General features: G+C 45.5%; 2 protein-coding genes and 2 non-coding genes across 4 annotated transcripts in view; all 4 read right to left on the bottom strand.

Annotated features, from left to right (window-relative positions):
- PIP4K2B (phosphatidylinositol-5-phosphate 4-kinase type 2 beta) overlaps nucleotides 1-33,378 on the bottom strand; it is a 53,758-nt gene extending 20,380 nt beyond the window's left edge. The window contains exons 1-8 of the mRNA XM_069751688.1: nucleotides 32,864-33,378; nucleotides 25,981-26,078; nucleotides 22,170-22,266; nucleotides 20,156-20,308; nucleotides 18,551-18,697; nucleotides 18,432-18,470; nucleotides 16,098-16,211; nucleotides 9,965-10,217 (exon numbers count right to left, since the gene is read on the bottom strand). Coding sequence (XP_069607789.1) covers nucleotides 9,965-10,217; nucleotides 16,098-16,211; nucleotides 18,432-18,470; nucleotides 18,551-18,697; nucleotides 20,156-20,308; nucleotides 22,170-22,266; nucleotides 25,981-26,078; nucleotides 32,864-33,007 — 1,045 coding nt within the window. The 5' untranslated portion in view covers nucleotides 33,008-33,378. The remainder of the gene's footprint in view (nucleotides 1-9,964; nucleotides 10,218-16,097; nucleotides 16,212-18,431; nucleotides 18,471-18,550; nucleotides 18,698-20,155; nucleotides 20,309-22,169; nucleotides 22,267-25,980; nucleotides 26,079-32,863) is intronic.
- A 42,826-nt stretch (nucleotides 33,379-76,204) lies between these two features.
- CWC25 (CWC25 spliceosome associated protein homolog) lies at nucleotides 76,205-134,349 on the bottom strand. Its single transcript, XM_069751687.1, has 10 exons — nucleotides 134,249-134,349; nucleotides 130,943-131,115; nucleotides 128,291-128,527; nucleotides 128,142-128,211; nucleotides 92,879-93,015; nucleotides 92,718-92,787; nucleotides 84,523-84,617; nucleotides 81,624-81,716; nucleotides 78,375-78,533; nucleotides 76,205-78,236 (listed from the first exon to the last, which is right to left on the bottom strand). Exons 1-10 carry the CDS (start codon nucleotides 134,264-134,266, stop codon nucleotides 78,122-78,124), a joined length of 1,167 nt encoding a protein of 388 aa, XP_069607788.1. The 5' UTR covers nucleotides 134,267-134,349; the 3' UTR covers nucleotides 76,205-78,121.
- Nucleotides 134,350-134,814: 465 nt separating this feature from the next.
- TRNAC-GCA (transfer RNA cysteine (anticodon GCA)) lies at nucleotides 134,815-134,886 on the bottom strand. Its single transcript has one exon. It is a non-coding gene; the product is annotated as a tRNA-Cys (tRNA).
- A 1,223-nt stretch (nucleotides 134,887-136,109) lies between these two features.
- TRNAC-GCA (transfer RNA cysteine (anticodon GCA)) lies at nucleotides 136,110-136,181 on the bottom strand. The gene has a single exon. It is a non-coding gene; the product is annotated as a tRNA-Cys (tRNA).
- Nucleotides 136,182-144,179: the final 7,998 nt, after the last annotated feature.

The raw sequence follows: 144,179 nt of genomic DNA, 5'->3' as shown, positions 1-144,179 counted from the left end.
TTCTTCTGACAAAATTTGCCATTGAAGATCTCTCAAATGAAGCTGAGCCCATTGGACTGCAGGAATGCATGCAGTCATGGATCCCAGGAGGGACATTGCTTAAGGAAGGGATATGTAGGGGAGATCCCTCATTCTGGACACTAGTCCCACCATCCTTTGCCTTTTTTCTGAAGTTACAGAATCCAATGCGATGCCCAGATATTCTTGAACTTGGCACGGTACTAATCTGGACTTCGTCAAGTTCACCAGCCAGCCTAGGCTTTCTAAGGAGTGCAAGAACTTTTTTAATTGGCTTTCGCAATGCTGAGGAGAGTTGCTGACTTCAAGGAAATCGTCGAGATATGGTACAATCAGAGTGTCTTGCTCTCTCAGGTGGGCCATTACCTCTGTTACCAGTTTGGTGAAAACTCGAGGTGCTATGGCTAGTCTAAAGGGGAGGGCTGCAAATTGGAAATGTCTTATCACCCCCCCCCCCCCCCCGATATGGACTGCAATCCTGAGGAACTTCTGATGGTCTTTGTGGATAGGGACGTGGTAACATGCGTCCTTCAAGTCTAGGACTATCATGAAACAACGTGGAAACCGGTTTTTACGTACCGGTAATAGGATTTTACAGAGTCCACGACAGCACCCACAACGAGAGAGGGGATCCGCCCACCTTCCGGACAGGAACCTACAGGTTAAAAAGGGGCGGTCCCCCTCGCCCTCCAGTTTGTGTTCCAGAGTACAAGGGTTACCGCCAATGAATCAGTACATGACAATATCATATTAAACAATACTAAATACCACCACCTCTATAGAGTGAACTCTACGGCACACCTTCCAACAGAGTGCAGGAATAAGAACTAAATACGGGGGGGAATGTATGGGTGCTGTCGTGGACTCTGTAAAATCCTATTACCGGTACGTAAAAACCGGTTTTCCTATCGCCACGACAGCACCCACAACGAGAGACTTTCAAAGACTATTTAACTGGGAGGGACCACAGCACTAAGTACTGAACGGCCAAACTGTAAGCTGGAATTAGCAGATAGATCAAGGCGATAGTGCTTATAAAAGGTGGAAGGTGATGACCAAGTTGCCGCCTTACATATCATTTCAATGGGGACATCTGCCTTCTCCGCCCAGGATGATGCCATGGCCCGAGTGGAGTGCGCCCTGATGCCTTCTGGTGGTGTTACTCCCTTGGCAGAATAGGCAAGACATATCGCTTCTCTAATCCATCTAGCGATAGAGTTCTTCGTGACACCAGAACCCTTTTTCCGATTCTGGAAAGAAACAAACAGAGCCCTACTCTGTCTCCAGCTTTGTGTCCTATCCAGGTATTCTAATATCGCCCTCTTTACATCTAGAGTATGATATTTTTTCTCCTCTTCTGAACCTGGATCTTCATAGAAGGATGGTAAATAAATCTCCTGACTTCTATGAAATTTAGATGCTACTTTTGGTAAATATGCAGGATCAGGCTTTAAGACAATCTTATCCTGGAGAATTATTAGATAGGGAGGATCTACTGATAACGCATGTATATCACTGACCCTCCTGGCAGATGTTAATGCTAAGAGTAGAGCTGTTTTTAAGGTTAAATTTTTTATTGAAATAGAGTCTAATGGCTCGAACGGAGGTTCAGTCAACGCCTCAAGTACCAAATTTAAATCCCAAGGGGGTATTCTTACAATATGGATTGGGTTAGAACGCTGACATGCCTTAATAAATCTAGCAACCCATCTATTACCAGCTATATCACTGTTATATAGAGCTCCCAAGGCTGAAACATGAACTCTTAGAGTGTTGACCGCTAAGCCCAATTCCCAGCCTTTCTGAAGGAATTCTAAAATAGCTGAAATCGGATCCTTATCTCCTAATGGTTGCTGATGAAACAAAAGGAATTTTTTCCAAATTTTCGAGTAGATCTTTGTAGTGACCTCCTTCCTACTTTTCAATAAAGTAGCTATTAAAGCGTTAGAGAACCCCCTCTCCCTCAGAAGCTCCCTCTCAAATTCCAGGCCGTTAAGTGAAGAGTCTCCAAATTTGGATGATGAAATGGACCCTGAGAGAGGAGTTCCGGAACCACTGGCAACACCCAGTGATCGGTCACAGACATTGTCATGAGGAGAGAGAACCAAGGCCTCCTGGGCCAGAAGGGGGCGATTAAGATCACTCTGGCTCTTTCCTCCCGGATCTTCCTGAGAACTATCGGAATCAGACACATTGGGGGAAAGGCATATGCCAGCTGGAAGTCCCAACGGACACGAAGGGAATCCACTATAAATGGTTGGTCTGTTATATGTAAGGATGCGAACTTCCTGACCTTCCTGTTCCTCCTCGTAGCAAACAGATCTATTGTCGGCAACCCCCACAGATTGACTATCTGATCGAATATCTGTTGGTTTAGGGACCACTCTCCCTGACGAAGGGAATGGCGACTGAGGTAGTCCGCCTCTATATTGAGTTCCCCTCTTATATGTACTGCCGACAGGGATTGTAAGTGTTTCTCGGCCAGGGACAATATCTGTGCTGTAGTGGTCATCAGGGATCGAGACCTTGTCCCCCCCTGATGATTGATGTAGGCTACCACAGTCATATTGTCTGTTTGTATCTGTACATGCGTATTCCTCAGGGATGGTAGTAAGGAAAGAAGAGCCTGATAGACTGCAGTAAGCTCTCTTAGATTCGAGGAATTCTGGGACTCCTGACTCGACCATCGCCCTTGGGTTAGAATGTCTCCCATATGGGCTCCCCAACCGAACGGGCTGGCATCTGTTGTAACTGTATTGTTCGGAGTGATGGTCCAGAGAACTCCTTTTGACAAATGTGCTGGATTGAGCCACCATCTCAGATCGTGAAGAGTGGCGGGTGATAATTTGAACTTTCTGCTCAGAGCACCGTGAAGATCTTTTTCTGCTCGAAGAACTTCGTACTGAAGTATTCGGGTATGAGCCTGAGCCCATCTTACCGCCGATATACACGCAGTCAAAGATCCTAGTAGAGACATTGCGTCTCTTAAACTTAAGTTTGGAGCTTTTCTTACGGCCGTGATCCTTTGAACGATCTTCCGCTTCTTCTCTTCTGGTAGGAAGGATGACTGATCTTCTGAGTCTAGAAGAACTCCTAGGAACATTTGACGTCTTGTGGGTTTCAGTTTTGACTTTTCCCAGTTGATTATCCATCCGAGATCCTGTAGGGATGATATTATGGCATTTACCCTAGACGTACACTGGTCAATTGAATTTCCTACTATCAAAAAATCGTCTAGATAGGGCACCACAAGGGTTTCTCTTTCCCTAATATGGGCCATTACTTCAGAAACAACCTTAGTAAAAACTCTAGGTGCCATGGACAGGCCAAAGGGCATTGCCAAAAATTGAAAATGTTTAATCTGATGGTTTACCCATACTGCCATCCTGAGGAATTGCTGGTGATTTCTGTGAACTGGAAGATGGTAGTACGCATCTTTTAGATCCAAGACCGACATGTAGCACCTAGGAAACAAAAGCTTAGTTGTTGACTTAATGGATTCCATCTTAAAAGCGTGGTACTGAAGATATCTATTCAATTTACGTAAATTTATGATAGTCCTAAAGGACCCATCAGGTTTAGAGATTAAGAATAGCGGAGAATAAAAGCCTGTCTTCTCCTGATGTTTTGGTACTTCTTCAATAACTCGCTTTGTAAGCAATTGTTGAATCTCTAATTCTAAGGCCTGTTGTTGGGCCGGAGTGTCCAGTGATGTTATCACAAAATGATCTGGGGGAGTTCTCAAAAATTCTAATTTTAATCCGGACTCAACCACCCCCATTATCCAGGCACTAGAAGTAATCTTCTGTAGTTACGTCTACGTCTTGAGAAAGATGAAGGGTTCTTATAGTATCCACCTTTCTTCTTATGATCTGAGGTTTCCGAATCGCGATTATACCCCTGCTGGTCTGGCTGGAATCTCCTGAAGGGCATGCGTCTTCGGAAGGCGTTCCTAAAAGTGGGATTAAACGTTTTAGGAAATCCCTTCTTCCTATCTTCTGCCTTTGCAAGAATGTCATCCAGCACCGGGCCGAATAGGTACTCACCCCTACATGGAATGGAGCAAAGTTTGGCCTTAGCCTGGGCATCCCCCTTCCATGTCTTTAGCCATAGAGCCCGTCTGGCTGCATTCGAAAGACCTGCCGATCTTGCAGCCAATTTCAGAGAATCAATTGAGGCGTCTGCTAGATAAGCTGCTCCTTCTCTGACCTGAGACAGGGAATTCAGCAACTTATCCCTGGGTACCTTCGCTTTAAGCTGCTCCTCCAGCTGAGTCACCCAGACCATGATTGATCTGGCCGTACAGGTGCCTGCAATAGCCGGCTTAAAGGCTCCAGATGATGACTCCCATAGTTTTTTAAGGAGCATGTCAGCCTTTCTGTCTGAAGGATCCTTGAGGAGCCCTACATCTTCTAACGGAAGTGAGGCTGTTTTTGAAGTAGAGGCTACTGCCGCATCTATTTTAGGAACCTTCATCCACTGTGACAAAGTGTCATCTTCAAAGGGGTACCTTCTTTTTGCAGCTGAAGGTAAAAACCCTTTATCCAGCTTGTCCCATTCCCGTTTGACCAGATCTTTAACAGAATCCACCACTGGGAAAGCTTTCCGACTTCTCTGGCTCAGCCCTGCGAACATGATCTCCTGGGTTGTTTTTGGTTCTTTACTCTCTGCAACCCCCATAGTTGCACGGACTGCCTTAATTAAGGTTTCCATACCCTCCATGGAAAAGCAAGGTCTTCCCTCCTCATCTGAAGAGAATGCCGAAGAACTTTCCGAACACTCGCCTTCTTGTACTGAAGGGCTGGAATCGGACACCAACTCCACACTGCTTTTTTCATGCCGTCTGGTTTTAAGGGATGATTTTATTTCTTCCCTAATTACTTCCCTCAGATCCGATACCCGGAGAGGGGCCTCTTCTTCTAACATACGACATATGCATAATTGGCATAACTTTTTAACTTAGGTGTCAGGTAGAGGCTCTGTGCATACAGCACACTGCTTATGCTTGGATTTGGAGACCTTTTTCCCCTATAATAAAGCATAGTGTAGAAAACGGCTGTATCAGGCAATGGTTTACATATTACACTCACCACTGCTGAAAAAATGTAGAGTACCGGTTTTTGAGGGGGTGAGGCGCGACGTGACGCTGGTTTGCCAGGATCCTGCTGCCCACGTTCGCCGCTATGAGACCTGTGCTCTCCTGCCTGTCGGTGTTCAGCGTCTCCTGCTGAAGACATATTGCCGCACACACATCTCACCTGAGCGCTGCTCCTTTTCAAAAGTCCCGCGCTCCTCCTCCCGGTCTCCTCCGGAAGTCGATCGATCACTTCCGGGTCATAAGCGCCGACCTGCTCCCGCAGCGTCGCGCGCGTGTGGACGACCCAGGGTGGCGTGCCTTCCCCTGGGAACGCCACTTCGGCATTCAGCCGCTCCTTGCCAGACGAGGGGGGAAGCTGGACACAGGACTTCCCCCGACGCTGCTTCCGGGCCCCCGACTCTGCCGTTCTCACCCGGACACCGCACAGAGGCTTGGCGGACCCGGGTAGGTGAAACGACCTGTAGGCTCCCGCCGTCCGGACAGGAACCCAAACTGGAGGGCGAGGGGGACCGCCCCTTTTTAACCTGTAGGTTCCTGTCCGGAAGGTGGGCGGATCCCCTCCCTCGTTGTGGGTGCTGTCGTGGCGATAGGAAAACAACATTTTTATTGATGGTTTTATTGTTTCCATCTTGAACGGTTGCACATTTAGATACTTGTTTAGACTCTTCAAATTGATAATTGTCTGGTAGGATCCGTCTGTTTTTTCCTCAGAAAAAGGGGAGAGTAATATCCATCTCTTTCTTGGAGGGGACCACTATGAGAACCCCTTTGTCTGTTAGCCCTATTATCTCTTGTTCTAACGCCAGTTGTTCCTCCACTGACGATCTCAGAGATGTTGTCATAAAGGAGGGACGAGGAAATTTGTGAAATCTTAGTTTTACTCCTGCATTTATTCCCCCACCTGGGGCCAAAGTTTATTGGGTGGCCTTTTTGTTGTCAGTGGGGCTCTTATTGAATATAAACCCCTCGTTTTTCTTATCTTCCCATCTATCCTGATTTTTCCCAGGTTTCCTACGGATAAACCTCTTGCTCCAAGAGGGCGTCTTGTAGGAAGGATAAGCAAGGGTGGGGAATGACTTCTTTTTATCCGCCGCCTTATCCAAGATGTCATCTGAAGTGGGGCCGAATAAGAATTCTCCTTCGCAGGGGATGGTACATAATTTTGATTTTGTTTGAAGATCCCCTGGCCAACACTTAAGCCAAAGGGCCCTCCTGGCCGCGTTAGAAAAAAATCGTTGATCTAGCAGCTAGTCTAACTGAGTCAGCGGAAGCATCCGCTAGGAAAGTGGCTGCTGCCCGCATTACTGGCAAGGTGTTCAGAATAGTGTCCCGAGACGACCTGTTTTTAAGTTGAGTCTCTAGTTGGTCTAAGCAGACCATTAGGGAAAGGGATGTGCAGGTGGCGGCCACTGCCGGTTTTAGTCCCCCCCAGCTGCTTCCCATGAGCTTTTTAGGAACGGGTCTGTTTTTTTGTCCATGGGATCCTTAAGGATTCCCATGTCCTCAAACGGAAGGGCATATTTTTTAGATGCCTTGGCGATGGCAACGTCTAGTTTGGGAGGTTTTTCTCAAAAGGAGCAAGACTGGTCATCGAAAGGGTATTTTCTCTTTGGTGTAAGCAGGGCCTTTCTTATGGGCTTTTTCCACTCCTTTTTAATCAAGGCCAGAGTTTTTTCATTAAGCGGAAAGCCCCTCCTCTTTTTATGTTCGAGACCTCCGAACAATGTCCTGTACTGATTTTTTTGGGTGAGGGTCAGTTAGCCCCAAAGTGTTCTTAACTGCTTTAACGAGGCCATCAGTCTCTTCTAGAGGAAAACAGCTACGACCCCTGTTGTAAGATGAAGAGTTAAGAGGTATCCGAGTCCCCCTCTTCGCTATTCGTGTCGGTGGACTCAGGTGTTGGGGATCTGTGCCTGGTCTTTCTTCTTTGCTCCCCCCCCCTGTAGGGATCTAAAGGTGTCTTCCACCTGGTTTTTTATCAGGGTTTTGAGGTCTGCTGCGAAACCGGGAAGCATTTCGCTCACTGTCTACTGCACACATGAGCTGCAAAGTCTTTATTCCCCAAGTAAAGGGAAGATCCTCTTTACAGAGGGCGCATACTTTATGATTTATTTTCCCTGAGCTTTTCTTCCCCTAGAGAATAAAAGAGACAAATATAGGGCCTCAATAACCACTAGCTTTCACGAAGATCACTCACCACCTGGCGGACCCATTAGTACCTGTTGGGGACGGTCTGTATCTGCCGTTGGATTATCCCTTGTGCCGGACGCTGCGCTGGACTCTTTACTGTGTTACGATCCTGAGCGTCCTTTACCTGTAACCTCCTGGTGTCCTTTTTGTGGCCGTCGTTTCTGCTGCTGCGACGGTGATGGTGAAGATCTGGATAGGGGTGATCTCTGTGGGTCCAGGTCGCTCATAGTATCAGGTACCAGTAGGCTTCTGTAGGTCTCCCATCAAGGACAGGAAACCAAACTGATATAGGAGAGAGGTACCACCTTTCTATCTGTAGGTTTCCTGTCCTTGGTGGGCAGATCCCCTCTCTCCGTGGTGCAGTCATAAGTGACAGAGAACGTGAGTAGATTGTGGTCCGATAGAGGGAGAGGGGAGGTGGTGAAGTTTGATAGAGAACAGAGACGAGTGAAGACCAGGTCTAATGTATGTCTAATGTATGTCCGTCTGTGTGGGTGGCTGAGGAGCACCACTGATCAAGTCCAAAAGATGAAGTAAGGGACAGGAGTTGGAGGCTCTTCACTGAAGGGTATCAGTAGGGATGTTGAAGTCGCCCATGATGATAGTGGGGATGTCAGTGGAAAGAAAGTGAAGAAGCCAGGTAGAGAATTGGTCAATAAAGGCAGTGGCCGGGCCCGGAGGTCGGTATATGATGGCCACTTGGAGGGAGAGTAGAAGAGGACAGATTGGACTTCAAAATATAATGGCAGCGGTCATGGCCATTTTGCGGACCAGGGGTCTAGTGGTCATACCTTACCTAGACGATATCTTCGTCAAAACTGAGTCGTTCTCCCTAACCCAGGAAAGCAAACACCTTGTCTCGGCTCAGCTGGATTGTTAACATGTCCAAATCTTGTCTAGCTCCAACCCAGCGTCTTATTTACCCATGCTTTTCGACAACTCTCCAGGTGAGGGTTCCAAAGCTATGAGAGTTACATATATCAACCATCAGGGAGGAACTCAGTCCTCTGGCCATGACCAAAGTCACCAAGATTCTGGTCTGGGCAGAGACAAAGTTTCCTGCAGTGCATATTCCCGACGTGAACAATTGGACCATTGACTTTCTCAGTCATGAGGGTCTCGCAACAGGAAAATGGCAGCTGCATCAGGCCATTTTTCATCAAATTTGCCTACGATGGGGCACTCGAAGTGGATCTCATGGATTCCAGGATGAACAAAAATGCCCCACGGTTTATCTCCAGGTCCCGCGATCCTCTTGCAGCGGACATCGATGCTTTGGCAACACCCTGGTAACAGATCACCCTTCCGTATCTGTTCCCACGTCTTCCCCTTCTTCCCAGACTGATGAAGATAATCAAAGCAGAAGGGTGCCGGTCATCCTAATAGCACTGGATTGGCCCAGGTGAACCAGATATGCAAAGCTCGTCAATTTACTCGCAAAAGCCCCGTGGGGACTTTCAGACAGACCAAATCTGCTTTCTCAAGGACCCCTCTTCCACCTGAATTCTTGGTCGCTCGATTTGACGACGTGGCTGTTGAAGCTGCGGGTTTAAAGAGCTTCCGTTTTCTCAGAGCACGTGATACGGATGATCTGTGCTCGAAGGCCAGCATCGTCTCGAGTCTATCATCGGACATGGAAGGCCTTTTTCCTTTGGTGTGAGACTAAATCACACTGCACCTATGGTTTTCGCTTTTCTAGCCTTCCTTCAAGCAAAGCTTGATGCAGGTCTAGCTCTCAGTTCTCTGAAGGGCCAAGTCTGTGTTCTACATTCTTTCCTAAAAGAATTTAACTTCCGGTCCATAGGTCAGAACTTTTCTTCAGGGAGTAGCTCATGCAGCGCCTCCGTATTGACTGTCAGTAGATCCCTGGGACCTCAGACTGGTTTTGGAGGCTCTCAGGAGTTCCCCCTTTGAACCGCTCTGGGAAGTCTCCCTGCTTCTTCTATCTTGGACGGTGATTATTCTTGTGGCCATCACTTCCATCAGGCGGGTTTCTGAGCTGGCAGCTCTTTCCTGTCACTCACCCTTCCTTCCTTATCCTGCACCAGGATAAGGTAATTTTATGTCATATACCTTACCAAGGTAGTCTCCCCTACCACAAGGCCCAGCACAGCGTGACAGAATGACAACTGCCATGACCACATCCGAAGCTACAATGAGAAGTGCAGAATGGTCATACGGAGGTCAGATCGCATCAGAGTGCACAGAGGCGATCGGTATCATCGTCAGATTGCACCAATCAGAGCAGACCCAGGTGATGCTGCTGTAGCTAAGCTCAAGCCTATGAACAGAGCTGTTACATCACCAATTGTAGGCTGGACATCAGAGTTTCAGGCAATTGCCTGAAATACTGAAGACACTGTGATTTGGCTGTTCAGAATTGAATAGCCAGTCACAGTGATCATAGTTGCTGGAGGCGTCAAACACCCCCGTGATGACGAGCCCAGGTGCCCTGCTGTAAGAATCAGCAAGCACCTTAATGTGATCACTGCGGTGCCACATTTTAGCCATGACATACCCAGTACGTCCAAGGTCGGTAAGTACTAACCAACCATGACGTACTGGGGACGTCAAAGGTCGTGAAGAGGTTAAATATAATAAAAAATAAAAACAACCTCAGTGAAATAAAGACATAAGTGATGACATAAATGTACTCACTATCATGGCTCTTCATTGCATAAACATCCACGGACGGGTCAAATTCACCAGGCCCAAAAAAGCGAGGACAGTTTAGCAGATTCCCTGGACTATCTGGGGGAGTGCCATATGAACATATGGGGTTGCCAGTGCCATCTTCGCACTCCTCTTCTTCGGCTCGTTCCTCCACTTCCATCTCTTCCTGCTCTGCACGATCCACATCATGTAAGCCCACCAAGAGACTGTAATCCATTATCTTAAGTACGGACAGGAACTGCAAAAAAAAAGTTATTAGAAATTACACTTGGTCATCTATCACGTCTTATTTTTTTTTTGTGGCAAAAAATATGCAAAAAAAAAAAAAATATGTAGTTTTACAGTACCAGCTAAGTAAATACGATTTCTGAAATATGAGGTATGTTACCAATCGAGGCCATCCATCCTAGATCTCGTCACACATCTTGTTTTGCAGCCTTTGGACGTAACTGAATTTTAATATAGTGGATTGCTGTTTATGAATTTAATGACTAAAATTTCCTGATCTCAGATTTATAGAGATTTCCCTTTTATAGTGGAAAAAATGGTTCTTGTTCTCATGACTGCCGTATGCTAGGGCAGGTCTATCTGTGATCATCCTCACAGAGTAACCCTGTAGAGAGGATTACTGAAAGATTAGGGTCCTGCTTCACTTGTACCTGTGTAGTGTACAGCAAATCATTCTACAGTGTTCACGTTTTCATTTCATGGACATCATTGACACTTTTAAGCATCGGATCCAATATTTAAAAAGGCCATGCATGGTCCTCAGCTCCGTCACAAACAATCCTGTTATCATTTAACCCTGAGCACCTATGAAGGAAATGTACTGTGCTGGGTTGTCTGTACGACAAATACACCCCATGACCTTTAAATTGCAACACCAAGGAGGACGGAGCAGTGGAATTCTGGAAATCACAGGATTGATAGACAGGTTAATGATATGCAAATTATGAAAAAAAAAAAATATGTTTAAAACATCTCAATTTATTTGGTATCGGGTATGAGCTGCTGCTATTAATGGTTATCTGAGGAATGTTCTGACAGGCTGAATGCACCTGAGTACCCAAATCAAGATCCGCTGTTGACAGCTCCCTTTGATTGATGGGAGACAAGTCCAGAGACGCTGCAGGCTATAGTAAAGCGTTAGGACACACAGGCTGCTCATAGTAACACAAGCAACAAGCCGGCTGATGTTGTTGGGTTGAAAAACGGCTCTTGGAACACTTTGGAGAAATGGCTGTGACACTGGTTCCACAACCAAATTAATGCAACACTGAGCTGTTAGTGTACCTGCAATAAAGACTTGAGGGATCCAACTACCATACATTATTCCATCCCCACATCGTAATCCTAGCCTTTTCAGTGACCTAACCCACTGCTCTCAAAGTCTATCAAGGTACAGAGCAAGATCGCAATGGAGGCTGGAACAGAGGTCTACCCTCTTCAGTCCTACTTTTGTCTTGGATATAATAATAGCTAGAGATTGGTCTGGAGACCACGTGGGCACATCATCAGGAGGTCTCGAAGAGGAAACATCACAACAGTCATACTGCTGGGGATTATGGTGTGGGGTGGCATAATGGACTGTCGCTGGCCCGCTCTAGTCTTTATTCCACTAACAGCTTGGCATTACATTGATTTGGCCGTGGAACCAGTGGTAGGGCCATTTCTCCAAAGTGTGTCATGAGTTATTTTTCAACACAACCCCAGACCACATATTCCTCATGGGCTAAGCAGTCTATGTGGTCTAAATGTGCTGCCATGTCCTGCAGCATCTCCAGACTTGGACATCATTGGTCGGCTATTACCTAGTGAGCTGCCAGCAGCGGTTCATTCCTCAGACAACCAAGAATACACTACTTGGTTATCAGTGAGGTGAAATTTCTGCACATGGCGCTCATACACGGTACTGAATAGATAAAGATGTTTTAGAAATTTCCATTTGTTCATCATTTGAAGATCACTATCGTGTATCAATCCTGAGAATTCCATAATTCCATGACTTTTCTTTCTTGGTGTTCCAGTTTCAATGTTGAGGGGTGTATAATAATGTATGAGCAGCAGAGATGTGCTAATCTAGGCTTAAATGGGTGTTCAAGCTCTGCTCAATCCAGCATTGGCGCATGCCACCTAGCAGGCATCAGTAGATGTGACGTCACCACCCTTGCTCACCCCCTATTCTCTTAATTAGGAACTATTCTGCCGTTCTTGGCAGTGACAATGACACAGTGGACAGAGCTGTGCTCTTCTGCTCCATTCACATCCAGCTGCTGCCAGAACTGATCAAAGGGGGTAGTGGACGCCCGTCAATCTGATATTGATTAACCAGCCTCTTTAGTGGTTTCCTTTTTTTCTTAATTTTAAGTAAAGTTTGAAGGAATAAAATATGAGGTAATAAGACAGTCCTCCAATATCACATTACTGTAATGCAAAGTAATTCAACTGTGAAAATGCGTTTGTACCTTATACAGCGGTCGGCTGACCATTTATTCAGGAAACAATGAGTCCCTCTGACTGCAGTTTTGCTGAGCAAGCATCTGATTTCTATAGGGTGAGGGAAATAAACCACCACAAGACACCTCTGTTGGTGGCTTATCTCCCATAAGAATACAAGATCAGGCATATAAAAAAATTCAACATATCTGATCATTAATTGGCGTCCAGGTACATTAGATTGAGTTACAGTGCCTCACCACTTAGGAGTTCCCTTTGATTACAGGTGAATGGAAACACTTGTTTAAATCCAGAAGTGGAAAACCCAAACGGATAATGTTCAGTTCATGCTGCTGTCTCTGAATGCCATCAAGAATATTTCTATCTACTCACAGTGAGCACAAATCCCGAGGCATTTACAACGAAGAATATTCCAAAAACACTTTTTTTTACCCAAATATGGATGGAATCAGAAAGGCCCTAGTTAGAGCTTTTTGGAACATCTGCTTGTTTTTTTTTAGCTTTTTGCACCCTGTGTTTTTCTATGGCATATCCATGGAAGTGGTAGTGCTCATAAACCTACATACAGCTGAAATCAGAATTTTACATACACTATATAAAAAGACACATATGCATGTTTTTCTCAGTATCTGACATGAAATCAGAATAAACCTTTCCCGTTTTAGGTCAATTACAATTACCATCATTATTAATATTTGCCAGATATTATCTGGCATTTATTACTATTAATACATGCCAGAATAATGAGAGAATGTTTTAAGGCATTTTTATTACTTACTGCAAAGTCAAACGTTTCCTTACATTTCATTAGTATTTGGTACCATTGCCCTTAAACTGAATGACTGGGGTCAAACATTTGGGATATCCTTCCACAAGCTTCTCAATAGCTGGTCGGAATTTGGGCCCATTCCTCCTGACAAAACTGGTATAACTGATCCGGGTTTGTAGGTCGCCTTGCTCGCACCTGCCTTTTCAGCTTTGCCCATAAATATTCAATAGGATTTAGATCAGGGCTTTGTGCTGGCCACTCCAAAACATTGACTTTGATACCCTGAAGCCAATGTGTTACCATTTTGCCAGTATGCTTTGCGTCATTGTCCATTTGGAAGACCCATTTCCGCCCAAGCTGTAACCTCGTGGCTGATGTCTCGAGATGTTGCTTCAGTATTGCCATATAATCTTTTTTTCTAATGATGCCATCTATTTTGTGAAGTGCACCAGTTCCTCCTGTAGCAAACTTACTCCACAACAGGCTGCTGCGACCCCCATGTTTCACAGTTGGGATGGTGTTCTTAGGCTTCCAAGCTTCTCCCTTTTTCCTCCAAACGTAACAATAGTCATTATACCCAAAAACGTCAATTTTAGTTTCATCCGACCACAGGACGTCTCCAAAAATTAAGGTCTTTGTTCCTGTGTGCATTTGCAAACAATCTGGCTTTTTTATGCTTCTTTGGAGTAATGGATTCTTCCTGGCAGAGAGGCCTTTCAGCCCATGTTGATGCAGTGCTCATTTCACTGTGGATATTGACACAATCTTACCAGATTCCGCCATCATCTTCACAAGGTCTTTTGCTTTTGTCCTTGGGTTAATATGCACATATCGGACCAAAGCACGTTCATCTCTGGGACACAGAACCAGTCTCCTTCCTGAGCGGTATAATAGCCGGACATTCCCATCTTGTTTATACTTGCTTATAATTGTTTGTACAGATGAACAAGGCACCTTCAGATATCTTGAAATTGTACCCAAGGATGAGCCAGACTTGTGCAAATCCACAATTCTGGATATCTTGGCTGATTTCTTTAGACTTTCCCATGATGCTACACAAAGGAGTAGTGTGGTTCAGGTGTGCATTAAAATAGATCCACAGGTGTGTCTCTAATTAATTCAGATGTGGCCCAAAAAAACTACCAGAAGCTTCCAAACACAAGAAACTTTATCTTTCTCTCATTATTCTGGCATTTGGCAAATAATATTTATGGTAATCCTAAGTGACCTAAAATGGGAAGTTTATTCTGATTTCATGTCAGGTATTGAGAAAAACATGCATATGTGTCTTTTTAAATAGGTGTATGTAAACTTCTGGTTTTAACTGTATGAACAGAAATTTCAGAAGAGTTGTACAGAACATAAAATAGTAATCATCAAGCTGAATATTCTTTATACAGCAGGCAGCTCTGTATTGGGCACTTTTGTAACGAAGGTTGGATATTACTGTACAAAATGATGGTCTGTGCAATGTCATTCATACACAGCTAGACTTCCTCTTGTATACTGGCCTGTTTACACAGGATGAGGAATACTGACGGGAGCACTACGATCGCTTATATGATCAGAGTCCCCTACAACATGTTAGCAGCATTTTTTTCAGTTTACACGAGATAGTGACAACTTTTATCCCAGCATAGACGTTCCAAATACCGGACGAACAAGCGTTTTGTTAGTTTGTAGAGTGACGAGCGGCACATTTGCTTGGACCAATTAGGCCTGTCTAAATGGAATTTTACCAATCAACAGCTTCTGGAATATGGAGTTGGTTAGATTGAAGTGCCTTCACTGCAGCACCAAACACCGTGTCACTCTTGCCCATGTAGCCGTGTTGAGTACTGCAGTTCAGCCTCAAGAAGGAGCTGCAGCAACAGACACAACCAGAAGCTAGAATGACACGGTCTGGGGTCAAGATGCTCCAGTTGTCCATCAGCCTGGTTTGAGACTGCAGACTTAAGACGCTGAAGTCCCCACCACACAAACCATGCGGAGCGTAACCGAGACATGAAAGTCACATCAGTCACTAACACAAATCTGGCCTACAAGCTCTGTACAGCGCTGTGGAATATGTTAGAGCTATAAAAGTAACGGAAATTAAAATGAATGATGCTACGGCCTTGTTTCTGCAGAGTGTCCAGGGGTTACATTTCTGTATCCGTCTGAACAAATGGACATGTTCAGAGGAAAAAACATGAACAGAGTTCACTTGAAGTTTTTGTCATTGTATTATATGGCCCAATCGGCTGTCTCTCTGAATCCTGTTTTAAAGAGAACTCAGACGGAATCTCTGGACGCACTAGAGAAACGCAGTGTGAACACGGGCCAATCTGTAACACCACACCTCTCCAGTGGATAGATGTGACATCCGTTTTTGAAAGACAGCAGCCAGACAGTACTAGTTCTGTACAACCCCTTTAACCCTGCTGTTCTGTTGGTCAAAAATGACCGACTTTGAACTTCAATATTCTTTAAAATATTCAAGATGCGGCTCTGAAACCCGTGGCCGACCGACCCATCCTCATTTAAGTCAATCAACCACAAGTTTCAGAACCGCATCTTGAACACCCCAAAAAATACCAAAGTTCAAAATAGGTCTCCCCAGACCGAACAGAACAGCAGGGTTAAAGAACTGGAGTTCCTTGGCTGGAATCCCATCCACAGACAAGCCATTATGTTGTCATTTATGTCATTTATCAAAGCAGACATGTCCCCTTCAATTGTAACCAGGATGCCAGGGTATTGTTTCTTTCCTTGATAATGGCTTCTATGCCTCTCACCCACTTACTTGAACATCAGAAATATTCTGCTCATTTACCAGAAAATAAACTCATTTAGATCACAGATGCATTTCAAAGCAATTTTCACGTCGTAGTAATGTGTACCAGCTCTCACCTCCACATCTCTTTTCAGCTTCTCAAGGAAAATCTTCTTGTTCTCCTCGCCCACATGCAACTTATGCCCTTCATTCAAGAAATCGTTATCTTTAAACGTGGGTAGATCCTTGGCCTGTGGATTAAGGGGGAATTGGCAATTCAAGCATAATCAGGTACAAAATTCCCTAAAGTAAGAAAAAAAACTTTGGGTAATAGATACAATTAAGTATATATAATGTAATGACTAGCTAAAGGGAAATGTCAAAATGGGTATTTAAAGGGGTGCTCCAGGGCCTGAATATTCTTGGTGTCTCCTTAGGATAATTGCTGGTGGTTCTCCGAACTTGCAGGAGCACTGTTCTGTCTGGAGGGGGTCCTGGTAGACGATACCCCACTGATAAAAAACTGAAGGTTTATTCTAAGACATGGCCACGAGGGATTAAAGTCACTGATAGAAATTTTAAACCTATATACAGTTGTGCTGAAAAGTTTACATACCCCAGCAGAATATTTGCTTTCTTGGCCTTTTTTCATAGAACATGAATGATAACACCAACACTTTCTCCACTCATGGTTAGTGGTTGGGTGAAGCCATTTATTGTCAAACTACTGTGTTTTCTCTTTCTAAATCATAATGACCCTGATCAAAAGTTCACATATCCCATTTCTTAATGCCGTGTATTTCCCCCTCTAACATCAATGACAGCTTGAAGTCTTTTGTGGTAGTTGTGGATGAGGTGCTTTATTTTCTCAGATGGTAAAGCTGCCCACTCTTCTTGACAAAAAGCCTCCAGTTCCTGTAAATTCCTGGGCTGCCTAGCATGAACTGCGCGCTTGAGATCTTCCCAGAGTGGCTCAATGATATTGAGGTCAGGAGACTGAGATGACCAGTGCAGAACATTCACTTTGTTCTGCTGTAGCCAATGACAGGTCGACATGGCCTTGTATTTTGGATCGTTGTCATGTTGCAATGTCCAAGTTTGTTCCATGTGCAGTTTCCGGGCTGATGAGTGCAAATTTGCCTCCAGTATTTGCTGTTAACGTGCTGCATTCATCTTTCCTTTAAATCTGACCAAGTTTCCTGTCCCTTTGCAGCTCACACATCCCCAAAACATCAGGGATCCACTTCTGTGCTTTACAGTAGGAATGGTGTTCCTTTCATCATAGGCCTTGTTGCGCTCTCTCCAAATGTAATGTTTATGGTTGTGGCCAGAAAGTTCACTTTTGGTCTCATCATTCCAAATTACCTTGTTCCAGAAGTTTTGAGGCTTGTCTCTGTGCTGTTTTGCGTATTGTAGGCTAGACACTTTGTGGCATTTGCGCAGTAATGGCTTTCTTCTGGCAACGCGACCATGCAGCACATTTTTCTGCCTCCTTATTGTGCATCTTGAAACAGCCACACCGCTAGTTTTCAGAGAGTCCTGTATTTCAGTTAATGTTATTTGTAGGTTTTTGTTTGCATCCTGAACAATTTTCCTGGGGGTTGTGGACGACATTTTTGTTGGTCTACCTGACGGTGGTTTTATTTTTACAGAGTCCCTGATTTTCCATTTGTTAATCACAGTTTGGACACTGCTTACTGGCATTATCAATTCATTGGATACCTTTTGGCATCCCTTTCCCGTTTTATACAGTTCAACTATCTTTTCCCGTAGATCCATTGACAATTCATTTGCTTTCCCCATGACTCACAATCCAGAAACATTAGTGGCTGGATGAAAGATGCAAGAGTCTGTCTGGATCCCAGAAACTCACTCAGCTTTTATGCACACACACTGATTACAAGAAAACAGGTCACAGGTGAGAATGTTACCTTAACTAGCCATTCAAACCCATTTGTGTCAACTTCTGTGCATGTTTTCAGGCCAAAATCACCAGGGTTTGTGAACTTTTGATCAGGGTCATTTGGATGTTTTGGGTTGTCATTATAATTTAAAAAGAGAAAACAGTAGTTTGACAATAAATTGCTTCACCCAACCACTAACCATGAGTAGAGAAAAAGTCTTGGTGTTATTCATATTCTCTGAAAAAAGGCCAAGAAAGAAAAAATTCTGCCGGGGTATGTAAACTTTTGAGCACAACTAAGTATTATCATGTATGCGAGTAAGGGATCAGTCAGACGGCAATATAAATAGAAGCGAAATTGGAACACAACGCTTAGACTGGTCGGCAGCACTCCTGGCCCAAGTGCAACTGCTGTATAGAGATACATGAAGCCGTCACGTTCGAGTGGGGAGAGCCGCCGGCCAGTCCAAGCAATGTATCCTAGCTCACTCCAGTTTATATAGCCGTCTGACTGCGGCCTAAGAAAGGCCAAATATGTGATCCAACCAATACAAATGCAGTTACCAACCTTTTCTTTGTCACTGGCTTCTCTGCATACAGTGGAGCCCTGGGAAGACAACCAAAGACACAGAGATGAAGACTTGACCATTATAATCACACATATCTCTCACTATATATGGCATGTACCTTTAAGTCATATTTGCGGTGGACTCCGAGACGGTGGCTGAACACATTCCTGGTGACCACCATGTAGGTCTCTACTCCATCTACTGTGAGTCGGTACATGCCAAGGAACTGAGGAAGTAGAGTGTTCCCATGACACTCCACAATAAACTGCAAGGAAAGAGACGGCGATCCGTGACAAGATCCACAAGTATGGAGACACAGAAGGGAAAACACAGGAGAGAATGATGGGAAAATGCATTTTATACAAAAGGAGAGACTACGCTTTGCTTTAATTTTGCACCATTTTCAATACATCCATTTGCGGATAGTAAAACAATTTTTCCATTTACTACAAGAGGCTGAAAACCTGCCCTGATCATCTGCAAATGAGAATATATTTCATGAGAGGTACAGAGACAGAAAACCGTGGGTAAACAAACATTAAATGCATCACGTATGAAAACCAGTCCAAATAATCAGAATAAAGCTCTATTAAAAAAAAAAAAGTCCTGATCTTTCCCACACTTACTAAGTCATTATAAGTACAGTCTGTAGTACTGTTTTTACCATTATTTTGCAAAAGGGGTATTCTCAAGTTTGGAAGTACTGATAACTGCTGGAGGATGAGACCACTGGGACCAACTCTAATACTGAGGACCAGGGCTCTGAACAGCCCCCTTTTAATGGGGCAGCGGTCGACCATGGACCGCCAGCAATAGTGAAGCGTTGCTCTCAACTGGTCTTTGGCACTCCCATGAGAATGAATGGAACGGTGGCAATGGACACGACTGACCACAACTCCATTCACATGGGGCTCTCCAGAGCCCTTGTTCTTAAGATAAGTGGGGTCCCAGCGGTCGCACCTCTAGCAATCTGGAAGCTATACTCTGTCCCATGTAAGCAATAGTACCTGCCAGTAACCATTGAAAATGTAAGTCTTAATGCTAGAGTAAACAGAACCCTTTGTGTGGCTTGTCATCTGGTTTTAAACTTTGAGGAAATGTGAAAGATAGCATGTGAAGTCTGTATTAAAGAGAATCTGTCACCACAATTGTTTTGCTATGTAATCTGAGCACTGTGTGATGTATGGGCAGACACTAATTCCAGCTATGTGTCACTTACTGGGCTGCTTGCTGCAGTTTTGATAGAATCCCTGTTTCCCTGCTGAACATGTAGCAGTGGTCAGTGCTGAGTATAACCCCGCCCACACCCGATTGGCAGCTTTCTATGTACACTGTGCTTTGTCAACAAGAAGCCAATCAGTGGAGGGGGCGGGGTTGCACAGGTTATCCTGACTGGCCAGAATGTGAGACCTAGTCCAACAACGATATCCTCCTGCTGATAGGACATTGATTGTATTGAAACTACAGCACACAGCCTAACATGTGACACATCTCTGCCCCTAAATTGTGCTGCTGTCAGATTAAATAGTAACAAGTGGTTGGAAGATTCCCTTTAAAAAGGCATGACAATTGGGTGACAGAAGAGCCTCAGCGATCTAGAGCTTCCTCGGTCATCTGATTGGTGAGGGTGCTGGAGTCCAGGTTTGTCCTTCTAAAGACAGCAGATGAGTAAATAGCGTACAGAAGGATTGGTACAAAAAAAGTTTACCACAATGGCAGTTACCTGGTGGTATTTCTTCAGAATATTGTGCATCTCTGCCACATCTTCACTAGATATTGTCTTGATAACAAACCGCCTGTCAAAGGTGATCAGAAATCGAGATCCAAAACGTCCCTGGTTCTCACTGTTCACAGGTGCGCTGCGGGTCAATGAGTTCTAGAAGGGAAATAACCATAAATCATATCTGAAATAGGTGTCTGCTTTAAAACTTCCCTAAAATATGACATTAGGATACAAAAAGTTCTTCTCAACATCTTCCATTCAGGTGCCACCCACAACTGCTTGCTGGGGGGCTGTATGCTCCTTCATTGACAGTGCAGGCCATGAACTATGTGCTCTCCCATGCTGCTAGCAGAGGGGCTTTGTCTCCACAGCATCGAAGGAGTGCAATAACACTGGAGCAGGCTAGATACAAACACTGACCACACAGCAGCGCTTACAAGCTCTATAAGTGTCTCAACTTCAGTCCTCAAGACCCACTGGTGGGTCTTGAGGACTGACCTGGAGTGACAGGTCTCTGCCTATATGCGCATGTAACTAGACCCGTCACTCCAGGTCAGTGGGCAGGGAGAAACCGCCAGAGACGCGCCTGTCCAACTAGTTTACAGCGTGGCTCAGAGTCAAACATTCCTGGCCCGATTCCAACGCATCGGGTATTCTAGAATATGCATGTCCACGTAGTATATTGCCCAGCCACGTAGCATATTGCCCAGCCACGTAATATACAGCACAGAGCCACGTAGTATATTGCCCAGCCACGTAATATACAGCACAGAGCCACGTAGCATATTGCCCAGCCACGTAATATACAGCACAGAGCCACGTAGTATATTGCCCAGCCACGTAATATACAGCACAGAGCCATGTAGTATATTGCCCAGCCACGTAGCATATTGCCCAGCCACGTAATATACAGCACAGAGCCGCGTAGCATATTGCCCAGCCACGTAATATACAGCACAGAGCCACGTAGTATATTGCCCAGCCACATAGCATACAGCACAGAGCCACGTAGCATATTGCCCAGCCACGTAATATACAGCACAGAGCCACGTAGCATATTGCCCAGCCACGTAATATACAGCACAGAGCCACGTAGTATATTGCCCAGCCACGTAATATACAGCACAGAGCCACGTAGTATATTGCCCAGCCACGTAGCATATTGCCCAGCCACGTAATATACAGCACAGAGACACGTAGCATATTGCCCAGTCACGTAATATACAGCACAGAGCCACGTAGCATATTGCCCAGCCACGTAGCATATTGCCCAGCCACGTAATATACAGCACAGAGCCACGTAGTATATTGCCCAGCCACGTAGTACGCGGCATACGCATCATCAATAGTAAAAAGTTGGCCACACAGGGTTAATAGCTGCGTTAATGGAGTGCGTTACACCGCGGTCCATTAACGCTGGCATTAACCCTGTGTGAGGGCTGACTGGAGGGGAGTACGGAGCGGGAACTAACTGCGGGGAGGAAGGAGCGGCCATTTTTCCGCCGGACTGTTCCGGTCGCTGATTGGTCGTGGCTGTTTTGCCGCGACCAATCAGTGACTTGGATTTCCATGACAGACAGAGGCCGAGACCAATGAATATCCGTGACAGAAAGACAGAAGGACAGGCAGAAAGACAGACGGAAGTGACCCTTAGACAATTATATAGTAGATGTCTGATACATGCTGCTCGTAGATTGGGCAGCATATGTATTAGCTGTGAGGATCCCATTAAAGACCGGTGCTAGGGTCTTCAATACAATACTGTGCAGGTCCCAGACTTTGGAGGTCTCAGGAGCATCTAATGCCAGCATACCCCATCATCAAGACTGGCGTGAAAACATCTGTCCTGAGGAATCGGGTCCATTCTCTTAAGGAAGAATGAGGCTAATGTGAAAACTCTCTGTATGACATAGGAAGCACATAGAGGTACGGTACGGGCCAACAGAGGCACAATGGCTGCCATATTACCACCCTAATCTTAGACCCTGTATGGAGCTGCATTATGCGTATTTACCTGGTAATCTTGGTCATCGATTCCAAATCTCTCTCGCAGATTCCGGAAGACCATGGGACAATATTCCTTAAATTTGAAACGGCTCGGAAGGTTCTCTCTGGAAATAAGAAAGGATTCTTTGTAAAAACACAGAAGGACCAGGTTTATAGTTGCACACTTAGAGCACACTAAATGTTCAGGGACTATTTATACGGCACCATGGATTCCATTTATAATGGGAGTGATCCTAATGGCAACCTACAAGCCCCATTACTTAGAAAAGAGTTCGGTCAGGGGTTAGGCATCTTAATGGCAAGAAATAATAGACAGGAAACAACAAAAAGGCAAAGTGGGCACATAGTCATACACAGACCCCGAGAATCATGAAGGAGTCAGGAACAGGACAGCTTGCCCTATACGGAGGCCAGATTTAGTTCTTTAGTAGTAGAATACGTACTTTAGTAGTAATCAATATTATATTTAAACGCAAGTTTCTATTGCCGAAAAAAAACATTTCCCAACAAGAACAGAGGAAACCTCAACCTGGAACGAAGCCTGCTACATCAGCAAAAAAGCGGTGACAGGAGGGACTCAAAACCCCAAAAGCTGCCTGATAAGAACGAATACAGAGTCTTCCCCTATCAATCTCCAGGAACAACAATGAGAGGAAGGCCGGCTCATTACAATGGGTCATAAAGCCTCCTATGAATTGCAATGCAGAGACAGGAGGTCAGGTCTGGCTGCACACTAAAGGTCAATCCTGACGTGCGGAAAATGAGCTGCAGCAAAAATGAGCTGCAGCAATTGTGTCCTGCCTGTCTGCCAGGGGCTTATAGAGAGGAGCAGGCGGCACTAGCAATGCATCTATTACAGTGCACTTCTTTAGGAAGAATAGCTGCCGTTACTGATACTAGCAATAATAACCATTCACCTGAAACCTTAGATTAGCTTATCACACTACGTGTTTAAAGACATTTTCATAGATTGTTTGTTTCTTCTATAACTTCTCCCCCACCTCACTTTGCACTTCTCTTATAAATGGTGCACTTCTTTCCATTTTGATGTGAAGCGCCCAACCTGTATGTTATTACCTTATGCCCCGCTACCAATCCCATGTTACATCATGACATGATCCGATAGAGCCAGTTCCATCTGTGTCAGATGGGTAACGGTGCTACTATCCTCTCCTCTATATTCTCCTGAATAAGCTAAGATTAGAAGCATACAAACAGGTAGACTGCACTGTGATCTAATATATAATTGCCTAGAATACTACTTCCTGCAATTTGTGCCAACTTCCGTGGCTTTGTCAGGAGCTAATGTCCGGAGCTAATGTCCGGAGCTAATGTCCGGAGCTAATGTCCGGAGCTAATGTCCGGAGATAAAGTCCGGAGATAAGTGACGTCAACAGTGTCCACTGTCTGATTGGTTGCCGCCTGCTGCGAGCGACCAATCAGAAACGTGCCGTACTGTGACACACTCCGCCCGCCATTTTGGTGTGATTTTTGAATTTTTACCTCACAGCAAGTTTCTACTGCGTGGAGGCGGGCCCAGTGACGTTGCTCTTCAAGCTCCTGCCGAATTTCGTCAAAAAAATGATAATACCATTTACCAAAACTATATATATTTAGTTGTGAAGTGGTTCAGTGACATTTTCACACCAATTTTGAACTTTTGTTTGGTGTTTTCTCCATATACTGCCTATTTTGTTCTTTCTTACTATTATTTATTAATTGTATTATTCTTACATTTGAATAAATAAAGTATATATGGATTCTAGACTCCCGATTCTTTAGAATCGGGCTGCCATCTAGTCTCCTATAACTGTCTGACCGGCACCGTGCAGTAATCATCATTATCATTGATAAGAGCTCCCCTCTGTGGAAAGCTTCATTGGTACAGTCAATGCAATTGCTTCATATAAGAGCTTATGAAAACATAGTTTAAAGATCCAGGTGGGGACCACAGGGAAAGATCAGACTATTCCAGGGCCGACCCTAAGCAGGCCCCTCCCCAGTACACAATTGATTGACAGGTAAAGAGAGAGACCTGTCAATTGTCATGGAGGCGCTGACTTGTCCATTCCCTCCCTACTGGCCCCAGACAGATCTTTATTTATTTCTGATAGTCTAGAGCACTTCAGACAAGACATAACTGCAATCATTCCGCCAGGCTCTGATTCGTGTTGCCCGTGGTTCCAGCTCTGAAACACGTTGCACATTTAAACTATTAACACATATCCTTGCAAAGCATTCTTACTTTGCAGTACTTTTTCCACAGTAGTCTGAAAATATTATATATTTATATATGAACTAGAAGTGTGCATGGATCTGGCTGGTATGTGGTCATAACATCGGCTCAGCTCACATCACATGCAGAAGTGAGTGCACCCGGAAAAGCCCTTTATTGATTCCAAATAATTAAAAATTGCTGTGAGTGACACGTAAATCGATCAACCTATAGGCTGTTACTTATAAGGTTAATTATATACTGCATGCAATGCAGACCGGCAATGGGAAGGAGCCTGATATCTACTGCTATAGGATAAAGACAAAAGGTCCTTCTTCTTCTGAAAAGAAGACTTTTACAATGGCTCTGACACCCTGAATAGAGCATTGAGCCAAACCGTACTTTACTGCCTAAGGAAAAAAAGAATTGGATCCACTTCGGCTCTTATACCAATAAAAGCCATTGCATTAGTTATGATTTATTACACACATTGTATGCATATTAATGGCGCTATGTGGTATGGACAAGCCTCTTTTACATTCCCCAACAACCAGCTGATAAAGTAAGGTCCTCTTGTTTGAAGTCCAAACAAGGCCAGAACTGAATGTTAGCTCTCCCTCTGACGCCAGAAGGCAACATAAAAGAGTCCCATTATGATCTGATGATGCCATCGTGTCAAAATACCTAATGGGGAATTTTAAAAATGATCAACATTTACCCTTAAAGGGAACCTGTCAGTAGACCCCTGCTCCTCCACCCGATGGTCTTCCAACTTCCTCAGGGCCTTACTGCACATGTGCCGCCCTGGGAACAAGCACTCATGCAAGAGTTCTTGGGTTGGGAAAGCAGAGAAGAGAGGCCCATCCATACCGAAAGTAGGCGGTGATCGAATACAATGAGGCGCAACAGCAAGGCCAAGTCTGCAGTTATGGGACAATCGCTTAAAAATTGGACAAGGGATTTCTCCAAAACTGAAACACAGATTGTTAAACCAACGTTATGGATTTATTCAGCATTATAGCAACTTAAATGGGCTGTCCACAACTCAAATCTTCTCAATCCATAGGTCCCCCCCATGTTAAAATAACACCACTTATACCTATGGTGCTGGCATCTTTATGGGTCTGTGCCGGTGACAATGTGGCGTCACGTGACCCCTACGGCCAATCAGCGGCCCCTTCACTCTCCCAGTCTTCAGACATATCACAAACAACCGGAGGAGGAGAGAAGGTACAGTAACAGTGCTCGCTTCCTCCAGATGTAAGCGAATTATCAGATGGCGGGAGAGTGAAGGAGCCACCGATTGGCCGCAGGGTTCACGTGACGTCACACTGTACACAATCAGCGGGAGAGGCAGTGATGACACCGCTGGAAAGGCGCTAGCACCGGAGGGGAGTATAAGTGGCGCTATTTTAAATGGGAGAAACATACGATTGAGAAGAAGTTTTCCAAGTAGTGGACAACCTATAACATAGATGTATATTAGTCTGAGGTTCTCTTTCTTGGAAGCACCTTAGGAGTCGCCCAGCCCATCTTTACAGAGCAGAGCTGTGCTGTATGCTGCCAAGGTAGGCCATAAGATCAGACAGAGAAGGACACTCACTTGTTGAATAGGTGGTTATCCACTTTGATCTTGCTGTAGGCTTTAAAGTCATCTGGCATCAGCATGACCGGGACAGGGACATTACTCAGCTCGTTGATCTACAGACCAAAAGGGAAAAAAACGAAAAAACTTAGTACAATATTGATAACATCTACATCTCAGAATAAGAGGAGACAAGGTCCAGCATGAGGCAGGTAAATAGCAGAATGGGGATTTTCCAACACGAAGAGAAAGGTTTATCTTCGGTCACGTACACAGATCTTTGATGGCTCCGGCATCCAATGTGTTGCAAAATAATAAAGGACACTCACTTCCGATCCACCTACAATGCTGCACGAGCTTCCAACCAGCTTTCACACTTATTGTTCCAGACAGATGGGCACGCAGGAGCTGCCGTTAATCAGTGGCCGCCACATCACCTCTGTGGCCAGTGATTAGCTGTAGCGGTCACATACTGATCTGACCAAGAGTTATGGAGTGTTAACGGTGAACCTCAACAGGGTTGGAGGATCGGTAAGGACAGTATTCTTTGTTTTACTAAAATATTGCATGCAGGATGTTTTTTTCTTTTTTTCAATAAAATTTGGGCTGACTGGCATGGAGACACTACAAGGATGCACTGCAGCACCATGGTTATGCTGCAACGCCGCCAGCTGAACGTGGCCAAAATCCCACCATCACGTGGCCAACTTTGAGGGTAATGCCTCATTCTACCTACAAAACCGAACGGCTGAGTTTCGGCCACGTGTGGCTGCTGCAGAGTGGTGATGGCTACAGGCGCCATGGGTCCTTTTGCTACAGGAGTTGATCTGCAGTTACCCGAATGCGTGTTTGTTAGGCTCCTCTGGACTTTCTAACGTGGGTTCCATTTATTATTGTGTCTTTCCATTGGGTATAAACCACTGCTAAGCAACATAGGGCGAGTCCCATGGGTGATCGTGGCAGATCTATGTGCTCCTGAAGGGATCAGGGGCTCTCACCCCACAACAAAGTGTCGGCAGGACATATACATATACTCCAGCACGTCTGAGCTTTGTGGGAAGTGAAAGGAAAATTATCAACGCATCTAAAAATATCAGTCTCACCAACTGGCATTGTACATTTTTGCCCTTGTTCTGCAGACCGTAGACACATGCCCACAATGACCCAAACCGTCTGACATGTTGACAAAGCAACCAATCACAGGGCACCTTTCATTTTTCCAGAGCCATATAGAATATTGTTAGAGCTATATGACCAGCCATAAGGTCAGATTTTTGTTTTGGGTGAGCCCCATAAAACTCTGCATGTGAACATACCCATAGCTACTTTCGATAAACGAGGACCACCAGCTATGGATGTGCATGTAAATTGCAATAAACCTCTAATTCCCTATCTGACTACAGAATGTTTTCTCTCATAACTACAGCTCAGGCTCATATAGGCCTCGTTACCCATAGCAACCAGTCTCCATCATATAACCTGCACACAAAGATGTGGTCAGTGCGTTGCCCCCAGCAGTGCCTATAGCGTGGGGTGCGGAGAGCCAGGGTATTAGCTCCTGCGTTGCCATAGTAAACCGGGAAACAAGCAAGATAGAGAGAGGAGGAAATACATAGGTGTGCCGAAGTATTACTGCATGGAAGCCCCCCACATCAACAGAAAGGGGAGAGCAAGATACATAGTCTATCCCACCTATTACTAGTGCATGCAGGTATATAGTACAGGTAATGTAGGGCGTGTGTGCCCGGACCGACAGGATATACAACAACAGAGACATATTGGGGCCTGTAAACACAGAAGAGACAAACCAGGAGATACAAGTAGTGGTGGCGGCAGAGCTGTATACATGCACTAGGAGTATATAACACACCGGGATACACGGACTTACGGTATACAGCTGGATAGAGACACTGGTGATCAGAGAATATAGTGTATGAGATAATGGATGCTGGGAGATGTAGTGGTGGAAAGAGAGGAGTCTGCAGATAAAGAGGATACTGGAGTGTACACGACATACACGTATTCATTAGTGATGAGCTGTATACACGCTAGGTGATCAGTACAAACAGTACAGGAGAGCTATAAAATCTCCATATCCTGCACTATTATAGTACATGGTATATACAGGGGCGTATAGATCATTGGCGCAGTTTGTGCAGAAGCACGGCTCTCACTGTGCGGCTCTGTATGTATTTATATGCACCACATAGATTTGGGCGCTCAGTGTGGATTATTAGACATTTACATGCACGGTATAAACTGTATACATCAGCCGTGTGGCTCAGTGTAATATTTACATGCACATATACAGTTCACGGCATACAACAGATTATTGGGGCTCTCAATAAATATATATATCCACACACTCACACGTATGTACACACCAGATCCATCACAGCTCTCAGTATACAGACACATATGCGCACACCACATACAGTATACACTGGATAACTGGATACATCACAGCTCTCGGTATATAGACACATGTACACACCAGAAGCATAAATATATATATATATACATACATACACACCGGATACATCAGGGCTGTGTGTGTGTGTGTGTGTGTGTGTGTGTGTGTGTGTGTGTGTGTGTGTGTGTGTGTGTGTGTGTGTGTGTGTGTATATATATATATATACACACATACACGCGTGTGTATATATATATATATATATATATATATATATATATATACACATACACACACACATATACACACAGGACCCCTCAGGGCTCTATGTATGTATATATACACACACACATATACCCACACACACATATACACACCGGACCCCTCAGGGCTCTATGTATGTATATATACACACACACACATATACCCACCGGACCCCTCAGGGCTCTATGTATGTATATATACACACACACACACATATACCCACACACACATATACACACCGGACCCCTCAGGGCTATATAGGTCCAAAATATCGGCACTAAGATATAAAGAAGCTCCCAGAAGACCTGAAATACAGCGGATGCTCCACCACTTCTACAACCTTGAGTACATGCCAAACCCAGAGGGAGTGAACCAAGCAGCAAAGGACCTCAACAATATATTCTACGCAATGGCCAGACTGTCCGACCTTAAAAAAGTCGACTACAAGAGACCAAAAGAAACACAGGTCAATGGCTGGTTTGACAGAGAATGTAAAGCTGTACGGAAGACCCTGAGAACAGCCTCCAACAAGAAACACAGAGACCCCAACCACCTGGGTCTGAGGGAAGCCTATGACTCCATACAAAAGCAGTACAAAACCATCCTCAGGAGGAAGAAGCAGAGTTACATCTCTACGAAGCTCAATCAACTCCAAGACGCCCTCCAAGACCACTCCTTCTGGGAACTATGGAACCACATGGACACCAAAGACAAGAAAAACAACAACCATATCCAAAATGGCAACCTCTGGCTCCAATACTTCAGAGACCTCTATAAAGACATTCCAAAGGAAGGACTAAGCCAAGAACAGGAAAACATAATGGCGAAACTAAAAGCAATGGAGGAAAAAATCAAAAACTTCCAAAACCCGGTGGATACACCTATAACACTACAGGAAGTAACCGAGAGACTCTCCTCCATAAGAAGTAGAAAAGCCGGTGGCCTAGATGGAATCCTACCAGAAATGCTGAAGTACAGCCCACCAGAAATACAGGCTGCAATGGTTAAACTCTTCAATATTGTACTGAGTGCCGGCTACTTCCCTCGTACCTGGAACCAAGGCCTCATCACACCCATCCACAAGAGTGGGGACAGGTATGACCCAGCCAACTACAGAGGCATATGCGTCAGCAGCAACCTGGGAAAACTGTTCAACAGTATCCTGAACAAGAGGATCCTCACCTTCCTCACCGAGCACAACGTCCTCAACAAGAGCCAAGCAGGGTTCATGCCGAACCACCGCACCACTGACCACATCTATACTCTGCACAGCCTCATTCAGAGACACATCTACAATACAAAGAATGGGAAGATATACGCCTGCTTTGTGGACTTTAAAAAGGCCTTTGATTCAGTGTGGCACCCGGGCTTATTCCTGAAACTGCTGGAGAGTGGAATAGGAGGAAAGACCTACGATGTCATCAAAAGCTCCTACACCGAGAGCAGCTGCAGCGTGAGTGTGAGCGGCAAAAGAACGGCTTTTTTCCAGCAGAGCCGCGGAGTAAGACAAGGCTGCAGCCTAAGCCCAACGCTCTTCAACATCTACATCAACGAGCTGGCTACCGCCCTGGAATCCTCCTCAGCACCAGGACTCACCCTCCACGACGCTCAGGTGAAATTCCTGCTGTATGCAGATGACCTGCTGCTGCTGTCACCAACCGAGAAAGGCCTCCAGGACAACCTGAAAATCCTAGAGAAATTCAGCTCCACCTGGGCCCTACCGGTCAACCTAAAGAAAACCAACACCATGGTGTTCCAGAGGAGAAAGAGAAGACCAGACCAACACCCATCATTTATCCTCAACAACTGCGACCTCACAGGAACGGACAAATATACCTACCTGGGCCTAGAGATTCACCGGTCAGGGAACTTCAAACAAGCCATAGAGACCCTGAAAGACAAGGCCTGCAAAACCTTCTATGCCATCCGAAGGACACTCTACCATCTGAAGCCACCAGTGAGGGTCTGGCTAAAAATCTTCGACTCCATCATCGCCCCAATCCTCCTGTATGGCAGCGAAGTCTGGGGTCCTCACACCTACCCAGACTGGTCAAAGTGGGACTCCAGTCCAACAGAAATATTCCACCTGGAATTCTGCAAGCACCTTCTCCAGGTCCATCGGAGCACCTCCAACAGTGCTTGTCGGGCCGAGCTGGGCAGATTCCCTCTACACCTGACAGTTCTAAAGAGGGCGCTGTCATTCCGGGCTCACCTGCATAGGAGCAATCCAAGCTCCCATCACCATAAAGCCCTGATACATGAAGGTGAAACAGAAAAACCAGAACCCCCGGAACAGCCCAGCCAAACCCAACCGGAGCAGAACACCAATCACAACAACCTGACAAAAGCCGGAATTAGGAAGATGGCAGATGTAGGCCAGGAGAGGTATGTCAGTGACTGGAAGAATGATATCATCAGCTCACAGAAACTGACCATGTACCGGAGCCTACAGAGAGACTACAGACTGGCCCCATATCTGGAGAAACTCCCGGACCCCAGAGACCGCCAGATCCTGAGCCGATATAGACTCAGCGCCCACAGTCTGGCCATCGAATGTGGCCGACACAGGCAGAGCTACAAGCCCAGGGAGGAAAGACTGTGCCAACACTGTGACCAGGAGGCCATAGAGGACGAAACCCACTTCCTGCTACACTGCTCCAAATACTCAGCAGTGAGGGACACTCACTTCAGGAGACTCTCACATCTCTTCCCAGACTTCATCACCATGAAGGAGGAAGAGAAAACATATATCTTGCTGGGAGAAGAAGAGAGAGCGGTGGAGATAGCAGCGCGGTATGTGAGCGAATGCCATAGACTGCGAGAAAGAGAACTATGATGCCATGGACTATAGCCCCCAACCTGGATCTGCCCCATCCACCTCCCCTATGCCATGGACTATAGCCCCCACAATGGACCTGCCCCATCCACCTCCCCTATGCCATGGACTATAGCCCCCAACCTGAACCTGCCCCATCCACCTCCCCTATGCCATGGACTATAGCCCCCAACCTGGATCTGCCCCATCCACCTCCCCTATGCCATGGACTATAGCCCCCAACCTGGATCTGCCCCATCCACCTCCCCCCACAGCTCCTACCCAACATCCCCTCAGTCCCTATCCCTATTGCCTCTATACACTTGCTTTGGCAAAACTGATGTGTATTTGGTCCTGCCAATAAAGCTTCTTTGAATCTTGAATCTATATATATATATACCCACACACACTCACATGTATGTGCACCCCGACCCCGGACCCCTCAGGGCTCTATGTATGTATATATACACACACACACATATACCCACACACACATATACACACCGGACCCCTCAGGGCTCTATGTATGTATATATATACACACACACACACATATACACACCGGACCCCTCAGGGCTATATATATATATATATATATATATATATATATATATATATGTATATGTATGTATGTATGTATGTATGTATGTATGTATATATATATATATATATACACACACACATATACCCACACACACATATACACACCGGACCCCTCAGGGCTCTATGTATGTATATATATACACACACACACTCACACGTATGTGCACCCCGGACCCCTCAGGGCTCTATATATATATATATATATATACACACACACACACATACCCTACACACGTATGTGCACCCCGGACCCCTCAGGGCTCTATGTATGTATATATACACACACACACATATACCCACACACACATATACACACCGGACCCCTCAGGGCTCTATGTATGTATATATACACACACACACTCACACGTATGTGCACCCCGGACCCCTCAGGGCTCTATATATATATATATATACACACACACACACATACCCTACACACGTATGTGCACCCCGGACCCCTCAGGGCTCTATGTATGTATATATACACACACACACATATACCCACACACACATATACACACCGGACCCCTCAGGGCTCTATGTATGTATATATATACACACACACACACATATACACACCGGACCCCTCAGGGCTATATATATATATATATACACACACACATATACCCACACACACATATACACACCGGACCCCTCAGGGCTCTATGTATGTATATATACACACACACACACTCACACGTATGTGCACCCCGGACCCCTCAGGGCTCTATATATATATATATATATATACACACACACACACATACCCTACACACGTATGTGCACCCCGGACCCCTCAGGGCTCTCACCGTGTGGTTCACCCCCCACATGAGGACGCTCAGCAGGGGCTCGCTGGCTCGGAAGAGCTTCACCTTCTGACACACAAAGTGCTTCTTCTTGGTCTTGGTCTTGCTGGCGCTGCCCGCCACGGCGCTGCTGCAGTTGGAGGCCATGATCGCGGATCAGTGATGGAAGCTCAGCGGGGACTCCCGGGCCGCGGGCACAAATCTAGGTACCGGGATCCCCCTCCGGGGGCATTGGCCCCAGCTACCAGGAGTTCATGTTCTCCGCAGTCTTCCGGTCCGGCCGTAGCGATGTGACCGTTAGGCGGCGCTGGCGGGAGCTCCCGGTGTCTCAGCGCAGCTCCCGGGCTGTCAGTCCGCTAATGCTGGCGATGGTCCGGCTGTCACTGTGAGCCATGCAATTCCCCCAAACACTGAGCTGGGGCGATCGCCCACCCTTAACTCCACCCTCTTTAGGCCTTCGGGCTGGTCTCGGTCCGCTGCTCCCGGTAGAGCCGGCCCGGTCCCCACTCCGGACAAGATGGCTGCCTGCAGCGGGCGGTGCGGGCCAGAGCATGTTGTGAGAGAAGTAGGGGGGGACGTAATGGTCAGCACTGCGGACTCTAGAGGGAATGGGCGAATACACTGAGAATCTATCTCTTCTCATCACTTTAGTGTTTGATAGATCAGGACAATCGCAGATAAGCTGTGTGGGCTGGATCACACCCCGCGGAAGGAGCCCAGTGCAAGCAGCGCCCCCCGAACCAGGCACCAGAATGGTATGTTCCCAGAGAGACTGACAGATTGTGCGGAGAACGGAAAACTGGCTGCAGCTCCGTGTAGTGGTGAGCTGCTCCGAGGGGGGCACGAAGCTGGCACATGGAGGCACGAAACTGGCACATGGGGGCACGAAACTGGCACATGGGGGCACGAAACTGGCACATGGGGCACTGAGCTGGCACATGGCATGGGGCACTGAACTGGCACATGGGGGCACTGAGCTGGCACATGGGGGCACTGAGTTGGCACATAGCATGGGGGCACTGAGCTGGCACATGGGGGCACTGAGTTGGCACATAGCATGGGGGCACTGAGCTGGCACATGGTAGCACTGAGCTGGCACATAGCATGGGGGCACTGAGTTGGCACATGGGACACTGAGCTGGCACATGGGGGCACTGAACTGGCACATGGTAGCACTGAGCTGGCACATAGCATGGGGGCACTGAGCTGGCGCATGGGGGCACTGAGCTGGCACATAGCATGGGGGCACTGAGCTGGCACATGGGGGCACTGAGTTGGCACATGGGACACTGAGCTGGCGCATGGGGGCACTGAACTGGCACGTGGGGGCACTGAGCTGGCACATGGCATGGGGGCACTGAGCTGGCACATGGGGGCACTGAGCTGGCACATGGGGGCACTGAGCTGGCACATGGGGGCACTGAGCTGGCACATGGGGCACTGAGCTGGTGCATGGGGCACTGAGCTGGCGCATGGGGGCACTGAACTGGCACATGGGGGCACTGAGCTGGCACATGGCATGGGGGCACTGAGCTGGCACATGGGGGCACTGAACTGGCACATGGGGGCACTGAGCTGGCACATGGGAGCTCTGCTGTTCATGGTAATATTTCTGAATAAATTGGTATTTTTTTTCTACATTCAAAAAACTCGGGGTCACCGTCAGTCAGATGTCTGAGAATATTGAAGACCAAAACCTTGGACTCTTGGGATGTTGTCCCCTATAGACGCAGCGACCCCGGCCATTAGAATCCTCCATATTATGGGCCTCAGTTCATAGGTAACGTGTGGTCAGTGCGGACAGGTTGCCCCATGCCAGCAATAGATGACAGTTGGTGCCAGAACATTCTATGGAGCTGGGAGGAGGCAGAGGCCGGCGCAGACTTTCTGCTGCACATTCTCCTGAAACAGTTGAATTATTTTTGCTTACAATAGATTTAACATATAAGGCCGGGCTCACACATGTGAGAAATACGTCCGAGTCTCGCATGGTAATCCCCGGCACTGCCGCCGTCTCTCTAGAGCGGAGCGTGCATGCAGCTCCATGTATTGCTATGCGGCCGCACGCTGCGCTCCGGAGTGTAGGTGCAGGGCCGGGGATTACCATGCGAGACTCGATGTATTTCTCACATGTGGTCCCGGCCTCAGGGCTTGTTCACATGTTGCGTTTTTTGCTGAAAATAAAACCGTGTTTTCCTGTAGCAGCAAAGTGAATGAGCTCTCTGGAGTCGCATGCACACGCTGCTTATTTGTCTTTGCAGATTTGGAGCAGTTTCTCGTCTGCATGTCAGTCCTTTCAGCAATTTTAGGCACAAAAGCTAGGAGAACCACTAATATATATGAATATCTAAAATATAACTTTTATTACATGATACTAAAATCTCCAATGGACAATAACATCGCTAGTGAACAGTGCAAAAAAGTGCTCGTAATACCAGTGCTCTATTAAAAAATGGTTTTGTCTCACCACATCATCCTTTCTCCGGGAGTATCCACTGCAATACCTCATGGGGGAGGGGGGAGAAAAATGTCTCTATACTACCCCAGTCGTGCCCCTGCGTGGCTCCCGCCCTGACAAGGGCAGTTCCCAAGTCAGTCTAATGTGTTGTACCCACCACGATGAAGTAACCTTCCCTACGCGTTTCCTCTCCCGTATGGGAGAATCCTCAGGGGAACTAGCTGAAATAAGTGTGTGGGGAATTTCTCTTTTTGAAATAAGGGGGTCCCTGCATCGGCAGGTAACACCCGTGTCCATTGCTCCCAGTATGGGCACAGACTTATGGTAGGGTGAGACACGGGACTAAATACTCACACTTAAATAACTTATCAGGGAACTCCAGCGTCCTACCTCATTTCCGCCCCTGCACGTGCTTCTACTGGATAGGTGTTCATCTACGCAGTGATGGCCACGTGATACTCCAATCACCTCCATACCGCGCTATGCATGTATGTCCCATAGCTCTGCAGATCTATTCCTGGCTTCAACAAAATGCCTGCTCGCTAAGGGCCATTGCACATACGTGCCCCAAGCTCCGCCCACGTGTACCATGTTATCTTTAACGGCGGAAGCCTAGGTGCACACCGTACACACCTCCCCCATGGTCCGCCTGGGGGAGCACCCTCGTGCTTATGCGTGCACTAACAGACAGGATCCTGACCGTGCCGTACCGCTCTTAATACGTGACCCTCAATGACGTCCTGCCGCGGTACGGCACGGTCAGGATCCTGTCTGTTAGTGCACGCATAAGCACGAGGGTGCTCCCCCAGGCGGACCATGGGGGAGGTGTGTACGGTGTGCACCTAGGCTTCCGCCGTTAAAGATAACATGGTACACGTGGGCGGAGCTTGGGGCACGTATGTGCAATGGCCCTTAGCGAGCAGGCATTTTGTTGAAGCCAGGAATAGATCTGCAGAGCTATGGGACATACGTGCATAGCGCGGTATGGAGGTGATTGGAGTATCACGTGGCCATCACTGCGTAGATGAACACCTATCCAGTAGAAGCACGTGCAGGGGCGGAAATGAGGTAGGACGCTGGAGTTCCCTGATAAGTTATTTAAGTGTGAGTATTTAGTCCCGTGTCTCACCCTACCATAAGTCTGTGCCCATACTGGGAGCATTGGACACGGGTGTTACCTGCCGATGCAGGGACCCCCTTATTTCAAAAAGAGAAATTCCCCACACACTTATTTCAGCTAGTTCCCCTGAGGATTCTCCCATACGGGAGAGGAAACGCGTAGGGAAGGTTACTTCATCGTGGTGGGTACAACACATTAGACTGACTTGGGAACTGCCCTTGTCAGGGCGGGAGCCACGCAGGGGCACGACTGGGGTAGTATAGAGACATTTTTCTCCCCCCTCCCCCATGAGGTATTGCAGTGGATACTCCCGGAGAAAGGATGATGTGGTGAGACAAAACCATTTTTTAATAGAGCACTGGTATTACGAGCACTTTTTTGCACTGTTCACTAGCGATGTTATTGTCCATTGGAGATTTTAGTATGATGTAATAAAAGTTATATTTTCGATATTCATATATATTAGTGGTTCTCCTAGCTTTTGTGCCTATTGTTGTCTGAGGACTTTTAGGGGTAATTTATCGTCATACACCCTATACGTTGCTTTCAGCAATTTTGCAGCATTTTCACCCATTCAAATGAAGGTGGAAAAAGCCTCAAATCGCACATATGTTCTGGGACTTTTTTCCTGCCAAGAGACACTCTTCATGCAGAAGTGTCTGCTGCAACTACTTAAAGCGCCACTGCAGCGGTTTTTTTTCTTTCACCACTGGAGTGGTGCTTGAAATCCACGTCCCCTGTCCGATACTCGCCTTCCAGCATTTTCATCTGTTTCCTCCGTCACTCCGGTCCGTCTCCTGCAGTTTGTGACCTGCCCGCTTCTCCAGTGTTTCATGGAGCTGTACAGGCTTCACTGATCAATTTAAGTCTATGAGAGTCTTGTTCTGGCCTCATCCTGGCTCTCATAGACTTGTATTGAGAGCTTGTGATGTACCTTCTGACTTCCAGCCAATCAGAAGCTGCGCTCATAAGATGGCGCTTTGGGACCAGATTGGCCCGAAAAATTGCCAGAGGTTGGGTAAATGACCAGGGGCAAGGTCTTTCATTTAAAGTACCACTCCAGTGGTGAATAGAAAAAAATGCTGACATGGTGCTTTAATTTGTGCACATACCCCAGTGCAGAGGCAACATAGTAGAAGTTCTTATTGCCCCCATTTCACTCCCTCCTCCCCCCCCAAAAAAATAATAATTGCTGGGTCGCAGAAAAGTATTTATCACAACTTTCTAGCTTTTACATAGTAATTTTCCTCCTAGATTCCTATTTCCTTGCCCTAATAAAGTATGATGCCTACAAAGTGCGCCCCAAACACAGTATGATACCCTCATGGTGAAGTCCTCCACATTAGTCTCTACTTACACAGTATAATGACGCTACTGTACTCCCAAGGCAAATTATGGTTACCCCAACACAGTATGATCCCCCTACTGTGACCCCCCACACAGCCCTACATACAGTATAATAGCCTACATCAGCCCACCACACAGTATCATGAACCCCACACAAACCTTCACACTGTATAATTGTATACAGTATACTGGCCCCCCACATAATCTTCCACGTAGTATAATGCACCCCCCATAATCCTCTATAGTATAATGGGCCCTCCATATAGTATAATGGGCCCCCCGTAATCCTCCATATAGTATAATGCACCCCCATTGTCTTCCATAGAATACACTGCATTCCCCATTGTCCTCCATAGAATATAATGCACCCCCCATGGTCCTCTGAAGAACATAATGAACCCCCCATGGCCCCCCATACAATAAAATGCACCCCACCACGGTCCTCCATATGCTATTATGGCCATTAGTCACTGATTTAAAAAAAATAAAAACAATACTCACCTCTCCTTGTTCCACGTGAAACTGCGTTCTGCTGAGCATGTGGTGTGAAGCGTCAGACAAGTCAGAACAGCGGGTACCCTGTTATTAATCGCTCCCGCTGCTCTGACATGTCAGACTTCGAGGAAGAATGACAGGGGTGGAAGCGTCTGCTGACCCTCCCTCCTCCATCATGAATGCTTGTGCTGACGGCCGGGCCCCCACTCCAGCTGTCAGCGCGAGCAATGATGATGGAGTAGGGAGCGTCAGCAGACGCTTCCCACCCCTATCATTCTGTGCTGACGGGCAGCCCGTTGCGGGCGCTGATACCAGATCCCATAGCAGTGGTGAGTTCTGCTGCCATTGGCGGTACGCCACTGCCCCAAGGGCTCATTAAAATGTCAGTTTTTCACTTACGAGTGGTATCCATTTTTTTTTACGCATAGCAGTGGTACCTATGATAGTCTATGGGGCTATTCATATTTATGTTTGTTTTTTTTGTGGACCAAGAGGTCCGTGGAAAATCACGGAAACATGTCTGATATTGATCCGACTGTCAGATCAAACTCAGCAATGCAAGTCTGTAGGTCAGTGAGAAGATTGGACAGCACTTGGATGTTATCTGTGTGCTGTCCGTTTTTCACAGACATTTAGAACAAGGTGGAGAATCCGTGAAAAAGATGGTGAAACTGACTATACTGTGATGAGATACTGATGAACTTGGTCCGTTCTTGTACGTTAAAAAATGTGACGTCTGAATGAACCATATAGTACAAAGTTGCTTCTTTTCATGTGTACTATTGATTAATGAAACATAAATTAAAATGACTGTTCCTCTTTAAGGCTAGGTTCACATTGCGTTAATGGGTTAACGCTAGCGGACTCCGTTACATGGCGAAATTGTCGCAATTAACGCCATGCAGCGGATCCGTTAGCGCACCCATTGACGGCAATGTGCTAACGGATCTCTAGCGCATCGCTAGCGTATGCCATTTTCGGCACGCGCTAGCGATGTCCCGTTAGTTTCAGATGGACCGCGGACGCTGCTTGTAGCGTCCGAGGTCCGTTCCTCGCTAGCGCAGATCGGGTATCTGTGCTAGCGGGATTGCCAAACGCGGTCCTTTTTGGGACATTGCGTTAGCGCAATCCGCTAGCATATGCCCTAAACGGACTGCCCTAACGCAATGTGAACCTAGCCTAACCCCTTTACCCCCCATGCCTGTTTTCACCTTCCTGACAAGGACAAATGTTACAATTCTGACCACTGTCACATTGAGGTAATAACTCTAGAAGGCTTCAATGAATCCCACTGATTCTGAGACTCTTTTTTCGTGACATATTGTACATCATGATAGCCGTAAAATTTCTTCAGTACGACTAGCATTTATTTGTGAAAAAATAAAATTGTCAAACTTTTTATTTTTATGCCCTTAAATCAGAGAGTTGTGTCACACAAAATAGTTAATAAATGACATTTCCACATGTCTACTTTTCATCAGCACAATTTTTGAAACTTTTTTTGTTGACGTAAGGGTTAAAAGTTGATCAGTAATTTTTGTTTCAACAAAACTTGAATCACATTTGAAGAGACTTTGAGGGGCCTATATGACAGAAAATACCCAAAAGTGACACCTTTCTAAAAACTGCACCCCTCATGGCACTCAAAACCACATTCAAGAAGTTTATTAACCCTTCAGGTGCTTCACAGGAATTAATGAAATGTGGAAGAAAAAAAATCAACATTTAACTTTTTTCACAAACATTTTACTTGAGACCCAAATTTCTTTATTTTCACAAGGAAAATAGGAGGAAAAGGAGACCAAATATAGTTGTGCAATTTCTCATGAGCACGCCAATACCCCATATGTGGGGGGAAAATACTGTTTTGGCACATGGCAGGGCTTGGAATGGAAGGATCACCAATTGACTTTTTTAATGCAAAATGGACTGGAAATATTACTGAACGCCATGTCCCATTTGGAAAACCCCTGATGTGCGTAAACAGTAGAAACCCCCCACAAGTAACCCTATTTTGGAAACTAGAATGTATCTAGAGGTGTGGTGAGCACATTGAACCATGAGGTGCTTCACAGAAGTTTATAATGTTGAGGTGTGAAAATAAAAAATCACATTTTTCCCCTCAACAAGTTATTTTAGCTCCAATTTTTTTTATTTTTAGCAGGGTAACAGAACAAATTGCACCATACAAATTGTTGTTCAATTTCTCCTGAGCATGCTGATACCCATATGTGGGGGAAAACTACTGTTTGGGCGCATGGCAGGGCTCTGAAAGGAAGGAGTTTGGAACACAGACTTTGGTGGAATTGTGGGCAGGTGTCATGTCGTGTTTAGAGAGCTCCTTGTGTGCTTAAACAGTGGAAACCCCCCACAAGTGACACCATTTTGGAAAGTAGGCCCCTCAAGGAATGTATCTAGATACGTGGTGAGCACCTTGAATCCCCAGGTGCTTCACAGAATTTTATAACGTTGATCTGTGAAAATGAAAAAAAATCCACAAATCCCCTCCATGGGTGTTTTCCAGAAACAAGCAGCAGTAGATGTTGCTGAGTAAATTGCAAACTGCCATTGTAGTGCCCAGTACATTATGTGTTGTGAATTCTGCTCTTGGGCTCCCTCCGGTGGTTGTTGATGGTAATGCAGTTGTGCCTGGGCGGCAGTCGTGGACAGGTGTTTCTGCTAATTACAGTTCGGACTGGGCTATTTAGCTTTGCAGGACTCATTAGTCCTTGCCAGTTGTCAATGTTCTTTTGGAAGTATTGGTTGTCTGCCTGGCCTCTCCTGCTTGCTGCCATTTCAGCAAAAGATAAGTGTCTGCTTCATTTTCTTAGGCACACCCCACGGCTACTTCTAGTGTCTGTGATAAGATCAGGGTTAGCGGTCTGTATAGTTACCACTACTCCAGCGAAGGTTTTTTCATGCTGTTCCAAGGCCGCCTGATCATAACAGTACAACTGGCCAACAATAAGTTAAATGCATCTCAGAAGAAGGGAGGAAAGGTTTTGAGCCATTTTTTTTTCTTCAGCCTGTTTTGTCTTCTCCTCCCTCTTAATCTCTGGGTGGCTGAGGAACCTAGTACTAGCATGAATGTTCAGGAATTACCTTCTCGTGTAGACCAGCTTGCTGCTAGGGTACAGGGTATTTCAGATTATATTGTTCAGACTCCTGCTTTAGAACCTAAGATTCCCACTCCTGATTTATTTTTTGGTGACAGGTCCAAATTTTTGAGTTTCAAAAATAACTGTAAACTGTTTTTTTGCATTGAGACCCCGGTCCTCTGGTGATCCCATTCAGCAGGTTAAAATCATCATCTCCCTGCTGCATGGTGATCCACAGGATTGGGCATTTTCCCTGGAATCTGGCAATCCTGCTTTGCTTAATATTGATTCTTTCTTTCAAGCATTGGGATTATTGTATGATGAACCTAAATCGGTGGATCAGGCTGAGAAGACCTTGTTGGCCCTATCTCAGGGGCAAGAGGAGGCTGAATTGTATTGTCAGAAATTCAGAAAATGGTCTGTGCTGACTAAATGGAATGATGATGATGCTTTGGCTGCAATTTTCAGAAAGGGTCTTTCTGAATCCGTTAAGGATGTTATGGTGGGGTTTCCCACACCCTCCAATCTGAGTGATTCTATGTCTTTGGCCATTCAGATTGACCGGTGCTTGCGGGAGCGCAGGGCTGTGCGCGATATGGCATTATCTTCAGGACATGTTCCTGAGCCTATGCAGTGTGATAGGATTCTGTCTAAAACGGAACGACAAGGTTTCAGACGTCTCAATAGGTTGTGTTTTTATTGTGGCGATGCTTCTCATGTCATTTCTGTCTGCCCTAAGCGGACAAAAAGGATCGCCAGTTCATTTACCATCAGTACTGTACACTCTAAATTTCTGTTATCTGTGTCCTTGATCTGTTCATTGTCATCATTTTCTGTCTTGGCGTTTGTGGATTCAGGCGCCGCCTTGAATTTGATGGACTTCGACTTTGATGCTACACCCTTGGCTAAAAAATAAGCCCCAGTTTTGGATACAGGTGACCATGCGCATGGCGCCAGCCCACCAGTAAGATTGTCGATTTCTGGTGTTGCATAATTTGCATGATGCTATCGTGCTGGGTTTCCCGTGGTTACAGGTCCATAATCCTGTTTTGGATTGGAAGTCCATGTCTGTAACTAGTTGGGGTTGTCAGGGGGTTCATGAGGATGTTCCTCTGATGTCAATCGCCCCTTCTTCCTCTTCTGAAGTTCCGGAGTTTTTGTCTGATTTTCAGGATGTATTCGATGAGCCCAAGTCCAGTTTTCTTCCACCGCATAGGGATTGAGATTGTGCTATTGATTTGATTCCAGGCTGTAAGTTTCCTAACGGTCGACTTTTCAACCTTTCTGTACCTGAACATACCGCCATGCGGAGCTATATTAAGGAGTCTTTGGAGAAGGGGCATATTCGTCCATCGTCTTCACCGTTGGGAGCGGGGTTCTTTTTTGTTGCTAAAAAGGATGGTTCCTTGAGACCCTGTATTGATTATCGCCTCTTAAATAAGATCACGGTCAAGTTTCAATACTCTTTGCCTTTGCTTTCTGATTTGTTTGCTAGGATTAAGGGAGCTAGTTGGTTTACTAAGATTGACCTTCGGGGGGCTTATAATCTTGTTCGTATAAAGCAGGGTGATGAATGGAAAACTGCGTTTAACACGCCCGAAGGCCATTTTGAATACCTTGTGATGCCATTCGGACTCTCTAATGCTCCATCTGTTTTTCAGTCCTTCATGCATGATATCTTCCGGAGTTATCTTGATAAATTCTTGATCATATACAGGTCCTTCTCAAAAAATTAGCATATAGTGTTAAATTTCATTATTTACCATAATGTAATGATTACAATTAAACTTTCATATATTATAGATTCATTATCCACCAACTGAAATTTGTCAGGTCTTTTATTGTTTTAATACTGATGATTTTGGCATACAACTCCTGATAACCCAAAAAACCTGTCTCAATAAATTAGCATATTTCACCCATCCAATCAAATAAAAGTGTTTTTTAATAACAAACAAAAAAACCATCAAATAATAATGTTCAGTTATGCACTCAATACTTGGTCGGGAATCCTTTGGCAGAAATGACTGCTTCAATGCGGCGTGGCATGGAGGCAATCAGCCTGTGACACTGCTGAGATGTTATGGAGGCCCAGGATGCTTCAATAGCGGCCTTAAGCTCATCCAGAGTGTTGGGTCTTGCGTCTCTCAACTTTCTCTTCACAATATCCCACAGATTCTCTATGGGGTTCAGGTCAGGAGAGTTGGCAGGCCAATTGAGCACAGTAATACCATGGTCAGTAAACCATTTACCAGTGGTTTTGGCACTGTGAGCAGGTGCCAGGTCGTGCTGAAAAATGAAATCTTCATCTCCATAAAGCATTTCAGCCGATGGAAGCATGAAGTGCTCCAAAATCTCCTGATAGCTAGCTGCATTGACCCTGCCCTTGATGAAACACAGTGGACCAACACCAGCAGCTGACATGGCACCCCACACCATCACTGACTGTGGGTACTTGACACTGGACTTCAGGCATTTTGGCATTTCCTTCTCCCCAGTCTTCCTCCAGACTCTGGCACCTTGATTTCCGAATGACATGCAAAATTTGCTTTCATCAGAAAAAAGTACTTGGGACCACTTAGCAACAGTCCAGTGCTGCTTCTCTGTAGCTCAAAAGTGGCTTTACTTGGGGAATGCGGCACCTGTAGCCCATTTCCTGCACACGCCTGTGCACGGTGGCTCTGGATGTTTCCACACCAGACTCAGTCCACTGCTTCCTCAGGTTCCCCAAGGTCTGGAATCGGTCCTTCTCCACAATCTTCCTCGGTCCGGTCTCCTCTTCTCGTTGTACAGCGTTTTCTGCCACATTGTTTCCTTCCAACAGACTTACCATTGAGGTGCCTTGATACAGCACTCTGGGAACAGCCTATTTGTTGAGAAATTTCTTTCTGGGTCTTACCCTCTTGCTTGAGGGTGTCAATGATGGCCTTCTTGACATCTGTCAGGTCGCTAGTCTTACCCATGATGGGGGTTTTGAGTAATGAACCAGGCAGGGAGTTTATAAAAGCCTCAGGTATCTTTTGCATGTGTTTAGAGTTAATTAGTTGATTCAGAAGATTAGGGTAATAGGTCGTTTAGAGAACCTTTTCTTGATATGCTAATTTATTGAGACAGGTTTTTTGGGTTATCAGGAGTTGTATGCCAAAATCATCAGTATTAAAACAATAAAAGACCTGACAAATTTCAGTTGGTGGATAATGAATCTATAATATATGAAAGTTTAATTGTAATCATTACATTATGGTAAATAATGAAATTTAACACTATATGCTAATTTTTTGAGAAGGACCTGTATTTGGACGATATTTTGATTTTTTCCGATGATTGGGAGTCTCATGTGCAGCAGGTCAGGATGGTATTTCAGATCCTTCGTGACAATGCCTTGTTTGTGAAAGGGTCTAAGTCTATTTTTGGGGTGCAGAAGGTTTCTTTTTTGGGCTTTATTTTTTCTCCCTCATCTATAGAGATGGATCCGGTTAAGGTTCAGGCCATTCATGATTGGATTCAGCCCACATCCGTGAAGAGCCTTCACAAATTTTTGGGTTTCGCTAATTTTTATCGCCGTTTCATTGCTAATTTTTCCAGCGTGGTTAAACCCTTGACTGATTTGACTAAGAAGGGCGCTCATGTGGCGAATTGGCCCTCTGCGGCTGTCTCTGCCTTTCAAGAACTTAAACGTCGTTTTTCTTCTGCTCCACTGTTGCGCCAACTGGATGTTTCTCTTCCGTTTCAGGTTGAGGTTGATGCTTCTGAGATTGGGGCAGGGGCCGTTTTGTCTCAGAGGGATCCTGTTGGTTCCTTGATGAAACCGTGTGCCTTCTTTTCCCATAAATTTTCGCCTGCGGAACGCAATTATGACGTCGGCAATCGGGAGTTGTTGGCTATGAAGTGGGCGTTTGAGGAGTGGCGACATTGGCTTGAGGGAGCTAAGCACCGTATTGTGGTCTTGACCGACCATAAGAATTTGATTTACCTCGAGTCTGCCAAATGGTTGAATCCTAGACAGGCTCGATGGTCCTTGTTTTTTTTCTCGTTTTGATTTTGTGGTCTCGTACCTTCCGGGTACTAAGAATGTTAAGGCTGATGCTCTCTCTAGGAGTTTTTTGCCTGATTCTCCTGAGGTCTTGGAACCAGGCGGTATTTTGAAGGAAGGGGTGGTCCTTTCTGCCATTTCTCCTGATTTACGACGGGTTCTTCAGAAATTTCAGGCTGACAAACCTGACCGTTGCCCTGTGGGGAAACTGTTTGTTCCTGACAGATGGACTAGTAGAGTGATTTCTGAGGTTCTGAGGTTCATTGTTCTGTGTTGGCTGGTCATCCTGTTATTTTTGGTACCAGAGACTTGGTTGGTAGGTCCTTTTGGTGGCCTTCTTTGTCGCGTGATGTGCGGTCTTTTGTGCAGTCCTGTGGTACTTGTGCACAGGCCAAGCCTTGTTGCTCCCGTGCTAGTGGGTTGCTTTTGCCATTGCCGGTCCCTGAGAGGCCCTGGACGCATATTTCTATGGATTTTATTTCCGATCTTCCTGTTTCCCAGAGGATGTCGGTTATCTGGGTTGTTTGTGACCGATTCTCTAAGATGGTTCATTTGGTGCCTTTGCCTAAATTGCCTTCTTCTTCTGATTTGGTTCCGTTGTTTTTTCAGCATGTGGTCCGTTTGCATGGTATTCCGGAGAATATTGTGTCCGACAGAGGTTCCCAGTTTGTTTCTAGGTTTTGGCGGGCCTTTTGTGCCAAGCTGGGCATTGATTTGTCTTTTTCTTCTGCATTTCATCCTCAGACAAATGGCCAGACCGAGCGAACTAATCAGACCTTGGAGACCTATTTGAGATGCTTTGTGTCTGCTGATCAGGATGATTGGGTGGCTTTCTTGCCATTGGCCGAGTTTGCCCTTAATAATCGGGCTAGTTCGGCTACTTTGGTTTCGCCTTTTTTTTGTAATTTTGGTTTTCATCCTCGTTTTTCTTCTGGGCAGGTTGAGCCTTCTGACTGTCCTGGTGTGGATTCTGTGGTTGACAGGTTGCAGCAGATTTGGGCTCATGTGGTGGACAATTTGGTGTTGTCTCAGGAGGAGGCTCAACGTTTTGCTAACCGTCGTCGGTGTGTTGGTTCCCGGCTTCGGGTTGGGGATCTGGTTTGGTTATCTTCCCGTCATGTTCCTATGAAGGTTTCTTCCCATAAGTTTAAGCCTCGGTTTAATGGTCCTTATAGGATTTCTGAGATTATTAATCCGGTGTCCTTTCGCCTGGCGCTTCCGGCCTCTTTTGCTATCCATAATGTCTTCCATAGATCTTTATTGCGGAAATATGTGGAGCCCGTTGTTCCCTCTGTTGATCCTCCGGCCCCTGTGTTGGTCGATGGGGAGTTGGAATATGTTGTTGAGAAGATTTTGGATTCTCGTTTTTCGAGGCGGAAGCTTCAGTACCTTGTCAAATGGAAGGGTTATGGCCAGGAGGATAATTCTTGGGTTTCGGCCTCTGATGTCCATGCCGCTGATTTGGTTCGTGCCTTTCATTTGGCTCATCCTGATCGGCCTGGGGGCTCTGGTGAGGGTTCTGTGACCCCTCCTCAAGGGGGGGTACTGTTGTGAATTCTGCTCTTGGGCTCCCTCCGGTGGTTGTTGATGGTAATGCAGTTGTGCCTGGGCGGCAGTCCTGGACAGGTGTTTCTGCTAATTGCAGTTCGGACTGGGCTATTTAGCTTTGCAGGACTCATTAGTCCTTTCCAGTTGTCAATGTTCTTTTGGAAGTATTGGTTCTCTGCCTGGCCTCTCCTGCTTGCTGCCATTTCAGCAAAAGATAAGTGTCTGCTTCATTTTCTTAGGCACACAGGCTGTGTGTCTATTTTCTGTGCTGTTCATAGTTTCTATTTTGTTCCAGCTTAGACTGTCCTGTTGTTTTCTCAGTCTGGTTGGATTCGCTGGAGTCGCAGATATACTCTCCACATCTTTAGTTAGGTGGTGGAGTTTTTGTATTTTTCTGCTGTGGATATTTTGTAATTTTTGTGCTGACCGCTTAGTATCCTGTACTATACTTTCCTATCTAGGTAGAAGTGGCCTCCTTTGCTAATCCTTTTTTCCGCCTGCGTGTGTCTTTTCCTCTCCTATTCACCGTCATTATTTGTGGGGGGCTGCCTATCCTTTGGGGGTCTACTCTGAAGCAAGTCAGTTTTCCTATTTTCTATCTTTAGGGATATTTAGTCCTCCGGCTGTGTCGAGGTGTCTAGGTCTGGTTAGGCACACCCCACGGCTACTTCTAGTGTCTGTGATAAGATCAGGGTTAGCGGTCTGTATAGTTACCACTACTCCAGCGAAGGTTTTTTCATGCTGTTCCAAGGCCGCCTGATCATAACAATTATGCCCAATTCATGCTTCTGGAGACATGCGCCCATAAATTAGGCGGGCTCTCAACACTACAAGAATGCCAAACGTGGATGCAAAATGTGGTTCAGGCACACTGGGACTCAGAAGGGAGAGGGGCATTTGGATTTGGGAGTGCAGAATTCCCTGGATTTTTTTTGCGTTGCAAGGAGCCATATTACATTTCCAAATCCTTTGTACTTGCAAAGTATAAAACGTTACATAGCGCTCGGCCCAGTGGAATACTATGGGGCAGCTCAGATCTGCGATTATTTTCTCATGCCGATTAGACATGAGAGAACAATCGCAGCATGCTGCGATTGGCAGAGAGACCCGGCTCACTCGCACCAATACAAGTCAATGGGTGCGAGTGAACATCGCACTGCACTCGGATATTACTTGAGTGCAGTGCGATTCCCACCGACGCCGGCAACAGAGGAGATGGAGAAATTACTTTCAACTTCTCCGCAGCTGGGCTACTATCTTGTCAGGTGAGAGGATCATAGCACAGTAGCATGACACTCGGCTCCCTCTCGCAGCAGAGCAGAAGCCGAGGTTTATTAGCATATCACATCCGATGCTCACGCATGAGAAAATCATCGGATGCTATACTCTAGTGTGACACCGGCCTAAATCTCCGAGTGATGCGATTCAGGTGAAACCTCCAAGGGATGCATTCACTATAATATTGAGGCAGCAGAATTAATCTGGACTCAGTCTGCCCTCTTTTCAGAAGTGCACAAAACTTTGGCGGAGAGCACTTTTATGCACGCCTAAAAAGACGGGACACCGCCGGATCATAGGCCAGATGGCTTCCACAGTGCCTCCATCTGTCACATTATAGGGAATCGTCCGCTTGGAGTTCCGTTTGAATTATGTATTTCAGAGTTTACACGGTTATCCCTGTGTAAGCACTCAGCGCTAGATAAATGTGAGCCGAGCCTTACTGTGATCTTTGGGAGGCAGAATGAAATAATCAACAGCAGGTGAAGAATTGGTTTTATTTATTTTTTACGTCGTTCCTCGTGTGGTATAAGTGATTAGATGACTTTATTCTTCAGGTCGGTGTGGTGACAGCGAAACCAGATTTATATTGTTTTTGTATGTTTGGCTGCTGACTTTTTATTGCAAACACTAGTTTTACATCGCTATATTTTGATAGCTATAATTTTTCCATATTTCTGTTGACAGTCATGTAAGGGCTTGTTTTTTTGTGGGACGAGTTTGATGTTTTTTTTTTGTACCTTTTTTGGTCAGATAACATTTTAGAAGGACGTCTGCTGTTCGGAGTCCAATAAAATTCCTAGGAAGACCTTCTTTCTTCCTGGCACCAGATCTGATTTTCTCCAGTTTATTATCCACCCTAAGCTTTTTAATACTAGAATGGTTGACATTAAACTGGTCCTTAGTTGCTGGGGGGGCTCCGCCATCAACAAAAAGTTGTTGAGATACTGGACAATTAATATTCCTTGCTCCCTGAGAAAGGCCATAACTTCTGCCACCAGTTTGGTGAAAATGTGTGGTGCTGAAGAAAGACCAAATGGAAGGCATTTGAATTGGCAATGTTGAGTTTTTCTCTCTTCTACCAATTCAAATCTTAGATAGCGGTGGCTGTAAGGATGAATAGGCACGTGATAATATGCTGCTTTGAGATCTAACGTGCACATTACCATATTCTCTTTGATCAATGGAGTCGTAGATCTTAAGGCCCCTTCACATTAAGCGACGCTGCAGCGATACCGACAACGATCCGGATCGCTGCAGCGTCGCTGTTTGGTCGCTGGAGAGCTGTCACACAGACCGCTCTCCAGCGACCAACGATGCCGGTAACCAGGGTAAACATCGGGTAACTAAGCGCAGGGCCGCGCTTAGTAACCCGATGTTTACCCTGGTTACCATGCTAAAAGTAAAAAAAAACAAACACTAGATACTTACCTACCGCTGTCTGTCCTCCAGCGCTGCGCTCTGCTTCTCTGCTCTCCTCCTGTACTGGCTGGGAGCCGGAAAGCAGAGCGGTGACGTCACCGCTCTGCTTTCCGGCTCGCAGCCAGTACAGGAGGAGTGCAGAGCACAGCGCTGGAGGACAGACAGCGTTAGGTAAGTATCTAGTGTTTTTTTTTTCTTCTTTTAGCATGGTAACCAGGGTAAACATCGGGTTACTAAGCGCGGCCCTGCGCTTAGTTACCCGATGTTTACCCTGGTTACCAGTGAAGACATCGCTGGATCGGTGTCACACACGCCGATCCAGCGATGTCAGCAGGAGTCCAGCGACGAAATAAAATTCTGGACTTTATTCAGCGACCAACGATCTCCCAGCAGGGGCCTGATCGTTGGTCACTGTCACACATAACGATTTAATTAACGATATCGTTGCTACGTCACAAATAGCAACGATATCGTTAACAATATCGTTATGTGTGAAGGTACCTTTATAGACTCCATTTTGAATTTTTTGTATGATTGTCCATCTGTTCAGTGACTTCAGATTTATTATGATGCAATAGTCTCCTCCCGGTTTCTTTATTGAGAACAGGCCCAAATAGTAACCGAGACCCCATTCTGACTCTAGCTGGAACCACTGCTCCTGAATTCACCAACTTCTTTATGTCTGCCAGCAGCCTTCTTTCGACCTGGAGAGACTGGATAGTTGATAGGTGCAATCATAGGCGTATCTAGGGGGGGCAGCCGGGGCATGTGTCCCGGGCGCAGCAGGTAGGGGGTGCAGTCAGACCGCCTAATGCGACGGTCCACAGTGTCTCCCCCGGCGGCTGCATTCTGCCGCCCCCCCGGACTGAGAGTCGGCTTTTGTCTGTGCCGACTGTCAAGCTGATAGCCGGCACAGAGAAGCTGTAGCGCATCGGCTCCCAGGGACATGGGCGGACATACCGCATGTGCAGTGATCTGTCCTGATTCCTGCCCGCACTTCTTCTCACTCACACAGACAGCGGCGCTGCTGGACGATGTCATTCAGCGAGTGTTGTGCCAGAGAGAGGAAGCTGCCATCGGTGAGGCTAAATTGCGTAGAGTGTGCGGACAGGTGAGAAGTGATGTGTGTGTGTATGCATGTGTGCAGGCTTGGCCTGGCCCACAGGGTAACAAGGGAATCCCCCGCTGGGCCTCTGTGTAGATCTGTGCCCCCAACCCCACTGTATGGGCATAATTCACTTGATTCACTCTGTACAGAAATACAAAAAAAGCAGCATCTCATCGTTCATTAACCCCTTCCCGACCATTGACGCCACGTAGGCGTCATGAAAGTCGGTGCCAATCCAACCTGTGACGCCTATGTGGCGTCATGGAAAGATCGCGTTACTGCAGATCCGGTGAAAGGGTTAACTCCCATTTCACCCGATCTGCAGAGACAGGGGGAGTGGTAGTTTAGCCCAGGGGGGGTGGCTTCACCCCCCCGTGGCTACGATCGCTTTGATTGGCTGTTGAAAGTGAAACTGCCAATCAGAGCGATTTGTAATATTTCACCTATTATAACTGGTGAAATATTACAATCCAGCCATGGCCGATGCTGCAATATCATCGGCCATGGCTGGAAACACTAATGTGCCCCCGCCCCACCCCACCGATCGCCCCCCCCAGTCCTCCGATCGGTGCTATGCACCGCTCCGTCCTGTGCTCCGCTCCCCCCGTGCTCTTGTCCGCTCCCCCCATGCTCCAATCACCCCCCCGTGCTCCGATCCAACCCCCCTGCACTCCGATCCACCCCCCCGTGCATCATCCACCCCCCCGTGCTCCGATCCACCACCCCCGTGCTCCGTTCCAACCCACCCCCCGCGCTCCGATCCTCCCCCCCATGCTCCGATCACTGCGGTTTTACAACTGCGATTTTCTATTGGAGCAGTTGTAAAACCGCTGCGGAATCCGCAGAAACAAGTGACATGCTGCAGAATGTAAACCGCTGCGTTTCCGTGCAGTTTTTCTGCAGCATGTGTACAGCGATTTTTGTTTCCCATAGGTTTACATTGAACTGTAAACTCATGGGAAACTGCTGCGGATCCGCAGTGTTTTCCGCAGTGTGTGCACATACCTTTAGAATTAGGCTATGCGCACACGGTGCGGATTTGGCTGCGGATCCGCAGCGGATTGGCCGCTGCGGATTCGCAGCAGTGTTCCATCAGGTTTACAGTACCATGTAAACCTATGGAAAACCAAATCCGCTGTGCCCATGGTGCGGAAAATACCGCGCGGAAACGCTGCGTTGTATTTTCCGCAGCATGTCAATTCTTTGTGCGGATTCCGCAGCGTTTTACACCTGTTCCTCAATAGGAATCCACAGGTGAAATCCGCACAAAAAACGCTGGAAATCCGCAGGTAAAACGCAGTGCCTTTTACCCGCGGATTTTTCAAAAATGATGCTGAAAAATCTCACACGAATCCGCAACGTGGGCACATAGCCTTAGGGTTAGGGTTGGAATTAGGGTTGTGGTTAGGGTTGTGGTTAGGGTTATGGCTACAGTTGGGATTAGGGTTAGGGGTGTGGGGGGGTTAGTGTTGGAGGTAGAATTGAGGGGTTTCCACTGTTTAGGCACATCAGGGGTCTCCAAACGCAACATGGCGCCACCATTGATTCCAGCCAATCTTGTATTCAAAAAGTCAAATGTGCTCCCTCACTTCCGAGCCCCGACGTGCGCCCAAACAGTGGTTTACCCCCACATATGGGGTATCAGTGTACTCAGGACAAACTGCGCAACAATTACTGGGGTCCAATTTCTCCTGTTACCCTTGTGAAAATAAAAATTGCTTGCTGAAACCTCATTTTTGAGGAAAGAAAAATGATTTTTTATTTTCACGTTGTAAACTTCTGTGAAGCACTTGGGGGTTCAAAGTGCTCACCACATATCTAGATAAGTTCCTTGGGGGGTCTAGTTTCTAAAATGGGGTCACTTGTGGGGGGTTTCTACTGTTGAGGCACACCAGGGGCTCTGCAAACGCAACGTGACGCCCGCAGACCATTCCATCAAAGTCTGCATTTCAAAAGTCACTACTTCCCTTCTGAGCCCCGACGTGTGCCCAAACAGTAGTTTACCCCCACACATGGGGTATCAGCGTACTCAGGAGAAACTGGACAACAACTTTTGGGGTCCAATTTCTCCTGTAACCCTTGGGAAAATAAAAAATTCTGGGCTAAATAATTATTTTTGAGGAAAGAAAACGTATTTATTATTTTCACGGCTCTGCATTATAAACTTTTGTGAAGCACTTGGGGGTTCAAAGTGCTCACCACACATCTAGATAAGTTCCTTTCGGGGTCTAGTTTCCAAAATGGGGTCACTTGTGGGGGGTTTCTACTGTTTAGCCACATCAGGGGGCTCTGCAAACGCAACGTGACGCCCGCAGAGCATTCCATCAAAGTCTGCATTTCAAAACGTCACTACTTCACTTCCGAGCCCCGGCATGTGCCCAGTGGTTTACCCCCACATATGGGGTATCAGCGTACTCAGGAGAAACTGGACAACAAATATTGGGGTCAAATTTCTCCTGTTACCCTTGGGAAAATTAAAAAATTCTGGGCTAAATAATTATTTTTGAGGAAAGAAAATGTATTTATTATTTTCACGAATCTGCATTATAAACTTCTGTGAAGCACTTGGGGGTTCAAAGTGCTCACCACACATCTAGATAAGTTCCTTTCGGGGTCTAGTTTCCAAAATGGGGTCACTTGTGGGGGGTTTCTACTGTTTAGCCACATCAGGGGCTCTGCAAACGCAACGTGACGCCCGCAGAGCATTCCATCAAAGTCTGCATTTCAAAACGTCACTACTTCACTTCCGAGCCCCGGCATGTGCCCAAACAGTGGTTTACCTCCACATATGGGGTATCAGCGTACTCAGGAGAAACTGGACAACAACTTTTGGGGTCAAATTTCTCCTGTTACCTTTAGGAAAATAAAAAATTGCAGGCTAAAAGATCATTTTTGAGAAAATAATTTTTTTTTTATTTTCATGGCTCTGCGTTATAAACTTCTGTGAAGCACCTGGGGGTTTAAAGTGCTCAATATGCATCTAGATAAGTTCCTTGGGGGGTCTAGTTTCAATAATGGGGTCACTTGTGGGGGAGCTCCAATGTTTAGGCACACAGGGGCTCTCCAAACGCGACATGGTGTCCGCTAACAATTGGAGCTAATTTTCCATTCAAAAAGTCAAATGGCGCTCCTTCCCTTCCGAGCCCTGCCGTGTGCCCAAACAGTGGTTTACCCCCACATATGAGGTATCGGCGTACTCGAGAGAAATTGCCCAACACATTTTATGATCCATTTTATCCTATTGCCCATGTGAAAATGAAAAAATTGAGGCGAAAAGAATTTTTGTGTGAAAAAAAAGTACTTTTTCATTTTTACAGATCAATTTGTGAAGCACCTGAGGGTTTAAAGTGCTCATTAGGCATCTAGATAAGTTCCTTGGGGGGTCTAGTTTCCAAAATGGGGTCACTTGTGGGGGAGCTCCAATGTTTAGGCACACAGGGGCTCTCCAAATGCGACATGGTGTCCGCTAACGATGGAGATAATTTTTCATTCAAAAAGTCAAATGGCGCTCCTTCCCTTCCAAGCCCTGCCGTGCGCCCAAACCATGATTTACCCCCACATATGAGGTATCAGCGTACTCAGGACAAATTGGACAACAACTTTCTTGGTTCAGTTTCTCCTTTTACCATTGGGAAAATAAAAATATTGTTGCTAAAAGATAATTTTTGTGACTAAAAAGTTAAATGTTCATTTTTTCCTTCCATGTTGCTTCTGCTGCTGTGAAGTACCTGAAGGGTTAATACACTTCTTGAATGTGGTTTTGAGTACCTTGAGGGGTGCATTTTTTAGAATGGTGTCACTTTTGGGTATTTTCAGCCATATAGACCCCTCAAACTGACTTCAAATGTGAGGTGGTCCATAAAAAAAATGGTTTTGTAAATTTCGTTGTAAAAATGAGAAATCGCTGGTCAAATTTTAACCCTTATAAATTCCTACCAAAAAAACATTTTGTTTCCAAAATTGTGCTGATGTAAAGTATACATGTGGGAAATGTTATTTATTAACTATTTTGTGTCACATAACTCTCTGGTTTAACAGAATAAAAATTCAAAATGTGAAAATTGCGAAATTTTCAAAATTTTCGCCAAATTTCCGTTTTTATCACAAATAAACGCAGAATTTATTGACCTAAATTTACCACTAACATGAAGCCCAATATGTCACGAAAAAACAATCTCAGAACCGCTAGGATCCATTGAAGCGTTCCTGAGTTATTACCTCATAAAGGGACACTGGTCAGAATTGCAAAAAACGGCAAGGTCTTTAAGGTCAAAATAGGCTGGGTCATGAAGGGGTTAATCACGCTACCCAGTTTATTATTATATAGAGATATAGGTAAATTTGTGAACGAAGGTAGTATAATATTTGCATGCAGGTGAAAAGTGCCCCCCCCCCCCAAAGTCAATGTTATTGGTGGGCCCTTGTCACCCCAGTCCGACACTGGTTGCAGTGCTTGCACAAGTGCTGTGACCAGGGGCGGATTATCAGAGGGTCAATATGGGCGGTAGCCCAGGGCCCAGTGGTGTGGGGGGGCCCTGGGCTACCGCCCAGATTGACCCTCTGATAATCCGCCCGAGTGTTACTGAATGCCCACCGGCATTTATGTGCTTCCGGACCCGATGGGCAGAGAGAGGGGGCCCGCATCAGACCCCTTCTCATCTGCTCACCGGGCCCCTTCCGGCGCTGCGGCAGTTTCCTATTGACGTGCGGGCGCGCGCCCGCACGTCAATAGTTAACAACAGCCGCCAGCCAATTGGAGGCTGGCAGCTGAAGTCGGCCGCAGCACACACGTCGCCGGCATCTGACGTCATTGTCAGTCGCCGGCGAGTGTGCGCTGCTGGAGGGAGCTCGCCGCCTGGAGCGCTGGTCAGGTGAGGAGAACTCTTTTTTTTTTTTTTTTTGCGAACTGCAATCCGGGGGGCCGTGGGCAATATGCTGGAGACACTGGGGCAATGCTGGAAACACTGGGGCAATGCTGGAGACACTGGGGCAGATTGCTAGACACTGGGGGCAATGCTAGAGACACTGGGGGCAATGCTGGAGACACTGGGGCAGATTGCTGGACACACGGGGCAATGCTGGAGACACTGGGGCAATGCTGGAGACACTGGGGCAGATTGCTGGACACTGGGGGCAATGCTGGAGACACTGGGGGCAATGCTGGAGACACTGGGGCAGATGGCTGGACACACAGGGCAATGCTGGAGACACTGGGGCAATGCTGGAGACACTGGGGCAGATTGCTGGACACTGGGGGCAATGCTAGAGACACTGGGGGCAATGCTAGAGACACTGGGGGCAATGCTGGAGACACTGGGGCAGATTGCTGGACACACGGGGCAATGCTGGAGACACTGGGGCAATGCTGGAGACACTGGGGCAGATTGCTGGACACTGGGGCAGATTGCTGGACACACTTGGGGCAATGCTAGAGACACTGGGGCAATGCTGGAGACACTGCGACAGATTGCTGGACACACTGGGGGCAATGCTGGAGACACTGGGGCAATGATGGAGACACGTGGGCAGATTGCTGGACACACTGGGGCAATGCTGGAGGATACACAGGGCAGATTGCTGGAGACACTGGGGTAATGCTGGAGGACACACTGGGGCAATGCTGGAGGACACACTGGGGCAATGCTGGAGGACACACTGGGGCAGATTGCTGGAGGACATACTGGGGCAGATTGCCGGAGGACACACTGGGGCAGATTGCCGGAGGACACACTGGGGCAGATTGCCGGAGGACACACTGGGGCAGATTGCCGGAGGACACACTGGGGCAGATTGCCGGAGGACACACTGGGGCAATGCTGGAGACACTGGGGCAGACTGCTGGACACATTGGGGCAATGCTGGAGAACACTGGGGCAGACTGCTGGACACACTGGGGAAGATGATTGCTGGAGACACTGGGGCAATGCTGGAGGCACTGGAGCAATGCTGAAGACACTGGGGCAGATTGCTGGACACACTGGGGTAATATGCTGGAGACACTGGGGCAGATTGCTGGACACACTGGGGTAATATGCTGGAGACACTGGGGCAGATTGCTGGACACACTGGGGGCAATGCTGGATACTCTGGGGCAATATGCTGGACATACTGGGGCATATTGTTGAACACACTGTCTGGGGGCAATGCTGGAGACACTGGAGAAATGCTGGAGACACTGGGGAAATGCTGGAGACACTGGGGCAATGCTGGAGACACTGGGGCAATGCTGGACACACTGTGGGCAATGCTGGATAATTGGACATACTGGGGCAGATTGCTGGACACACTGGTGGTAATATGCTGGACACACTGGGGCAATGCTGGACATACTGGGGCAGATTGCTGGACACACTGGTGGTAATATGCTGGACACACTGGGGCAGATTGCTGGACACACTGGGGGCAATGCTGGACACACTGGGGGCAATATGCTGGAGTCAGACACTGGGGCAGATTGCTGGAGACACTGGCTGGGGGCAATGCTGGACACACTGGGGCAGATTGCTGGACACTGGGGCAATATGCTGGACATACTGGGGCAGATTGCTGGACACACTGGTGGTAATATGCTGGACACACTGGGGCAGATTGCTGGACACACTGGGGGCAGGACTGGAGGCATGGGCAGAATGTAGACACGGGGCATGATTGGAGACACGGGGCAGAATGAAAGACATGGGGCAGGATTGGATCATGGGGCAGGATGAATACGATGGAGACAGATGGGGCAGGATGGGGAGATCATATGGTGTAGAATGGATACTCATGAGTGCAGGATGGGAGAACATATGGCTGGAGCCAGGAATGAGACACACGGGGCCAGGGTGGGGAATATTATTACCATAGGGGCTAATTAAGGGATATTATTACTGCAGTGATGTATTTATTTTATTTTTTGAGTATACTGTTTTAAATGGGGAATGGGGGGGGGGGCGGTCCTGTTACTGTGCAGAGTGACACTATATTGCCTTTTTTTCTCCATGTGCTGTAATGTAGATGTTGTGAAAAATTAAGTAATGTGTTCTGCAAGCGGAGCTCGAGATCACTGTGTTATTTCCTGCAGAAACGAGTCCTGGCTGGAAGAAATGATTGCGGTCTGTGCTGGATGAAAGATGGGGGACTTCACCTAGAGACGTCACTGGTGAGTCAGTGTTACCTATACACTGACACTATACACTGTATACTATATACAGCGGTCCTGTGTACAATGTCACCAGTGATCACTGTATTACCTATACATTATATACAGAGCTCCTGTGTATAATGTCACCACTCATCTCTGTATTACCTCTACACAGACACTGCATACTAAGTACAGATCTCCTGTGAATACTGGCACTTATGGTAACATAGTAACATAGTTAGTAAGGCCGAAAAAAGACATTTGTCCATCCAGTTCAGCCTATATTCCATTATAATAAATACCCAGATCTACGTCCTTCTACAGAACCTAATAATTGTATGATACAATATTGTTCTGCTCCAGGAAGACATCCAGGCCTCTCTTGAACCCCTCGACTGAGTTCGCCATCACCACCTCCTCAGGCAAGCAATTCCAGATTCTCACTGCCCTAACAGTAAAGAATCCTCTTCTATGTTGGTGGAAAAACCTTCTCTCCTCCAGACGCAAAGAATGCCCCCTTGTGCCCGTCACCTTCCTTGGTATAAACAGATCCTCAGCGAGATATTTGTATTGTCCCCTTATATACTTATACATGGTTATTAGATCGCCCCTCAGTCGTCTTTTTTCTAGACTAAATAATCCTAATTTCACTGTGTTATTTCCTGCAGAAACGAGTCCTGGCTGGAAGAAATGATTGCGGTCTGTGCTGGATGAAAGATGGGGGATTATGTATCCTGTATCACCTAATGGTGATAGTATTGTGTTTTGTATTGTTTTTATTACTGATCAATATTGTAGTATTCAGTCACTATGTGGTGGTAATATGTGGTCTGGAAATGGTGTTGTGGTATTTGTCACTTGAATGTGCTATTTGGTCACCAAGTGGTGGTAATATGTGGTCTTGACATGGTGCGGTGGTATTTGTTCCTTGTATGTGATATTATTGGTCTAAATATACCTAAATTGTATTGCAGATTTTAACAAATATTTAATAGGTTACAGTAGTAGTAGCCATTTTTCTGGAATAATCTGGTTCGGATATCACATGACCCCCGTCACATGACCAGGGGGGGCCCACAGTGTCTGAACAGCCCGGGGCCCTGGCTACCCTTAATCCACCCCTGGCTGTGACTCATTCTAACCGCACTTGTGCTGATCTTTATGGGGTGTGAAGAGTCCCACTGATCTGCTAATACTGGCCTATTCTAAAGGTACCTTCACACTGAGCGATCCGTGACGTTGCAGCGTCCTGGCTAGCGATATCGTTGAGTTTGACATGCCGCAGCGGTCTGGATCCTGGGCCGCACTTAGTAACCCGATGTTTACCCTGGTTACCAGTGTAAATGTAAAAAAAAACAAACACTACATACTTACATTCCGGTGTCTGTCGCGTCCCTCGGCGTTCTGCTTCCCTGCACTGTCAGCGCCGGCCGGCCATAGAGCAGAGCACAGCGGTGACGTCACCGCTGTGCTTTACGGCCAGCCGGCGCTCACAGTCAGTGCAGGAAAGCACAGCGCCGGGGGACAGACACTGGAATGTAAGTATGTAGTGTTTGGGTTTTTTTACATTTACTCTGGTAACCAGGGTAAACATCGGGTTACTAAGCGCGGCCCTGCGCTTAGTAACCCGATGTTTACCCTGGTTACCAGGGGACTTCGGCATCATTGGTCGCTGGAGAGCTGTCTGTGTGTGGAGGGCTCTCCATCCGGATGTGAAAGACTATAGCTTTTATTCCCGGGTACACTCCACTTATAGTAGAATTGATTATTTTTTTATGACTCCATGTTGTGTTTGTTCGGTTCAAATGGAGTAAATGATATGCTAAGCACAGTGTCATACTCAGTTATGCATACAATGTACATGTTCCATATTGAATGTATCACCAATAATTAAACATCTCTTTACCATCCTCCCTAGTTTCTCAGCTACACTCTTTCCCGTTTAAATGGCGTTTTGATTCCCTTAGATATCTGGGTATAAACCTAACTTCTAAGATGTCACAATTATATGAGGCCAATCATAAAATAGCTCTTCGTAGAGCAGAACTTGATCTGGAAAAATGGAATAAATTGCATATATCCTGGCTTGGGAGGATCAATACGATAAAAATGGACTTATTACCACGTCTCCTTTATTTTTTCCAGACTATTCCTATGGTCCTACAAGCCTCCTTTTTCTCCAGACTCAAGACAACAATTACAAGATATATGTGGTCGGGCAGACGTCCTCGCTTGTCGTATCAGTTATTAAGCAGATCTAAACAAACGGGAGGATTGAGTCTCCCTAATTTTCTACTTTACAATTATGCCTCCCTCGGAACCTGCCTCTTAGATTTATATCACCATAAACATAAAAAAAATGGGTGGATTTAGAATCAAAGATCTTAACGAATAATCCCAACGTAAACATTTGGCGGGAGGGAAATATGAAGGATCAGAGAGAGGACCTGCCCTATCTCATAAGAAACTTGACTCTTTCTGTTAGACACAATAATCGAAAGCTTAATATCTCATCCATACCAGGCCCCTTGACCCCGATTTTTGATAACCCAGACTTCCCTGCGGGCCTGGATAAAGTTATATTCCTACATAAACACAAAGACATACTGATAGGGAATTTAGATTGTGAGCCCCAATGGGGACAGTGATGACAATGTGTGCAAACTGTAAAGCGCTGCGGAATATGTTAGCGCTATATAAAAAATAAAGATTATTATTAAAGATAGCCATCCGATAGTCTATGATTGCATAACCAAATCTTCTATAAAATCCTTGCAGTCCCTCTTTGGAGAGACGGGACCTCCCCCCGGCTTGTGGCTTTTTTTATGAACAAATTAGAAGCTATATAACTAAAATATCCAGACAGGTTGATTTATTTAGACCTCTTACTCCCGTTGAGTTGGCTTGCCTGGATGGGGACCCTCCAACACACACGGTATCACTCCTCTATAAAATGTTCCAGGAGCATCAGGTGTCTACATTTGATCCTCCAGCTTTCTTCTTGAAGTGGGAAAACGATTTGCATAAACCATTAACATTGGAGGACAGGAATAAAAGTCTCCTCCACACGTTCAGATCTTCATTATGTGCAGACTTCCAAGAGAGAAGTTATAAATTGTTGACTCGTTGGTACAGATGCCCAGACAGCATTCACACTATGTTCTCTACTACCCCAGATACGTGTTGGAGGTGTTGGAAGGAGTGGGGTTCGTATGCATATATTTGGTGGTCCTGTTCACCCATTAGAGGTTTTTGGGAGGCTGTTTTTGATCTCCACAACAAATTATCCCTTCATAAGGTCCGGCCTACAATGGAGGTGGCTCTGCTGTCTATTTGTGATCTCTCCATAGCCAAATTTAAGAAAAGCCTTCTTAGACATTTCTTGACAGCTGCACGCAATCTAATACCCCGCTATTGGAAGCAATCAAATTCCCCTCCAAAATCTGAATTTGTAGCAGAATTAAACCATCTCCTTCGTATGGAACAATTGGTTGGTCAGGATACGGGAACTTCAGATAAAGTATTAATATATGGACTCCTTGGATAGTGTTTAGAGAGACTGAAGAGCTAATTACTTGGCTTGGTTAACTTACTGAATATACTATTGGTACCCTCAAGCATTTATATTTTAGGTGGTGGAACAATTATGCTTTAACACTAATTAACAGTTGAGTTGGACGAGATACCGGAAACCATACCCTCCTTCCCCATCCCATCTCTTCTCTCCTTTCTTTCTTCTTTCTACTCATTTTCTATTTTCCTCTACTAATCATAAAGTTGGTTTAAATTACACTAAAGTTTGCATAATGAAACATTCTGGTTACCCTTACCCCAGCATTAATCAACTTTAATCAACATAATGGGTCTTGGAGAATTGGACCTGTAGTGGTCAGGAATCCCATTGCCAAAAGTAATAGACTACTTCATAGTCAACAGGAAGACGTTCATCGGTCCGATTTCTAGAAATTGATTATTGTTCACAGATTCTCCTTTGAAAAGTTACTAGAATAGCATTCTCCATATTTAAGGAGACAAAGAAATTATTTCTCAGGTTGATTTGGAAAATGTTATTATACTTTTCCTGAACTACAGTGCTTGATAGTGTCAAAAGGTACTTGAGCTGTTTCTGTTTGTTATTATTCTAAATTGCAATGTATTGTTATATGCAACTTCTTTTAATAAACTTGATTTACACAAAAAAAACACACTTATAGTAAAAAATAAGTGTAACGAACCAAAGCATGAAATGTAAATGGATGAAGACAGGTCACTCACAAGGATGGAAAAGCGACCCAATGTTTATGGGATAGGGAATGAACACAAACGTGAGAAAAGCCTCATAACTCCAACCGCAGAACCGCACACCACATGTATGGCCACTCTGTGTGCACAGGACCTGTGATGAGGTGACAGGAGGGGAGGAGTCGGGGGTCACATGATCAGGGGCCTCAGTGTATGAAGGAATCTGCTGTTCTGGTTGTCATGGTGCTGGATGAGGGTAAGTATATGCGTGGGGTCAGGAGGGGTTTACAGTGTGGATATAGCAGAGCCGTGTGTGTGTACAAGATGTACAGAGCGTGTCTGCGAGGTGTACGGAGCAGAGCCGCGTATGTATGAGGTGCACGGAGCAGAGCTGCGTGTGTACGAGATGTACGGAGCGTAGCCACATGAGCATGAGGTGTACAGAGTCACGTGTGCATAACTCCCAACCATCCCGAATCCAGCAGTAGAGTCCCGATTTTGAGACTCTGTCCCACTGTCCCGGCTGGGATCCTCCTTTTCCCGCATGGCCTCAGACCAAATGTACCTCCACTTTAAACTGCTAGCGCGATCACTAGCTGTGTCGGATCAGAGCAGACACTGGCATAGGAGGCACGGAGTGGTCTTTATCAGTGGCGTACCAGAGCTGCAGCGACGTGAGCAGTCAGCGGCAGGCTGGATGACATCATTCAGCGCTGCCGGAGAGGATGCTTCCGGCTGCTACGAGGGAGCGCGGTGAGAGGTGTGTATGTCTGTAGGTGTATGTATGTGTGTGTCTGTAGGTGTGTGTGGTGATGGAGAAGGCAATGCTGGGGATGTGAGGGCAATGATGAGGGTGGGGTAACTGTGTGGCCATTATACTGTACCTAGCATCATATGGAGCCATTATACAGTATGCAGCATCATGTGGGCCCATTATACTGTATGGAGCATTATGTGGGCCCATTATACTGTACAGAGCATCATTTGGGGCCATTATACTGTACGCAGCATCATGTGGGCCCATTATACTGTATGGAGCATCATGTGGGGCCATTATACTGTACGCAGCATCATTCGTAGCCATTATACTGTACGCAGCATCATGTGGGCCCATTATACTGTATGGACCATCATGTTGGCCATTATACTGTATGCAGCATCATGTGGGGCCATTATACTGTACGCCGCATCATGTGGAACCATTATACTGTACCCAGCATCATGTGTGCCATTATACTGTATGTGACATCATGTGGGGCCATTATACTGTACGCAGCATCATGTGGAACCATTATACTGTACCCAGCATCATGTGTGGCCATTATGCTGTGCGCAGCATCATGTGGGGCCATTATACTGTACCCAGCATCATGTGGAGCCATTATACAGTATGGAGCATCATGTGGGCCCATTATACTGTACCCAGCATCATGTGGGCCCATTATACAGTATGCAGCATCATGTGGGGCCATTATACTGTACGCAGCATCATGTGGGGCAATTATACAGTATGGAGCACTGTGTGGTCATTATACAGTATGGAGCATCATATGGAGCCATTATAAAGTACCCAGCATCATGTGGGGCCTTTATACTGTATACAGCATCATGTGGGGCCACTATACTGTACGAAGTATCATGTGGGGCCATTATACTGTACCCAGCATCATGTGGAGCCATTATACAGTATTCAGCATCATGTGGGCCCATTATACTGTATGGAGCACCATGTGAGGCCATTATACTGTACGCAGCATCATGTGGGGCCATTATACAGTATGCAACATCATGTCAGGCCATTATACTGTATGCAGCATCATGTGGGGCCATTATGCTGTACGCAGCATCATGTGGGGCCATTAAACTACGCAGCATCATGTGGGGCTATTATAGTGTACGCAGCATCATTTGGGGCCATTACACAGTATGCAGCATCATGTGGAGCTATTATACAGTATGCAGCATCATGTAGGCCCATTATACTGTATGGAGCACCATGTGAGGCCATTATACTGTACGCAGCATCATGTGGGGCCATTATACAGTATGCAACAGCATGTGAGGCCATTATACTGTATGCAGCATCATGTGGGGCCATTATGCTATACGCAGCATCATGTTGGGCCATTAAACTATGCAGCATCATGTGGGGCCATTATACTGTATGCAGCATCATTTGGGGCCATTACACAGTATGCAGCATCATGTGGGGCCATTATACTGTACACAGCATCATGTGGGCCATTATACTGTACGCAGCATCATGTGGAGCTATTATACAGTATGCAGCATCATGTAGACTCATTATACTGTATGGAGCACCATGTGAGGCCATTATACTGTGTGCAGCATCATGTGGGGCCATTATGCTGTACGCAGCATCATGTGGGGCTATTAAACTACGCAGCATCATGTAGGGCCATTATACTGTATGCAGCATCATTTGGGGCCATTACACAGTATGCAGCATCATGTGGGGTCATTATACTGTACACAGCATCATGTGGGCCATTATACTGTACGCAGCATCATGTGGAGCTATCATAAAGTATGCAGCATCATGTGGGCCCATTATACTGTATGCAGCATCATGTGGGGCCATTATACTGTATGAAGCATCATGTGGGGCCTTTATACAGTATGCAGCAACATGTGGGGCCATTATACTGTGCGCAGCATCATGTGGAGCCATTATACAGTATGCAGCATCATGTGGAGCCATTATACAGTATGTAGCATCATTTGGGCCCATTATACTGTATGGAGCACCATGTGAGGCCATTATACTGTATGCAGCATCATGTGGGGCCATTATACTATATGCAGCATCATGTAGGGCCATTATACTGTATGCAGCATCATGTAGGGCCATTATACTGTACGCAGCATCATGTGGAGCCATTATACAGTATGCAGCATCATGTGGAGCTATTATACAGTACGCAGCATCATGGGCCATTATACTGTACACAGCATCATGTGGGACCATTATACTGTACACAGCATCATGTGGGGCCATTATACAGTATGCAACATCATGTGGGACCATTATGCTGTACGCAGCATCATGTGGGGCCATTATACAGTATGCAACATCATGTGAGGCCATTATACTGTATGCAGCATCATGTGGGACCATTATACTGTATGAAGCATCATGTGGGGCCTTTATACAGTATGCAGCAACATGTGGGGCCATTATACTGTGCGCAGCATCATGTGGAGCCATTATACAGTATGTAGCATCATGTGGGACCATTATACTGTATGCAGCATCATGTGGGACCATTATGCTGTACGCAGCATCATGTGAGGCCATTATACTGTATGCAGCATCATGTGGGACCATTATGCTGTACGCAGCATCATGTGGGGCCATTAAACTACGCAGCATCATGTGGGGCCATTATACTGTATGCAGCATCATGTGGGGCCATTATACTGTATGCAGCATCATGTGGGCCATTATACTGTATGCAGCATCATGTGGAGCTATTATAAAGTATGCAGCATCATGTGGGCCCATTATACTGTATGCAGCATCATGTGGGGCCATTATACTGTATGAAGCATCATGTGGGGCCTTTATACAGTATGCAGCATCATGTGGGGCCATTATACTGTACGCAGCATCATGTGGAGCCATTATACAGTATGCAGCATCATGTGGAGCCATTATACAGTATGTAGCATCATGTGGGCCCATTATACTGTATGGAGCACCATGTGAGGCCATTATACCGTACGCAGCATCGTGTGGGGCCATTATACTGTATGCAGCATCATAATAATAAGCAAGAAAACACGGAAAACTATGGGACATCATGTTAATATACAATGTAATACATATAAGCGTAACCCATAGTATATTGCAGGACGTACACGGACACACTGAAGTCCATAAAGAGAACACCACAAGTAAAAATCAGTGTACAAATGTCCAGAGACTGACACCAAAATCAATGCAAAAGTTTATTAATCATACAAAAAAGACCTATAGACAGCACACATAGTAAAAGAGTAACGGACACTCCCACAGACAAAACCGGCGGAGAAGGAGCATGTGAACTGACCCTAAGAGACAACAAATGATTATAGAGAGTAGTAAACAGTACCCATATTGCACAGTGGCCGTGTCTCTGGTAACATACCTAGTAATGTGGCAGGTTCACACGCGTATTCCCGCCCTCCCCGACGCGCGTTTCAGAAGTTTAGGAACTTCCTTCCTCAGGGGGCATGGGACCGGACAGAAAGCCGCCACCAGATAAAGGCGCAAACCGGAAATGAGCGCCGGCCAGCATGGGAAGCGCCGCCCACTCTCAGGCACCGCAACTCACTGCCGACGCTAGGTCACCTGGGATCACACGTGATCAAAGCGTCATGCGGTGGGCGGGACCATCGGGCAGAGCGAAGCAGCATCCAGCCGCACAAGCGCACACCGGCGGCCATATTGGTGGAGGGCAACAGCCCATACTACAGAGTACAAAGCAGAGTATCGTTCCGAACAGACAAGGACATCACAAGGCAAGTGCATACAACAATCAAGGGCATAAAGGCTGCATTTGAGCAGGGACCGAGGGGTGCACGCCACGCACACGCAGGCACCAATAACCGCCGCAGACGCCAGGACACATGGGGCCCCATGTGACCATCGCGTCAAACGGTGGGCGGGGCCAGCGCACACGGGAGGCAACTACCCACGGACAGCGCCCAACCGCAGCAACACTAACAGTGGACATCAAAGGGAAATACACATCCAAACGATATAAAATATCGTACAATAACAGATATTACATAATATGTACAAAAGTGCAAAAAATCAAATAATGAAGGAACATGTCTAGACAATATAATCTACAGATAACACTGCATAGCATCATATCAATACCGAGTATGCCCAAATATTCAAAACAATGCAAATAAAGCATGCAGACAAACATGCATCAGAATAGAGGTGCAAAATGGATGCTATAAAAGCATACATCAAATGGTGTTCAAGGCATATAAATTGAATGTCGAGTCCACATCGGTACCGGATCCAGCGCAGGGGCATATATACGTGACGTAGTTTTGGCCATTCCTGTCCCATAATATATGGAACATATCGATAGATGTATAGATATCACTAGATAAATAAGAAAAAAGTAAAATTAAAAACACATAAAAACAATATATGCGGAAGAATCCGCACCCATCGATACATATCACCCGGGGGACTCCAGAAATGGGGCAAAAGACAGGCACTCATTAAGACCAAACGGGTGGACCGTATTAAGGGTCCATATCCACCTGGTCTCCAGCCTCGCCAGACGCCCAGATAGACCACCACCCCTGATATTAATTTTCAGAGCATCGATACCACGTACCCTTAGTAGGGTGCTATCACAATTATGCAAATTTTTAAAATGCCGTGGTATCGTCTTGAGGGTGGATGCGTCCGCCTGGCGGGCCGCCGCCTGAATCCCCAACACGTGCTCCCTCGTGCGGACCTTAAGTTGGCACGTTGTTAATCCAATATAAATAAGGCCGCACGGGCACGTGGCATAGTAGATCACGTACCTCGTGGTACACGTGATGCGCTGACGAATCTCATAAGATCTTGTACCATCAGAATTAGAGAATCTACTACACCGATCAATGTTGGGACAGGCGACGCACCCACCACACGGAACACATCCACCACTCATCTTAAATCTGTCTAAAAAGGTGGGTAGTGGACGCTCCGGGTAGTGGCTGGAGACAAGGTGGTCCCTCAAATTTTTAGCCCGCATAAATGACATAGAGGGTCTAGGTGGTACAATTTTTTTCAAAATAGGGTCCACCCGGAGAATTGGCCAGGCCCGCTCCAGAATAGCGCGAACCCTATTGGACTGCGAGCTGAACGTAGTAACAAATCTTATTTGGTCATCCGTCCTAGATTTACCGCTAGAATTTGGTTTATAAAGCAGATCGTTTCTCGAGGCATGCTTAGCTCGATGATAGGCAGTTTTAATTACTCTACGGCTATATCCACGTATCACAAAACACTGTCTCAATTCATCCGCCCTAGCCTCAAAATCCGCATCAGAGGAACAGATCCGCCGTAACCGGAGGAACTGGCCCACCGGCACGGAACGGATCATGTGCCTAGGATGTCCAGAGGAAGCGATCAACAAGGTGTTGGTTGATGTCTCTTTCCTGTAGATGTCAGTCTGCAGAACCCCAAATTGGTCACGCCTAATAGTGACATCCAGGAAATCCAACGAGACATCGCTTTGACAAAACGTCAAATGTATGTTCAGGTCATTGTTGTTCAAAGTACAGATGAGTTGCCCAAGGTCGACGGGTGTGCCCTGCCAGATGAAGTTGTCGTCGATGTACCGCGTCCAAAAAGGGACGCGGTCCATCAACCCCTGTTCATCCGACAGGAAGAGGTCCCTCTCCCACAGCCCCAGGAAGAGACCAGCATAGGCCGGCGCAAAGGCCGCCCCCATGGCGGTCCCCCGGAGCTGTAGGTAGAAGGACCCCTTGAATACAAAAAAATTGTGCGTGAGGGTGAACTCCAATAGCTCCAGCAGAAGGTCCCTCATATCCATAGATAGGGAAGATGCCCCAGAAAAAAACGTACGGCTGCAATGCCGTCAAGATGTTTAATGTTAGTGTAGAGGGACTCAACGTCTGCTGAAACTAAAAGAGTATCACCCCCCAAACAACCCGTCGACCCTGCGCAACAAATCACCAGTATCCTTAAGAAAAGATGGGAGGCCCGAAACGAATGGTTGAAGGTGGAAATCAATCCATTTATTAACGGGTTCCAGGAAGTTCCCCCTACCAGAAATAATTGGCCTGCCAGGTGGAGAGGAGATGTTCTTATGTATCTTTGGAAGGAGATACAAGGTTGGGATAGTCGGCTCAGGGACCGCCAGTGCCAGTTTGGTGATAATGCCGTCCTGGAGGGCCCTGTCCAAAATGTCATCCAGCTGAGAGCAATACGCCGCAAGCGGATTATATGTTAATCTTTTGTAGCAGGACGCATCACCCAACTGGCGAAACGCCTCTTTCTCATACATAGTACTGGGCCACAAGACGACATTACCACCCTTATCAGCAGGTTTAACTATAACATCTGGCAGCCCCTGCAAGTATCCCAACCTGTGTCTCTCTTCCACTGTAAGATTGTCATTCATAATAAATTTAGGAACTTGATAAAGCTCCTCCATCACCACCTGCACAAACAGCTCAATGTTGGCACAGGTAGATAATGGGGGGAACTTCCTGGAACGAGGGCGGATGGAGGGCGGGATCTTACCTCCATCGCCAACATGTTCACTCGCCAACTCCTCAAGCTCCCTCAGGGCCTCCTGCTCTTCTTCTGTTGGAAAAAGTGATACAAGGTGGTTAGTATTAAAGTATCGTTTGAACAACAATGACCTGGCAAAAATATGTAAATCTTTGATGGTGGTAAAAAGATCAAATTTAGGTGTAGGGACAAATGACAAGCCCTTACCAAGGAGATCTAAATCAGTCTGTGTCAGAGAATAGTTTGTTAAATTAATCACCTTGTTGTCACGACTAGAGGTTGAAAAGGACTTCCTCTTATAAGGATGGTAAGAATGATCACGAAATCTTGAGACCTCCCTGGATGTTGACATATTTGCGGATGTCGAGGATAGATCCGATTGCCCACTAATTGATGAAATGGAAGCATTCGAGATGCTTTTACCCTGATCCAGAGTGTTACGTTTTCTCCACAGGTACACTTTCTTCAATTGATAGTCTTTCAAATCCCTGGAGTATTTAGTCATCTGGGTGTCCTGGATCTTTTTAACCAACAAATCAGTCGATTTCTCAAGATCTAACTCAAATTGCTGAATTCTCTCAAGTGGACACCCATTACGTAGATCAGCCTGTGCAGTATCAATTAGACCATCCAACTCATTAATGCTAGTGGTATTAAGATCTATCAACAGCTGTAAAAATACCACAGAGCATGAATTGCAGGCCTCCTCCCACTTATCAATAAATCCCAAGTCATCAATAGGAAAGGACGGGATGACCCGAACTCGCAGTCCCCTAGGGATCATCCCACTGGATTTATATTTCTCGAGAAACTGACGATTCCACCATAGTCGCGAGCGTTTATCAAGTAAAGACCTAATGGTGGAAAACTTGTCATCCCAACTGGAGTTCCCCGGGCAATGTGCACCAACCATGCTACTGTCAAAGATCTTATCCATCTGATTGAGCCATGCTTTATCCTTGGCTCTAAAGTCCATTGTGAGATCCAAAAGACCTGTGCATAACACAGAAAGTACAGAATAATAAGCAAGAAAACACGGAAAACTATGGGATATCATGTTAATATACAATGTAATACATATAAGCGTAACCCATAGTATATTGCAGGATGTACACGGACACACTGAAGTCCATAAAGAGAACACCACAAGTAAAAATCAGTGTACAAATGTCCAGAGACTGACACCAAAATCAATGCAAAAGTTTATTAATCATACAAAAAAGACCTATAGACAGCACACATAGTAAAAGAGTAACGGACACTCCCACAGACAAAACCGGCGGAGAAGCATCATGTGGGGCCATTAAACTACGCAGCATCATGTGGGGCCATTATACTGTATGCAGCATCATTTGGGGCCATTACACAGTATGCAGCATCATGTGGGGCCATTATACTGTACACAGCATCATGTGGGCCATTATACTGTACGCAGCATCATGTGGAGCTATTATACAGTATGCAGCATCATGTGGGCCCATTATACTGTATGGAGCACCATGTGAGGCCATTATACTGTACGCAGCATCATGTAGGGCCATTATACTGTATGCAGCATCATGTAGCGCCATTATACTGTATGCAGCATCATGTAGGGCCATTATACTGTATGCAGCATCATGTAGCGCCATTATACTGTATGCAGCATCATGTGGGGCCATTATACTGTATGCAGCATCATGTAGCGCCATTATACTGTATGCAGCATCATGCAGGGCCATTATACTGTATGCAGCATCATGTAGCGCCATTATACTGTATGCAGCATCATGTGGGGCCTTTATACAGTATGCAGCATCATGTGGGGCCATTATACTGTACGCAGCATCATGTGGAGCCATTATACTGTACGCAGCATCATGTGGAGCCATTATACAGTATGCAGCATCATGTGGAGCCATTATACTGTATGGCGCGCCATGTGAGGCCATTATACTGTATGCAGCATCGTGTGGGGCCATTATACTGTGCGCAGCATCATGTGGGGCCATTATACTGTACGCATCATCATGTGGGGCCATTATACAGTATGCAGCATCATGTCGGGCCATTATACAGTATGCAGCTACAAAGCTGAGCTTCAATTTTCATCCTGGTTAAGATATTACACTGCATTTGGCCTACTGGTTTGGTTACGCCTACTAACGTTGTCTGCCGCTCCTTGCATTTCTCCTCCACTGAACAAAGCTGAGCCTCAATTTTCATCCTGTTTCGGATGTTAAACTGCATTTGGCCTACTTGTTTGGCTGGGCCTACTAACGGTGTCTGCTGCTGCTTCTTGTTCTCCTCCACCTGCTGCCTGTTTACTCCTGTTACCAATTTTGAACTGCATTTAGCCTACTTTATTATTTGGGCCTATATCGTTGTTTCCTCCTCATCCTGCCCATTGCCCAGCCACTGCTAGATGAGTCTGCTGGTACATTGACCCAGACCACTACATTCCCCTTGCACTCTACACAGCCAGAATCTGACCCTGCTGAAAGTCAGGTTCCCCTTCCCGCATACTATACCACCTTAAACGGGGACAAAGAGGAAGGTGCAGATGAAAGTGCAGGTTCCTTCATCAGGTAGGGGGGCATACTCGTTGGCACTGGCACAGGGCCCCTCATAGTACGCAAAAGTGTCTCTGGCAGTGGGAGGCGCCGCCCACCGTCAAACACCGCCGTACTATGAGGGGCCCTGTGCCAGTGCCAACTAGTGGGCCCTCCCTGCTTGCTCAAGGTCACAGCACTTGCAAAGTTTAAATACTTACCTCTCCCTGCTTCACCGCCGTGACGTAGTCCGCATTTCCTAGGCCCACGAAAATCTTGAGCCAGCCCTGCCCCCCCACAACTTTAGCCAAATGACCCCGTTTTTAATGCCTAACTATTATTATAAAGTAAATTAAGATTGACAAGCTTAAGAAATAAGAATTGATGTTTTTGGCATTAAAATGGGCACTGTAGGTGTTTTCCTGTCCTCCACTCACTGCCGACTTTGATTCCCCATTGACTTGCATTGGGTTTCGTGTTTCGGTTGATCCACGACTTTTCGCAATAATCGGCCGAATTCACCAGACCCGACTTTTGACAAAGTCGGGTTTTGCGAAACCCGACTCGATCCGAAAAAAGGAAGAGGCGCTCAACCCTAATGCCAAGTACTGCCCATACAGTGGGGTGGGGGGCCCATCGGGGGATGCCCGTTACCCTGTGGGCAAGTCCGAGCCTGGTTATGGTTAGAATTGGAATTAGAATTGGGGGGGGGTTCCACTGTTTAGGTACATCAAGTGGTCTCCAAACGCGACATGGCACCCGCCATTGATTCCAGACAATTTTGCGTTCAAAAAGTCAAGCGGTGTTTCCTCCCTTCTGAGCCCTGCCATGCACCCAAACAGTGACTTCCTCCACATACAGGGTATTGGCGTACTCAGGAGAAATTGCACAACAAATTTTGTGGTCCATTTGCTCCTGATACCTTTGTGAAAATAAAGTTTGGTTCCAAAGTAATTTTTGCTTTGCTTTAGGTCTCATGAAGCACCTGAAAGGTTAATAAAACTTCTTGAGGGTATGTGCACACGTCAGGATTTCTTGCAGATATTTTCCTGACAAAAACCGGACATTTCTGCCAGAAATCCGCATGCGTTTTTACCGCGATTTTACCGCGTTTTTTGTGCGTTTTTTCCAAAATGCATAGAATTGCGGGAAAAACACAGAAAATCCGCAAAAATAATGAACATGCTCATTTTTTTACCGCGATGCGTTTTTTTTTCGCAGAAAAAAACGCATCCATGTGCACATAACATGCAGAATGCATTCTAAATGATATAATGCATAATGTATGCGGTTTTAATGAGTTTTTATAGCGTTTTTACCACGAAAAAAACGCGAAAAAACCTGAACGTGTGCACATAGCCTGAATGTGGTTTTGAGCACCTTGAGGGGTGCAGTTTTAGAATGGTGTCACTTTTGTTTATTTTCTGTCATACTTACCCCCCCAAACTCACTTTAAATGTGAGGTGGTCCCTAAAAAAAAATAATTGTATTGTAAATTTTGTTGGAAAAATGTGAAATCGCTGGTCAACGTTTAACCCTTATAAATGTCCAAACAAAAAAAAAAAAAAAGGTATTTCCAAAATTGTGCTGATGTAACAGACATGTGGGAAATGTTATTTATCAACTATTTTGTGCGATATGACTCTCTGATTTAAAGGGAACCTGTCACCCCGTTTTTTGAGATTGAGATATAAATACTGTTAAATAGGGCCTGTGCTGTGCGTTACTATAGTGTATGTAGTGTACCCTGATTCCCCATGTATGCCGAGAAATACATTACCAAAGTCGCCGTTTTCGCCTGTCAATCAGGCTGGTCTGGTCAGGTGGGCGTGTTCACAGCGTTCTTTTCTTCCCCAGGTTTCCGTTGGTGGCGTAGTGGTGTGCGCATGTCCAAGGTCCGGATTCCCTGTGCCCACGTGAAGACACAGCGCGCGATCTGCGCTGTCATTCCTTTCATCGGTGCGGGCGGCCATCTTCCTGGGGCCGCGCGTGCGCAGATGTAGTGCTCTGCTGCACGGGGCTTCAGGAAAATGGCCGCGGGATGCCGCGCGTGCGCAGAAGAGATCGCGGCGGCCATTTTCCCAAAGCCGAGATGCAAACTCGGCTTTGGGAAAATGGCCGCCGCGATCTCTTCTGCGCACGCGCGGCATCCCGCGGCCATTTTCCTGAAGCCCCGTGCAGCAGAGCACTACATCTGCGCACGCGCGGCCCCAGGAAGATGGCCGTCCGCACCGATGAAAGGAATGACAGCGCAGATCGCGCGCTGTGTCTTCACGTGGGCACAGGGAATCCGGACCTTGGACATGCGCACACCACTACGCCACCAACGGAAACCTGGGGAAGAAAAGAACGCTGTGAACACGCCCACCTGACCAGACCAGCCTGATTGACAGGCGAAAACGCCGACTTTGGTAATGTATTTCTCGGCATACATGGGGAATCAGGGTACACTACATACACCATAGTAACGCACAGCACAGGCCCTATTTAACAGTATTTATATCTCAATCTCAAAAAACGGGGTGACAGGTTCCCTTTAAGGGCATAAAAATTCAAAGTTTGACAATTGCTACACTTTTTACATTTTTGCCAATTTTTTTTTTCATAAATAAACACAAGTCATATCGAAGGAATTTTACCACTAACATGAAGTACAATATGTCACGAGCAAACATTCTCAGAATCAGTAGGATCTGTTGAAGCGTTCCAGAGCTATAATCACAAAGTTACAGTGGTCAGAATTGTAAAAATTGTCCTGGTCATTAGGAACAAAATTGGCTCTTTCACTAAGGAGTTAATATTTATTAAAAAAAAGTTTGTTTTTTTAACCCTTTTATTTGGTAAAAATAAGGCCACCTCTGCCTTACACTGTGAATGGGTGCAGCGTTCAATATCACCTACTGGTTGCCAAGGACCTGCTACCTAGCAACCACATTTAAAGGCTGCAGGTATGAGAGTGTATCCATGGAAACCAGACTGTTGCTGTATCTCTGCTATACAGCGGAGTGTTAGATTGGCACTGTGCCGACAGGAGGGGAAAGCGTCAGTAGGTTCAGGTCACCGCTGTTCTAAACCTGCTCCATTCTTTTCTCATATTTAGGAGACTGTGGCCGCATCTCTTGATTGTCACTGGTAAAGAATTGTGAATACCTCAGTGGTCTCATGCCTCCCAACCTTCCCGGATCCAGCAAAACAGTCACAAATTTGGCGTGTTTTTGCTGACGTTTCGGGGATTTGTCCGCACTTCAACTTCATATGTGTCCTCGGAATACAGATACAGGTGAACACAATGGTGGTACAAGGAGAAGAAAGATTCCTGCTTCTAAATTCCGTCTCCATAGACCCCGAGGGTTCGTGCAAGGTCACATGACCTGATGGTCCTTGAAATACCTTCCGGCACTTTCTAGTCTGGCAGCGGAGGTCAGTTCAGTAACACAGGAGCAGCAAGCTTGGGTGTGATGGGCAAGTGTGATGCTCGTTTGGAGGGGCATCGTACTGCGAGTATGTGTAGTTGGGGGGCATCATACAGTGGCTTAGCATTAAATGGAAATTGCCACGGCCAGCTATGTGCCCCACCAGTGTGTCTCCTATTATATTGAAAGACAGGAAAGAGAAACTACAAATCCCAGCATGCACTGACAATATGTGAGAGTTACTGCATGCTAGGACTTTATAGCCACCACTGGCAAGCAATAATTTAAGTACCAGAATACAGCAATTCAGTATAACTAGTCAATGAAGCAATGTGAAGATTCATTCATTTGGTAACCCAAGTCCTTGTGCAACCCATAAGGCCGGGATCACACACAGCGAGATACAGCGGAGTCTCGCAGGTGAAAGCCCTCTGGCACCGGCACTCTGGAGCGGAGCGTGCGGCCGCACAACATCGCTTACAAGGAAAAACAAGGAGGCAGGTTTATGCATGCTTCCATTATTTACAGGCAGAAGAGGGGCAGTACAACCTAGGCCTACATGGTTATAAGGAAGAGAAGGAATCGGTACTATATGACTACAGCCTATCGGAGAGTGCATGAATTGTCTTCCTCTTTATTATAATTTTATCACGCACACTGTACCTGTCCAGCAGAGAACAAACCCTGTAAATGCAGCCACTTTTACATCTTATTGCTCCCTGTGTACAGCTGTATATCCACAACAGCATGGTATACCTAACCTGTCATTGCTTCCGGTTCCCTTCTACTTCATAGACCAATTTGGTAGCTGAACACAACTGAATGAATCAATAAATAAAAATGCACATCTTGATAAAAACAGAAACTGTTTAATAAAAAAATGCAACAGTTAACTCTGAAGATCAAAGCCAAATACACATGTTCAGAGAAACGGAAAATGGGAAGGAGATTAGGCTTTCACATAGATCCGTCTAGCGATATCTTATAAACATATTGGGCCGATAAAGCAAAGCTTTTACACCTATATTTTGGAGAAAAAAAACTCTGAAAAGACAATTTTGGAGCAACTTGAGGTTGCACTAACATTTTGAAACTTTAAGCGTTCTCACAACATTTGCGCCTAGCTCTGACAGATTGGAGCTGGAGTAAGATGGGGAGCACCGCTAGTCAAATTTATAACGAGCAGCGGCACTAGCTACTCCACAAATCTTATTCCAGCAGGGACTGGAGTAGGATTTGTGAGGAGTTGCACACAGATGTGTACGGCACTATTTAGATGCTCTTGATTTAATTAATTTGAATAATATTAATATGTGCTGCATGGAAAGGTCCTGAGATTTAAAGGGAATATGTCACTAGGTTTTCCTGATATAAACTGTATCCACCAACTTGTTGGATAGCACTCCTGCAACCCCTTCATAAGAGCCTGGAAAAAAGACCTTCAGAATTGTCCCATACTGTAGATTCTAATTGGTGTCCAAGGGTCTGATGGGCATCTCTGGACCAATCTTGGCACCTTCTCTTACCCCTTAATCAGCGCCTCTCCTACTTCATGCACAGACCATGTTATATTTCCATAGTTGTTGTTCACCACTATGCTGGCAAGAGAGTTGAGCAGGCTGTGTGGATGACCTGGGAGACATCATCCTTATCAATCAAGGCAAAAGAGGCGGCGGCGAGCATGGTCCAGAGACACCCATCGGACCGCCTGGTGCCAGTTAGCATGTGGGGTGTGACGATTGTAAAAGGCATTTTCACAGTAATGTGGGGCAGCTAGGCTCTTATGAATGGGTTGCAAGAATGCCATTGAAAAGGTCTATGGTTTATATAGGAAAAGCCTAGAGAATGGATTTTCTTTAAAAGAGGTTTTTGTGGTTTCAGGAAGTCACTTTTCTCCAGGTTTACTCCCCCTCCCTGGGTCCATCACTGAGTCGCCACTGCTGTTCCCAGTGTCTGTTATTGTCTGCAACACTAACATTATGTTGACAGCTCTGCTGCCTGTAATTGAGCTCTGCAGTGCTGCCTACGTTGACAGCTCAAACCACTGAGGTCACTGATTGGCTCGCACAAGTTCAGCTCTGCAGACAATAAGAGTCACCGAGAGTAGTGGAGGGGCATCAGCCGCTGGACACAGGGATGGTTTCCAAAACCATAAATTAACCTAATTAGTGTGAAATGCAATGCAACTAATTATAAGTGGTTGTCCACTACTTTAACACTGATGACCTATCCTTAGTGTGGCGGACAACCTATTTAAAGGGGCTTTTCAACTCTCACTGCAGGGTAAGCGATAGATTTCAGATTGGGGATCCAAGTACAGTAAGACTTATAGGAACCAGGTCCAGCACTTACCTATAGTTCCATATAACTACTTCCTATTATCTTCTGCAAAAGGAATCCCTTATACTAATGATGTATGGTGGTCCCAGCAGTCAGACCTCCAGCGTATCTAAGCATTTATCACCCACTGGATCCTCATAGTGATACTGCACTTTAAAGTCTTTGCCTAGTCCGGACTGACTAAGACTAAATCATAGAGGTCCATGTCTACTCTTCTATAGTATTGGTAAAATGGGACACAAGGGATGGAAGGCTGGATTATTCGAACATAAAAGACAACATTTTACATATTCTCAAGACTCTTTATACAAATATAACAATTACTGTGGCATCAGGAGAAAAGAATAATGTACAAATAAAGGACCGATAAGGAAGATTACTGTATAAAAAATACAAATACAACGGAAGTGGTCTATGGTGACAATATCATCTTTTCATGAAGTTTTTCTCCAGGGCTGAGGAGGTTCGCTGAATGCCATAAATATTGCGCTTCACTCGGTCCTCCAGAGAAGAGGACGCTGCACTATCCAGCTTCATCTGACTGTGGCAAGGGGAAAAAAAAAAGGTAAAAGTTGTCACAACATTTCGAATGGCAAAATATATCAAATATATAATGACAAAAGCTATGGCAAAACTTGGCAGGACTAAGCAGCGCTTTGGTACTATCCCATATACATACTGTAGGAATCTGCTGTCTTTTCTGTGATGGTCCTTCTTTTCATCATTCTCCTCCTCTTGTTTGTATCGGCGTACATTACTTTCCCTGTCTTTCTCCCTCTGCCGGGCGTCCTCCATCATATCCAACCTGCGACGCTCTAGCTCTTCAGCAGAGAGCTTCCTGGGGCACAGACAAGACATGAATTCTGCATTATATAAAAGTATTATTACTACAAGTTAAACTAGAGACACAATTTAATAGTGGTTGCAGAGCGGAATGAAAAACTTTTTTATATATTTTCTAATTTCACCTTTGTTTCAGAGACATTAGTAATCAACGTATTTAGCACCTAATGTGTTAACTTTTGTTAAGGCCAAGTGAGTGTTGTCAGAGAGTTACACTGGGGGCGTGTACTTAGTCTCCCTGTATGGTGCTGACCAATCATAAATAGGCAGCAACACTCGAAAGAAAGAACATGCCCCCAGCAAAGCTTAGAGCAGATGTAATGGGCCAGATGTAATGATACAGCTCTGATCTCCTGGTCTATCCTCCTGCATCAGTCAGTGTGGGGGGAGCAGCAGTACAGCTGAGTTCAGCTGTGTCACGTTACATACCCTCCTATCAGCTCTCCTATAGTAACAGCTCTGCTGTACTGTTACATCCCCCACACTGCCCGGCCAGAGATGGGTTAGTAATCACACTTAAATCTGTTGTGCTCTGTAGTGAGATCACAGCATGGTGTCATGTCTCATGCAAGAGTAGTTAAGAACAGGCAGGTTACTCCTGTGTGAGACAGAACAGCCCTGATCTCACTGTGGAGCAAGTACAATCAGCTTCAGCCAAATATACATAAGTTTACACACTCAGTAATCAATAGAGTTGATAGAAGGGTTTGAAATGTGACACAGCTAAACTACGCTGCACTGCCCTTCCACCCCACTGACTGCAGAAGGTTTGACCAGGAGATGAGGGCTGTATAATTACATCTCATACAATGGGAAACCTGCACTAAGCTATGGTGCTGTGAGAACTACATGTCCCCAGTGAAAAACTTTCCGACACCCACACCCACTTGGACTTTAACAAAGGTTAAAGAGATATTCCCATCTCCAAGATCCTTTCCCAATATGTATTAGGTGTAATAATAATACTATTAGCAAATAACTCCAAATAGAAATGTAGTTTAGTTTTTCTGATTCACTATGTCTCATTCCTCACGTGCAGGCATCTATTATTTTTTTTTCTTAATTAAATGCATATATTTCAGGCCAAAATGTATTTTTGCAATTGGGCTGCTTTACAAAATGGCGCACCGTTTGCCCTCTATAAACTCTGGGTTGTACTGTCTATTGCTGGCTGCAGAATGAGTAAGCAGAGAATCTGTCAGACAGCCCACTGACAGGGAGTTTGTAACTCTTCTCTTTTATGAACTCCTCTCAGCAGATGTATGGCAAAACCACATCCAAGGTGAATGTGCAGGAAATCAAAGAACCTGTAAAAGCCAAATGGTGTTACAATTTTGAATTAAACCAAAGTATAAAAATGATTTTTAGCCCCAAATGTCTGCATTTAAGCGAAAAACTGTCCTCAAACATGGACAACCCTTATAGTCACTTCACCAGACAATTTTTTAATTTTCCGATTTGGATTCTTACTCTCCTTCTTTCAAGAACCATAACTTTGTTATTTGTCCGTCAATACAACTGCATAAGGGCTTATTTCTTGCTGAATAAAATGCTGTTTTAAATGACACAATTCATTTTGCCGCATTATGTACTGAAAAAAAGGCTAAAAAAAATTTTCAGCTGAGATGAAACTGGGAAAAATTGCAATTCGTTCATTTTTTTTGTTCAAGCGTTGTATTTACAAAGTTTATTTTGCAGTACAAATTACCTGGAAACATGATTCTTGAGGTCAGTTTGATTACAGCGATAAGAAACTTGTATAGATTATTTTTAAAAAAATTTCAGTGAAAAAAAAACTCTATAAATCGGCAAAATAAAAAATAAAAACCCAGCCTCCTCTAACCATGTGCGAAAAAACAGCAGCATGGGTTCCTCTGAGCAGCTGCCTAACATTCTGAAAATGAAAATGGTGGAGGCGTACAAAGCAGGAGCAGGCTATAAGAAGATAGCAAATTGTTTTCTTTCTTCAGTTTGAAATATACTATGTTTTGTGGATTATAAGATGCACCCCAAATTTTTGGAGGAAAATAAGAAAAAAGTGTTTTAATGAAATGGTGGTGCATCTTATAGTCCGCTTTTATGCTAGATTACTGGGGAAGGCGGCTGCAGTGGAGAGCGGTCCCAGGAGGTAGGGTCGCTGCTGCAGGAAGATGGCAGCAGGAGTGGGTCAATGCTGAGATCCCCGGGCTGTAAGGAGGGGAGCTAAGCGGTGCGAGGTCGCGGCGGGCTCCAGGCTACGTCATCCACACAGTCTCCCCGGCATCGTGCTCCTGCACAGGCGTACTTTTCTGCCCTGACTAAACTACTGCCGTGCGCATGCACTGGGGCTCTTTGACCTTTCCCAGCGCCGGCGCACTGCAGTGCTTTGCAGATACGTATGCTTGTGCAGGAGCGTGATGCCGCCTTGGAGCACGAGCATATCATTAACTCAAAACTGAAAATAAAGATTACACAACAACCACAAGATGGATTTCATCAACCAAGGTATCATTGTAAATCAGTATAACGGCGCCGACCTGACACTGTCCATAGGTTACTGTGCACAATCCTGCTGACAGGTTCCCTTTAATTACATATTCAATAACAATTTATTAGGGAATAATGCTATTAATTAACTAAAAATCACATTGGGAGTTTACGAACCATTGCCCATGATTACACCTAATGCTCCCACAAGCATTAAAATGGGTTGTCCCATGTTCTCAATTGGGAGTGCAGGGCTCCTCCTGCTTTTCAGGGACACTGCGCTCCTGACTGACAGTTCGGCCCATCGGCATGATCACACTAGGTCACGTACCTACAAGCAGGTGTGGCTGTGCCTCTGCAGAACTGGGGGAAATCAAAGAAACTAAAACTGGGGGAATCCTGATATTGAGCTAATTTCAGAACAGTGTTTCCAAGGACTTTTGGAAGGAGCGTGAAGGGGCTGCACTCCTTAGGCAGGAGACAGGCCAGCACTACTCATCTGCAGCGGAAGTCAGCAACTTAGAAAACCAGCAGTAAAAAATAAAACCTCTTCATACTTGAGCACTTTGCAATTTTAACCAGTTAAAATGAGGAGAATAACCCTTTAATGTGCACTTACTTTGTGTACCCCGATACTCTCTGTCGTCTATACTTTTCTTCCTTTTTTGGGGAAGGACTCCGCCTATAGTTTCGATCCTCCTTTGATTTCTCCCTGAAACATTAAGACGGACATAAATGTAATATTTCAGTCCACCAAAACCTTCTACCTTGGGTTGGCTTTTCCCTTACTTGCTATAAATATCCTGGAACAGCAATTATAGTACCAAGAGTCCATGTACAAAACAGGTCCGGGGTCTCATGCACATAATTATCAGCATTTGGTAACAGAATGACTCTGGCAGACACGGTATTAACAAAGCAGATTATTAAGAGCAGGCACAGTATTAAAATATCCAAGGCAGCACGGTGACTTGGAGGCTATCACTGTTACTTTTCTATACTGGGGTCCATATGCAAGGAGTTTGCATGTTCTTTCCAAGTTTGCGGGAGTTTCCTTCGGGTACTGTGATTTTCTCCTACACTCCACAGATGCATAGTAATTTAGATTGTGAGCCCAGGGGCATAACGATAACAGTCGCAGAGGGTGTGACCACAACCGGGCCCGTACTGGTGCCAGAGCCTATTTCAGCCTGATATGAGTCCCAAGACGCACATTCAGCTGAAATGTATTGTGACACAGGGGCCCGCCGGGTCCCTGCACTGCAATATGAGCCGCCAGTGAAATCAGAGGCCTGGAGCTGATGTTGCAGTGTTTGTCATTGGCGGTGCACTGTAGTCAGTTGTTGGCTTCTGCACCGGCTAAAGAAGAGGACACCGCACTGCGTGAGAGTGGAGCAAGGTAAGAAGAATTGTTTTTTTTTTAAATTTATTTATTTTTTTAAGAGCAGCGGAACAGAGAACATTATAGCCGGTTGGAGGACATAATTATTAGAAGGGTCCCAGGATAGAAGACATAATACCAGGAAGGGTTCCACTAAAAGGGACATTATACCAGGAAGGAGTCTAGGTAGGGGGACATTATAACAGGAAAGGGCCAAGGATGGTGGACATTATACCAAGAAGGGGCCCAGGACGGGGAACATTATTACAGGATGGGAGACCTTATTTAATGGGGATTAGGGGCAAACACATACAGTGGGGCAAAAAAGTATTTAGTCATTCAGCAATAGTGCAAGTTCCACCACTTAAAAAGATGAGAGGCGTCTGTAATTTACATCATAGGTAGACCTCAACTATGGGAGACAAACTGAGAAAAAAAAATCCAGAAAAACACATTGTCTGTTTTTTTAACATTTTATTTGCATATTATGGTGGAAAATAAGTATTTGGTCAGAAACAAAATTTCATCTCAATACTTTGTAATATATCCTTTGTTGGCAATGACAGAGGTCAAACGTTTTCTGTAAGTCTTCACAAGGTTGCCACACACTGTTGTTTGTATGTTGGCCCATTCCTCCATGCAGATCTCCTCTAGAGCAGTGATGTTTTTGGCTTTTCGCTTGGCAACACGGACTTTCAACTCCCTCCAAAGGTTTTCTACAGGGTTGAGATCTGGAGACTGGCTAGGCCACTCCAGGACCTTGAAATGCTTCTTACGAAGCCACTCCTTCGTTGTCCTGGCGGTGTGCTTTGGATCATTGTCATGTTGAAAGACCCAGCCACGTTTCATCTTCAATGCCCTTGCTGATGGAAGGAGGTTTGCACTCAAAATCTCACGATACATGGCCCCATTCATTCTTTCATGGACCCGGATCAGTCGTCCTGGCCCCTTTGCAGAGAAACAGCCCCAAAGCATGATGTTTCCACCACCATGCTTTACAGTAGGTATGGTGTTTGATGGATGCAACTCAGTATTCTTTTTCCTCCAAACACGACAAATTGTGTTTCTACCAAACAGTTCCAGTTTGGTTTCATCAGACCATAGGACATTCTCCCAAAACTCCTCTGGATCATCCAAATGCTCTCTAGCAAACTTCAGACGGGCCCGGACATGTACTGGCTTAAGCATTGGGACACGTCTGGCACTGCAGGATCTGAATCCATGGTGGCGTAGTGTGTTACTTATGGTAGGCCTTGTTACATTGGTCCCAGCTCTCTGCAGTTCATTCACTAGGTCCCCCCGCGTGGTTCTGGGATTTTTGCTCACCGATCTTGTGATCATTCTGACCCCACAGGGTGGGATTTTGCGTGGAGCCCCAGATCGAGGGAGATTATCAGTGGTCTTGTATGTCTTCCATTTTCTAATTATTGCTCCCACTGTTGATTTCTTCACTCCAAGCTGGTTGGCTATTGCAGATTCAGTCTTCCCAGCCTGGTGCAGGGCTACAATTTTGTTTCTGGTGTCCTTTGACAGCTCTTTGGTCTTCACCATAGTGGAGTTTGGAGTCAGACTGTTTGAGGGTGTGCACAGGTATCTTTTTATACTGATAAGTTTAAACAGGTGCCATTACTACAGGTAATGAGTGGAGGAAAGAGGAGACTCTTAAAGAAGAAGTTACAGGTCTGTGAGAGCCACAAATCTTGATTGTTTGTTTCTGACCAAATACTTATTTTCCACCATAATATGCAAAAAAAATGATTAAAAAAAACAGGCAATGTGATTTTCTGGATTTTTTTTTCTCAGTTTGTCTCCCATAGTTGAGGTCTACCTATGATGTAAATTACAGACGCCTCTCATCTTTTTAAGTGGTGGAACTTGCACTATTGCTGACTGACTAAATACTTTTTTGCCCCACTGTATATTTATAAGAGCTAGAATGCTACACAAGATATACATCTGACTAACATGCAGCTGGGGACAAAGGTCCAAATATGCACCGAGGCCCATCATACTCTAGTTATGCCACTTTGAGAAACCCAATGGGGACAGTGCTGATAAAGTCTAAAGTGCTGTGGAATTAATGCCGCTATGAAAGCAAGAATAATAAATATGAAGAAAAAAAAAATCAGATACTCACTGCACTCTATCATTATGGGGACTTCTGGAGCAGCCTCTGTGTCTGTCCTGTCCTACCAACATATCTCTTTTGTTAAGCCTACTGGAATCCCGGATCTAGGAAATGGATCAGAACCATAAAACATCCAGAAATACTTTCCTTTATCCTAACCTACAATATCTATGTATCATTCCCCTATACACAGAATTTCTCACTTACCGTATATACTCGAGTACAAGCCGAGATTTTCAGCCCACTTTTTTGGGGGGTGGGGGCGTGTCGGCGGGTAAGCGGCGCGGTGACAAACTCACCTGCTCCTGGCGCTGTCTCTGCATGTCCCATGGTCCCCGGGCAGCTCTTCCTGTGTTCAGCGGTCACATGGTACCGCTCATTACAGTAATGAATATGGACGCATATTCATTACTGTAATGAGCGGTACGTGACCGCTGAACACAGGAAGATGCCGCCGGCTCCCGGTGACCATCTGACAGTGAGACGCTCCCAGGGACCATGCCGGGAGCAGGTGAGTATATCGGGGAGGTGAGCACTGCGCGATAGTCACCTTCCTCGTTCCACCGCTGCGCGCTGCTCTGTCTTCCATCCTCTGCACTTACTGTTCAGGTCAGAGGGCGCGATGACGCGATTAGTGTGCGTGCCGCCCTCTGTCTGAACAGTCAATGCAGAGGATGGAAGACAGAGCGTGGAACGAGGAAGGTGACTATCGCAAGTGCCGGGGGCCTGAGCGAAGAGAGGCGAGTATGTGATTTTTTTTTTATTTTAATCGCAGCAACAGCATATGGGGCAAATGTATGGAGCATCTTATGGGGCCACAATGTATGGAGCATCGTATGAGGCCACAATGTATGGAACATGTTATGAGGCCACATTGTATGGAGCCAAAATGTATTGAGCATCGTATGGTGCCACAATGTATGGAGCATCTTATGGGGCCACAATGTATGGAGCATCGTATGGGGCCACAATGTATGGAGCATCGTATGGGGCCACAATGTATGGAGCATCTTATGGGGCCACAATGTATGGAGCATCGTATGGGGCTACAATGTATGGAGCATCGTATGGGGCCATAATGTATGGAGCATCGTATGGGGAATAATGTATGAACAAAAAAAACAAACGAAAAATAGATCGGAGCATATAACTAGTAACAACCAAGAAGAACAGAAAAAATGCCCCTAAAATATAACTTTTATTAATTAGCGGTAAAAATGACCAACTAGAGTCAGGAGACAGTATTACTTAACCATATAACTTAATACTAAAAAGGATAGAGGTATCTAGGTGAGGGGGTGCTCTCTCTCCCTAATCTCACCCTACCTTACCGCGGAGGTTGGCACCCTAAAGTCGACATGGCGCCCCCACTCAACGACGGCTCTCCCGAAAAGACCCTAAAGGGGACTACTTAAAGAAAACACCACCACCAAAAAATATAATAATAATTAAAGTGCAAATATGCTAAAGTGCTTGGATGACACCTGCAGGGTATGTTCAAATGTTTGTTATATACCCATTAATTATTCAGGATTCTCTTGATGTGAATCCTAACATCTAATAACTGGGGTGCGAACTGTGAGCAGAGATACCGATATGTTTACTCTGTGTCAGACATATTTATGTATATCAGGACTGATATGTCGTATACACTATGCAGGATGCTTATTATTATTGCCTGATGTATGGCATATGATATTCACGTGCACATTAATAAATGCCAATATATCACACCAAAAACATAGGGGAACTATCCCGTTCAAAAAATATATTAATAGGATATATTCAAAAAACTCCCCAACTTATTTGCAACATTCAACACAATAGTGAAAAGGCTGCTCACAGCTGTTCAAATGAAAAACATAGTAATATGAGCCCAGTTATGTAGCACATTGCAGGATTTGATTAATCCATGATTACAGCATGGTCAGAGAAAAAATAATGATAGTACAAGTGGTACTCATCGTTTTGCTGCCCGTCCCAACGCGTTTCCCCCCGGATAGTGGACCGGGGTTCATCAGGGGACCAAAGAAGGAAGGGGCTTGTTCCCCAGGCAAGTGACCGCTACAATGAGCTGCACCTCGTTCTGACCGCTAGCAGATGAAGGGTTACCTGTCTCTCTCAATCCTGTTTAAATAACATCCTGGCGCCATAATCTGCGTTCTTTTCTACCGGAAATGACGTATTCTTCCTTTCCGGTTATGCAGTGGAACCAACAGACATCTACTATGGGGAGACCATTAACTGCGACACGCACCGGTGGAACGCAAATGCGCGCCACCTAGCGCAAACGCATTAATTATGTAAGGCGTGCCACCACTGAACATACTGGCGCCATAATTGGCGTTCTTTTTAACCGGAAATGACATTCTTCCTTTCCGGTAATGCAGTGGAACCAACTACCATGGAGAAACCGTTAACTGTAACACGCACTTGTGGAACGCAAAAGCCTTGCCTGGGGAACAAGCCCCTTCCTTCTTTGGTCCCCTGATGAACCCCGGTCCACTATCCGGGGGGAAACGCGTTGGGACGGGCAGCAAAACGATGAGTACCACTTGTACTATCATTTTTTCTCTGACCATGCTGTAATCATGGATTAATCAAATCCTGCAATGTGCTACATAACTGGGCTCATATTACTATGTTTTTCATTTGAACAGCTGTGAGCAGCCTTTTCACTATTGTGTTGAATGTTGCAAATAAGTTGGGGAGTTTTTTGAATATATCCTATTAACCCCTTCATGACCCAGCCTATTTTGACCTTAAAGACCTTGCCGTTTTTTGCAATTCTGACCAGTGTCCCTTTATGAGGTAATAACTCAGGAACGCTTCAACGGATCCTAGCGGTTCTGAGAATGTTTTTTCGTGACATATTGGGCTTCATGTTAGTGGTAAATTTAGGTCAATAAATTCTGCGTTTATTTGTGATAAAAACGGAAATTTGGCGAAAATTTTGAAAATTTCGCAATTTTCACATTTTGAATTTTTATTCTGTTAAACCAGAGAGATATGTGACACAAAATAGTTAATAAATAACATTTCCCACATGTTTACTTTACATCAGCACAATTTTGGAAACAAATTTAAAGTTAAATTTTTTTTTGTTAGGAAGTTATAAGGGTTAAAATTTGACCAGCGATTTGTCATTTTTACAACGAAATTTACAAAACCATTTTTTTTAGGGACCACCTCACATTTGAAGTCAGTTTGAGGGGTCTATATGGCTGAAAATACCCAAAAGTGACACCATTCTAAAAACTGCACCCCTCAAGGTACTCAAAACCACATTCAAGAAGTTTATTAACCCTTCAGGTGCTTCACAGCAGCAGAAGCAACATGGAAGGAAAAAATGAACATTTAACTTTTTAGTCACAAAAATTATATTTTAGCAACAATTTTTTTATTTTCCCAATGGTAAAAGGAGAAACTGAACCACGTAAGTTGTTGTCCAATTTGTCCTGAGTACGCTGATACCTCATATGTGGGGGTAAACCACTGTTTGGGCGCACGGCAGGGCTTGGAAGGGAAGGAGCGCCATTTGACTTTTTGAATCAAAAATTGGCTCCACTCTTTAGTGGACACCATGTCACGTTTGGAGAGCCCCCGTGTGCCTAAAAATTGGAGCTCCCCCACAAGTGACCCCATTTTGGAAACTAGACGCCCCAAGGAACTTATCTAGATGCATAGTGAGCACTTTGAACCCCCAGGTGCTTCACAAATTAATCCGTAAAAATGAAAAAGTACTTTTCTTTCACAAAAAAATTCTTTTAGCCTCAATTTTTTCATTTTCACATGGGCAGTAGGGTAAAATGGATCCTAAAATGTGTTGGGCAATTTCTCCTGAGTACACCAATACCTCACATGTGGGGGTAAACCACTGTTTGGGCACATGGTAAGGCTCGGAAGGGAAGGAGCGCCATTTGACTTTTTGAATGAAAAATTATTTCCATCGTTAGCGGACACCATGTCGCGTTTGGAGAGCTCCTGTGTGCCTAAACATTGGCGCTCCCCCACAAGTGACCCCATTTTGGAAACTAGACCCCCCAAGGAACTTATTTAGATGCCTAGTGAGCACTTTAAACCCTCAGGTGCTTCACAAATTCATCTGTAAAAATGAAAAAGTACTTTTTTTTTCATAAAAAAATTCTTTTCGCCTCAATTTTTTCATTTTCACATGGGCAGTAGGGTAAAATGGATCATAAAATTTGTTGGGCAATTTCTCCCGAGTACGTCGATACCTCATATGTGGGGGTAAACCACTGTTTGGGCACTCGGCAGGGCTCGGAAGGGAAGGCGCGCCATTTGACTTTTTGAATGGAAAATTAGCTCCAATTGTTAGCGGACACCATGTCGCGTTTGGAGAGCCCCTGTGTGCCTAAACATTGGAGCTCCCCCACAAGTGACCCCATTTTGGAAACTAGACCCCCCAAGGAACTTATCTAGATGCATATTGAGCACTTTAAACCCCCAGGTGCTTCACAGAAGTTTATAACGCAGAGCCATGAAAATAAAAAATAATTTTTCTTTCCTCAAAAATGATTTTTTAGCCTGGAATTTCCTATTTTGCCAAGGATAATAGGAGAAATTGGACCCCAAATATTGTTGTCCTGTTTGTCCTGAGTACGCAGATACCCAATATGTGGGGGTAAACCACTGTTTGGGCGCACGGCAGGGCTCGGAAGGGATGGCACGCCATTTGGCTTTTTAAATGGAAAATTAGCTCCAATCATTAGCGGACACCATGTCACGTTTGGAGAGCCCCTGTGTGCCTAAACATTGGAGATCCCCCAGAAATGACACCATTTTGGAAACTAGACCCCCAAAGGAACTAATCTAGATGTGTGGTGAGGACTTTGAACCCCCAAGTGCTTCACAGAAGTTTATAACGCAGAGCCATGAAAAAAAAAAAAAAATTATTTTCTCAAAAATGATCTTTTAGCCTGCAATTTTTTATTTTCCCAAGGGTAACAGGAGAAATTTGACCCCAAAAGTTGTTGTCCAGTTTCTCCTGAGTACGATGATACCCCATATGTGGGGGTAAATCACTGTTTGGGCACATGCCGGGGCTCGGAAGTGAAGTAGTGACGTTTTGAAATGCAGACTTTGATGGAATGCTCTGTGGGCGTCACGTTGCGTTTGCAGAGCCCCTGATGTGGCTTAACAGTAGAAACCCCCCACAAGTGACCGCATTTTGGAAACTAGACCCCGAAAGGAACTTATCTAGATGTGTGGTGAGCACTTTGAACCCCCAAGCGCTTCATAGAAGTTTATAATGCAGAGCCGTGAAAATAATAAATACGTTTTCTTTCCTCAAAAATAATTATTTAGCCCAGAATTTTTTAATTTTCCCAAGGGTAACAGGAGAAATTTGACCCCAATATTTGTTGTCCAGTTTCTCCTGAGTACGGTGATACCCCATATGTGGGGGTAAACTACTGTTTGGGCACATGCCGGGGCTTGGAATTGAAAATCGCAGTTGTAAAACCGCAGTGAAATGCGCAGAAAAACCGCGGTAAATCCGCCATAAATCCGCAGCGGTTTAGCACTGCGGATTTATCAAATCCGCAGCGGAAAAATCCGCAGAGGACCAGAATACGTGTGCACATACCGAAACCCTAACCCTAGCCCTAACCCTAGCCCTAACCCTACCCCTAACCCTACCCCTACCCCTACCCCTACCCCTAACCCTACCCCTAACCCTACCCCTAACCCTACCCCTAGCCCTAACCCTACCCCTAACGATATTCTAACATTAGTGGAAAAAAAAAATTTCTTTATTTTTTTATTGTCCCTACCTATGGGGGTGACAAAGGGGGGGGGGGGGGGGTCATTTATTATTTTTTTTTATTTTGATCACTGAGATATAATCTATCTCAGTGATCAAAATGCACTTTGGAACAAATCTGCCGGCCGGCAGATTCGGCGGGCGCACTGCGCATGCGCCCGCCATTTTGGAAGATGGCGGCGCTCAGGGAGAAGACGGACGGGACCCCGGCTGGATCGGTAAGTATGATGGGGTGGGGGGGGACCACGGGGGGGGGGGATCGGAGCACGGGGGGGGGGGGGGGGGGGATGAAATCGGAGTGCGGGAGGGGTGGAACGGAGCACGGGGGGCGTGGAACGGAGCACGGGGGGGCTGGAATGGAGCACGGGGGGGTGGAACGGAGTGCAGGGGGGGTGATTGGAGCACGGGGGGAGCGGACAAGAGCACGGGGGGGGAGCGGAGCACTGGACGGAGGGGAGCCGGAGCAGTGTACCGGCCAGATCGGAGGGCTGGGGGGGGGGGGCGATCGGTGGGGTGGGGGCACACTAGTATTTCCAGCCATGGCCGATGATATTTCAGCATCGGCCATGGCTGGATTGTAATATTTCACCCGTTATAATAGGTGAAATATTACAAATCGCTCTGATTGGCAGTTTCACTTTCAACAGCCAATCAGAGCGATCGTAGCCACGAGGGGGTGAAGCCACCCCCCCTGGGCTAAACTACCACTCCCCCTGTCCCTGCAGATCGGGTGAAATGGGAGTTAACCCTTTCACCCGATCTGCAGGGACGCGATCTTTCCATGACGCCGCATAGGCGTCATGGGTCGGAATGGCACCGACTTTCATGACGCCTACGTGGCGTCATGGGTCGGGAAGGGGTTAATATATTTTTTGAACGGGATAGTTCCCCTATGTTTTTGGTGTGATATATTGGCATTTATTAATGTGCACGTGAATATCATATGCCATACATCAGGCAATAATAATAAGCATCCTGCATAGTGTATACGACATATCAGTCCTGATATACATAAATATGTCTGACACAGAGTAAACATATCGGTATCTCTGCTCACAGTTCGCACCCCAGTTATTAGATGTTAGGATTCACATCAAGAGAATCCTGAATAATTAATGGATATATAACAAACATTTGAACATACCCTGCAGGTGTCATCCAAGCACTTTAGCATATTTGCACTTTAATTATTATTATATTTTTTGGTGTTGGTGGTGGTGTTTTCTTTAAGTAGTCCCCTTTAGGGTCTTTTAGGGAGAGCCGTCGTTGAGTGGGGGCGCCATGTCGACTTTAGGGTGCCAACCTCCGCGGTAAGGTAGGGTGAGATTAGGGAGAGAGAGCACCCCCTCACCTAGATACCTCTACTCTTTTTAGTATTAAGTTATATGGTTAAGTAATACTGTCTCCTGACTCTAGTTGGTCATTTTTACCGCTAATTAATAAAAGTTATATTTTAGGGGCATTTTTTCTGTTCTTCTTGGTTGTTACGAATAATGTATGAAGCATCTTATGGGGAATAATGTATGGAGCATCTTATGGGACATAATGTATGTAGTATCTTATGGGGCATAATGTGTGGAGCATCTTATTGGGCAATAATGTATGGAGCATCTTATGGGGCCATCAACCTTTATGCAGCATGGTATGGGGCAAATGTTTCTATGGAGTACTTATGGGGCCATTATTAACCTGTCTGCAGCATTATATGGGGCATATTTTAATATGGAGCATTATATGGGGCGTATTTTGTATGGAGCATCTTATGGGGCCCATCATGAACTGTATGGAGCATTATATGGGGCTCCTGATTCAATATGGTTATTCAAAAACACAACCTACTGATGTCTCAATTAATTTTACTTTTATTGGTATCTATTTTTATTTTTGACATTTACCGGTAGCTGCTGCATTTTCTACCCTAGGCTTATACTCGAGTCAATAAGTTTTCCCAGTTTTTTGTGGCAAAATTAGGGGGGGGGGGTCGGCTTATACTCAAGTATATACGGTAACTGTTTCTTCTGGGCATCATACTGATTATTTGGGTGGTGATATCTTACAAGATCATATCTCAGATCGGCCATCTTATAATTTCAAAATCTTGATTGCCAACATGCGGCAAAAATAGTTTCAAGCTAGATTAACAAGAATCTGGTACTGAGCGGCTAAATAGTGGGTCTTCTGTCTCAATGAAAGCACCAGGGCTATGGCTGAAGCGCGTGTTCCAGAATTGTGGCTACCAGAAGACCAGTGCATCAACTTTCAAGAACCGCCTTAGAAAGGCTAAGCCCAAACATGTGCATGCACTTGCATTGGAGTGTAAGGATTGTGCATATCTAATAATTATGGATGCCAGTTTTTTAGAAATTGACTGTATAAGCTGGAATTAAGTAAAAGAAATAAGGTAGAGTAAAGTAAGCACCTGTAGTCCATAGCCCGCTGCCGTCTGGTGAGGTGGACGGGATGGGGTATGTGGTCGGTGTTTGGAAGCACTAAAAGAACAGAGACAATAATATATTAGATACTTCTGTGTGGCACAGTGATAGCACTGCCTTTTTCAGAAGCTGGGATTCATTTTCTCACCTGCTCCTGGTTCTGTCATCTTGATCACTATTACTGTCTTCATCACTACCGCTGCTAGGACTTGATCGTCTCTCCCTCTTTCTCTTCTTTTTTTCCTTCTTCTTCTTTTTGCTCTTTTTATCCAGGCTTGTTTGGAGCTATAAACATATAAATTACTTTCTATTACCCCAATATTCATACAGTAATAGCAATCAAAATGTCTGAGGACCTTATACTTTCAGGTTATTTTCAACCACATCTTCTCTAATGAAATACCCTTGTTTACCACATTTAAGGAGCAATGCCCCCTAGTGACCAGATGGAGTCCAAGCTGGAGGACCCCATGATCAGGTGTTATCCATTGGCAACTGCTCACTTTCCTTGCAATACACTCTTTTTCTTTTATAATGTATATTTGTTTGATGAAAAGAATTCTGCGGCGGCATAAAAGCTTTTTTTTTCTTTTTCATATGATCTAAGTCATGGTAATTTCTGGGGAATGAGGGGTACGGACAATAGTCCCCTCTCGAATTGCTGTATATGCAAATAGGTTGAAAGCAGAAAGCCCCTTTAAAGAGGACCTATTAGCTCAATGAAGTAAAAGGAGACCAAAATATAAAACTTTGTTCAAAAATATATACAGTACTGTGCAAATGTTTTAGGCAGGTGTGGGGAAAAAATGCTGCAAAGTAAGAATACTTTCAAAAATAGAAGTATTAATAGTTTTTTTTTATCAATTAAAACGCAAATGAATGAACATAGAGTCAAAATGTTTTACGCAAGCCTACATCCACAGATCTGTGGTTAGTTCTCCAAGATATAGTATAGAAATGCATTAGCGCCCAAGGGGATGGTGGGGAGAAGGTACTGCTGCTGGCAGATCCATGGGTCCTGTGTGATGGCCCAAAAATGAGGAATAACTATGATAAATTAATAAATGATCCTGCTGCTCTAAGACTGAAAAGCAACAGAAAGTAAAGAATGGGAGCTCACACAAAAGAAGTTAGTATATGTAGTACTTCTCGGTATTGGTGGAAATGCATAGAAACAATGCACTTAAACTGTAAAATGGTACTTACTATAAACACTAATCGGTAATGATATATACGAGTACACAAAAGGAATTCGTAGATGTAGTGCTTCTCTATATAGTTTGAAATACGCTTAAAACAGTAAAATACACTGGAGTTGTAAAATTGTACTTGCTATACTGCCAGATAGTCCATAGTATGTAAAAGATTAATAAACGGTAATTTATATAGACATACAATTAGTAGGAGTAGTCAATTAATAAACTCCGTGAGTTTCTGGTAGGAGGTACAGAGTACCAACTCCAATGGGCACGCTCGTTTTCTTAGATCTCAAACCGCAAATGTACTGCCTGCGCCCAGGCATCCACTCCTGCCACCACTGTCAGCTTCTTGAAGCAGCAACCCTGCCTCCTGTGACCCTGCTCCACCGCCACCGACTCCCAGGTAAGTTACGGTTAAAAAAAAAAATAAATTACTCACCACCATTTTATTTAAAAATAATGTTTTTCCTATTCTCCACCCCAAAATTTGGGGTGCATCTTATAGTCTGATACATCTCCCAAGATCTCAATGTGCACATGTGCCATTTCCAGCGGCCATTTTCCCGAAGCCCATGGCAGGGATATATATGGGAGCGGGACCTCCACTCACCGGCGCCAACCTTTTCTGCTGCCGAAGACCTCTTGAAACAGCGACCCTGGCTCCTGTGACCTAGTTTCAAGTCGCCACAACCCAGGAAAGATACCTTTGGATTATAAGGCGCCCCCCATTTTTCCACCAAACTTTTTTGGGAAAAAAATGTGTATTAGGATCCAAAAAATACGGTAATTAAGAAATGGCAGTTAACAGGAACAGTGGAGGTCAAGATAAGGTCTGGAAAATCAAGCAAAAAATTAAATGAGAGGTAGAGAAACAAATCACAACCCCCATTTGACTGCAAAAGACCTTCAGAAGGATTTAGCAGACTTTGGGAGTTGTGGGACATTGTTTTACTGTTCAGAGACACCTGAACAAATATGGCCTTCATGAAAGAGACATCAGAAGAAAACCTCTCCTGCGTACTGACCATAAAATTCAGCAACAGGAATATGCAAAAGACACAAGCACAAATATGGCCTTCATGGAAGAGTCAGCCGAAAAAAACCTCTCCTGCAGCCTGATCATAAAACTCAGTGTCAAAAGAATGCAAAAGAACATCTAAACAAGCCTGATGCATTTTAGAAACAAGTCCTGTGGACCGATGAAGTTAAAATAGAACTTTTTTGGCCACAATGATCAAAAGATATGTATGGAGAAAAAAGGGCACAGAATTTCAGGAAAAGAACATCTAGCCAATCATTAAGCATGGGGGTCAATCAATTATGCTTTAAGGTTGTGTTGCAGCCAATGGCATGGGGAACATTTCACGGGTAGAAGGAAAAATGGATCCAATTAAATTTCAACAAATTCTTGATTCAAACATAGCGAGAGACACAGGTCCCTGCAATTGCTGGTTTCAAGCCTCCTGCGGTTGCTTCCCAGGTGTGTCTTAGGAACCCATCCGCTTTTTTATCTAAGGGATCCCTTAATACCCCAGAGTCTTCTAAGGGAAGGGACAACTTTTTAGACGATCTAGCGACCGCACCATCAATTTTCGGAACCTTATCCCAAGTCTCTGAATCTTTGTCCTCAAAGGGGTAACGTCTTTTAGAAGCTGAGGGAAGATTACCCGATTTTTCTGGCTTCCTCCACTCTTTTTCTATAAGGGCCTTTATTCTGGAATTCACTGGAAAGGTGCGCTTCCTCTTTTCCTCTAAACCCCCAAACATTATGTCCTCCAGGGACTTGGCCGCTTTCTCATCTTTGATGCCCATTGAAGCTCTAACAGCTTTTACTAGCTTCTTGATTCAAACATAGCACCATCTGGAGAAAAAAAAGTTGACGTGGAAAAAAGAGGTGGCTTCTACAAATGGAGAATGGTCCTAAACACATCAAAATCCACAATAGACTATCTCAAGAGGCGCAAGCTGTAGGTTTTACAATGGCCCTCACAGTCCCCTGATCTTAAAATCATTGAAAATCTTTGGCTAGACTTCAAAACAGCAGAGCATGCAAGATGACCCAGGAATTTCACAGAACTGGAATAAATTTTGAAGGAAGAATGGATGAAAATCCCTTAAACAAGAAGTGAAAGACTGTTGTCTGCCTATAAAAAGCATTTACAAGCTGTGATATTTGCAAAAGTGGGTGCTACTAGGTACTAACCATACAGGGTGCCCAAAGTTTTGCATCTGCCCATTTTCCTTTTTGGAATTTTTAAAATGTAAAAAAATGACAATATATTTTTCGGTTTGCCTAAAATGCAAAGTAAATGTGTCATCTTTAGTTTTGGGCCTTTTAGAGATGATTTCATCTTCAACTTGCTTCACTTTTCACAACAACAGTCATTTTTACTAAACTTTTACATGCCACTGTAAAACTGGGTCCTGGACTATTTGGCAAAAACACCAAGGTTACTTACTGGTAGCCGGTTTTTCCGGAGCCCATGACAGCACACATGAGAGGGATCCGCCCAGTCGGGACAGGAAACCTACTGAAATAAAAGGGCGGTACCTCTCCCTCGCTTCAGTTGGTTTTCAGAGCATGAGAGGCCTCCTTGGTTAGTACACATGGTAAACCACCACCACATTATAATAATAACAAAAACACCCAACTACAAGTGCACACCAAAGGGTGAAAAAAGGGAGGGAATATACAGGTGCTGTCATGGGCTCCGGAAAAACTGGCTACCAGTAAGTAACCTTGGTGTTTTCCCGTCTCCCATGACAGCACACATGAGAGACTTTTGGAGAAAGAAACACCTTAGGGAGGGACCACCGCTTGCAGCACCCTTCTACCAAAGGTAAGGTCAGTTGAGGAGGATAGATCTAGTCGGTAGTGTCTAAAGAAGGTAGACGGTGAGGACCAGGTAGCGGCCTTACAAATTTGATCAATCGATACCTCTGCTTTTTCTGCCCAGGAAGTAGCCACGGCTCTGGTGGAGTGAGCCTTGATGCCTTCAGGGATTGGGGCATCACGAGAAGCATAGGATAAGGAAATGGCCTCCCTAATCCACCTAGCAATAGTACCCTTGGATACCCCATATCCCTTCCTGCTCCCCTGGAAAGCTATAAATAGGGATTGATCCTTCCTCCACTGACTAGTCAGAGATATATACTGCAAAATAGCTCTTCTTACGTCAAGCGTATGAAATTTCTCTTCCCCTGGGTTCTTGGGATTATCACAGAAAGAGGGCAACACAATTTCTTGACTCCTATGGAATTTAAGAACTACTTTCGGCAGATATGCCGGATCCGGTCTGAGCACTACTCTGTCATCAAATATCTGTGTGTAAGGAGGGGAGATGGACAGGGCTTGCAAGTCACTCACCCTACGGGCTGATGTCAACGCTACCAGAAGTACTGTCTTAAGTGTAAGTATTTTTATTGATGACTCCTGCAAGGGTTCAAACGGAACACTAGTCAGAGCTTCTAACACCAGATTTAAATCCCATGGAGGAACCCTCTGAATTACCACTGGTCTAGACCTACTACACGATTTAATAAAGCGGGACACCCATCTATTGGAGGCCAGATTACAGTTATACAAGGCTCCTAATGCCGACACTTGTACCTTGAGCGTATTAGTTGCTAATCCCAACTGCAACCCTGCCTGTAAAAATTCTAAAATAGTACCTACAGGAGCCTTGTCCCCTAAAGGTTGCCCCGAAAAATCTAGAAACTTTTTCCATGTTCTGCCGTATATCCTTGATGTAACTGGTTTTCTACTTTTCAAAAGGGTGGAGACTAACCCTGGTGAAAACCCCTGCCTACTCAGTAATGCCCTCTCAAATTCCAGGCTGCAAGATGGAAGCCCTTCACTTGAGAGTGGCATATTGGACCCTGAGTAAACAGGTCCGGAATATCTGGCAGAATCCATGGATCGGTCACTGACATTTGTCTCAGGAGGGAGAACCAAGGTCTTTTTGGCCAAAATGGAGCAATCAAAATTACTCTCGCCTGCTCCATTCTGATTTTTCTTACTACTGTCGGAATCATCGCTATTGGTGGAAACACATACGCGAGACTGAAATTCCATTGTATTTGGAGAGCATCTACCGCGAAAGGTTTTTCTCTTGGGTTTAATGAACAGAAGCTCTCTACTTTCCTGTTGTCTAGGGTGGCAAATAAATCTATCACAGGTAAGCCCCAGGCCTGCACTATTTGTTGAAACACCTGGGGATTCAAAGACCACTCTCCTTGTTTCAGTGTCTTGCGACTTAGGTAGTCTGCTCTCGTATTCTCGACTCCCTTTATGTGGAGAGCCGAGAGGGATAGTAGGTGGCGCTCCGCTAGTTGTAGGAGGACAGACGCTGACTTCATCAGGGAAGGGGATCTCGTCCCCCCTTGGTGATTGATATATGCAACTACTGCGTGATTGTCTGACATCACTCTGGTATGATGGCCCTGAAGGATGGGAAGGAAATGTTTTACAGCTCTCTCTACAGCCCATAACTCTCTTAGGTTTGATGCTTGTTGAGATTCCGATTGGGACCAGGATCCCTGAACTGAGAGTGTCCCCAAATGAGCTCCCCATCCTGAACCGCTTGCATCTGTGGTGATGATCTGATCCATCGGAGCTACCCACTGGACCCCTGATGTCAAATGATCTCTCACGGTCCATCATTTTAGGGAACTTGTTACCTCTAATGAAAGGCGTAGCTTCCCCTCTAAATGCCCTTTTAACCACCTCTGCGCTGACAGGACCTCCCATTGTAACTGTCTCAGATGGAACTGAGCCCATCTTACTGCGGGTATACAGGACGTCAGAGAACCCAACAGGGACATTGCCTTTCTCAACGTCATTACAGGGTGATGAATAGCCAACTCTACAAGATTTTGAATTTTGACCAGCTTGTTTTCTGGTAGAAGACAAAGCGGACGCCTGGAGTCCAGAACTAAGCCCAGAAAAGATTGTACTAGCTCCGGCGTCAACCTTGACTTGGCAAGATTTATTTTCCACCCCAACCGCTCTAGCGTCGCTATGACTTCTTTTATTTGTGTCAGGCAATGTGGTGCCGAGTTCCCTATAATAAGGAAGTCGTCCAGATACGGAACAATAACTACATTCTGAGAGCGGAGGAAGGACATGACCTCTGACATCAGCTTTGTAAAAATTCTCGGTGCTATTGATAGGCCGAATGGTAGAGCAGCATATTGATAGTGCCTGAGACAACCTTGGACATAAACCGCAACTCTTAGGAATTTTTGGTAGTCTTGATGAATTAGGACGTGGTAATAGGCGTCCTTTAGGTCTATGGCTGCCATGAAGCAATTTAGGAACAAAAGTTTTATTGCCGTATTTACCGACTCCATTTTGAAGGAGCAGTTTACTACTGACCGATTTAGATTTTTTAAATTGACAATGGTTCTCAAAGACCCGTCCGGTGTTCGTACCAAAAAAAAGAGGGGAGTAAAAACCTTTTCCCTGCTCTTCCCCCGGGACCTCCACTAGAACCAGTTTTGACACAAGCTCCAGTACTTCTGTCTCCAAGGCTAGCTGTTCCTCCGGGGCTTTTCTTTGGGGCGTTAAAACAAAAGTTTGTCGCGGTGGAAAAACAAAATCTATTTTTAGGCCATGTTCGATGACTTTTAGAGTCCAATGGCTGGGGGAGATGTCTACCCAGGCTGGGAGAAAAGATGAAAGCCTTCCCCCCACCTCTGGCCTGGCGTCATTGGGAGGGCTTTTTTGCCGATGTTGAGGGACCTTTAAACATATATCCAGATCCCTTCCTGTCTCTGGAGTCCCAATTTCTTCTATCTCCCGGGGGGCGGCCCCTATTAAATTTGCCCCTCCGAAAATAAGGCCTTCTAAAGTCCACAGGAAAACGAGGAAACCCCTTTTTCCTGTCTCCTGCTTTTTCTAAAATGTCTTCCAACTTTTGACCGAAGAGGAAATGGCCGTCACATGGTATAGAACAAAGTCTATTTTTTGAAGGTAGATCACCCGGGCACCCCGTCAACCAGAGAGCACGTCTAGCCGCATTGGATAAACTTGCGGCCCTAGCTGCCAGCCTTACGGAGTCTGCTGAGGAATCTGCTACGAAGGCAGCTGCACCTTTAGCCAAAGTTACATTCGTTAGAATTTCATCTCTCGGGGCTTTAGACTTTAGTTGCTCCTCTATCTGCTGCAGCCAGACGATAAGGGAGCGAGAGACACAGGTCCCTGCAATTGCTGGTTTCAAGCCTCCTGCGGTTGCTTCCCAGGTGTGTCTTAGGAACCCATCCGCTTTTTTATCTAAGGGATCCCTTAATACCCCAGAGTCTTCTAAGGGAAGGGACAACTTTTTAGACGATCTAGCGACCACACCATCAATTTTCGGAACCTTATCCCAAGTCTCTGAATCTTTGTCCTCAAAGGGGTAACGTCTTTTAGAAGCTGAGGGAAGATTACCCGATTTTTCTGGCTTCCAGCACTCTTTCTATAAGGGCCTTTATTCTGGAATTCACTGGAAAGGTGCGCTTCCTCTTTTCCTCTAAACCCCCAAACATTATGTCCTCCAGGGACTTGGCCGCTTTCTCATCTTTGATGCCCATTGAAGCTAACAGCTTTTACTAGCTTGTCCGTGTTCTCAGTAAGAAAGCACGGACGGCCCCCTACATCACTATCAGAAGAGGAGCCCGAGGATTTAGAGGAAGAGGAGCAGGGAGATAACGGTTCCTCTTGATATTCCTCCTCAGAAGGAGATACTTCAGAAGCTGAAACTGTCTCAGGGTGTTTACTACCCTTTTTCTTAAGGGCTGCTTTAACAGAGTCCTGCACTTCGGTTCTGATTATTGCTGTAAGACTAGAGGCAAAGTCAGGGGTCTCTTCCTGGATAGTCTTTTGAATGCAATCTGCACACAGACTTTTCTGCCACTGGACTGACAATGGAACTCTACAGAGGGCACATTCCTTATTCTTTGCCTTGGAGCTAGCCTTCCTCGGCGCCTGCCAAGTAAACAGAAAATGTAGCCCATTACCACCAGGGTGACATTCACGTAGATCACTCACCACCCGCTGACCATAAAAGGGTACCGGATTCCGAGGCGGACTGGGAGCACGGGGAACATTCCTCCTGGATGCTGAAGAGTCGTGAGACGTCCGACGACCGCTGCCCTTTCCACCTGAGCGGCTGTCTTTCTTAGCATGATGGTGGGCAGGCGTATCGCCTGACAAGGGCTCTTGCTGCTGCTGCTGTGATAGCTGCTGCTGCTCCATATCTTCCATCTCTGGATTGTATGGAAACTAGCAGCGATCTTGTGTGGCCACCCCCTTAATAAGGGGTCTTTCCCCGCCTCTTCCGGTACCAATATCGCTCCTCTCCCCCTCCAGAATACCGCCGTAAAGTTTAGATTATTACCGGCGTTCTGAATCCATGGGCGCCGCCATCTTGGATCCGGCACGCCTCTCTGACATCACGCAGGCACGCCCATTCCCAGCGTGCTCTGCGCTGAACGCCAGCCGCGCACCCGGAAGTCGCCCAGCAGAGGGGGAGAGAGCGGCGTGGCAGCCGCAGAATGGCTCCAGAGATCCGGACTGCGCTGGACCAACGCCCGCACGTACGCGAGAGCCCGAAGGATCTGCAGACGGCGCTACCAGCATCCCGAAGGCCGACATACAGGCGTCCTGCCTGCGCTTCAAGTGCCGGGACGGGAGTGGGTAAGTGGATCTTCAATCAACAAAAAAATAAAAAACAAAAAAGTACCGCCGTGATTCAGCACAAGGGTTCCCATCAGGACAGGAAACCCAACTGAAGCGAGGGAGAGGTACCGCCCTTTTATTTCAGTAGGTTTCCTGTCCCGACTGGGCGGATCCCTCTCATGTGTGCTGTCATGGGAGACGGGAAAAATTGTCTCTTTATCCTTATCATGACATAATATCCCTATATTGATTTTATGTATTGTATTTATAAATAAAGTTTGTCCATTAATATTGCACTACTTTGTGAACAGTTCCATTTCTTTGTATCAGCTTTTTCATGTTATTGTGAAGCCCGTTTACTATAAGGCGTACCTTGGTTCATCTGGCGGTATAGTAAGTAATTTTACAGCTCCAGTGTTTTTTACAGTTTAAGAGTATTTCCAACTACCGTATATAGTGAAGCATTACATCTACCAATTCCTTTGTGTATCTATCATTAACCATTTGTCTGTACAGTAATTATTAGTGGGTGAGCAAATGTGCTCGGAAAACGTGTTATCTGAGCACGGTCGTGTGTTATACAAGTATCTTGGGCATGCTTGGATAATATGATCGAGTCCCTGCGGCTGAATGATTCGCAGCTGTTAGATATCCTGAACATATGTGGGGTTGCCTGCTTGCTAGGCAATTCCCCCCGCATGTGTTGCGGCTGTCTAACAGCCGCAGGAACTCGGACATATTACATATAAATGTAGTACCATTTTACAGTTTAATTGCATTCTTACTGTCCATTTACACCCATACAGAGAAGTACTACATGTCCTAACTTCTTTTGTGTGTGCTCCCATTCTTCACTTTTCTCCTTTTTCCGATCCATTAGCGCGTCAGATCATGTATTCATTTATCTTAGTCCTCCAAGATGTTTGGAACAACCTCCCTGCCGAGATACTTCAAAAACTGTGCATGTATATGTAGAAGAATTCCTGCTGTTCTATCGACAAATGGTGGTCACATCATATATTGATTTGGTATAAAATTCCATTTACCCTAAATCCCCGATAGTTGTCAACTCACAGAGAAGAGAATCTCCCCAAATTTTTATCTCACTCCATAAAAATGAAGGTAAAACTTGTGTTCATGTAATACTGAGCAAAATCATCTGAGTCGAGAAAACATCTATTAACTTTGAAACACTTTCACTTTTTTATGTTTTTCTTATAAAAAATAAAAAAACATGAAATGGTACCCTTTAAGTGTGTATATATATTATAAATATTTCTAGTAAATATGTGACTACCAAAGTTTTAAAAAGCAAAAAGATTTAGTACAGTGCATTTAAAGTGAGGAATAAGCTACTGTTGAAATTAGTCCTGATTAAAAATACGTTCACAGTTTTTTAATGACTGTTACTATTGTCTACTGCTTAATCAAAACGTTAATATGTTATCCTATATTCAAAAATATATATAAAAAAATCCCACCATTTAACCCCATACACCCAAGGGTGATTTGCACGTTAATGACCGGGCCAATTTTTAAAATTCTGACCACTGTCCCTTTATGAGGTAATAACTCTGGAACGCTTCAATGGATCCTGATGATTCTGACAATGTTTTCTCGTGACATAGTGTACTTCATGATAGTGGTAAAATTTCTTGATATTACCTGCGTTTATTTGTGAAAAAAAATGGAAATTTGGCAAAAATGTTGAAAATTTCTCAATTTTCCAACTTTTAATTTTTATGCCCTTAACCCCTTAGCGACCGCCGATACGCCTTTTAACGGCGGCCGCTAAGGGTACTTAAACCACAGCGCCGTTAATTATCGGCGCTGTGGAAAAAGTAAATAGCGCCCCCCAGAGTCGGATTTTCTCCGGGGTCTCGGCTGCCGGGGGTAGCCGAGACCCCAGAGAACATGATTCGGGGGGTTTTGTACCGACCCCGCATTTGCGATCGCCGGTAATAAACCGTTTACCGGCGATCGCAAAAAAAAAAAAAAAAACACGCGATTTCCCTTTTAATTTCTCTGTCCTCCGATGTGATCGCACATCAGAGGACAGAGAAATGGGGTCCCCGATCGCCCCCCGATACTCACCTGTCTCCCCCGGTGCTCCTCGTGGCTCCCTATGGGCGCCGCCATCTTCAAAATGGCGGGCGCATGCGCAGTGCGCCCGCCGGCCGGCCCCGGGAGAATCTTTGGGATCACGGCTACCGGGGGTAGCCGAGACCCCAAAGAGCATGATCGGGGTCGGTTTTACCGACCCCTGTTTTGCGATCGCCGGTAATTGACTGTTTACCGGCGACCGCAAAAAAAAAAAAGCAAAGTGTAATTCTCTGTCCTCTGATGTGATCGCACATCAGAGGACAGAAAAATAGGGGGATTCGGGGACCTTATCATACTCACCGGTGTCCCTGGGTCCTCCTGCTGCTCCTCCTGGCCGCCGGGGAAAAGAAAATGGCGGGCGCATGCGCAGTGCGCCCGCCATCTGTCTCCATCTGCCGGCCGGCAGGAGAGCAGTTGGGGCTAAAATTAGGGTTAAGGTTAGGGCTAGGGTTAGGGTTAGAGCTAAAATTAGGGTTAGGGTTGGGGCTAAATTTAGGGTTAGGGTTGGAGCTAAATTTAGGGTTAGGGTTGGAGCTAAATTTAGGGTTAGGCTTCTTTCACACTTACGTCGGTACGGGGCCGTCGCAATGCATCGGCCCGACATACCGACGCACGTTGTGAAAATTGTGCACAACGTGGGCAGCGGATGTAGTTTTTCTACGCATCCGCTGCCCAATCTATGTCCAGGGGAGGAGGGGGCGGAGTTACGGCCACGCATGCGCGGTCAGAAATGGCGGATGCGACGTACAAAAAAACGTTACATTGAACGTTTTTTTGTGCTGACGGTCCGCCAAAACACTGATCCAGTGCACGACGGACGCGACATGTGGCCATCCGTCACGATCCGTCGTCAATACAAGTCTATGGGCAAAAAAAGCATCCTGCGGGCACATTTGCAGGATCCGTTTCTTGTCCAAAACGATGGATTGCGACGGATGCCAAACGACGCAAGTGTGAAAGTAGCCTTAGGGCTAGGGTTAGGGTTGGAGCTAAAGTTAGGGCTAGGGTTGGGGCTAAAGTTAGGGTTAGAGTTGGGATTAGGGTTAGGGTTTGGATTAGGGTTAGGGTTGGCATTAGGGTTACGCTTGGGATTAGGGTTAGGTTTGGGATTAGGGTTAAGGTTAGGGTTGTGATTAGGGGTGTATTGGGATTAGGGTTAGGTTTGAGGTTAGGGTTGAGATTAGGATTAGGGGTGTGTTGGATTTAGGGTTTTGATTTGGGTTATGGTTAGGGTTGATATTAGGGTTGTTTTGGGGTAAGGGTTGTGATTATCGTTAGGGTTAGTGATTAGGATTATGGATCGGGTTGGGATTAGGGTTAGGGGTGTGTTGGGGTTAGGGTTGGAGCTAGAATTGGGGGGGTTCCACTGTTCAGGTACATCAGGGGGTCTCCAAACACGACAGCCAATTTTGCGCTCAAAAAGTCAAATGGTGCACCCTCCCTTCTGAGCTCTGCCGTGCGCCCAAACAGTGGGTTACCCCCACATATGGGGCATCAGCGTACTCAGGATCAATTGAACAACAACTTTAGTTACCCTTGTGAAAATAAAAACTTGGGGGCTACAATATCTATTTTGTGGAAAAAAAAATATTTTTTATTTTCACGACTCTGCATTCTAAACTTCTGTGAAGCACTTGGGCATTCAAAGTTCTCACCACACATCTAGATAAGTTCCACTGGGGGTCTAGTTTCCAAAATGGGGTCACTTGTGGAGGGTTTCTACTGGTTAGGTACATCAGGGGCTCTGCAAACGCAACATAACGCCCGCAGACCATTCCATCAAAGTCTGCATTCCAAAACGGCGCTCCTTCCTTCCGAGCTCTGCCGTGCGCCCAAACAGTGGTTTACCCCCACATACGGGGTACCAGCATACTCGGGACAAATTGGACAACAACTTTTGGGGTCCAATTTCTCTTGTTACCCTTGTGAAAAAAACTTGGGGGCTAACAAATCTTTTTTGTGGAAAAAAAAATATATTTTTTATTTTCACGACTCTGCATTCTAAACTTCTGTGAAGCACTTGGGCATTCAAAGTTCTCACCACACATCTAGATAAGTTCCATGGGGGGTCTAGTTTCCAAAATGGGGTCACTTATGGGGGATTTCTACTGTTTAGGCACATCAGGGGCTCTGCAAACGCAACATGGCGTCCGATCTCAATTCCAGACAATTCTACATTGAAAAAGTAAAACGGCACTCCTCCTCTTCCAAGCTCTGCGGTGCGCCCAAACAGTGGTTTACCCCACATATTGGATATCAACGTACTCAGGAGAAATCGCACAACAACTTTTGTGGTCTAACTTCTCCTGTTACCCTTGTGAAAATAAAAATTTGGGGACAAAAAGATCATTTTTGTAGAAAAAATGCAATTTTTTTTATTTTCACGGCTCTACGTTATAAACTTCTGTGAAGCACATGGGGGTTCAAAGTGCTCACCACACATCTAGATAAGTTCCTTAAGGGGTCTAGTTTCCAAAATGGTGTCACTTGTGGGGGGTTTCCACTGTTTAGGCACACCAGGGGCTCTGCAAACGCAACATGGCATCCGATCTCAATTCCAGACAATTCTACATTGAAAAAGTCAAACGGCGCTCCTTCACTTCCAAGCTCTGCGGTGCGCCCAAACAGTGGTTTACCCCCACATATGGGGTATTGGCGTATTCAGGAGAAATTGCATAACAACATTTATGGTTATATTTCTGTTTTTACACATGTGAAAATAAAAAAAATGGTTCTGAATTAAAATGTTTGCAAAAAAAAGTTAAATGTTCATTTTTTCCTTCCACATTGTTTCAGTTCCTGTGAACCACAAAGGGTTAATAAACTTCTTGAATGGTTTTGAGAACCTTGAGGGGTGTAGTTTTTAGAATGGTGTCACACTTGGTTATTTTCTATCATATAGACCCCTCAAAATGACTTCAAATGTGATGTGGTCCCTAAAAAAAATGATGTTGTAAAAATGAGAAATTGCTGGTCAACTTTTAACCCTTATAACTCCCTAACAAAAAAAAAAATGTTGTTTCCAAAATTGTGCTAATGTAAAGTAGACATGTGGGAAATGTTATTTATTAACTATTTTTCGTGACATATCTCTCTGATTTAAGGGCATAAAAATACAAAGTTTGAAAATTGCAAAATTTTAAAAGTTTTCGCCATATTTCCGTTTTTTTCATAAATAATCGCAAGTAATATCGAAGAAATGTTACCACTAACATGAAGTACAATATGTCACGAAAAAAATCAGAATCAGAGAGATCCGTTAAAGCGTTCCAGAGTTATAACCTCATAAAGTGACAGTGGTCAGAATTGTAAAAATTGGCTCGGTCATTAAGTACCAAATTGGCTCTGTCACTAAGGGGTTAAATCGCAGAGATATGTCACACAAAATACTTAATAAGTAACTAAGTAACATTTTCCACATGTCTACTTTACATCAGCACAATTTTGGAACCCAAATTTTTTTTTCTTAGGGAGTCATGAGGGTTAAAAGTTGACCAGCAATTTCTCATTTTTACAACACCATTTTTTTTTTAGGGACCACATCACATTTGGAGTCATTTTGAGGGGTGTATATGATAGAAAATAACCAAGTGTGACACCAATCTAAAAACTGCACCCCTCAAGGTGCTAAAAACTACATTCAATAAGTGTATTAACCCTTCAGGTGTTTCACAGGAATTTTTGGAATGTAAAAAAAAAAAAAAAAACACGAACATTTAACTTTTTTCAGAAAAAATTTACATCAGCTCCAATTTATTTTATTTTACCAAGGGTAACAGGAGAAAATTGACCCCAAAAGTAATTCTACAGTTTGCCCTGAGTACGCAGATACCCCATATGTGGGGGTAAACCACTGTTTGGGCGCATGGCAGAGCTCGGAAGGGAAGGAGCGCCATTTGACTTTTCAATGCAAAATTGACTGGAATTGAGATGGGACACCATGTCGCGTTTGGAGAGCCCCTGATGTGCCTAAACATTGAAACCCCCCACAACTGACACCATTTTGGAAAGTAGACCCCCTAAGGAACTTATCTAGATGTGTTGTGAGAGCTTTGAACCCCCAAGTATTTGACTAAAGTTTATAACGCAGAGCCGTGAAAATAAAAAATCATTTTTTTTTCCACAAATTGTTTTTTTAGCCCCCCAAATTTTTATTTTCCCAAGGGTAACAAGAGAAATTGGACCCCAAAAGTTGTTGTCCAATTTGTCCTGAGTACGCTGATACCCCATATGTTAGGGTAAAACCCTGTTTGGGTGCACGGGAGAGATCGGAAGGGAAGGAGCATGGTGTTACTTTTTCAAAGCAGAATTGGCTGGAATTGAGATCGGACGCCATGTCGCGTTTGGAGAGCCCTTGATGTGCCTACACAGTGGAAGCCCCAATTCTAACTGAAACCCTAACCCAAAAACACCCCTAACCCTAATACCAACCCTAACTACACCCCTAACCCTAATCCCAACCACACCACTAACCCAACACACCCCTAATCCCAACCATAACCGTAACCACACCCCTAACCCTGACACACCCCTAACCCTAATCCCAACCTTAAATTTAATCCAAACCCTAACCCTAACTTTAGCCCCAACCCTAACCGTAGCCCTTACCCTAGCCCCAATCCCAACCCTAACCTTAACCCTATCCCCAACCCTAGCCCCAACCCTAACCCTAATGGGAAAATGGAAATAAATACATTTTTTACAATTTTATTATTTTTACCTAACTAAGGGGGTGATGAAGAGGGGTTTCATTTACTATTTGTAGCGGGTTTTTTTAGCAAATTTTTATGATTGGCAGCCGACACACACTAAAAGACGCTTTTTATTGCAAAAAATAGTTTTTGCTTCTCCACATTTTGAGAGCTATAATTTTTCCATCTTTTGGTCCACAGAGTCATGTGAGGTCTTGTTTTTTGCGGGACAAGTTGACATATTTATTGGTACCATTTTTGGGCACGTGACATTTTTTGATCGCTTTTTATTCCGATATTTGTGAGGCAGAATGACCAAAAACCAGCTATTCATTGACTTCTTTTGGGGGGGCGTTTATACCGTTCCACGTTTGGCAAAATTGATAAAGCAGTTTTATTCTTCGGGTCAGTACGATTACAGCGATTCCTCATTTATATCATTTTTTATGTTTTGGCACTTTTATACGATAAAAACTATTTTGTATAAAAAATTATTATTATTGCATCGCTTTATTCTGAGGACTATAACTTTTTAATTTTTTCGTTGATGATGCTGTATGGTGGCTCGTTTTTTGCGGGACAAGATGAAATTTCAGCGTTACAAAGGTTACTTATATCCGTATTTTTTATTGTGTTTTATTCCACTTTTTGTTCGGCGGTATGATAATAAAGAGTCGTTTTTTGCCTTTTTTTTTTTACGGTAATCACTGAAGGGGTTAACTAGTGGGACAGTTTTATGGGTCGGGTCGTTACGGATGCGGCGATAATAAATGTGTACTTTTTTTTTTTATAGATAAAGAAATAGGGATTTGTGTGTACTCATCGTAAAATCTTTTTCTCTGAGCCACCCATTGGGGGACACAGGACCGTGGGTGTATGCTGCTGTCACTAGGAGGCAGACACTAAGTAAATACAAAAAAGGGTTAGCTCCTCCTCAGTATACACCGTCCACTGGCTTCAGATAATACCAGTTAGTAGCCAAGCAGTAGGAGATTAACAAAAAAACAACATGTCAGAGACTAAAACACTTATTATAGGCAACAAGCCAAACAAGGGTGGGTGCTGTGTCCCCCAATGAGTGGCTCGGAGAAAAGTATTTTACGGTGAGTACACAAAAATCCCTATTTCTCCATCGCCACATTGGGGGACACAGGACCGTGGGACGTCCAAAAGCAGTCCCTGGGAGGGGAATAACAACCCAACAGGGTAAACTTATGGCACCTGCTGACTACAGGTGCGCTACCGCTGCCTGCAGAATAAGCCTACCCATGGCTTGCATCTGAAGATGCCCAAGTATGGACATTGTAATGCCTTGAAAAGGTGTGCAGTCTAGACCAGGTCGCAGCTTTGCAAACTTGCTCTGCAGAAGCTTGATTCCGAATGGCCCAGGAAACACCCATCGACTGAGTGGAGTGTGCCCTGAGGCCCGCAGGGATAGGCTTGCCTCTGACACGGTAAGCCTCCTGAATAGTCGACCAAATCCATCTGACGATTGTCGACTTAGAGGTGGCCAGTCCCTTCCGGGGTCCCGCCGGGAGCATGAACAGAGCATCCATCTGTCGAAAAGATACCGTCCTGGGCACGTATTTCCTGAGGGCTCTGACAAGATCCAAGGAGTGAAGAGCCTTTTCCACGTGGTGCGTTGGATCAGGGCAAAGAGAAGGAGGTACGATTTCCTCATTGAGATGGAAGGAAGACACTACCTTCAGGAGGAAAGTAGGGGACGGTCGGAGAACTACCTTGTCCCGGTAGAACGTAAGGAACGGCGTCCAACAGGAAAGAGCAGATCGGGCCCTGAGAAAGTAGATCTGGGCGATCTGGTAGGCGCCAGGGAACGTCTGCGATGAGCTGGACCAGCTCTGCATACCACGCCCGGCGAGGCCAATCCGGGGCAATGAGAATTACCGGGACCCCCTCTGCCCTGATTTTCCTGATGACTCTGGGGAGCAGGGGCAGGGGAGGAAAGAGGTAAGAAAGGTGAAACTGACTCCAGGGAAGGACTAGCGCGTCCGCTCCAATTGTTCTGGGATCCCGGGATCGGGCCACAAACTGAGGTACCTTGGTGTTGAACCAGGAAGCCATCAGGTCCACGTCCGAAGTACCCCAATGAAGGCAGATTTGTTGGAATACGTCCTGATGGAGAGACCTGTCACGATTCCCCTGACCGCTGTCACCAATTGGTCAGGATTCACACCGTGACCGTCACCCCTACGTCACGGATTGAGGTGACTTTAGGCCAACAGACGGCTATCACATGTGCAGGGGGGCTTATCTTAGTTATCCCTCCACTCCACGATGTGATGAAAAACCACACACAAGGCTATTGACCTCTTAGTTTACAGCAGGGGCTTATTTTAGGTATCCCACTGCTTGTCTATATACCACGAACTGCAGGGATTTATGTATATCCCGCTTACAGTTCCACTTAACACCTGCAGCTCTCTGGCGCCCCCCCTTACTCTCAGGTCAGATTAGGTACTGCACCTAGGGTAATTAGTCGCCAGACAGGCTGCCTGCTATGTACTGGCTATTGGGCACGCTGCAGCGACGCGATAAACTACTCCCACTTAGGCAGGAACAATAATTATCAACGCCGCAGTCGCTACAGCAGCACCCCAAAAGCCTGCACACGGTATCGCCGCCACCAGCTTCGATTAAACGGGTCCGAAGCTAACCCAACACAACAGTAGCCTATTTCCCTTCAGAAGACTTAGGGTATGGTTTAGAACAGGAGAACAAACTAATATTAAATATTATATTCCATAAAAATTAGGCAGTGCTTTATCAAAAATATTTTATAAAGATGTTACAAATGAGACAATTGCAAATATGTACACGGGTAATTATAACATAAAGGGAATAAAGGAGAAAAGATAACACTCACATGTTCAAAGCATGGCAGGCACCCAGGCTAGGGCAGTTTTCCATACGTCCCAGCTCATGGGATGTACTCAGCTCTTCCAGGAAAATAGGACAAGAAGAAGCTGGGGATGCCTGCCAGACACTTAAAACCTGAAGGCTGTGACATCACAGAAAGGCTGTCTTATCCAGACCCTCCTCTCTCTACATTCTGAGTACTTCAATCTTAAATTTATCTACTTGCTATAACTTCGCTACAAAACATGTCATAGTCATAACGAACCCATAATTCATCTCGGATTAACGTGAGCATTCTAATGAGATCAAATATGTCCTATCTGGGATACATATTTACCAAGAAAACCCTACTTCTTTACCAGATGGAGTTAGAAGCCCGTGTTTCGGGGGATGGGTCGATACACCGAGTGAGAATACGAATATATATTTTCATGGTCTTAACGTAAACCTGGTGCATACTATCGTACAAAACCCAAACAAAGAATCTTTCATGAATTTTGGAGCCATTTTTCCAGTTCCAGCTAGTGGAAGATTCTAACCTGGTCGTAAATACCGTTCGGCCATAAAACTTCTCTTCCCCCATACATTGGCAAAGCAGCTCTTGGCTGAGTGAAAGGGAAGGAATTTGAAGCTACAAACTGCTGCAGCATCACTCCAAGAAGGGGGGCTTAGCCCACGTAGGCTAGCAAGAAAACTACTTATGATAGTTCATACCATATCATGACAAGACCACTCTCCTGAGGCAAGGCCTTGCCGGCTGAGGAAGTCCGCGGCCCAGTTTTCCACTCCGGGAATATGAACGGCCGATATGACCGAGTGGTTGTGTTCGGCCTAGCGAAGGATGTGTTCTACCTCGCACATTGCAGCTCTGCTGCGAGTGCCCCCCTGATGATTTATATAAGCCACTGCCGTGGCATTGTCCGACTGGATACGGATGGGGCGACCTGCAAGATGATGGAACCGCTTTAGGGACAGCCTGATCGCCCGTATCTCCAGGATGTTGATTGGAAGACGAGACTCGTGACGTGTCCAGGTTCCCTGCGCAGTGCGATGGCGAAAAACACCTCCCCAGCCTAGTAGGCTGGCGTCGGTGGTGACTACCAGCCAATGAACCGGGAGGAAGGACCTCCCTTGGAGAAGAGAGGATTGGAGCATCCACCATTGTAGTGTCTGCCTGACCCGAGGGGAGAGAGGACACAGTTGGTCGAGGGAAAACGGACTCCCGTCCCATGCGTCCAGAAGAGCGTGCTGGAGGGGACGAGGTGGAAGTTGCGCAAAAGGAATCGCTTCCATTGCGGCCACCATTTTCCGAGAATCCTCATGCCAAAACGGATGGAGCAGGGGGACGGACAAAGAAGCTTACAGACCTTGAAGAGCCAGGACCTTGTCCCGAGGAAGAAACACCAATCCTAGGGACGTGTCCAGGGTCATGCCCAGGAAGGAAATCCGGTGAGCTGGAAGAAGGGATCACTTCTTTAAATTGATCAACCAGCCCAGCGGAGAAAGAGTATCCAAAGAAATACGGACGCACTCCTCGCAGGCTCGGAAGGATGGGCCTTTGACCAGTAAGTCGTCTAGATAGGGGAGAACGACTAAGCCCCGAGAATGCAGAATGGCCATGACAGCCGCCATGACCTTTGTGAAAACTCTGGGGGCGGTGGCGAGGCCGAAAGGCAAGGCCGTGAACTGAAAGTGTTCCTCTCCGACGGCGAAGCGGAGAAACGTTTGATGAGGCGGGAAGATTGGGATGTGGAGGTATGCATCCCGGATGTCGATGGATGCTAAGAATTCGCCGTGTTCCATCGAGGCAATGACGGAACGGAGGGATTCCATTCTGAAATGACAGACTGACAAATCCGTTCAGGTCCAGGATGGGCCTTACTGTTCCATCCTTTTTGGGAACCATAAACCGGTTTGAATAAAAACCGCAGAATCTTTCGTCCTATGGGACAGGGACAATAACTGTCTTGTCGGAGCGACTGGATGGCCTGGGAAAAGGCTCGGGCGCGCCTTTCCGTTTTGGGAGGGCGGGAAGCGAAAAACCGAGTTGGGGGGAGTGGGGGAGGAAAAATCGATTTTGTAACCGGAGGACACCAGATCCCTGACCCACTCGTCGTGAACAACGGCGAGCCAGGCATGACGGAACGAGAGAAGGCGTCCGCCAACTTTGCTAATGTCGTCCGGACGGGATTGCGAGTCATTTGGAAGATGATTAAGGTCTGAATCCCCTGGACCTAGATTGTGTGGAGCGGCCCCTCCAGGAATGGTTGGGCCTGTATGAAGCCTGAGGGCTTTTGTCTCTGGCGGCACTGCGCCCTGAGCCAGGGGAACTGGCCGAGGAATGCCATGAGTAGGTTCCACGAAAGGGCCGAAATCGGGCCTGTGGCTGTCGTCGGAACGTTTGTCTGAATCTCTGCTGAGGAAGGGAAGTACTTTTACCTCCCGTAGCGTCGGAAATCAGTTTGTCCAGTTTTTCACCAAAAAGACGGCCACTGAGATATGGCAGAGACGTGAGCGACTTTTTAGATACGGAGTCCGCTCGCCAGTTCCTCAGGCATAGCGCTCTCCTAATCGCCACAGCGTTAACAGCCGTAAGTGCAGAGCAGTTAGCCGCGTCCAGGGAAGCGTTTACTAAGTAATCGCCAGCCAAGGAGATCTGATTAGCAAGCTCTGCTATGTCAGAAGAGAGGTCGCTGTTCTGTAAGGCCTTATGCAGAGAGAGTCTGCCCCAAAAGCCACGGCTTTGGCTACCCAGGTAGCAGCGAAGGAGGGGAAGAGTGCCGAGCCTGAAGCCTCAAAGACTGAACGGGCGAGACTATCAACTAGGCGGTCCGTGGGATCTTAGATAGAAGATCCGTCCGACACGGAAAGGATAGTTTTAGAGGACAAACGTGAGACAGGAGGATCCAGGAGGGGGATTCTGTCCATTGCTTTCGGAGATCAGGAGAAAAGGGATATTTGGACTCAACAGATCTCTGGCCCTGAAAACGTTTGTCTAGACGCTCCCTATGTCACTGCACTATGGTCTGGAACTCCGGGTAATTTGCAGACACCCTGTGAGTACGTTTAGTCCTTTTGAAGGACACCGAATTATCGGTACTGGAAGTCGCCGGTTCCTTGTCTACCTGAAGGGACTGGTTGATGGCCTCAATGAGACTATCTATAGTGCTTTGATAACCTGGCGACTCCAGATCTAGAGGCCCATCAGACTCAGGATCAGAGTCCTGGTCGGAAGAGGTGCCTGGGGAGCGAGGGCGAGAAGCTACCAGATGCCGAGACACCAGAGGGCCGAGTTATGGACGCGCTTCCTAGATGGCCGCTTGTGCTCAGAATGAGAGCGGCACCTGCAGGCTGAAGATTCCGCAGCCGTAGGCGAGTCGTCCTGAATAGTCAGATTAGTTGTCCTGCTCCTAGTTGGATCCTGGAGGGACTCAATAGCCTTAGTCAAAGAAGCCATAGACCAGAGGTCCCCAACTCCAGTCCTCAAGGCCCACCAACATGTCATGTTTTCAGGATTTCCTTAGTCTTGCCCAGGTAATAATTGCATCACCTGTGCAATGCAAAGGAAATCCTGAAAACATGACCTGTTGGTGGGCCTTGAGGACTGGAGTTGGGGACCTCTGCCATAGACTACGAAAGTGACAAAGCCCACTCAGGGGGACTAGTCACCGCGGGCTCGTTTGCGGCGGGGGGCTCCTGAGCGCATTTAGGGTCACAAGCATTACAGAGCGGGGCAGTATGCCCGCTTGGAAGCGCAGCCTGACAGGAGGTGCAAGAAGTAAAGAACACTATATGCGTTTTTGCAGACTTTGTGTTTAGGCAGAGACATGTTGTCTGTTAATCTCCGTGCAGGCTGTGCAGCTAGTAAGAGCAGAGCACTGTGCGGCTAGTAAAGCGCAGCACTGTGCAGCTAGTAAAAACGGAGCACTGAGTAAAGCGGAGCCGCAGAAGGATGGGAGCAGTCAGCGCGCAGCGCACGTACCCCGGTCCTGGGTCCAGATGCCACACTGAGACCGGTGAGGAGAAGTGGCGTTGAGGTCCCCCTGATGTTGAAGATGGCCGCCGAGAGCTTGGAGGGTGCTTCTCGCAGTGTGCGAGAAGCACTGAAGCGATGGGCGGGGCCTCACGCATAACGCGCGCCGTGGGCGGACCGCGGCCTAGCAGAGTCAGGAACCGGGGACTAAATTAGCGGTGCCCGGCTGCAGGATGCGGCCGAGCCCGCGGTGCACTCGGGAGCCCCCCCTTACCCCAGAAGACTCACCGCTTGAGATCCTCTTCAGGCGAGGTATGAGGGGCGATGCAGTCCACCTCGATCCAGTGCCCTCTTGATGAGGGGCTAGAGAGGGACTGGGAAGCTCCTTGCAGCACCGCTATTCTTTTAGTGGTGGAGCAGAGGGAGGGCGGCCGGACAGTACTGTGGGAAGATGGCCTCTGTGTATCCTAAGGGTTCGCTCTCCTAGGATTTCACAGGGCATGTCCACGGCCGAGCATCCCACGTCGCAGGAAAGGGTACGGGGAGTAAACTTGCCGTGCTCACCTGTTGGTGTTTCGGAGGAGATCGGACCTCTTAAAAGGGTCCGTCACCCCCTTCATCCTCTTGCGAAAAGTGATAAAAAATAAAAATAAGAACATCTGGAAAGAAACAGACACAGTGTGCCTCCTACGGACACTAAGCAAGAACTGTTATTATCCGAAGCCAGTGGGTGGTGTTTACTGCAGAGGAAGAGCTAACCCTTTTTTGTATTTACTTAGTGTGAGCCTCCTAGTGACAGCAGCATACACCCACAGTCCTGTGTCCCTCAATGTGGCGATGGAGAAATATATTTATGGGAATATATATTTTTTTTTCTTTATTTAGGAATTTAGTTTTTTTTTTTTTTTTTTTTTTTACATGTGTGAATATTTTTTTTTTTACTTTATAACATTGCCCCGGGAGGGGGGGGCATCATGTTATAGGGTCAGATCGCTGATCTGACACTTTGCAGAGCACTGTGTCAGATCATTGATCTGACAGGCCCTGCAGGGACGCTTGCAATCGCTTGCTCTGAGCGGGCGCTTGCAAGCCACCTACTTGCAGGAGCCATATTGGATCCGGAGCCTGCAGTGAGAAGGAAGTAGGAGACCCTCGGAGCAACGCGATCACATCGCGTTGCTCCGAGGGTCTCAGGGAAGCACGCAGGGAGCCCCCTCCCTGCGCGATGCTTCCCTATGCCGCCAGAACACTGCGATCATCTTTGATCGCGGTGTGCCGGGGGTTAATGTGCCGGGAACGGTGACTGCTCTGGGCACATAGTGCCGGATGTCAGCTGCGATAGTCAGCTGATACCCAGCCGCGCTCCCCCCGTGAGCGCGGCCGATCGCATACGACGTACTATCCCATCACTGGGAATTAAGTCCCAGGTCACCTCGACGGGACAGTACGTCATATGGGATTAAGGGGTTAAGGTATACAGATCCTGAATAGAACAATGTGTTCCTATGGACGTAGACCGCAAACAAGCAATCTTAAGGCCGTCACTGCAGTCATAGACTCTCCAACTGTCTGGGACTTTTGGCCAGGGATGTGGAGTTTGTAAGCCAAACTTCCAATTCTTCAACTTCCCTGACTCCACAGAACTGGTCACTACTGAGCCTGTACATTAAGTGCAGCACAGATTCATCTTTTCTAAAAGCCGGGATCCTTAGATCAGGAACAGAACTGACAGTTATAGGATATTTCATAACTTTACCAAATTCTTATGAAAACATTTACAGCACATCCTGCACTGTACTGCTGTACCCAATGTATTATAGGAGTAGGCTCATTTTATACCGACTCAAACTCCACCAAGATGGACGCAGACTCAACAGCCCTGCTTTTAGCTACCATATAGTTTGAGGGGTTTTTAACTCATTTTATTGATCATTATACAGCATAACAAGGTTACATCATAGAACAAAAGACATTTCTCATTAACCCCTTAATCCCATATGACGTACTATCCCGTTGAGGTGACCTGGGACTTAATACCCAGTGACGGGATAGTACGTCTTATGCAATCGGCCGCACTCACGGGGGAGCGCGGCCGATCGCGGCCAGGTGTCAGCTGCCTATCGCAGCTGACATCCGGCACTATGTGCCAGGAGCAGTCACAGACTGCCCCCGCCACATTAACCCCCGGCACACTGCGATTAAACATGATCGCAGCGTTCCGGGGGCATTGGGAAGCATCACGCAGGGAGGGGGCTCCCTGCGGGCTTCCCTGAGTACAAGGCGATGTGCTCACCTTGTACCGAGCGTCTCCTCCCTGCAGGCCCCGGATCCAAAATGGCCGCGGGGCTACTTCCGGGTCCTGCAGGGAAGTGGCTTACAAAAGCCTGCTCAGGCGCTGGTAAGCCAAGAGCACTACCTGTCAGATCGCTGATTTGACACAGTGCTCTGCAAAGTGTCAGATAAGCGATCTGTCACTATATAGTGATGTCCCCCTTGGGACAATGTGAAAAGAAAAATATTTAGATGTGTAAAAAATAAAAAAAAAAAAATCCTAAATAAAGAGAAAAAAAAAAAATTATATATATATATATATATATATATATATATATATATATATATATATATATATATATATATATATATATATATATATATATATATATATATATATATATATATACACATATACACCGTATATACTTGAGTATAAGTCGACCCGAGTATAAGCCGACCCCCCTGATTTTGCCACAAAAAACTGGGAAAACGTATTGACTCGAGTATAAGCCTAGGGTAGGAAATGCAGCAGCTACTGGTAAATTTCAAAAATAAAAATAGATGCTCCATACCGTTCATTATTGCCCCATAGATGCTCCATATACAACTGTGCTATATACAATGCTCTGCACCGTTCATTATGGCCCCATAGATGCTCCTTATAAAGCTGTGCCCCATATATATATATGCTCTGCACCGTTGATTATGGCCCCATAGATGCTCCTTATAAAGCTGTGCCCCATATATATATATGCTCTGCACCGTTGATTATGGCCCCATAGATGCTCCTTATAAAGCTGTGCCATATATATATATATGCTCTGCACCTTTGATTATGGCCCCATATATGCTCCTTATCAAGCTGTGCCATATAGAATGCTGCTGGTGCTGCAATAAACAAAAAAAAACAAAAAAATTACATACTCACCTCTCTTGCTCAGGACGCCGGCGCTTTCAATATTTACCTGCTCCTCGTGCGGCTCCGTCTCCAGCACTGACGCTCAGCAGAGGGCACGCACTGACTACGTCACCGCGCCCTCTAACCTGAGCGTCACAGCCAGAGGACGCTGCAGACGGAGCCGCACAGGAGCGAGGAGCAGGTAAATATCGCGCTGCGCTCCCCGTATACTTACCTGCTCCTGGCACGGTCCCTGCAGACCCTGGCTTCCCCGGCGCTGCAGCTTCTTCCTGTAATTGAGCGGTCACAGTTACCGATCATTTACAGCAATGAATATGCGGCTCCTCCTCTATGGGAGGTGGAGCCGCCTATTCATTTCTGTAATGAGCGGTGCCATGTGACCACTCAGTACAGGAAGAATCTGCAGCACCGGGGAAGCCAGGGTCTGCAGGGACCGCGCCGGGAGCAGGTAAGTATAACTACACTGCCCCCGCTCCCCCTCCCCTGCTGACCTCCCGGTATATGACTCGAGTATAAGCCGAGAGGGGGACTTTCAGCCCAAAAAAATGGGCTGAAAATCTCGGCTTATACTCGAGTATATACAGTATATATTTCCCATAAATACATTTCTTTACCTAAATAAATAAAAAAACAATAGAAGTACACACATTTAGTATCGCCGCATCCATAACGACCCGGCCTATAAAACTGTCCCACTAGTTAACCCCTTCAGTGAACACCGTAAAAAAAAACGAGGCAAAAAAACGCTTTATAATACCACCGAACAAAAAGTGAAATAACATGTGATCAAAAAGACGAATATAAATAACCATGGTACCGCTGACAACGTCATCTAGTCCCGCAAAAAACGAGCCGCCATACAGCATCATCAGCGAAAAAATAAAAAAGTTAGTCCTCAGAATAAAGCGATGCAAAAATAATTAATTTTTCTATAAAACAGTTTTTATCGTATAAAAAGCCCCCCCCAAAAAAAAAAAAAATGATATAAATGAGGTATCGCTGTAATCGCTCTGACCCAAAGAATAAAATTGCTTTATCAATTTTACCAAACATGGAACGGTCTAAATACCCCCCACAAAAGAAATTCATGAATAGCTGGTTTTTGGTCATTCTGCCTCACAAAAATCGGAATAAAAAGCGATAAAAATGTCACGTGCCCGAAAATGTTACCAATAAAAACGTCAACTCGTCCCGCAAAAAACAAGACCTCACATGACTCTGTGGACCAAAATATGGAAAAACAGGGATTTTTGTGTACTCACCGTAAAATCCTTTTCTCTGAGTCAATCATTGGGGGACACAGGACCATGGGTGTTATGCTGCTGCCACTAGGAGGACACTAAGTAATACAGAAAGAATAGCTCCTCCCCTGCAGTATACACCCTCCTGCTGGCTCCAAGTGAACCAGTTCGGTATCAAAGCAGTGGTAGCTTAAACATTTAACCCAGATGAACGATGTCAAAACCAAGCCAACACAGAAAACCAAAGCCGTTAGGCTAACAGGGTGGGTGCTGTGTCCCCCAATGATTGGCTCGGAGAAAAGGATTTTACGGCGAGTACACAAAAATCCCTGTTTCTCCTACGCCTCATTGGGGGACACAGGACCATGGGAAGTCCTAAAGCAGTCCCTGAGTGGGGAACAATCAACTGTAATTGCTCCTTGTACCCACAAGTTACAGATGCGGCACAACCGCCTACAAGATTCATCTGCCGACGGTCGCATCTGCCGAGGCCTTGCAATGAATATGGTAATGTTTTGTAAACGTATGCAGACTGAACCAGGTCGCATCTCTGCAAACTTGTGCTGCCGAAGCTTGGTGCTGGATGGCCCAAGACGCACCCACTAACCGAGTGGAATGAGCCTTAATCCCTGCTGGGACAGAATGACCTTTGTCTCGGTAGGACTCCTGAATAGCTGAACGAATCCATTTGGCTGTTGTCGCCTTGGAAGCAGGAAACCCCTTCCTTGGCCCTTACGGGAGCACAAACAGGGCATCTGACATGCAGAAGGATGCCGTTGGCGAGACGTATCTCTTGAGAGCTCTCACTAAATCCAGTGTGTGGAGGGCCTTCTCGATGCGATGTACTGGTGCCGGACATAGAAATGTAAGACAATCTTCTGATTGAGATGAAAGGATGAGACAACTTTTGGCAAAAAAAGGATGGAGACGTTCTCAAAACCACCTTATTCTGATGAAAATTCAGGAACGGAACTTGACAAGACAGCGCTGCCAGCTCTGAGACTCGTCTAATGGACGTGACCGCGACCAGGAATGAAGGCAACCTTCCATGAAAGAAAGGACAGGGAAAACCTCCTGGACGGGGATGTTCTCAATCCACCTTATCTTGATGAAAGTTCAGGAAAGGAACTTGACAAGACAGAGCCGCCAGCTCCGAGACTCGTCTAATGGACGTGACTGCAACCAGGAAGGCAACCTTCCATGAAAGAAAGGACAGGAAAACCTCCGGAAGAGGTTGGAAAGGAGCTTCTTGCAAGACTCCGAGGACCAGATAAAGTCCCATGGTTCCAACGACATCTTATGGGGCGGCACCCTATGGGAGACTCCCTGAACGAACGTCTTCACTTGTAATCTGTTGGCAATCCTGCGTTGTAACAGAACGGACAGGGCTGAAATCTGCCCCTTGAGAGAACTAAGGGCGAGACCTAAGTCCAAACCCGTTTGTAAAAATTCGAGGATGGAAGGAATGGAAAATTCAAGAGGAGAAAGTCCCCGGTCGCTGAACCAGGAAAAGAAGGTTTTGCAAGTGTGATGATAAATGCGCATAGACGTAGGCTTTCTAGCGCTGATCATGGTAGAGATGACTTCCGGAGAGAAACCTGCCTGGGTTAGAACCCAGGACTCAACAGCCATGCCGTCAAACACAGGGCCTCGGAGTTCTGGTGGTAAATGGGGCCCTGTGATAGCAGGTCTGCGCGATTCAGTAATCGCCAGGGAACATCAGCGACTAGTTGAACTAGTCCTGCGTACCACGCCTGGCGCAATCAGGATTACCGGTACTCCCTCCGCTCTGATCTTCTTGATGACTCTCGGCAGTAAGGGGAGCGGGGGAAATATGTACGGAAGCCGAAAATGATGCCACGAGAGAACAAGTGCATCTGCCCCGATTGCTGCTGGATCGTGGGACCGAGCTATGAAGTTGGGAACCTTGGAATTTAGCCGTGAGGCCATCAGATCCATGTCCGGAGTTCCCCAACGACAGCAGATCTGGTGGATGATCTCCATATGGAGAGACCACGCCCCAGAATCGAGGCCTTGACGACTGAGGAAATCTGCATCCCAATTGTGCACTCCCGGGATGTGAACCGCACATATTATTGAGCGGTTTTCCTCGACCCAATGGAGAATGTAGCCTATCTCGTTCATGGCTGCCATACTGCTAGACGACTGGCATCTTGTCACAACTAGCCAATGTACTGAAAGAAAAGACTTCCCTTGATTCAGGGAGGAATTTAATGTCCACCACCTGAGAGACTGACTCGGTGGGGAAGGAAGAACCGACGGTCGAGGGAGAACGGGTTCCTGTCCCAAACAGCCAGGATGGTATGCTGTAAGGGACAGAGGTGTAACTGGGCAAATGGAACCGCTTCCAAGGCTGCTACCATGCAGTCCGAGGACTCTCATACTGAAGCGCAGAGAGTGAGTGCAATGTTGAGAGAGCTTCTGAGCTTCCCGCTGTAAGGCTGAGATCTTTTCCGGGGGAAGAAGCACCAACCCCTGGGACGAGTCCAGTATCATTCCTAGAAAGGAAATTCGCTAAGCCTGTACTGGGAAAGATTTTTTGAAGTTTATCTTCCAATCCAGGCGAGAAAGAGAATCTATTGTGATGTTCACAGCCTCCTTGCAGGCGCGGAAAGAGGGGCCTTTGATGAGGATATCATCTAGATACGGTAGCACCACTATGCCTCGGTTGTGAAGGATGGCCACGGCAGCCGCCATGACCTTGTGAATACCGTGGGAGCAGTGGCGAGGCTGAAGGCCAATACAACGAATTGGAAGTGTTGTTCCTGAACTGGATGTCTATAGACGCCAGGAACTCGCCTTTTTCCATGGAGGCGATGGCAGAACGAAACGATTCCATTCAGAACCGTCGTACCCTGACGGACTTGTTCAGCAGTTTTAGGTCCAGTATGGGCCGTACTGTACCGTCCTTCTTTGGAACAATGATCAGGTTTGAATAAAAACCTTGAAACCTTTCACTTTGAAGGACCGGGATAATAACCCCGTCTTCTTTTAGCGAGCTTATGGTCTGGAAGAACTCTGATGCCTTTGCCCTGGGAGGAGAAGACAGGAAAAAGCGATTTCTTATCCCAGGGAGTAGGACCTCCCAGCGCCTTGGCCCCGCAGGTGTACTCACGGTAGATGTGGTGGGCCGGTGCTCAATCCACCATCGCCATAGTCAGGGAGGGGGTGGAGAGCTTCTGTCGCCTTGCGTCATCCGCTATATCAGTGGTGATGCAGTGGGGGGCTGCACGGACGCCATACATATTTATGTCCGGCTATGCATCTGGCTCCAGGAGAGGTAGATGGAGGGCTACTCCATGTGGTCGCCTGCTATGGAGGGGGGAGATCGGAAAGCGAAGGAACCGTCGCCCGTAAGGTGAGCTCAGGGCTGGCATCCAACGTTGCAGGAAAGGATACGGGAGGGACGCTCCACGTACTTGCCTGTTGATAATTCGAGGGAGATCGGAACCTAGAAAGGATCCGTCGCCCCCATTCGCTTCTTTTGGATTTACTCCATGTGGTCGCCTGCTATGGAGGGGGGAGATCGGAACGCAAAGGAACCGTTGCCCGTAAGGTGAGCTCAGGGCTGGCATCCAACGTTGCAGGAAAGGATACGGGAGGGACGCTCCACGTACTTGCCTGTTGATGATTCGAGGGAGATCGGAACCTAGAAAGGATCTGTCGCCCCCATTCGCTCCGTTAAGGGAAAAAAATAGAAGTAAAAAGTAAAAAACTAAAATAAAAACGGTGGGGTTTGAAAGCAGACCCAAGTGCCTCCTATAGACACTAAGCAAGAACTGGTTCACTTGGAGCCAGCAGGAGGGTGTATACTGGAGGGGAGGAGCTATTCTTTCTGTATTACTTAGTGTCCTCCTAGTGGCAGCAGCATAACACCCATGGTCCTGTGTCCCCTAATGAGGTGTAGGAGAAATTATGGCTCTCAAAATGTGGACACACAAAAACTATTTTTTTGCAATAAAAAGCGTCTTTTAGTGTGTGATAGCTGCCAATCATAAAAATCCGCTAAAAAACCCGCTATAAAAGTAAATCAAACCCCCCTTCATGACCCCCTTAGTTAGGGAAAAATAATAAAATTTAAAAGATGTATTTATTTCCAATTAGGGTTAGGGCTAGAGTTAGGGCTAGGATTAGGGTTGGGGCTAGGGTTGGGGCTACAGTTAGGGCTGGGGCTAAAGTTAGGGATATGGTTGGGGGTGTGTTGGAGTTAGGGCTATGGGTAGGGTTGGGATTAGGGTTAGGGGTGTGTTAGGGTTAGGGGTGTGTTTGGGTTAGAGTTTCAGTTAGAATTGGGGGTTTCCACTGTTTAGGCACATCAGGGCTCTGCAAACGCAACATGGCGTCCGATCTCAATTCAAGGCAATTCGGCGTTGAAAAAGTAAAACAGTGCTCCTTCCCTTCCGAGCTCTCCCGTGCACCCAAACAGGGGTTTACCCTAACATATGGGGTATCAGCGTACTCAGGACAAATTGGACAACAACTTTTGGGGTCCAATTTCTCGTTACCCTTGGGAAAATAAAACTTTAGGGGGCTAAAAAAACATTTTTTGTGGGAAAAAAATGACTATATTCATGGCTCTGCATTATAAACTGTAGTGAAACACTTGGGGGTTCAAAGTTCTCACAACACATCTCGATATGTTCCTTGGGGGGTCTAGGTTCCAATATGAGGTCACTTGTGGGGGGTTTCTACTGTTTAGGTACAACAGGGGCTCTGCAAATGCAACGTGACACCTGCAGACCAATCCTGTTGTGAATTCTGCTCTTGGGTTCCCTCCAATGGTTGTAGGTGGGAATGCAGTTGTCCCTGACTCGCAGTCCTGGCCAGGTGTATCGGATGATTACAATTCTGACTGGGATATTTAGGTGTGCAGGATCCTTTAGCCCTTGCCAGTTGTCAATGTTCCTTGTGAAGTGTTGGATCACTTTCTGGCTTCTCCTGCTTGCTGCCAAATTCAGCAAAGATAAGTGTTTGGTTTTTGTATCTGTGGCACACTGCTGTGTACTTGTTTCAGTTTTATTCCTGCTCTGATTGTAGGATTCACTGGAGTTGCAGATTTACGCTCCTACATCTTTTAGTTAGATGTAGGAAGTTTTTTGTATATTCTGCTGTGGATGTTTTCACGGGTTTTAATACTGACCGCACAGAACTCTGTCCTATCCTGTCCTATCTAGCTAGAGTGGCCTCCTGTGCTAAATCCTGTTTTTCTTCCTGTGTATGTTTTTTCCTCTCCGACTCACCGCCAATATTTGTGGGGGGCTGTCTATCTTTGGGGATTTTCTCTGAGGCAAGATAGTATTCCAATTTCCATCTTCAGGGGTATTTAGTCCTCCGGCTGTGACGAGGTGTCTAGGTGTGTTAGGTACACTCCACGGCTACTTATAGTTGCGGTGTTAAGTTCAGGATTGCGGTCAGTATAGTGGCCACCTTCTCCAGTGAAAGTTCTCATGCAGCTCCAAGGTCACCGGATCATAACACAATTCATCTAAGTCTGCATTCCAAATGGCGCTCCTTCCCTTTCGAGCTCTGCCATGCGCCCAAACGGTGGTTCCCCCCCACATATGGGGTATCGGCGTACTCAGGACAAATTGGACAACAACTTTTGGGGTCCAATTTCTCCTGTTATCCTTGGAAAAATACAAAACTGGGGGCTAAAAAATAATTTTTGTGGAAAAAAAAATTATTTTTATTTTCACAGCTCTGTGTTATAAACTGTAGTGAAACACTTGGGGGTTCAAAGCTCTCACAACACATCTAGATAAGTTCCTTAGGGGGTCTACTTTCCAAAATGGCGTCACTTGTGGGAGGTTTCAATGTTTAGGCATATCAGTGGCTCTCCAAACGCAACATGGCGTCCCATCTCAATTCCAGTCAATTTTGCATTGAAAAGTCAAATGGCGCTCCTTCCCTTCCGAGCTCTGCCATGCGCCCAAACAGTGGTTTACCCCCACATATGGGGTATCGGCGTACTCAAGACAAATTGTACAACAACTTTTGGGGTCAATTTTCTCCTGTTACCATTGGTAAAATAAAACAAATTGGAGCTGAATTAAATTTTTTGTTCATTTTTTGTTTTAACATTCCAAAAATTCCTGTGAAACACCTGAAGGGTTAATAAACTTCTTGAATGTGGTTTTGAGCACCTTGAGGGGTGCAGTTTTTAGAATGGTGTCACACTTGGTTATTTTCTATCATATAGACCCCTCAAAATGACTTCAAATGTGATGTGGTCCCTAAAAAAAAAAAATGGTGTTGTAAAAATGAGAAATTGCTGGTCAACTTTTAACCCTTAAAACTCCCTAACAAAAAAAAATGTTTCCAAAATTGTGCTCATGTAAAGTAGACATGTGGGAAATGTTACTTATTAAGTATTTTGTGTGACATATCTCTGTGATTTAAGGGCATAAAAATTCAAAGTTGGAAAATTGCGAAATTTTCAACATTTTTGCCAAATTTCCGTTTTTTTCACAAATAAACGCAGGTAATATCAAAGAAATGTTACCACTATCATGAAGCCCAATATGTCACGAGAAAACAATGTCAGGATCATCGGGATCCGTTGAAGCGTTTCAGAGTTATAACCTAATAAAGGGACAGTGGTCAGAATTGTAAAAATTGGCCCGGTCATTAACGTGCAAACTTCCCTTGGGGCTTAAGGGGTTAATACTGTGCGACAAAGATAACCTTGATGTTAACATGCAACGAGTCTCATATCTTGAGAGTTTGGAGAGACGCCATTATCTAGTGGAGGCAGCCTCGCCCTTTGAGAGATAGGACTATGCTCTCCAACACTGGGTGAGATCCATCCATTTAATTGAGCTATATGGAGAGAGTGGCACAAATGTGTCTGACAGTATTGGCAAATTTCTCCATAAGACCTGGACTGTATTGACACATACAGAGGGACGCTCATGAATTTTCTCATGGGGCAGCATGGTCTCGGTTTTGTTTTCGTATGTCAATACTTCTCATGGTCACTTTTCGCTCATATGCCTCCTATACGCTGCTAGGTTCTTTGACAGTTGCATACGACACATTGTGCGTATGGCACCGCTTAAGTGATTTTGACATATATTTGGTCATATTGTAGCTTTCATGGGTTTTGGACCAGTGCACACTGTTATATTTATTTTGTAGTGATGATAGACTGTAGCAACAGTGCATTATACTGTGTTCAATTAACCAAAATAAATAGGACCAGTATTAAGCGGTGCTACATCTATGTGGAGTATACTCATGGCATATTTAGGCAGCAATTTGGGATACTTTTGCTTACTAATTCCAAGCCCAACATATACGTCTGAGTAGATTGGTTGTATACAGCACCTTTGTTTGGAGCATATTGTCGGTTGCTGGCAGCCATACGTGTTGCTTGCTCCGCTTCTACATAGGTGTCTATGGCACTGTCAATATTTTTGTGTTTTTGTTTACTTTTTTCCCCTATTCTGTGTTGGTAAGGGTCACATGGGCACAAGGGTTTCCTTTCCCTGTTGTTTTGTTTGTTTATAGATTTTATATTTAGACCTAATAAAGGTTACGTTTTATCCAATCGCTATTTATCATCGAGTCTCATCTTACCCAAACTGGAAGACACCCATCTCAGGCACCAAATTTCACATACTTTATCATGAGACAACACTCTTCATCAACTGGGGACTAATGTGAGTCAAAGGGGAATCAAACCAAGGCTTCCATACCTTAACATTTTCAGGACAATTTCTATTTTATATTGAAGAAAGTTCCCAGTGTCTGGGAAGTGGGTATTTAGGGCATGCCTTAATTGCAGATACCTAAAGAAAACATGTCTGGTGGCTTAATAGAACTGCTGATATTGATCAAACGAAACAAGAAAATCCAGGATATATACCTGTGCCAGTGTCTTGACCCCCCAAGTTCCACCAAAACTGAGCATCTTGGGCATGTATTAATTTGGGAAGAGCATTGTCGTGCCATAAGGAGTACTCTTCTGTGCCTTGAATTACACATTTTTTTGAGTAGCTAACCACACAGAAACCGCAAGTCTGTGAATTGGCAAGAAGGACTGTGAGTATTGCTCTGGTGCCTCCAAGCCCCTTCCAAAGGCTTAAACATTGCACAAGGTGTTGTTTGGAATTAGGCAAATGATTATGTGCTATGCAGTGTTGTAGAAAGTGAAGTTAGTCGGCTAAGTAGTATAAAAAGAAGTCTGGGAGTGCCGCACCTGTCTCACACCAGGTCTCTGAAGAGTGGTCAGTTTCAGTCTGTGTCGGTTTGAGCCTCATATGAAGGATACTAAATGGGAGATGATCAAGGGAAAGACCTTTTCTGGGACTATGGAGGCTGAATGTTCCAAGCTTCCATATGTGTAGTGGGAACAATAGAGACATGATGGTCATATAACCAGTGTGAATTCAGAACAAAGGTAAATAGACAGGCGACTACATTGTAACCCTGGAATAAAACGTTTCACATACCAGTTCTCTAATCATCTTCATTTTTACAGGATTCTTTAGAACTTCTCTCCTTTTCTCATCTTCTCGTTTCCTGAAGATTAAAAAAAGAAATAATGCTGTGGGTTCTGAAAAAGTCTAGTGGCACAGAATATTCCAGAAGCTAAAGTCACCTAATCATAAAGAGCGGATCCTCGCGAATCTTGTTTGCAATATCCAAGGTTGATGCAGCTCCAGGTTTACTGAATATTGATCCTGGGAGAAGTCCAGTCTCAGTAGAAGGACCCGATTCTGGATCTTCCATTTTATCAAGGATGAACTTGTCCACTGGGCGCCCAAGAAGGTATTCATCTCTGTTCAACATCCCACCTGGCCCTTGGTACATCCAATCCAACTTTTCATCTTTTTTTCTGAGAAAGAATAACACAAATTAACAGCTACTGACAGCAGGAAATACAAATGTAAACGTACACATAAAAATGTTTTGCAATGTTTGATACATATTGCACATTTTTTAAGGGGTTGAGTAACTGCAGACTTGTGAATCTTCACATCGTGCACACTGCGGACTGTAAGGATTCTCTGGTGCCGGCAGTCAGGTGACCAAAAATATGCAATTTGCATGCTTCCAGCCACTCTGCGACTAGATTGCATCCGGCCTCGCTCAATACACTTGCAATGAGTGAAGTCGCATGCATCTAGTCAGCAAGTGACCACATGTATGCAAATCACACTCGCTCCGGACATTAACTCTGTCTGATCGCTTATACTATATACTGCAACTATACAGTATTTCAGTATATAATAAAAATCACAATCTCCAATGAAGGCCAGCCACAGGTCTTGATAGAAGCACTTACATGACTGGAATGGGGGTCTCCAGGATACCCAAGGCTATCATAGCAACCCACTGGCACCCCACAATTATGTCTGAGGCGTGCATGTGTATATTGCAACAAAAGGAAAGGGCAAATTCTGCTCATCTATGAAACAACATCAACTACCTTATCCTCTGTTCAAATGGTAGACATTGCCATGTTAAGATGCTCTCCAGCTTTCGTGTAGCAGCTACATACATATCTGACATTTTCCACAACTAAATCTACACAAAAGGCAATGAAGAGTGTAGCAAACTGACTATCAAGGAGAAAAGCAACAAGGATCATTAAATGTGGGTGGTCCTAATTATATGGTTATACCCATCATAGATATTTATAACTTACCTACAGAATACGGTATAAATGTCTAATAGATAGAAATCCCACTTATAAGACATGAAACTCTCTCCAGATATTGTCCCTCTGATCACTGTGAATGATGTGGTTGGCATGACTCTCACATTCACTTTTCCAGGAGTTCTGCAGGTGTGAGTCTAAAGCAATCCTCAACCATCAGATATTTATGGGACATCCAGTGGAATGACCCTCTAAACAACTCTAGAATTGTATATGCGCAAGAACTGCTACATCAAATGGGCACACAACCCCAAAAGAAAGCCTCTCATCATGAAAGAGACTGTTAACCCCATTCCCAACAAAATAAAATAAACTTAAGCCAGATCTATATTTGCCCCGTATTCACATGTAAAGCGCCATGGAATAAATGGCGCTATAAAAATGTATAATAATAATAATAATCTGCATTCATATAAGGAACTTAGCCCCTATAAAAACATAGTAGTTGTTATAGATTATTATTTTACGTAAAACCAATTTTATAGGACATGTAAATGATGGGCCCTCAATGCACTTTTGGCGCGGCCAAGGACTCGGTGCACTGTTCTACCCCCATAATTACAATCCTCTGCCACTGCCCTTATTTTTATTGAAAGAAGTCACTTAGGAGCAGTGCCAGAACTGAGTCCTCAGCTCTACACATATTGACAAGACATGAGCCACAAGCACAGAGAGTCAGTCCGAGCAGGTCCACTCATCCTCCTCTCCTGTCTACAATGGCCACTTGCTGCACACAAGATGACAGAGTAGCGGGCGGCCAAAGCTAGCATGAGATAAGGATGAGAGCACACAGTGTCTGACACTGTGTGTGTGCATGCTGTCATACCTCTCTCCAGTCAGCATCGGTTGCCCTTACTATGTGATCTTATGTGCCGCGAGAAACAGATGCAAACAGGAGGATAAGTGTGCACCTGCTCAGACAGACACTGTGTGCTCTCAGCTCATGCCTTATAAGTGTGTGCAGGGCTGAGTCCCATATATGAATGGATAAATGGTTTAATATGAGTTTTGGCTGCGACAGACTCCTTAAGGTGTACAAAGCCTTCATAAGCAGCACGGTGGCGCAGTGGTTAGCACAGCAGCCTTGCAGCGCTGGGGTCCTGGGTTCTAATCCCACCCAGGACAACATCTGCAAAGAGTTTGTATGTTCTCTCCGTGTTTGCGTGGGTTTCCTCCGGGCACTCCGGTTTCCTCCCACATTCCAAAGACATATTGATAGGAATTCTAGATTGTGAGCCCAATCAGGACAGTGATGATAATGTGTGCAAACTGTAAAGCGCTGCGGAATATGTTAGCGCTATATAAAAATAAAGATTATATATATTATATTATAAGTTGTTGCCATAATTGGACATATTCTTAAAAACTGCCAGACAAATGATTTCCTGATGACATCTAGGTTTCTTAGTTCCGGACTGCTAAAGATAGACAGATGCCAGACATCTGACACTGGTGGTTTCATGTGAAACATCAAAAAAGGAAAGAGGTGCTGAGAATCACTGTTTGGCAGCTCTATTATACAACAGTTCGGAAGGGTAAGAATGATTTGCCACAGAGGTGACCGCACTCTCACTCATCACAGCCTCTCACTTTACAGCTCCCGTATCCTCCGCATATTTTTGCATTTCCTCTCGAGCCCTCTCCTCCCGCAGCTCCTTCTGAAGCTCTTCGATTTTCTTCTGTTCCGCCTCATGTCTTTGCTCGGCTTTCCACACTTTCTCCACATTGCGCAATGTCTGTGGATGCCAGCTCTTCTTCAGATTCTAAGGAAATAAACAGATTTGACAAGGTTTAGTGGTACACATATGTCTGTGCTAATTTTCTGAACTGTTCCAGACCAATGAATGCTTCAGAATTCAGAAACCCTGCGCTCGTTGAATAATTCTGCATTGAGATGCCACAACAAGCATTTATAGCAAAACCAAGACTTTCCTTCAGCAGGAACAAAGGTTCAGTCCGCTGCCCTGGCCCTGTATCAAACAGCCTGGCCATGGCAAAGAGGATGGCTGGAGCAACTCTGGCCTGGCAATTGCCCACCCCTAGCTGTGACCCTGCCAATTTGCAGCCCTTTTAACAAAGAAGGCATTAGAGCCGGACAAACTACTATAACACATTTTACCAAAAATGATATATATCTTGCATGGAAAGCAGCTGATCAGGCAGATTTACATTGCATTTTTACTCTATTGGCCTGTCATAACATGTTCTTGAAAAAAAAAGAGAGAGCAGCAGGGGAAAGCCATTAAAGGGTTAAACCCATCCTCATTAATGGATATAGTTGGAAGGCGATTGTGGAAACAATCAACTTTCCAATTTATGGTTTACTAAAATTCCGCTTTCATCCCATGCTGATTAGTTTTGCTTTATTTTTTGTTTACTGCTTGTTGCCTAGGTTACCAGCCACTTATATAGTCCAGCAGTGGTGACTTGCTCTTGATATTCGATTTGTCTAAAGGCGAGGACAGTGACACCAGCACTGATAGGGCACCGGGGTCACACGTCATAAAAACTGCACGAGAGCCCCGCTGGAACGTGATTGCTGACACCGCTGGAACAGCACCGGCACAAGAGGCGAGTATAGGTGTTTTTATTTTAATGGGGCCAAACATGAGGAATGAGAATGGGCTGTTTAAGTAGTGACCTATCTGTCCACATTAGATGTGAACGCAGAATGTGACAGGTTACCATGGAACCCTGATGACATTTGAAGGTCCCGTTGCTGCCATCTTGGTCTTCCTCTGAAGCTTAGCAATAATCAATCGTGGTATTACAGTTTATAGTGCAGGTGATCAGATGATGGCAGGTTCAAGCGCCCCAAGGGGACGAATAAATAAGATTAAAAAAAAAAAAAGTTAAATCTAAAAACATTAAAAAAAACAAACATACAAATTAATGCCTTCTTCCCCCGTTATAAATAAGGAAAAACATTAAAAAATCTGATATTGGCTCGGCCGTAAAAGTTACATTTATCAAAATATCAAATTAATTATCTCCATCAGAAAATGATGCAAAGACAAAAAAAACAAGGAATGCCAGAAATGTGCACTTAAATACAAACAAAAAAACTGTAAAAATTGATCAAAATGTCGTATGGACCTCAAAATTACATCAATGAAAACGTCAGTTCTCTATACAAAAAAACAAAACAGTCCATGTGAAGCTCCATCAGCGGAGATAGAAAGGCTACAGTTTTCAGTGGCAGCACAAACAATGAATGAGAATGCTTCTTTAAATCAAAAAATCTAAGGCTAGGTTCACATTGCGTTAGGGCAATCCGTTAAGCGCATAGCGCTAGTGGATTGCGCTAACGCAATGTTTGTTTAGGGTCCGCGTTCGGCATCCCCGCTAGCGCAGATCCCCAATCTGCGCTAGCGAGGGACGGACCTCAGACGCTGCAAGCAGCGTCCGAGGTCCGTCACAAAAGAACGGCACATCGCTAGCGGGTGCCGAAAATGGCATGCGCTAGCGATGTGCTACAGCAAAAAATAACATTGCTGTCAATGGGTGCGCTAACGGACCCATTGCACGGCGTTAATTGCGACATTTATGCCGTGCAACACAGTCCGTTAGCGTTAACCCATTAATGCAATGTGAACCTAGCGTAAGTTTGGTGTCGCCATACATGTAGAGACCTGGAGAATCACGTTGACAGGATATTTTACCGCATAGTGAATGCTGTAAAAACGAAACCCAAAAAGGTCGAATTACATTTTTTTCACATTTCATCTTGCTTGGAATTCCCCAACCCTCCCCCCCCCACATCTTTCTGTATATTATATGGTGATCTGAATGAAGTCACTCAAAACTACAAATTGTCCTGCAGAAAACAAGCCCTCATTCCGCCACGTTGATGAATAAATAAAAGTTATGGCTCTTAAAAAAAGAGAAAAAAATATGAAAGATTGACCTGTTCCGAAAGGGTTAAATAGGTTGTCCGCCTTTATTGACTTTTCGTTTTTTTTTTAACTTAAACACATATATTTGGGAATAAAAGCAGCCCATATAGTAGCGTCGGAAAGCGCACAGTTTGGACCAGAGGCGCAATTATGGCTCTTATGAGCGGATCGTGGCAATCACCTTTATTAAATATATTCATATAAGGGAAACCTATAGCGGTGTGTGTTTGTGGGTGTGTGTGTTTGTATGTGGTGTGTGTGTGTGTACGTGGTGTGTGTGTACGTGGTGTGTGTGTGTACGTGGTGTGTGTGTGTGTACGTGGTGTGTGTGTGTGTACGTGGTGTGTGTGTGTGTACGTGGTGTGTGTGTGTGTACGTGGTGTGTGTGTGTGTACGTGGTGTGTGTGTGTGTACGTGGCGTGTGTGTGTACGTGGTGTGTGTGTGTGTACGTGGTGTGTGTGTGTACGTGGTGTGTGTGTGTACGTGGTGTGTGTGTGTACGTGGTGTGTGTGTACGTGGTGTGTGTGTGTGGGGTGTGTGTGTACGTGGTGTGTGTGTGTACGTGGTGAGTGTGTGTGTGTGTGTGTACGTGGTGTGTGTGTGTGTGTACGTGGTGTGTGTGTGTACGTGGTGTGTGTGTACGTGGTGTGTGTGTGTACGTGGTGTGTGTGTGTGTGTACGTGGTGTGTGTGTGTGTGTGTACGTGGTGTGTGTGTGTGTACGTGGTGTGTGTGTGTGTACGTGATGTGTGTGTGTGTACGTGGTGTGTGTGTACGTGGTGTGTGTGTGTGTGGTGTGTGTGTGTACGTGGTGTGTGTGTGTGTACGTGGTGTGTGTGTGTGTACGTGGTGTGTGTGTGTACACATACTGTGTAGTGACACTATAACCCCCATCATGTTAGCTGGTGTCGTTTCCCCATAGCTGGGCTCCAGGAGTCGGCTGTATGCTGTCAGAGCATTATTAATATAGACTTAGTGATACATATATAAAGTACTGTACCAGGTCTCCTCCTCCCATGATTAACTTCCGGCAGCCGCAGCTTCACTCCAGGAAGGTAATTTTCGTGTATGTAGGACTCCACGTGACGTCATAAACCTGAGCCGGAAACGGAAATAACCACACAGTGTGGAACGCAAAGCGAAGGTCATGTGACTATTTAAAGGGCCGTATCACGTGGGCAGTGTCAGTTTACGTCGACTATGTGGAATTTGCATGTTTCCAACCCTTTGGTGGCCGTGGGACTGCAAGTATAAGTATTCCCTGGGAGCGGTGCAGTCACAGGCGGGATATTTGATTGTAGTGTATACGTCCACTGTACACGTCATCATTCTACGCAGCTGATCCGCTGATGTCACCGTCGGTAGAAGGTAGACACGGACACTGCCTGCCCTGCCTCCTGTATAAAGCAGCTGCCCCTGGCTCCTCCTTCACTGATGGACACATAAGTCCTGGAATAATAGGGGTATTCTTATCGATACATCATCAGCGCCATAAATCTGACACCCACACAATTTGATTTCTGTTTGGGTAGTTGGAGTGTGTAAAATGGCATCAAAACATGATGAAGGGGGCACCCGGATTTGAACCAGGGACCTCTCGATCTGCAGTCGAATGCTCTACCACTGAGCTATACCCCCTCTTCAGTTACTTACTGGGCTGTGACTGTACAGGAGTTTAGGAAGTGCAACAAGTGGACAATGTTTCTGTTTCTTTGCATCATATATGTGACTTACTCATGAAAAGTACTAACCTCTGATACGGCAAAAAGCATAATAAATACAACCTCTACATTTAATAGTAATCTTGAGACTGTTTTTGTGCTGCCCCATTTCTCTGCATTTTTTCTTACGCCGTGCTTTTAAGGCTGTGTGCACACGTTGTGGTTTTTTCGCGTTTTTTCCCGATAAAAACGCTATAAAACCGCAAAAAAACCGCATACAATAAGCATCCCATCATTTAGAGTGAATTCCGCATGTTTTGTGCACATGATGCGTTTTTTTTTCGTGAAAAAAACGCATCGCGGCAAAAAACGCAGCATGTTCATTAATTTTCCGGTTTTTTTGCGGATTTCCCACTCCAAAATGCATTGGGAAGTGTCCGGAAAAAACCGCGTCAAAAACGCATGCAGTTTTCTTGCAGAAAATGTCCGGAATTCTCAGGAATTTTCTGCGAGAAATCCTGAACGTGTGCACATAGCCTAAAACAAACTGTAGCAGCAGGACCCATGTGCTATGTGTGGTAAAGCAGTCATTGATCAGCCGTTTTGGATTATTTTCAGAGGATGACATAGCTAGTGACCGATAAAAAAATCCAACAGATAACTTAGGGTATGTTTCCACGTTCAGGAAATGCTGCGTTTTTGACGCTGCGTTGAGCCGCAGCGTCAAAAACGCAGCGTCCAGATGTTACAGCATAGTGGAGGGGATTTCATGAAATCCTGTCTCCACTATGCATTAAAAGACGCATGCGGAATAACCGCGAAAACGCACATGCGGCGCTTCTTTTAAGAACGCATCATGTCCTTACATTGCAGAAAAAACGCAAGGACAGCGCAGGTGACCTGCCAGTGACCTGAGGTGCAGATTTGGTCAGGATTTTACCTGCATAAAATCCTGACCAAATCCTGATGCAATCCTGAACGTGGAAACATACCCTTAAATACCTATCTCCCAACCCCACAAAAAATAACCAAGGTGTGAAGGAGTCCCTGGTATGCGCACATGCTGTGGGAGTGCGCACATGCTGTGGGAGTGTACACATTGTGGTATCATTGCTACTTTAGTAACAGATCTCCTACTACTTTAGTAACAGATCTTTTTTCCTTCTATAAAGATATTATTGAGGAAAAACAGATACTTCAAGGGGGCACCCGGATTTGAACCAGGGACCTCTCGATCTGCAGTCGAATGCTCTACCACTGAGCTATACCCCCTCTCATATGCTTAGCCATGACAGGCTCACACATGTAGACAGCTGTAAAGAGCAAGAGTCTATTGGGATATGTTCCCATGGTCGCTAAACACTGTGGGTTGGACACTGCTTACGTTCCCAGCGTCCAACCCGCAGTAGCCAGATGTTACAGCATAGTGGATGGATTGAAATCCCATGTCCACTTTGCATGCACGGACGCCTCCAACATCCCTGCAGAGACGGACATGCGGCAAGTCTTTCCAGACCGCAGCATGTCTATTTATCTTGTGGAGACACTCAGTCTCCGCAAGATAAATAACACCCATCCAATGTATAGGGTGCAGTGATTCCGCACGGTTCAGTGAACATATGCGGAATCACCTGCATTCAAAAGCCAGCAGCTCTTTGGACGGAGCGGGCTTGTGCTTCTTCCAAAGCGGTATGAATGATTAGGCGACTTTATTCTTTGGGTCGGTGTGATTAAAGCGATACCAGATTTAAATCGGCTTTTTCTGTTTGGCTGCTGTCACACAGTAAAAGACTTTTTCTTGCGCGTCGCCATATTTTGAGAGCTGAACAGTGTTGAAGTTCCTAAAGGAGAAAAATGTGACGCTAAGCATAGTGAGACATAATCAATTGAGTGGGTGAGTATCGATAGAAATTTGCTCACTTGACATGGTTGTGCAAACTGAGGCACAACTCCTGCTTGATGTATGGATGTATTTTCAAGAGACTGCTACTGACCTGGTGAGGAGGAATTGGACTCTGACAAGAGTATCCCACAAAGTTGGTGCCAGAAAGGAGGACCAGGGAATGGCACTGTCTTTGCCGTCAAGAGAAATCAAGGTGCAGAAATTTCAGGTTGCTTGTAGGTAAAAAAATGTCTTTCCTGCTAAATAATGCGATCTAGATATATCACAGTATTTAGGGGGTAAAGTGCCGGGAGCAGTGCGCTGCTGAGTGTCAGACAGAATCAGAGCACACCCGATGCCGATCGCACGCGCACAGTCTGACACGCGCAAAATCGCCATGACATATCCATAAGTCATAGGTCGGTAAGTACAGTACTAGCCGACCATGACGTATGGATATGTCCAGTGTTAGGAAGGGGTTAAAGCACCATTCCAGTGTGTTTTTTTTATTGCAGCGCTTTAGAGGAGTATCTAATCTAAGTTCCCTGCCCCTACTCATACTAACCAGCCATTGTCTTCACCTTCTATCACCACCACTTCCGTCAGTCTCCAGCAGTTTGTGACCTGCCGGATCGCTGCAGTGTTTGCTGGGTGAGCCGCAAGTGACTTTTCAATGCAAGTCTATGAGAGCCTCGTTCTGGCTCTCATAGACTTATATTGAGAGCTTGTAACCGTTACTTCCGGCTAGTCAGAAGTTGTGATCACTAGATAGATGGTCCCAATAAAAGGTGAAAATGCTAGCGGTTAAGTATAAAACTATGGGCTGGTACCTTAGATTAAAAACACCATTCCAGCCCTGGAAAAAAAATGCTGGAATGATGCACACAGATTTAATCAGAATAGAGAAAATACCCCTGGGAGACAAGGTATAAAGTCCCTAGGATAAATGCGTGATAACTTATGCAACATACCTCCTAGTGAATAACACATTTTCTTTTGTTGTTTTTCATACACACTTATAAATGTACTATTGAAGAAAAACAGGTGCTTCAAGGGGGCACCCGGATTTGAACCAAGGACCTCGCGATCTGCAGTCGATGTTCTACCACTGAACTATACCCCTTCTTGTGAGATTAGGAATAACATGCTCATACATGAGCTGATGAGAGCAATTTTAACCCCTTCATGACCCAGCCTATTTTGACCTTAATGACCTTGCCGTTTTTAGCAAATCTGACCAGTGTCCCTTTATGAGGTAATAACTCAGGAACGCTTCAACGGATCCTAGCGGCTCTGAGATTGTTTTTTCGTCACATACTGGGCTTCATGGTAGTGGTAAATTTAGGTCAATAAATTCTGCGTTTATTTGTGATAAAAACGGAAATTTGACGAAAATTTTGCAATTTTCACATTTTGAATTTTTATTCTGTTAACCCAGAGAGTTATGTGACACAAAATAGTTAATAAATAACATTACCCACATGTCTACTTTACATCAGCACAATTTTGGAAACAAAATGTTTTTTTGCTAGGAAGTTATAAGGGTTAAAATTTGACCAGTGATTTCTCATTTTTACAACAAAATTTACAAAACCATTTTTTTTAGGGACCACCTCACATTTGAAGTCAGTTTGAGGGGTCTATATGGCTGAAAATACCCAAAAGTGGCACCATTCTAAAAACTGCACCCCTCAAGGTGCTCAAAACCACATTTAAGAAGTTTATTAACCCTTCAGGTGCTTCACAGCAGCAGAAGCAACATGGAAGGAAAAAATGAACATTTAACTTTTTAGTCACAAAAATGATCTTTTAGCAACAATTTTTTTAATTTTTCCAATGGTAAAAGGAGAAACTGAACCACAAAAGTTTATACCATCAAAAAGAAATGGAGTTCCATACACTAAGTAGAAAAATATAAATAAAGTTTATTGTAAACATACAACTAAAACACTAAATAAATAAATGAATAAAGAAACAAAAAAGAGGCCCTAGTAAAAATCAAGTGAAAACCTGAGCACAAACATCACCAAACAACACCATGGTGTAAGTAGTCATTAATAATCATATGAGTGACCAATATGTCCTACATATATCATAACATGGTTCATACATTTACCCAAATAGCTCCTGAAACTAGATATCACCAGTGCCAGAAAAAACCCCTTCAGATCATTATATAGGCAGGTGCCGATACTGAGGGAAGTAAAGTACATATAAAGCACTTCTACTAGAACGGGAGCTTACCCATGGTGAGTGTGATGTAGTGCTCAGGGACCGGATCCACCCCTTGACGCGCGTTTCGCGGAAGCTTTTTCAGAAAGGGATCATGCCGAGCTATCTCAATATCTGCACCTTTATAGCGCCACTAATTGTGTGCAGCGTCCTATTGCGCGTGCGTGCCGCCACAAGACCGGAAGAGCGTCCATTTCCCAGCGTTCATCAGGAGCGCACGTCAGGGGAAATCCCCAAGTGACGTCAGATGAGGACGCGCGCACCTGAGTAATTGAAGCCGGAGATCTGGGGCTTTCCCGGTGAGTGCAGAGCGCACACGCTGGACGGCGTCACACATCTCTAAAATCAATAAGGGGAGGGCCAGTACGCATGTTTGTGAAAGGGAATGAAGCCAGACTTATAGGATCCCCATGGATGTAGCGCACATACATAGAGTGCTTAGGGGTACAGCAAAACGCCCATGTAAATTATTTTCATGGTACAAAAGGTATAGGGAAAAAAAGGGGGGGGGAAGAGGGGGGAGAAGGGGGGGAGGGGGAGATCCACTTTGAAAACTAAATCAGTGCAATGTAACAGCTACAGGGAATAGATATTATAGCTCCTGTAATAAAGTTCAAAGTGCAAGGATATTATAATAAATAATGACCCTGAATATGGGACATATATACGTGACATGTGCATATAAACATACAATGCCAAGTAATAACCTAGACATTATCTATACAAGATATTGATGTGAAACAAAAATAATAATAATGATAATATTAATACATCAATTGTATAAATTTACAAAAATAGTGTACATCATAGAAATATATATACGTTTCAAATGACAAACCGAAAGTGCAATATATAAAAGGACATGTAATATCCCCCCCCTCCCTCTTCCCCAGACCCTCAAATTGCGTTCATATCTTCATCCCAGGAGAAAGATCCAGTTCATGTTTCCATATTTTTAGCCATCCTCATTGGAGTAGTAGAGTGACCTCACTGCATTATAGTAGACTATAGTGGCACCGGCAAAATGCACACATAGAGATAACTCGATCTAGGGACATAACAAAGATGATTAGAAAAGAGAAAAGAAAAAACAAAATCACATAAAATTAAAAGCCATAAAAAATAAAAGTATTATTAACTGCATAGACAGGGGACGTGTAGGAGCAAAGGGGATCATAGAAAAGGAGCAAAGCTCAACTTCTCATTCAGTCCTATGGGGGCCATAAAATTCAAGGTTACAATCCATCTACATTCGGTCTGTGCTAACAGGCGTTTAATATTTCCTCCCCGACTGCCGCAATGCACCTGATTGATCCCCATGATCCGTAGACCTTTGGGGTCACAGGCATGCATCTTACGGAAGTGCTTAGGGAGGGTTTTGAGGATACTGATATCCTCCACCTCTTGAGCATTCTTGATGTCCCTCACATGTTCCCTCACACGCACGCGAAGTTGACGTGACGTGAGTCCGACATAAATCCTGGAGCACGGACATGTGGCCAGATATATAACGTATGTACTTTTACAGCTAATATGATGCCGAATCTGAAATTTATTTGCTCCATCAGCTGATGAAAAATGAGTACTCCTGATCAAATTCTTCTTTTTGCAGGCCAAACAATCCCCGCATGGGTAGCACCCCCATGTTGGGCCCCTATTTGTAGGATTCAAGGGGTTTGTCACTTTTGCCACATAATGGCTTTTTACCAGTATGTCTTTGATGCTTTTGCCACGTCTTGCAGTAAATTGTGGCCTAACAGGGATATTAGATGCCAAAACTGGGTCAGTAAGGAGAACTGGCCAATGAGTATTAATTATCTCTTGCATACGTCTCCAATAGCAGTTGTAAGAAGAGATAAATCTAATCTGGTTCTCTGATGTTTTCTTTTTCTCTTTTTTATAGAGCAAATCTTGTCTCTCAGTTTTTTTGGCTCTCAAATAGCCCTGTTTTATGCATCGGTTGCTGTAGCCCCGAGCTCTAAATCTTTTCCTCAGGTCTTCTGCTTGGGCCTCGAATTTGTGCTCTGTTGAGCAGATCTGCTTTGTCCTGAGGAATTGCCCAACTGGGATGGCTTTGATAGTATGGGTGGTGTGAGACGAAGAGGCATGTAATAATGAATTCACAGCAGTTGTTTTTCTAAAAATATCTGTATGCACAGCCCCAGTCTCATCTACCGCCAAACTGATATCCAAGAAATCGATTTTGTTCTTATTTGTCTTATAGGTCAATTTGATGTTAAAAGGGTTGCGGTTGAGCTGATCCACAAACTCAATGATACCCAAATGAAAAAGATATCATCAATATACCTATGCCAACACTGCACTCGGTCCACGGCAGAGACCCCGTCCTGCTGGAAAAGGGATCTCTCCCATAGACCAAGAAACAGGTTGGCATAGGCTGGGGCACAAGCTGCCCCCATGGCAGTGCCACGTTTTTGTAAATAATACCGATCTTTGAAAACAAATAGGTTGTGGGTCAGCACAAACCGCAACAACCTAATAATAAAATCACAAAGTAGGCCATCCCAGTTGCTGTTCCCCAGGAAAAAGCGGACCGCATCAATACCATCATCATGGGCAATACATGTATATAATGACTCAATATCAGCTGTTACTAGCCACATGTCCGGCTCCAGGACCATCACCTCCACTTTAGTCAACATGTCTGTTGTGTCGCGTACGTATGATGGGAGTATTTCTACCATAGATTTTAAATAATGGTCGATGTACTTACAGACTGGATCACAAAGGCCATCAATCCCAGAGACTATAGGTCTTCCAGGAGGATTTTTTGCATCCTTGTGTATCTTTGGTAACAGATACAATGTTGGAATCTTTGGGAACTCCACGGATAAGCCATCAAAGGTCCTTTTATCAATGATTCCCTGGTCCAATGCATCTCGCAAAATTTGGTTCAATTGTGTTTTATACGCAACTAGAGGGCAATGAGACAGACGACTGTAAGTATCTCCGCAGCCTAACTGTCTAAATACCTCCCTCTCGTACTTGGCAGTAGGCCAAATGACTACGTTCCCCCCCTTGTCTGCTGCTTTTATCACCACGTCATCCATAGCCCTGAGTTCGTCCAGAGCTTGACGTTGGAATTTCGTTATATTATCATTGGCAATAAACTTGGGGATTTTTTTAAAATCCTCCAACACCAATTTGGTGAATATCTCAACTTGTGGGCATATTGACAAGGGAGGGAACGTGGTCGACCTAGGCGCTATCGATCTCGGAAGCATACCTTGGGCCTCAGGCTCTTGTTCTTTAAGCAAATCCACCAGAATAGCCAATGTCTCCTTTTCAGCCATGGTAGTTAAGTCACCTTCTTCACTATCCCGTTTGTTATGTAGTTTTTTCAAAATTAGTTTGCGACAAAACAAATGTAAATCTTTCATGGCTGAAAAATAATTAAATGGGTTATTAGGTACAAATGTAAGACCGAGAGAAAGCACATCCAGTTGTGCATCTGATAATTTATGGCTGGACAAGTTGATTACCTCCAATGTTCCAGTCTTTTTCTTTTTATCATCAGAGTAGCTAGATGCCGGTATTTTACGTTTTGTGGGAAATCTCCCCTTTCCAAATTCTGGAGGCTTAATGCTCGGTCTTCTCTGTCTATTGGGTATTTGGCCTGACCCCTGAGAGGTGTCAGCATCATGATCCTCCCCTGATGTCACAGATGAGAGAGATTCAGTCCGAGCTCTAGATGTAGATCGTCCCCTCCTTCTTTTTTGTCTCCACCGATAGACCTGATTATTCTGGAAATCCAAAACATCCCTTTGGAATTTTTTAGTTTTAGTCAATTTAATTTCATCTTCCCATTTGGCAAAGTCTTTTTCTAGATCATCGTTCAGTTTTTTAATTGCTTCAGATGTCAAATCTTTTTTCAACGATGTCTGAATAGCATCAATATCTCTCTCTACTTCACTAAGGGTCAGTTCGTTTAATTTAATAAGAAGCTCCACGAAGCCTTTGGAGCAGTTATTGGCCAATTCCTCCCATCCATTCCTAAACCAGGGTAAATCATTTTCAAACGAAGGAAATACTTGGACCCTCAGGCCCCTCGGTATCAATCCTCTGGAGACATATTTCTCCAGGAACCCTTTGTTCCACCACGTCCTCATACGTCTAAGCAGCAGTGTTTTTAATTTCTGAATAGTTTCATAATTTTCTCTATAGTTACTATTTAAAATCAAACTAGGGTCCTCCTTAAAGGGAACCTGTCACCCCGTTTTTTGAGATTGAGCTATAAATACTGTTAAATAGGGCCTGCGCTGTGTGTTACTATAGTGTATGTAGTGTACCCTGATTCCCCATGTATGCTGAGAAATACATTACCAAAGTCGCCGTTTTCGCCTGTCAATCAGGCTGGTCTGGTCAGGTGGGCGTGTTCACAGCGCTCTTTTCTTCCCCAGCTTTCCGTTGGTGGCGTAGTGGTGTGCGCATGTCCAGAGTTCCGACTTCCCTGCGCCCACGTGAAGACACAGCGCGCGATCTGCGCTGTAATCCCTTGCATCGGTGGGGGCGGCCATCTTCCTGTGGCCGCGCGTGCGCAGATGGAGTACTCTGCTGCACGGGGCTTCAGGAAAATGGCCGCGGGCAGCCGCGCGTGCGCATTAGAGATCGCGGCGGCCATTTTCCCAAAGCCGAGTTTGCATCTCGGCTTTGGGAAAATGGCCGCCGCGATCTCTAATGCGCATTTTCCTGAAGCCCCGTGCAGCAGAGCACTCCATCTGCGCACGCGCGGCCCCAGGAAGATGGCCGCCCCCACCGATGCAAGGGATTACAGCGCAGATCGCACGCTGTGTCTTCACGTGGGCGCAGGGAAGTCGGAACTCTGGACATGCGCACACCACTACGCCACCAACGGAAAGCTGGGGAAGAAAAGAGCGCTGTGAACACGCCCACCTGACCAGACCAGCCTGATTGACAGGCGAAAACGGCGACTTTGGTAATGTATTTCTCAGCATACATGGGGAATCGGGGTACACTACATACACTATAGTAACGCACAGCGCAGGCCCTATTTAACAGTATTTATAGCTCAATCTCAAAAAACGGGGGTGACAGGTTCCCTTTAAAGACTTCATTGATTTGATTGAGCCATGACGAATCTCTGGCCCTGAAATCCATTGCTCTGGAGTCAACTG

This window comes from Ranitomeya imitator, chromosome 2 (genome assembly GCF_032444005.1).
Source record: "Ranitomeya imitator isolate aRanImi1 chromosome 2, aRanImi1.pri, whole genome shotgun sequence".
Taxonomy (NCBI): Eukaryota; Metazoa; Chordata; class Amphibia; order Anura; family Dendrobatidae; genus Ranitomeya; species Ranitomeya imitator.
The sequence above is the reverse complement of the archived record's forward strand: the minus strand, read 5'-3'. Positions and strand labels throughout refer to the sequence as shown.

What these genes read in the sequence shown, in the direction of transcription:
- CWC25 (XM_069751687.1), bottom strand. An exon ending in CAGCGGGCTATGGACTACAG is followed by an intron (nt 84,618 to 92,717) that starts GTGCTTACTTTA and finishes TCCATTTCCTAG; the next exon opens with ATCCGGGATTCCAGTAGGCT. An exon ending in AAAGACAGCAGATTCCTACA is followed by an intron (nt 78,237 to 78,374) that starts GTATGTATATGG and finishes CCCTTGCCACAG; the next exon opens with TCAGATGAAGCTGGATAGTG.